Source organism: Miniopterus natalensis, chromosome X, assembly GCF_054644295.1.
Source record: "Miniopterus natalensis isolate mMinNat1 chromosome X, mMinNat1.hap1, whole genome shotgun sequence".
Taxonomy (NCBI): Eukaryota; Metazoa; Chordata; class Mammalia; order Chiroptera; family Miniopteridae; genus Miniopterus; species Miniopterus natalensis.
In genome coordinates, this window is record NC_142103.1 from 9,362,922 (window position 1) to 9,507,100 (window position 144,179).

The 144,179-nt window shown below is 37.0% G+C and overlaps 2 protein-coding genes and 1 pseudogene across 2 annotated transcripts; 1 reads left to right on the forward strand and 2 right to left on the reverse strand.

Annotated features, from left to right (window-relative positions):
• Positions 1–4,616: 4,616 nt before the first annotated feature.
• LOC107525777 (oxaloacetate tautomerase FAHD1, mitochondrial-like) lies at positions 4,617–30,999 on the reverse strand (annotated as a pseudogene).
• A 5,066-nt stretch (positions 31,000–36,065) lies between these two features.
• On the forward strand, positions 36,066–57,644 carry FRMD7 (FERM domain containing 7). Its single transcript, XM_087829446.1, has 12 exons — positions 36,066–36,176; positions 38,096–38,200; positions 38,917–38,959; positions 40,894–40,972; positions 43,887–43,984; positions 50,181–50,295; positions 50,482–50,629; positions 52,260–52,355; positions 53,749–53,912; positions 55,225–55,293; positions 55,413–55,488; positions 56,577–57,644. The coding sequence occupies exons 1-12, from the start codon at positions 36,066–36,068 to the stop codon at positions 57,642–57,644; spliced, it is 2,172 nt and encodes a 723-aa protein (XP_087685572.1).
• A 5,290-nt stretch (positions 57,645–62,934) lies between these two features.
• On the reverse strand, positions 62,935–119,630 carry STK26 (serine/threonine kinase 26). Its single transcript, XM_087813542.1, has 11 exons — positions 119,529–119,630; positions 83,557–83,787; positions 75,728–75,784; positions 71,497–71,605; positions 71,243–71,400; positions 70,233–70,418; positions 68,920–69,068; positions 67,023–67,116; positions 66,508–66,570; positions 66,289–66,425; positions 62,935–64,708 (listed from the first exon to the last, which is right to left on the reverse strand). The coding sequence occupies exons 1-11, from the start codon at positions 119,568–119,570 to the stop codon at positions 64,684–64,686; spliced, it is 1,251 nt and encodes a 416-aa protein (XP_087669668.1). The 5' UTR covers positions 119,571–119,630; the 3' UTR covers positions 62,935–64,683.
• Between the last annotated feature and the right edge of the window lie 24,549 nt (positions 119,631–144,179).

A 144,179-nucleotide genomic window follows, 5' to 3' on the forward strand; every position in this document is an offset into this window, starting at 1 on the left:
CTCAGAACAGATTCATATTTAGAATGATGTTCTCTGAATAAAGCGTTTATTTAGCTTCCAACAAAAAGATATTTTAAGATTCAAAGAATCATGTTTAAATTAGGAATTACTTTAGATCTAATTATCTGATTTGTTTAGAATAGTCCTTCTCAAACTTCAATTTTTCCTAGGCAGCAGGGTCCATTTTTCAAATGAATTCTCACTTGGAATCCCTATATGGTAAATAAAAGCAAAGGTGCAGGGGTTGGAGCTAAAGCTGGAGCTGAAGGGAAAATAGTAGGATTCTATTTGATTTGCACTATAGTGTAAGCTCTAGAACATCAGGTATTTTTCCTGTTTTTTTCCCTGCTATATAGCCAATGTCTATAACAATGTCTTATGTTAACAAGGCTCAACAGATATTTTTGAATGTATAATGGATGAATAGCATATGAAGAAGGCTGGCATATAATAGGCACTCCAGAATATCTTAGTACCTCTTACCTAACTAAAATCCTGCCATAAATTGAGTGATATGTTGTTGGTGTGAGAATAAGAACTTCCACCTGGGAGAAGATTCATGCCATACCTTGTCACGCACCTACCTTGTCATTTCTCTTTCTGTTTTTCTCCTAGATCAGTTAGGTGTGAAATGGGATATTGGCTGTGTAGAGGGCATAAAGATACCAGACAGTGACTCTGGCATCATCACTACTTTCCCACCTTCTCAATAACCTCTAGACAAATAAATGACACAGCTTGCAAAAATCATACTCAGCACCTGGTGAAACACAAATATATGCCACAATTAAGCAATTATCCTCCTCAATAATAGTGACTCAGTAAGAACAGAAACAACACATTTAGCTCTGTAGCCAACAAGTCAGATTTGAGATGTGGACAAATACAGGTTAACAGGCAGCCTGATGGAAAAAGAACAAATTCAAACTTTGGAGTTAACAGGCCCCAATTTCCAGTTATTGCTTGGATGATCTTTTGTTAAGACTTCCCCGATCCTCGATTTTTCCATCTGTAAAACGATCTTTATTCCTTATCCGATAAAAAAAAAAATAGTACCCACATCATGGGTTTGTGAGGAAATTAAATGAGCTGATTAGCTAATTGATTAGCAAGTACCTAACCCATAATGAACATTCAACAAAAGTTCACTTTCCCAGAAGTCTTAGAATAATTATCTAAAGATAAACTGTTTTATACAGAAGTCCCAAGGCAAAGATCAAGAATGAATACTATAGAAATTAAGAGACTTGATCAGGGGCACATGTTAGAATCTAACATGTTTTAAGTGATGAGATGCTGATGTACAAATGGAGAAAGACCAGAATTTCTAAGTTCCCTGAGAGGTAGGTAAAAAGTGGGAGTCAGTATGTGTAGTGGTCAAGAGTTGGACAAGACGTAATGAATGTTTGACCTGATTTAAAATCCCAGCACTGGCATTTGTTGATACTTATTTTTTTCTGGACCTCCGTTTCCTCATCTGTAAAATGGGAGTGATATTAAGAATTTCTGCTCAGCCAGGTGTGGCTCAGTGGTTGAGCGCTGACCTAGGATTCAGGAGATAGGGGTTTGATTCCTGGTCAGGGCACATGCCCGGGTTAAGGGCTGCAGCCAATCAATGACTCTCTCATCATTGATGTTTCTATCTCTCTCTCTCTCCCTCTCCCTTCCTTTCTCTGAAATCAATAAAGATATATTTTTTTTTAAAAAAGAATTTCTACTTTATTCACAATATCCAAGATATGGAAAAGGAGGCTGTTGTTAGGATAAAATGTGATAACATATTCAAACCCTGAATGTGGTAAAAGCTCAATATATAGTAGACATTATTAGTATTTGGGGGATTAACATACTTGGAAAGAAAGAGTAAGCTAGAAAGAGTGGCAGTTTCTTCAACCCTAAGCAGGAGCAGAGACTCTCTTCTACAGAGTTGATTCTGCATGAATCAGAGGAAGCAGTCCTATGTAGAAGTCATCTTTGAAGAGGAAAGCAGAAAGGATGGTCATGGGAAGGCCTTTGACCTAACAAGGGTAGTCACATTTACTTTTTTGAATTACCTTTTTTGTTTGTTTTTATTGATTTTTAGAAAAGGAGTAAGGGAGAAGGATAGAGAGATAGAAATGTTGATGAGAAACATCATCAATTGGCTGCCTCCTGCACGCCCCCTACTGGGGATCAGAAACCCAAGCATGTGCCCTGACAGGGAATCAAACCAGTGACCTCTTGGTTCATGGGTCGATGTTCAACCACCGAGCAACACTGGCTGAGCTTCTTGAATTATTTTGACAACAATCTATGAGGAAAAATATATCAGTTGAACAGAACTAATCAATAAATTCAGTAAAGTTAAAAAATAAAAAGTCAACACACAGAAAGCAGTCGCATTTCTATGCACTAACAATGAAATACCTGAAAAAAGAAATAAAGAAAACAATCATGTTCACAGCAGCATCAAAAATAAAATCCTTAAATTTAAGGAAGTGAATGATCTGTATACTGAAAACTTTAAGATATTGAATAAAGAAATTGAAGAGTACACAAATAAATGGAAATATATCCCATGTTCATGGATTAGGAGGATTAATATTGTTAAAATGTCCATACTACTCAAAGCCATCTATAGATTAAATGTAATCCATATTAAAAACCCAATGGCATTTTTCTCAGATATAGAAAAAAAATCCTAAAGTTTGTATGAAACTACAAAAGACACTAAATAACCATAGTAATGCTGAGAAGGAGTACCAAGCAGGAGACATTGCACTTCTTGATTTCAAACTATACTATAAAGCTATAGTAATAAAAACAGTGTGGCATCAAAATGGACAAATATACCAATTGAACAGAATCAAGAGCCCAGAAATAACCCATTGCTTATGTGATCAACTAGTGTTGGACAAGAGAGCCAAGAATACTCAATGGAAAAAGGTTAGTCTCTTCAATAAATAGTGTTAGGAAAATGGGATAATTGAAAGCAGAAGAAAGAAATTAACTCCTATCTTACACCACTCACAAAATTAACTCAAAATGGATTAAATATTTAAACATAAGACCTGAAACAATAAGACTCCTAGAAGGAAACATAGGAAAAATATCCTTGACATTGGTTTTTACAGTGATTTTTTTTAAACATGACACCAAAAGCACAAACAGCAAAAGCAAAAGTAAATAAGGGGGACTGTAACAAACTAAAAAGCATCTGCACAGCAATATATACAATGAACAAAATGAAAAGGCAACTTAAGAAATGGAAGAAAATATTTACAAATCATATATCTAAAATATATAAGGAACTCATATAACTCAATAGCAAACACACACACACACAATCTGATTTAAAAATGTACAGAGGAACTGAGAAGACATATTTCCAAAGAAGATATACAGAAGACCAACAAGTATATGAAAAGATGCTCAGTATTACTAAGCATCAGGGAAATGCAAATCAAAACCAAGATGAGATATTACCTCACACACGCTAGAATGCGTATTATTAAAAAGACAAGAGATAACAAGTGTTGGGGAGGATGTGGAGAAAACGGTACCCTAGTGCATTATTGGTGAAAATGTAAATTGGTACAGCACTATGGAAAACAGTATGGACACAAACAACAATGTGGTTAGGGCCAGAGGGAGGGGAAGGTGGAGTCTGTGTGGACAGAGGCAAAGGGGATGCAAAATTGGGGGCATCTGTAATAATGTCCACAATAAAAAATAAAAATAATAATTAAATTCACAGAAAACAAAAAGAAAAAGAAGAGGTTAAGAGAGACACACACAGAGGAAAGACCATGAGAGGACAGACAGGTGAAATAGTCATCTACAAGCCAAGAAAAAAGGCTTCAGTAGAAATCAACCCTGTTAACACCTTGATCTTAGACTTCTCCCGAACTTGTAAGAAAATAAATTTATGTTGTGTAAGTCAAAGGGAAAAAAAGGAAGGAGAAAAAAATAGAACTAACATATGATTCAGCTATTTTACTTTGGGGTATATATCCAAAGGAAATGAAAGTAAGACCTCAAAGAGATACTGTACTCACATGTTCATTGCAGCATTATTCACAATATCCAAGATATGGAAAAAACCCAAGTATCAGTTTACAAATGAATGGATAAAAATGTGACGTATACACAAGGGGATATTATTATGCGATGAGAAAAAGGAATTATTTCCATTTGTGACAACATGGATGGACCTTGAAGGCATTATGCTAAGTGAAATAAGTCAGACAGAGAAAGATAAATATTGTATTATATCACTTATATGTAGAATATTAAAAAAGCCAAACTCACAGAAACAGTAGAATGGTGGTAGCAAGAGTTTGCGGGGTGGAGGGCAAATGACGAAATGTTGATCAAATTGGGCAAACTTCCAGTTACAGATTAATAAATTCTGGGGAGCTAGTGTACAGCATGGTGTTTATAGTTAAAAACACTGTATTATGTACTTGAAAATTGCTAAGAGTATATTTTAATGTTCTCATCACAAAAAAGGTAACTATGTGAGGTAATGGGTTGTTAACTAACTCTACTGAGGTAAGCATTTAACAATATATAAATGTATCAAATTATCATGTTGTATACCTTAAACTTAATAAAGTTATATGTTAAGTATATCTCTATAAAGCTGGGTTAAAAAAAAGAGACCCCGGAAAAAGAGCAGTCTTTAACCTAAGGAAATAAGGCACTAATGATGAAATTCCAGGAATTGGGGCCATAATTTTAATCAGAATTCTTAAATTCTATCCTTCAAGTCATGCCATAGATAGATGCTTTTTTGATCTTAGGAAAAAAAGTTGCATGGTGCTTTTTATTTTTGGTTTAGGTTTATTCTATTTATTTTTAAATGATAACAGTAAAAACTATGTTGTATATACTCTTGTATTTCTTTCTTAGTTCATAAATCCTGGAATCAATTCCCCAATCTCTTTTTGCTTCTATTCTGGCCTGCTGCTAAGCTCTCCCTCTCTTCCTCCCAAAGTGTGGAGGGACTAAGTGAAGACATACTGGCCACACTAATTTTTCCAAGGGTGACCTCAAATTTGGATTTTTACTTTAAAGTAGAACATGAAAATTTCCTTTAGGACAGTTTCCTGTTTTGGATCAGTCTATTAGTAACATTTTGCCAGTAATAGCTGAAGGAAAAAAGTCTAGGTGGAAAAGGAGAGAGGAAAAGAGAGAATTCATTCTTCACTTACCATTTTAAACTTCAGCAAAAAATGATTTATTGATATTTCTTTCCTTAATATTCATCTATTGAATAAACATTTATTGAGTGCCTACTGTGTGCCAGGCAATGTAATATATGATTTCACATGTCCAAATTATTTTTAAAAACATTTATTGATTGATTTGAGACAGAGGAAGGGAGGGAAAGAGAGAAACATTGACTTGTTGCTCCACTATGTATGCATGCATTGGTTGCTTCTTGTATGTGTCCTGACTGGAGATTGAACCCACAACTTTGGTTTATCAGGATGATGCTCTAACCAACTGAGCTACCTGGCCAAGGCCACATGTCCAAATTTTTAATTTCTCACACAACTCTATGAATTAGAATTGTCACTTTACTTTATAGGTTAGAAAACTGAGGCACAGGGAGCTGAAATGACCCTCCTCAGAACACATTGATGGTAAGTTTTAAAATAGATTTTTTTGGTTTTCAGAGCTACTGTTTTTTCCACCATCCTCACAGCTGCCTCTCCACTTGGAGTTGTTGTAGAGACTGTACTGTGAGCTATCAAAATATTAGCAAAGGTATGCACTGTTGTCCATCAGATGACAGCATTTCATTGGCCTAATTTTGCCAGTCTATTTATTTAGTGTCATAGAGTAAATTGGTTCAATATAGACAAAGGATAGTGTTTTTGGCTTCTTGCCCAATCAAGTTTAAATGTACTTTTAAAAATGTCTCCTTCAAAAACCAGTCTTGTTCTTAATGGGGAAACACTGGAAGCATTCCTGCTAAAGTCAAGAGAAAGAAAAGGATGCCCACTATTGCCACTATTATTTAACATATTTTATGGGACAATGATTTGAAAATTTTATTCTACAAGTATCTTTAGATGAGTATCATGATTAAGAAAATGTGAGAAACACTGATTTGAAACATGCTTTTCAAATCTACTTGCATATTTTAAGTCTTGAACTATTGATCCCAGAATAACCCACTGAAAAGTCTTTACCAGTCCAGTTTTTAGGAAAGTAAAGTAAGTTTTCTGAACATTTGGTTTGATACATTCTCCTCTTTGGTAGCATCACAAATACTTTATTCTGATTGTTTCCTAGAAGAAACTGTTTCTTGTTTCCATTTCTGGCCCAGCATTTCTAGATTATGTTTTCCTAGGAGAGTCCATCTTCCTTGAGTTGAGGCATAACAAACCAAATAAATCATTAAAAAAAAATTGTTTCCTTATTAAAAGATGGTCACATTAAAATACATTTGTTGCTCTGTCTTGTTCCCTTTCTTCTTGAAACTCTTTAGATGTCCGGGTGCTTTTCACCATAAATCTCATATTGATGACTCTGAATATCATTTTCTTTAATGGGTCCAACTCCTTTTGATGTTCTGAAGATATCTCATTCTCCAAGGTCATTATCTTAGAAATGTAGCTAATGATATAGGATATGAAAAAAATCATGGAGGATGTCTCACCCTCCTGTCTGAGTTCTTCATTGACCTTGAACCAGAGCTTCATGTTGTGAGGGTCAGAGACCTTCTCTTTGGCTTAAAGTGCTTAGCCAGTGTCCAGGGCAGCCCTTTCTTCTTGTATTCATCCTGCACATCTCTGGCCACTATGTCCAGGCACAGATCATAGCTGGCTATGTAGTTCATGGACAGAATCTCTGGAACAGTGCAGCAGTTCTTGCCCATCACTGTGCTGTTTGAGCTCCTGGTGTAAGTTGTGATTTCAGGCAAGCATGAGGATGGCCAACCTTTGGGGTGTAGGTGGTGGATAGTTTCAGGAAGAGGACAGGCTCACTTGGCACTGTGCTGTCCACCTCTTTGGGGTGGTCTGTGTAGTTCCTGCCCATGTGCATGATATTTTTCCCCACTTTCAGAATTTGACAGCCCTTTGGAGGTTGCCATGGCTCTTACTCTATTTAACATTCCATTGAAGGTATTAGCTAACCCAATTAGGCAAAAGAAAGAAGTTAACATTATAAAAATTGGAAAGAAAGAGATAAAACTATTTCTATTCATAAATAATATAATTGTTTTATACCAGAAAACTAAGAATCAAATGAAGAAATATGACAAACATTTAAGAAAGTTCAGTATGTTATCAAGATAAATAAATTCAGTAAAGTAGCATGATACAAAGTAAATATCCAGAAATCAGTTGTATTTTTACATACCAATAATGAACTATCAGAAAGGGAAACTAAGAAAACAATCCCATTTATATTTGCATTAAAAACTAAAATATCTATGAATACATTGAACAAAGAGGTAAAAGACCTATATTAGAAAATTTTAAGACACCGAAGAAAGAAATTAAAGAAGATACAAATAAATGGAAGTATATGCTGTGCTCATGGATAGGAATAATTAACATTGTTTAAAGCCCATACTATCCAAAAGAATCTATAGATTAAATGCTATCCTTATGAAAATACCAATGGTGTATTTCACAGAACTAGAAAAAATAATCCAAAAATTTATATGGAACCACAAAAGACCCCTAATAGCCACAGCAATCTTGAGAAAGAAGAACAAAGTTGGAGGTATCATGCTACCTGATATCAAATTATACTATTAGACCATAATAATCAAAACACCATGGTACTGGCATAAAAACAGATATATAGATCAATGGAACAGATTAAAAAGCCCAGAAATAAACCCATGTCTATATAGTCAGTTAATTTTGACAAAGGAGGCAAGAATATACAATGGAGTAAAGACAGTCTATTCAATAAACGGTGTTGGTAAAATTGGACAGATACTTGCAAAAAAAAAAAAAAAAAGCCAAACTAGGCCAAATTCTTACACCAGATACAAGAATAAACTTGAATCTTTAAATCTTTAAGTCTTTAACTTAAATGTAAGATTTGATACTATAAAAATCCTAGAAGAAAACATAGGCAAGAAAATCTTCAACATTTGTCTTAGTAATATTTTTTCTAATATATCTTCTCAGGCAAGGGAAACAAAGTAAAAAATAAGCAAACTGGGGGAAGATGGCACCACTCTGACAAAAAGCAGAGCGCCCTTGCTCCCAGCCACGGATTTGATTTACTGCTAAAACACTGCATAACCAACTTGGAAATACAAGAGAAATATACATGAGTGGACATATTTTGAGTAAAGAGCACTGAAGAAACATTACAGAGTCTGCACCTATACAACAGCTCACAAGACTTGATTGGAACTAAGCCACATAGTTAGGCAGCCTGAGAGGAAAGTCCTTCCAAGAATGGGTCAACAACAATCTAGATCCAATCACAGCAGGAGAGGCCAAAGAACCCACAAAACGGACACCCACAAAAGGGACATGCCTAGAGCAAATAGCTAAGAAGTATAAGGAAAACACACCTCTGGGCTCCATTGGACATACACTACAGTATACCACCCCACAAGACTGGGAGACAGCAAATATATCTAATATACAGATACAAACACTAAGAACCACTAAAATGGGGCGACAAAGAAACAACCCCCAAAATAAAGAAAAGGAAAAATCACCAGAAAAAGACCTTGATGAGATAGAGTTAAACAAGTTATCAGAAATAGAGTTCAAAGTAATGGTTATAAAGATGCTCAAGGAAATTAATGAGAACAACAAGACACTTAATGGAAAGGTCCAGGAACTTAGTGAAAATATGAAAAATGAGCTAGATATCATAAATAAGAAACAAGCAGAAATGAAGAATACTATATCTGATATCAAGAATATGCTGGAAGAATTAAAAGCAGGCTCAATGAAGCAGATGATAGAATAAGTGAATTAGAAGATAAGGTTTGAAAAAAACACTCAGAGCAGCAAAAGAAAAAAACAATAAAAAGCATGAGGACAGTCTAAGAGAGCTTTGGGACAACATGAGCAAAAGAACATTCACATCATAGAGGTATCAAAGGGGGAGGAAAGTGAGCAAGGGACAGAGAACTTGGTGGAGGAAATAATGGCAGAGAACTTCCCTAAGCTGATGAGGGAGAAAGCCACACAAGTTCAGGAAGCACAGAGGGTTCCAAACAAGAGGAACCCAAAGAAATCCACTCCAAACACATCATAATTAAAATGGAAAATGTTAAGGACAAAGAAAGAATATTAAGGGCTGCAAGAGAGAGACAATCAGTGACCTACAAGGAAACCCCCATAAGTCTGACAGCAGATTTCTCAACAGAAACACTTCAGGCTGGAAGGGATTGGCATGAAGTTCTCAAAGTAATGAAAAGCAAGAACCTGTAACCAAGACTACTTTATCCAGCAAGGCTATCATTTAAAATCGAAGGTGAAATACAGAGCTTCCCAGACAAAAAAAGGCTAAAGGAGTTCAGTACCATGAAACTAGCATTGCAAGAAATGCTAAAAGGACTGTTTTAAGAAGAAGAAATGTTGAGAGAAAGCTACATTGGCATAAAGGGGAAAAGTGGCATTAAATAAGTATATATCAATAGTAACCTTAAATGTAAATAGAATAAATGCTCCAATCAAAAGACATAGGGTAGCTGAATGGATAAGAAAACAGGACTCAAATATATTCTGTCTACAAGAGGCCCACCTGAGAGCAAAAGATTCACACAAGCTGAAAGTTAAGAGATGGAAAAAACTATTCCATGCAAATGGAAATGAAAAAAAAAAAAAAAAAGCTGGAGTAGCAATACTTATTTCTGACAAAATAGACTTCAAAATTAAGACAATAACAAGGGACAAAAAGGTCACTACATAATACTAAAGTGATCAATCCAACAGGAAGAAATAACCCTTATAAATATATATGCAACCAATATAAGAGCACCTAAATATATAAAAAATTTCACCCGGAGGGGCATGGCTCAGCGGTTGGGTGTCGACCTAGGATACAGGCAATTGGGGTTCGATTCCCAGTCAGGGCACATGCCCAGTTGCAGGCTTGATCAATGACCCTCTCATCATTGATGTTTCTATCACTCTCTCTCCCTCTCCTTTCCTCTCTGAAATCAATAAAGATATTTAAAAAATAAAAAAATAAAAAAATAAAAATAAAAAATTTCTTGGTGGATTTTAAGGGAGCGATCAACAGCAACACAATCATAGTGGGGGACTTTAACATCCCACTGTCATCATTGGACAGATCATTAAGGCAAAAAATCAACAGGGAAACAGAGACCTTAAATGACATTTACACCATGGAGTACTATGCAGCTGTAAAGAAGAAAGGATCTCATACCCTTTGGGACACTATGGATGGACCTGGAGAATATTATGATAAGTGAAATAAGCCAGGCAGAGAAAGACAATCATCACATGATCTCATTTATATGTGGAATCTAAAGAACTTAATAAACCGATGAACAAAATGGACTCAGTGACATGGAAGCATGGATCAGACTGACGAATCTCAGGGGGAAGGTAGTGAGGGGTGGGTGCAGAGTGATTAACCAAAGAATTTATATGCATATATGCATAACCCAAGGACACAGACAATAGTGTGGTGAGGGACTGGGGAGTGGTGTGGGTGTGGGTTGAAAGGGGTCAATGGGGAGAAATGGGGGAATCTGTAATATTTTGAACAATGAAAAAAATAAACAAATGAGACTTCTTAAAACTAAAATGTTTTTGCACAGCAAAGGAAATCAACAAAATGAAAAGACAGCTCACTGAGTGGAAGAACATATTCATCAATGATACATCTGATAAGAGGAAACACCCAAAATTTATTAAAAACTTATACAACTCAACACTAAAAAACAACAACAATATACTTTAAAATTGGGAAAGGACCTAATAAGATACTTCTCCAAAGAGGACATACAGATGGCCTATAGACATATGAGAAGATGCTCAAACTCACTAATCATCAGAGAGATGCAAATTAAAACTACAATGACATATCGCCTCACACCTGTCAGGAATGGCTACCATCAATAATTCAATAAATAGCAAGTGTCAGAGCAGCAGCTCAGGAGGTGCCAGGAACATAATGGGAGGAATTGAATTGTCTGGTTTCAGGACCCACCCCAACAGAACCAGGTGGGTGCCACATCTAAGTCTCCATCAAACTAGCTAACACTGTTTCCCTTGCCCTGGATTCCCTGAGACCCCACCCCACCCAACTGGCAGGCCCATCCAAGCTTTTTCCAGTGGCTTTCCCATATAAAAGGCCTCTTGGCTCATGCTTTGTACTTTGCTAAAATCTCTCAAGCAAACAGCACTTAGCCACTGTATACCCCATACCTCTTGCTAAGTGGCCCCAGGCAGGAAACTAACTGCAGTCAGCCCCAGTTCACAGCTTGGCCTCTGCCAGGCATGTCCAAGCCCAGTGCAAGTAGCAGCCATCTGCAGATCACTTTGTATGGCTCTTGCAGGTTGGCCCCAGGCAGGGCATAGGTGGTGGCTGAACTTGCACCTCCTTGGAGGCCATGAGCCAGTGCACCCAGTGGTCAGCCTCAGAGCATGCTGGGTTAAAACCCAATCACCCCCAAGAACAACACAATCAAGGAACGGACTCGGTGGGCGCCAAAGCCCCACTGAAGGGAGTCTTGCTCCATGGAGTCATCCCCTGCACAGCAGGTCCTTCCCTGTAGTCTGGGTGTCAAACTCTCCCAGTGATGTGCCAACAGCAATCAGGCGTCAACTACAATAGGGCAGTGCCACAGCCTACACAGGGGGCACACCTGAGGCGCTCAGCTTGGGTGACAGGGAGGATGCTCCTTGAGCCTTACAAGACACCCACTACATAAGGCCACTCTACCAAGTCCAGGAGACATAGCAGCTCTACTTAATACATAGAAACAAATACAGGGAAGCAGCCAAAATGAGGAGACCAAGAAACAGGTCCCAAATGAAAGAACAGGAGAAATCTTCAGAAAAAGAACCAAATGAAATGGAGGCAAGCAAACTACCAGATACAGAGTTCAAAACAATCATTATATGGATGCTCAAGAAACTCTGTGAGAACTTCAACAGAATAAAAAAGGATATGTAAACCATAACAAAGAGCCAGTCAGAAATAAAGTATACACTAATGGAAATGAAAAATAATTTATAGGGAGTCAACAGTAGTGTAGATGAAACAATCAGCAATTTGGGATATAAGGAATCAGAAAACACCCAATCAAATAGCAAAAAGAAAAAAAAAAAATTTTAAATGAGGATACTCTAAGGATCCTTTGGGACAATTTCAAGTGTACCAACATTTGCATCATGGAGGTGCCAGAAAGAGAAGAGAGAGAATAAGAAATTGAAAACTTATTTTAAAAAATGACAAAAAACTTCCCTAACCTGGTACACTAAATAGACATATAAGTCCAGGAAGCATAGAGAGTCCCAAACAAGATGAACCCAAAGAGGCCCACAACAAAAGGTTAAAGATAAAGAGAATTTTTAAAGCAGTATGAGAAAAGCAGTTAGTTACCTACAAGGGAGCTCCTATAAGAGTGTCAGCTGATTTCTCAACAGACACTTTGCCTGCCAGAGTTAATTGGCACCAAATATTCAAAGTACTGAAAAGCAAGGACCTAAAACCAAGGTTATTCTACGGCAGGAAAGCTATCATTTAGAATCAAAGGATAGATAAAGAACTTCCCAGAAAAGAGAAAGCTAAAGGAGTTCATCACCACCAAACCAGTATTACAAGAAATGTTGAAGGGTCTTCTTTAAGAAGAAGAGAAAAAGGTAAAAAAAATATGAATAATAAAATGACAATCAACACATATCTATCAACAATTTTTTAAATACAAATAGATTAAATGCTTCAATCAAAAGAAATACAATGACTAAGTGAGTAACAAAACAAGACCCTTACATATGCTGTCTCCATGACACTCAGTTCAGAAGTAAAGACACACACAGACTGAAAGTAAATGGATGCAAAAGATATTTCATGAAAATGGAAACAAAGCAAAACAATAAAAGCTGGGGTAGCAATACTTATACCAGACAAAATAGAACTTAAAACAAAAACTATAACAAGAGACAAAGAAAAACCCAACAACCAGTCTGAGTATTCATCCAAAGAAACCCAAAACACTAAATTGAAAAGACATATACATCCATGTGTTTATTGCAGCATTATTTACAATAGCCAAGATATGGAAGTAACTTAAGTGTCAATCAATAGATGAATGAATAAGGAAGAAGTGGTGCATATATACAATGGAATGATTTGGCCATAAAAAAATGAAATCTTGCCATCTGCAACAACATGGATGGATCTAGAGAGCATTATGTTTAGTGAAATAAATCAGACAGGAAAGGCAAGTGCCAAATGATTTCATTTATATGTAGAATCTAAAAAACAAAATAAATGAACAAGTAAAACAGAAACAGACTTATAAATACAGAGAACATTTTGAAGGTTACCAGATGGGAGAGGTGTTGGGTGGATGGGTGAAAAAAGTGAAGGGATTTAGAAGTACAAATTGTTACATAATAGTCATGTGGATGTAGAGTACAGCATAGGGAATATAGTCAATAATATTGTAATAACTCTATGTGGTGTCAGGTGGGTAATAGATTTATTGAGGTGTTCACTTCATAAAGTACGTAAATGTTTAATCATGGGCTTGTACACTTGAAACTAATATAATACTGAACATCAACTGTAATTTTAAAATAAGATAAAAATAATTTTAAAAATTATATACCCTTCACATATGCAAACAGTTTCCAGTTAGAAGATATAATGTTAGAGAAGATCTCCATTTTAAAGAGCAACAAAATGTTTAAATACCTAAGAGTAAATGTATAAGAAATGCACAAAGCCTAGATGACGAATACTTTCAAACAGTTTGATGTTTAGTACCTAAACCCATTAATCAATCCTAGTATCACTAGAAACAACCAGGGATATATATGCCTTCTGATGTGATGATGTACTATGAAGTACACAGCATCAACTAAGAAGTACCCTTACTAAAAATTTTGAATGTGAATTTTATTAAGCCTTTATAGCTATTTTCTATTTATAAGAAATATGAGGGGTAGAATAACAAATTAAATAAAAACACAATGAAGCAATCAGACAAGTCCAAAACATGAAAAATTCCATAGGACAATTGACCACATTTCTTTAACAAATGAAAGGCATAAAAAGGGAGGAAGGGTACCACTACAGATTAAAAGAGAATTAATAGATGTAACAACCAAATACAATGTGTGGAACTTGTTTTGATCCTGATTCAAACTAACTGTAAAAAAAAAAAATTAGAAATCATTGGGGAAATTTGAATAAGAACTGGGTATTATATGATAAGCACAAGGTATTTGATAATTTTGTTAGATGTGACAATGGTCTTGGGGTTATACAAGAAAATGTCCATATTTTTAAGAGATGAATACTAAAAATATTAAAGGAGTGAAATGCCATGATATTTGAGATTTGTTTTAAAATAATACTACTTGGCTGTAAAAAAGAAGGCAAGCTTACCCTTTGCGACAGCATGGATGGACCTGGAAAGTATTATGCTAAGTGAAATATGGCAGTCAGAGAAAGACAAGTACCATATGATTTCACTCATGTGGAATCTAATACAGTCCCATTCTGAGGTACTGGGGGTTAGGACTTCAACACATTAACTTTCAGAGAACACAATTCACCTCATAATACATTTTAATCTGGATAATTTTATGGAGATTATTGTACTAAACCCTTTGGTTTTGTGTATGTTTAAAAATATATATTAAAGAACATTTAGAAAAGGACATAAGAGTAGATCTGAACTTATTGACATACATGCTCCATGAATAAGAAAACTCACCATTAGAAAGATAGCAATTTTCCATAAGTAAATTTATAATTTTTTAACACATCCCAATAAATATATCTACATTTCTTTCCTGGAACTGAACAAGCTTATGTAGAAAAATAAGTAAACAAGAATAGCCAGGAAAACTCTGTAAATGAAGAGCAATGTGGTGTGAAACAGCCTTACTAGATATTAAAACATACTTTGGAGCCTCAAAAATGAACACTGTGGAATTGGTGCATGAATGGAAGAGGATAATAATCCAAAAACAGGCTCAAATGTATATAGCAATTTAATATATGATAAAGGAAGCTTTTCACATCAATGGGGGTAGAAATGAACTTTCAATCAATGATGGACAACTGAATATTCATACTTCACATCATATATCGAAATAAAATTGAAATAGATCAAAGATTTAATTTTTAAAAATGAAACCATACAAGTACTAAAAGAAAACTCTGAAGTGAAGAAGGCCTTTCTAACTATGATTCAAAATCCATAATTAAAAAATTATGAACAAATTTTACTTCATGAGAATCGAAAACTTTTTGTGGCATACGACAAGAGACACATACCATAAGCAAAGTCAAAAGACAAATGACAAAAGGGCAAAAATATTTGTAACTCATATCACAAAGGGCTAATTTCCCTAATGTTTAAAGAATTCCTAGATTGAGGAGAAAAGTCAATAGCCAATATTATATTTTGTTTATTTTTTTATTATGTGTTTCAAGTGAACAACATTATAATTAGACATTTATATATACTACAAAGTGATCACCCTGAAAAGTCTAGTCACTATCCATCATCATGCAATTTACCTCTTTTACCCCTTTCACCTAACCCTAACCCCCTTCCCCTCTGGTAACCACTAATCTGATCTCTGTATCTATGAGTTGATTTTTTTTGCTATGTTTGTTCATTTTTTTGTTTTGTTTTTTTGTTTTTAGATTACACATATAAGTGAAATCATATGATTTCCTGGTGTTACTTATTTCACTTACCAAAATACCCTCAAGGTCCATCCATGTTGTCGCAAATGGCAAGATTTCATTATTTTTTATGGCTGAGTAGTATTCCATTGTGTGTGTGTGTGTGTGTGTTCCATAGCTGCACCAATTTACATTCCCACCAAGAGTATATGTGGGTTTCCTTTTCTCAACATCCTCTCCAACACTTCTTATTTCTTGTCTTGTTGTTAATAGTCATTCTAACAGGTGTGAGGTGATATCTCATTGTGGTTTTGATTTGTATTACCATACACAAAAATTAATCCAATATGGATTAAAGAATTGAATGTAGGACCTAAAACCTTAAAATTCCTAGAATAAAACATAGGCAGTAAGCTCCTTGACATTTGTTTTAGTGATAATTTTATAAATATGACTCCAAAGGCAAGGGAAACAAAAGCAAAAATAAACAAATGGGACTACATCAAACCAAAAAGCTTCTGCACAGTGGAAGAATTTATCATCAAAACAAAAAGGAGGAGGGACCTGGAGAGTATTATACTAAGCAAAATAAGCCAGTCAGAGAAAGACAAGTATCACAAGATCTCACTTATATGTGGAATCTAATGAACAAAATAAACTGAGTAACAATATAGATCCAGAGACATGGAAGGATGGAATAGACTGATGAATCTCAGAGGGAAAGGAGGAGGGGAGTGGCGGGAAGAGATTAACCAAAGAACTTACATGCATAACCCATGGACACAGACAATAGTACAGTGAATGCCTTGGGGGTGGGTATAGGGTAGAGGGGGTCAATGGGGGAAAAAGGGGACATCTGTAATACTTCAACAATAAAGATAAATTTAAAAAAGAACAGCAACAAAAACAAACAGGAAACATACTGAATGGGAGAAGATATTTGTAAATCACATGCAATGAGGCATTACATCCAAAATATATTAAGAACTCAGACAACTCAACAAGAAAACAGACAACCTGATTAAAAAATGGCAGAAGATCTGAGTAGACATTTTCCCAAATGAGATAAATAGATGGCCAACAGGCATATGAAATGATGTTTAATAACCAATATTTTTAAAAAGGGGTATGGAACTACATAAACAGATAGTTCAGAAAAAAAAAAAGAAATCCAAATGGCCTTTAAACATCTGAAAGGATTCCACTTCTTTAATAAAAAATAAAAAAATTGATAATCTGCCTCCCACATGCTCCCCAACTGGGAATCAAACTGGCAACCTGGGTAAGTGCCCTAACCAGAAATCAAACCTGCCACCTTTTGGTGTAAGGGACAACACTCCAACCAACTGAGCCACAATGGCTAGAGCTACCCTGAGATTCTTTTCCTCACTTATCAATTGGCAAAAATTCAAAAATTTGACATCACACTCTGTTGATGAGCCTAGAGAAAATAAGGACTCTCAAACACTGTTGGTGAAACTGTGTATTGGTACAACACTTGTGCTAGTTTGGTAGGTTAGCCATAACGAAGTACCACAGACTGGGTGGCTTAAACAACAGAAATTTATTTTCTCAAAATTATGGAGGCTAGATCAAAATGCCAGCAGGATTGCTTTCTGTGAGGCCTCTCTCGGTGGCCATCTTCTCTCCTCTGTGTCTTCAAGTGGTCTTCCCTCTCTGCATGTCTGTGTTCTCATATCCTCTACGAATAAGGAAACCAGTTAAATTGGATTAGAGCCTACCCTAATGACTTACTTTCAACTTAACTACCTCTTTAAAGACCATATTTCCAAATACAGTCACATTCCGAGTATCTGGGGGTTTGCACTTTAACGCGTGAGTTTTGAGGGACACAATTCAACCCATAACAACCATTATGGAAGGAAATTTAGAAATAGCTATCAAAATTACCAATATAGTACCCTTAACCAGATTTTGCTTCTGGAAATCTATCCTGCAGCTATACTTGTACACATATAAAATGACATACATCCAAGGATATTCATTTCAACCTTGTTTATACTAGCAAAAGTTTGGAAACAACCCATGTCCACCAATAGGAGACTATTTGAGTAAACTATGCATCACTGACACAGCGTAAAATTATGCAGCTGTAAAAAGAAATGAGTAAGCTCTTTGTGCACAGCTAAAGAGAGATCACAACGACATCTGAAGTAAGAAAAGAAAGGCACAAAATAGTGTAATAGCATGCTACCTACATCTGAGAAATACATTCATATTTACTTGTAAAGTACTTGCATAAAGAAACACTGAAGGCTAAATAACAATGACAAAAAAGTAACAAAATTGATTACTAATGGGGTACAATGGGGGCACAGAATAGAGGGGGCAGAAGTGCAAGTGAGACTTTTCTATATATTTCTTTTTATAAAGTTTTCATTCTTAAATTATGTAAATTCAAAAATAATTAAGATTGTTATACATAAAGCTTGACAGTTCAGCCATGAAATTTCTAGTACAATGTGTGACTTACTCTAGTCCTTTTACTTTTGAGAATGACTATTCTATATTTATTGAAGCTTCATCTCTGGTTTTCAAATTGTGCTCTTGTGAGATAAAGAAAATCCCCAGGGGTTGCAAATGTTTCTTTATTTTTATTTTTCTTTGAAGAAAGGAACTGAGTTTAAGAGGACTAGAAAGAGTCCAGCTGGATTTGATGTTGACCAAATAGGAGATTGCCCAGGTGCTATTGATCACCAGCACTCGGCAGCACAAACGCCCTTGGGTGTGCATCACTTCAAGCAAACAGAAATGTGCCCTGCTGACAGTAGGGTGCCTGGGTAAGGGTGTGGGTGGAGTGGGGAGGCCCAAGTGCACTGCATCCAGCTGAGAGCGAGATTCCTTGAGAGAAAGCCCCCTTCCTGTCACAGCACCCACAGCACTCTGAGCCTGCTTGCAGCCCAACAGCCTCTCTGAGAATGCTACATTTAAAAGTGCAGTTTTTGGATGATTCCCAGAAGATTTTTGTGGTTGATGTAAGTGGAAATTACATTGCTATTATTCCTTTATTATTCATTCAATAATGGTCATTTGTGGACAGCCCATTAGCCAGCAATGTTATGTCTTCGTTAGGACTGAATGACGGAGGACTGTGGTTTTTAGCTTTGGAAAAAGAGATCTGTATTTAATATCACAATGTAGCTCATGTTTTCCCATTAACCTTTCTTCTAGAACAGGTTCTCTTTTCTCAAGGGACAACAAAAGCAATTTTTAAAGATATGCTAAATATTCGTAAAAAGACAAAGCAGCAATAACTTTGTTGTCCTACCCAAAAAGGTATTATTGCTCATTGAAATAATTTGCCCATTAGTCTCAACCTATGAACAATTATGGGGAGAAAACTGTGGTTCTGAGGGAAAGGAGAAGGGGAAAGCTATCCTCCGTTTCTGAAGAAAATCTATGGGCTCTTGGGTGAGGGTAGAATTATGCAATTGTAATGAGAACTTCAGGAAGTAATGACAAGTATGAAACAGAAAAATAAGATAAGAGACTACTTAGTTTGATTTAGTACTTGTAGTTCAGGGTTCTTAATATCATTCCTAGCTGTAAGATGATTGCGTAAAATTATACCTCATTTATTCAAGAAAGAACAAATGTATTAAACGCATCATTTGGGGCTCATCTTCCAGTATAGTAAGATATGTACATTTTGATGTCAGGTTTTATGTATGAGCATTTTGAAATCTTCTATGATTTTATTGGAACAAAAATGCAATTTTCTCTGATTTACATTAGCTACTAACAAAGAGCAAATAGTTTATTTTCTTTTAAATTCATACAAAATGCTGGTTGTTTTCTTTTATACATAAACTAACAACTGCTGTTGGTTGTGTGGGTAACCCATTTTTCAAATGAGTGTTTCATTTTTATTTGAATAATGTGCTTTGTGGGTGATGACTTCATGGCTTCAGATGCTGTTCTGTTCTCTTCCTTTCATTTTTATTTGCAAAAGGCATTTTAGGTCCACGGACCTGAATGGTTTGTTTTTGTAGCAAATAGCTTCCATTAGAGGTACAAGGCATTTCGTATTGTTTCTTGGAACTATATTTAAGGAGTAGAAAATGTCTTTTGAGTAGTTTATCCATTTGCAGGCTGGTGGTGTACACTCACAGCGCTCCAGTACCTGAGTTAGTGTGCTGGGTATTCAAAAGACACTGCTTTAGGCTAAGTTTTTAATAGATATTTCAAGCAACTCAAAGAGAAATCTTTGACAAAAAGTGACAGAAGAACTTTCTGAATGTTGAGTTCAAATTCAGATCCAATTAAATGGGGGAGGGGGGAGGTAAAGTACCATAGCTTCACAAAATTTTCCTTCTGAGGAGCTGATTCCAGCAACTTGAATCCAGCATGATTTGTCTTCAATTCAGACTGTTTCTTTCCAGCTGCAACACATTGTGTTCCTTGGGAAGATAATGGGAGAGATTTGATACCCAACAATTCGGGTGTCACAGCATCTGATTCTTTTTGCTCTGTGGAAGGCTGTTCTGTAAGTAGCAATCATGGTGTCACTGAGAGTGGCAATAGCACTAACTGTAGTCCCATGAGCAGCTTTCTCCTGAGGGGAATGGAACCTTAAGTTAGCAGCCAGTTATACAACAGTGTCTTCTCTCCTTAACAAGAGTAGACTGATGATGATGATGATAGCAGTAATAGTGAGTTACAAATGAATAACACTTTGACATTTACAAAGTCATTTCACATCCATTAGTTCATTTGACCTTTCATTCCACCCTGTGAGTGAAGGTAGGAAAAAAATTAATCTTTTCCCATTTTGCAAATAAAGAGATAGGTGCTCAGAGAGCTTAAGTGACTTGTGCAGAATTACACAGCATATAAATGCAGAGCTGTGGCTTCCAATCCAGAACTCTCCCCACTATTCAATGTACAGTTGCATCCATAAGACTCATCTGCTAATAGCCTTCTAGTCCTGTAATATTGCTCATGCACATTATTTATTTTCTGTTGCTCTCAAAGGGCAAAGAATTTGGCATACAGTGAGCCTTTGATAACTGGTGTCCTGAGGAGCTATGTGAGAAACTGGTTCTTAGCAGTCAGGGAGAGCATGGCATGAATCTTTTCACTGATTCAAAAGCTTAAAAAGCAACCTAAACATTTCCTCTTTTATTAGTTCTAATATCTTAAACAGGATGAAGAAGTGCTTGGAGCCATAATGGAGAGAACCATTAGCAGCTAAGGAAAGCCACATGGAAGGGCTTTTGCTACCAAAATTGACTGAAATCTCAAGAGGCATGGATCAGTCTCAGGGGGAATTGTTCTTCAAGAAAAGATTTAGAAAACATAATTGGCTGCATGGGGAGAAATAATGGAATCTTGGGCATCTGTGTTGATTTTACAGAAAGTATGGTAGTAGAAATATGAAAAGGACATATGATCAGATAGAATAATGTCTCTTGGGTAAGGCTAATTGGCATCTAGAATCCTTTACCTCCAGTAGCAATATCTTGGTGAATTTGTTGGTGTACAAGATCTGGCTCAGGCCTACATACTCAGGAGCCTGATGTGTCAGCACTTCACAAGAACTGAAGTCAAAAACTGTTATTTAAAATCAGGATGTCAGTGTCACTATTTACAGTGGGATTGGGGACACTAAGTCTTCTCATCAGTTACATCAAATACCAAATGTCAGAAAAGTCAGATTTAAAGGAATTAGACATATGATTCTAATATTTGATGGCCTGATAATACATCCAACTCCACGAAGGCCCTGTCATTCAGACCATTTAGTCACTCATTCATTCATTTAGTTATTTTGTTAACAAATTATTATTGAGATCATAATATGTTCCAAGCCCTGTTCTGGGCACATTAGACTCTACCATATGGGTAGGTAAAGTACTTGAGCAAGGGAATGCTCTCGCCTGGGCAGTGCTGGCTTTTTTTTTCTCTCATTGCATGGTTGAAAATCTCCCTTTGTGATTGACCAATCTGTCTTTAACTTGTTAATGCCTTTAATTAGCTTACAGAGAAGAGTGGCTGGCCCGAAACATCTTGGTTTTTTGAAGTTTCTTTGAGTGTCTGTACTCAGAGGCACCCTGTGTTAATTTTACAGATCAACTCTGAGAATGTTTGTCAACCTTTTTTGAATTTCCAAAAATATTTGGGGAATGGAGGATAGATATGAGACTTTAGAATTGCTGGAATGTGCCTACAGAAGTGTAATCCAATGAAGAAAATGTATTTAGTGAAAACCTTATCTTACTTTTCAAGCTTTCATATTTATTTAAGGAAATTGATTATTGTTAAATATCAACATCATCCTTGGTGTGGTACTTATCATGGACTTCATATCTTTAGATAATCAAGGAGGGCTCTCTAGTATGATGATGGGAGTGGGTAAACAAGAGGAGAAATGTGATGTTTCTCTCTCTCTCCCCCTCTCCCGTCCTCTCCCTAAAAAAAAAAAAAAAATCAATAAAAACATATTTAAAAAGATAATTGCAGATTTTAGTGTGAATTCAGTTTAGTCTCTTCATTATGGGGACTGGAACTTTTCTTGACAGAAAAAGGGAGGACAAGACCAAATCTAAGGCTTTCTCAGCTCTTAGAAATAGTAAAGAAGGTCAGGTTTCTAGCTTGACTATGAATCCTCCCAATACCTGCGCATACCAGTAGCAGTAATGAATGTTCTTGAAGGAAGACCTTTTTTTTTTTTTTTATCCTCACCAGAGGATATTTTTTTCCATTGCTTTTCAGAGAGACTGGAAAGGGGAGGGGGGAGAGAGAGAGAGAGAGAGAGAGAGAGAAACATTGATGTGAAAGAGACACATTGATTAGGTTGCCTCCTGCACGCTCCCAGACCAGGGCTGGGGATCGAGTCTGCAAACCAGGTACATGCCCTTAGCTGGAATCAACCTATGACCCTTCAGTCTGCAAACCAATGTTCTAACCACTGAGCCAAACCTGCTAGGTCAGGACGACCTTTTTTAAAAAGCCTGGACTGTTTGCCTATCTTGGGTTTAGATGGAAAGTTTTCAAAAACAATAATCCCATCATTATATTTGACACAGTTCTGTCTGCTATTCCCCTGTGTGCAGCAGTGCTGTTTTTGTAGAAGCACAGTGGAGGGGGAAGAACAGCTATTGTTTGTGAATTTTCCTAACACATAATTCATTTTGATAGTTTCTGGAACCTAAAGTCAAAATAAGAGGTTTGAAACATCTCAAATCTTAACATTTACCTGATTGCTAAGTGACTGTATCGTCAAGCACAGCTGGTACCTAGTGGCTTACACAGCAAGAGAATATGGTGAGTTGGTTTACCTCATTCCTTTGAGAGCCCGTCATAAAGGCCACCAGACCACATTTTCTGAAGGAGGCAGAGGGCAGGCAGTGCCAGACTGAGCACTATTCAAGATAAAGAACACCTAGTGATTTTTTTATTGATAGTGATATTTATCCTTGGATGATTGTCCAGGAGCTGGCTTTTCAATTTTTAAAGATGAGAGATCTTTTATAGTTTTGTCAGTGATGAAATACATTACTCTCTTATTCATAAGGAAAAGCTGTTCCAGCTCCAATGAGATGGAATTTCTCTGGTGTAGTAAAATATACCTGGATTTGGGGCTACAAATACTGTGCCATTTTAGTGGTGTAACCTCTTATCTCCCTGAGTTGTTGTGAGGGGTAATATAAATGATATAATGTATATTTAGAGTCTGATAATGTAGGATAAATTTGTGCCACTTACAAGGTGTGTGGCCTTGGGCAAGCCACTTAGCCTATTTGAGACTTAGTTATGTCAACTCTAAAAATTTGGACTTGAGGTGTCAGGGAAAATTTTCCAAAGAATAAACAATTTAAGTTCCTGAGTAGGAGCTAAGGAGGTAAAGAATAAGAACTAGGGTATAGGGAGGTTTATGGTGGTCTACACAAAGGAAAAATTGAAAGCCAATATGCAAAAGAGAACATGTCCTTTCAAGGAAAAAGGTCAATCTGAGTAAATAGTGGAGTGTTGAAAGGAAGATGGAGAGTATTCTTTGGAAATCAAGATGAAGCACAGGTAGTCAGAAGCTAGATCATTCAGCCCATGTGGTCTATATATAAAGTTTAGACTTTATTCTGAAAGTGATAATCACTAAAGAATTTAAGAAGCTTAAAATGTAGATATTAGCATGTGCTTACTAATTAATTTATCCATTCATTTGCTCAGCCAATATTTAATAAGATGTATTCTAAGTGTTGGAGATGCCAGGTAGAATCTGAATAATAGCTTCAAGTTCATAGGCTCCAATATAGTCAACCTATCTCCTAACACATGCTCAAACATCAATATTCTAGCCTGCAAGTGAATGGGGGAGACAGACAGGAAGGATTTATACAGCAGATGGTAATGAGGTAGAATTTCTAGATGCATTTGATGCTGGTCTACATATGGGAGATGAGTGAGGAGGAGTCTAGGTGACCTTCAGATTTCTGGCCCAGGTGACTGTTTGGATGGTGGCCCCCATTCACCAAGACAGAGAAGAGAGTAGAAGTAGCAAGTTTAAGATGGGCAATAATAAGTTTTGTATTGAATTTATAGATTATAGAAAAAGAAACACATTTGGAGTTGGGGAGACCAGAGTTCTAGTACCAGCTCTAACAATTTTAAGGTGTGGAACTTCACATGGGTCACTTCACCTCTCTGAGCCAGTGCCCTTATCACTAAAATAGGGATAATCATAGCACCTACCTCACAAAGTCATTGTGAATATAAACAAAATTCCAGAGGTAAAGTTTCTGACACAAAGTAGGTGCTCAAAGCATGTAAATTTCTCCCTCCCTGGTTTACAGACCTCTTTATTTCTCTAGTTTGCAAATCAACATAGAATGGATGTTCACCCTCAATCTGGAGTTTCTTTTGATAAGCTTGATTTTGCCAGCACACCTCCAGGCAATAGAACTTTGTTTCCCCAGGTCTTCACTTCCTTTTGGGATTCCCAAGGTTAATTTATCCTGCCTTTCTGAGTGGTTTGCTTTTGCTTAGTCAGCAGTCCCAGGGGATTTGCTCTTCCCCATGGGTCATTAATCCTGGGAGGGTCCATAATAACTGTCTAGAGTTACCTAAAATAATGTTGGGCTTCCTTTAAGGAAACTGATGGAAATAGCCAAACCCTTTGTGATTAACTATATTTTAAATTACTCTGTGGTTAACTTCTTAATCCTTTTCACCTTTTCATCCATTGCCCTATCTGAGATGTAAAGTACAGCATAGGGAATATAATTAATAATATTGTAATAACTATGTATGGTGTCAGATAGGTACTAGTTTTATTGGAATGATTACTTCATAAGGTATATAAATATCTAGTCATTATGTTGTACACCTGAAACTAACATAATATTGTATGTCAACTGTAATTGGAAAATTAATTTCAAAAAATTAAAAATAAAAAGCTTAAAAAATTGCTCTGTGGTAACTACTCATAGTAATGCTAACACAGTTCATAATAATGGTAACAACAATACTACTGACTAATAACATCGATAGCCTCTGTTCTAGGTGTATTTTACATATACTATCTCATGTAATGTTCACGAAAATCAAATGAGTATCACTATCTAGGGGAGTTATATAACCTCTATGTGCCTTGGGTTTTGTCATCTGTAAAATGAGGATACTATTAATACCCACTCCATAGAACTGTTACAAAAGTTAAGTGAATTAATATATCTAAAACACTTAGAACAGTGGCATAAAAGGTTTTGCTGCACTGATGCCCCATGAAATTTGGCTCCAAACTTAGATGGTAAATATGTCTTAATAGTCTTGTCCAAACAGCAATATCCAAGTGGATAAGGCCAGGAATATTATTGTTATCTTTATTTTACAGGCATGTAAACTGAGGTACAGAAAGTTTGACTTATCCAAGGTAACATTGCTACTTAAGTTAATGAGTGAGCTGGGGTTCAAGCCCCAGTTGAGCTTCAAAACTCTGGCTGGTTATTGGTTAGGTGGTAGACTTATGACTCAGGTGAGATTGCTGTATATGTTGTAAAGCTTCCTAGTTTTCCAGGACTTCCTGATGTATCTTCTAGTTTCAGGCAGCCAGTCCTACACTAGATACTCACTCAGTGTTTGATGATGGGCTAACCAACAGACTGACCATAACAACTCATCACCACCCACTTGCCTGTACAAAGAAATTCAACTGATGGAGCTTCTAAACCATGTTAGGAAAATCATCCTGGAATCTAATGTCCCACCCTAATCAATGTAGGCCATTTCTCTGCCAAGGGTTTATTTTTCATTGCAGGGGGCCCCAGCTGCATGATGAATGCCTTTGTTTAAAGTACTGAGTTTGCTTTGCCCCTCATAGCCTAAGGTTTGTTGACTCAGAGAATAAATTGAACTGAAAAAGAAAGAAAGTGCTTGTGCTTTGTCTGGCCCAAGGCCAGGCTGAGCAGTGGCCAAGGGTGGTTTAGGTGCTCCGTCTCCCACCTCTCTAGGGGCCCCATATCTTCTGCTGTCACCTGGCTGCCAAGCTGCCCTTCTGATGTTAGAGCTCAAAGAAAAGGCCTGGACTCAAGCCTTCCCATCCACAGCTGAGTGAATGGTGGTTGGGTGTTTGTTCAAGTATGCACTCTTGGGAATCTCTATGGAGAGTTTCAGTTAGTTGGGGCCTTGACACTCCTTTGTTCATCCCAATGCAGAGCTCCATCTGCTGCCTGGGTGCTAAGAAGCACTAGCTGAGGCTAGAGCTCTCAGCAGAACTTCTGAGTGAAACTGGCAACATTCTTCTGAATTCTATAGGAGTTTCTCTCTTTCTTTAAGTGCCATTTACTCTGTATTAGTATCATTGTTTGATCTGCCACAAATACAGTCATATTACACTAATAAGAGCTTAGCTTTAAATGGTGCTTTAAGAGAATGAAGTTGTCAGTTGCAACCAAGAGAGACTGAGAAATTTTTCAAACTGACTGAACTGACTCCAATCTCTTGAGGTCAGAAGGCTATGGCTTGAGGGGCAGAACCACCTGGGAGGTGGCCAGACTGCCTAGCAATTTCCTAAAAGAACCAGGAGCCTACCATCCCAGAAGCAGAGATCAGTGCTGGCTTTTGTGATACTAGTTGCCACTAAGCAGTTTTGTGCCAGACTGTCAGAACTGAAAAAACATTTGGTTGGACCAGTTCCTACACTGAGAGATCCATCCATAATAGACTATTTGAACCACAGGATGTAGTGGGGAATTGGCCAGTGAGGTGCCAGAGCAAGGCACCATAGGGAAGGTCTACTGAAGGCTGAAAAGCTTAGGAAAAATGGAAGGTGACTGGGGGGCACTTCTTTAGGGGCTGTGGAACTCTCTAATGTATAGCTGGTATGTTTTAAACACAGCTGCTGTGCAAAAACTACAATTATTACTCCCACAGAATCTTATTCCAGTCCTATTTCCTCTATTCTCTCTCTCTTTACCCACTTCCTCATTCTCTTCTGGGTCCAAGGTGTGAGGCCAGAGAAGGGTGGTTTGTCTGGGTGAGTTGACCCCAGGCCCTGGAAGCACTTAGGCATGGTGCCTCACCACTAATCGCTGGTCTCAGCTGTCTTAAACAAAAGGTATTTTGTCCTCTGAGATTCCATCTATGGTGATGGAATTCACCTTTCAAAAAACTTAAACAAAGACAAAGGTTTTCCATAATTTTATATTCAGAACATTTTAAGTGATCGCAAGAGATCTGTCACAAATTTACTGTCATTTGCCTTTTACCCTATAAGATATTTTCTGACCTAACTTTGTTCTAGGGATTTCCACTTGCATTATTTCATATAATAATTAGTTAATAAGTTTGTTAGATAGGTCTGATTACACTACTTCATTCATTCATCACTCATTTAACAAATTCTTATGAGCCCTCACTGCTTCCATGCACAGTGGTAGCTACTGAGGATGCAGAGAAAAATAAGAAATAGTATCTGATCTCAAAGACCTCATAGTCTAGTAGAACAATTAGAAACTAAAACAGGTATGTACACTACAGTGTAATGTATACAAATGACAGTGGCAAGGACAGTTTTTTAATAGCACATGAGAGGAGGGGCACTTAACCTAGATTACAGTGTGTGTGTTGAGGGGATGATCAGACAGGTTTTCTTGAGGGGAATAATGTCTAACATAAGTCTTAATGACCAGCACTAATTATTTTTTAAAGATTTTTTTCTTGATTTTTAAAGAGAGAGGAAGAGAGAGGGAGAGAGAGAGAGAGAAACAGCAATGATAAGAGAGAAATAGATCGGCTGCGTCCTGCACACCCTGTACCAGGGATCTAGCCTGAAACCCGAGCATGTGCCCTGTCCGGGAATTGAACCAGCAACCTTTTGGTGCATAGGAGGATGCTCAACCAACTGAGAGACATGGGCCAGGGCCAGTACTAATAATTTATATATGTGTTAGATAGTTAGGAGAATAAGGAGCAGAGTTGAAAGTTTGTCCAGACGAAAGTAGAAACATAGGAAAAGGCTTGTGGAATAGCTCAATCTGATTGGATCTTAAAACTGAGGGGAGATAATGCTATGAGAGTGGTGAGAGAATGAGAGATGAGTTAGAAGAGACAAGCATGGGCCAAGTCATAAAAGGAATTTTTCATATGAAGAAATCAAGGTTCAGCAAGGTTAAATATGAACCCAAGGTCATAAAACTGCAAGTAGGTCCTTGAGCCAAGAATTAAAAGTACATGTGTTGACTTCAGAGCCCAAACTATTTCCCCGATAGCTTGCTGCCTCCAAACTTCTAAATATGTTGGGTTTCATGGCCTCTTATTAAGTAGATGTTTTAAAAGGCATTATTCTTTAAAGGCTTCTTTATAGAGTTTCTGTGAAATTCACCTGTCAGAATAGAGTGGCTTCCAACCTGCTCACATTCCTGCTGGGGGGCATCATAGTGAGCACTTTTTAGAAATGGAGTAAAACTCATTCTAGGAAAGAAGAGACAGGAATGGAGCGCAATGAGGAAAGGGAGGCTAAGAAGAAGGGACACTGAAATAATAAGCAGAAGGAGGGAAAAGTGAGTCAATAGTACATTCAAAAGTGAGAAAAGATGACAAAGAAAAATAGTAACTATGAATGGAAAGAGTGAATCACAGGAACAAGTTTTAGGTGTTTCGGTGATCTCTTTCTTGTCCCTCATACACTTAGCTTACACTTAGCTATTAGTTTTCCCTTTATACTTAGGCACAACCTCGTGTAATAAAACGAGTTCATTACTGGAGACCAAAAGATCTGTGTTCCAGTCCCAGTTCTGCTTTTAACCTGCAGTAGAACCTTGGGCAAGTCTCTTCCTTGCTCTGAATGTAAATCTCTCACTCATAAAATGAAGGGCTTGGACTATGTTACATCTAATGGTTTCTGTTGTGTCCCAAAGTCTCGTATTGCTAAATAAACACATTATGTTTTATCAACCTGAAGTTAAAAAAAATTCCAACTATCATTTGGAATCTGGTTGCACATCATGTGCACCACATGGATTTAATGCTAAAGCATTACATGGAAACAAACAATTATAATTGTTTTAATTACCCAGAAAAGCTAGTAATTTCGACAAGACATAGGAGCACTGTCTTGACAATGCTATTATTACACTGTCACTTTTCAACAGCCTTTCCAATATAGGCATGGTAATTTCAATGTTCCAGGAGCAAGGGCAAGATTAAGGTGGTAATCTTGTCTTTTTTTTTTCTACCCCCCCCCCCCTTAGTATGAAGGGTAACTGAGCAATGAGAGTCTCTTAGACAACATCCAACAAAGAGTATGAATCAGATGCAACCTGTCTAGGAAATTGCCAGGCCTACACAAGGCCTCAGGCAATGACAGATCATTCCCTTGTAGACTTAAAAAGGTATCTGCCAGAAAGAATCATTTATCAGGAACTAGACTAGCTCTCGGATTCCAGAGTTCTCTTCTGAATTTAGTTTACTCACTATCAATGTGACTGTGGATAAAGAGGGTGGGGGTCAGGCAGTTGCTCAGTTTGATTCTCTAGGACCCCCTAAGGACACCCACATGGGATGGAAAGCTTTCTGAGCAGTTAATTCTGAGCAAATTTAAGCCTTCCATCTGTCACACATGCAGTATCTTGAACTGCTTTGTGTTTTCAGAAATAAAATAAAAACCAGTTGTAATTTGGTGTGAATTTCACACATGCACAAGCAACTACAAGGGTTGTGTCTCTGCTTACTGCCACCATGAAATCTTAAGTACCCAGTTAAATTGTGCCTCCCTCCAGGGTTTATTGCTTAGTCCCATGTGCTCTGGGGAAAGTGCCTCAGTTGACTTCCTACTTATCCTTTGTTCTTTTATGTCTTTAACCGCATCTTTGCTCTCCACCAGATGCTGAAAAGCTAGACTGCCTGCAGAGAAGGCTCCATTTTAGAATGAACTGCTGCTACCTGGTAATTAGCCTCTCACCACTCTCAGCAGTTCTCTTTTTAACAGAAGTTCAAACCCACTCCCCACCCCCTCACCCCTGCCCCAGAAGGGTTACAGCCTGGACAACAATTTCTCCTGCCCTGCCGCAAAGGAGCTCCATTTCCTAGTTCTCTGGGTGATTTATGAAGCTCAAACTTTGAAATTATGTTCAACTTCTTTCTCAGAAAACTGGTTGCATATGACTATATCGGTAAATGTGTAAGATATGTGCCTTATTTTTTTTGCAATTTGAGGATATTTACATTTTTAATAAAAGGTAAAACAGTCCTTTAAGAGGAGCAGTTCCAGGGCTTAATCCCTAAGGGATTCTGAGATTTCTGGAAGTAGCTTGTAGATGATAGAAAAGGAAAAAGGCTTACCTTTGGAAGGTTCCAAACTCTCTGTAAATGAGGCGCATACCTATTGCTGTTATAAACAGAGAAATGGATTGAAGTGAAGGAGTATATACTAAGCTGCAGAACAAACAATGCGTAAAGGTGAATAAAAGGCAGCCAAATGTAGCCTAACTTCAGCCATAGTGTGTACAAGTCCTGCCCCAGTGAAAGGCAAAAAGGGAAGCAAGCAAAGAGAATTCCAGGATCTCTAGGCTTCTTCCTCTCTCTGATCTCCTCAACGCCAGTGGGACTTACCATGGAGAAGGGTCTCACATCTTATATCTCACTACCACTGCCAAAGTCCACAATACTGTCTTCAATCACCGGAACTACTACAGCAGCCCCACTTGGTCCACCCATCACCTGTTTTGCCCCAACACTCATCCACTCCTTACAGACTTGTTCCTCAGCGTGGCCCACAAAGTAGCATCATCAGTCTTACCTGAGAGTTTGAGAACTGCAGATTCCCAAGCCCAACCCCCACCTATTGAATCTGAATTTGGGTGCCATTTTAACAAGATGCCCAAGTGATTCATATGCACTTTACACTTTGGGAGGCTCTGCCCTAACTACTGTCAGGATGGGGTTTCTAAAAGACAACTCTGATCATGTCAATTCCCTGCTTTAAATCATTCAGCTACCCCCACCCAAACTCTGCCTTCAAGTATATGGCTTCTTCTGCCACAAAAAGCCTGTTTTGGTAAGGCTCTTGCCCACTTTTCCAGTCACTGTATCTCACTTGCTCCTTTAGGAATGCCACACTGCTTGAAGTTTCATTGTTCACACCAGGTTTTCTAATCTCCTCTGCCTCTCACACTCTTCTATCCTCCTCTTAACCTGGCCAGCATCAACTTTTGCTTCCTGTCTTGGATTAGGTGATGCCTCTGCTAGGATTCCATTGTGCTACACCCTTTCCCATATTTCTGGGTTAAGTGCTCTTTGGATGTTATCTCATATTACCTCCTATATGTATGCTTCCACAAGGGCAATTAACCCCGACTACTGCAATTACCTATTGATGTGCTTACCTTGCCTGCCAGCCTACATATTCTTTGGTGGTAATGCCTCTGTCTTGTTCTCCTAGGTATGCCTGAAGCCCAAGAAAGTTCCTGGCATAAAACAGGTGCCCAATAATATGTGTTGAATTGCAGGGACAGTGGAAAGGGTCACAAAGAAGTAAAGACAAAGGCAAGTGTGTGAAAAGTAAACCTGGAGTTTGGGCAGGGAAAATTACAACAGGAAAACAAAATGAACTAGAAAAAGAGAATAAAGAATGGAGAAAGAACATGCTAAAGGAGAGGTGAAGTTTTTGCTCTTTAAGTGTTTAAGGAGAACGTTAAGACAGATGAAGCAGTTTTTTGTCCCTGTGTTTTTGTGTGACTGTTATGGTTGAGCCTTATCTACGAAAATGTGAAATCAAGGTTGTTAACATGACTGAAGAACAACTCATTTACTTGCCACTGGAGGAATGGTCAACAAGCATTGGTTTCTATAAGGGCAAACTAATTTCTATGTGTGTAATCCCTAATATTCCTGATCTTGAATAGTCCAATAAATTCTGCCCTTATCAAAACAGACCCCTCGAGTGGTCCAAATGCTAATAGTTAGTGCCCAGCCGGGCGTGGCTCAGCGGTTGAGCGATCGGGGTTCGATTCCCGGTCAGGGCACATGCCCGGGTTGCGGGCTCGATCAATGACTCTCTCATCATTGATGTTTCTATCTCTCTCTCTCCCTCTCCTTTCCTCTCTCTGAAATCAATAAAGATATATTAAAAAATAAATAAACAAATGCTAATAGTTAGGTAACCAGACATCAGAGATGTCCAGGAAAATCCTGGTTTATAACTGTCATGACAATGTAATAATTACTAATGCATTTATCAACCCTCAAAAGTGTCCCAATTTGGATGGTAAAATATGGTCACCCTATAAACAGCCAACACTTCTTGAGCTCTCCCTATGGACCAGACACTGTGTAAAGTACTTGACATAAATATTCTTGTTAGATGTTCACTACGATTATTTTCTTAAATTGAGATGCAATCCACATACCATAAGATTCGCCTTTTTAAAGTGTGGAGTTCACTGGTTTTTAATATATTCATTGTGTTGTGCAACCATAACAACTATCTAATTCCAGAATATTTTCATCCTCCGAAAAAGAAATCGTATGCTTAACAGTCACTCCCCATTCCCCCCTCCCCTACATCCCTGGAAACCATCAATCTGCTTTCTGTTTCAGTGGACTTGCCAGTTCTCGACATCTCATATAAATGGAATCACATAATATGTAACCTTTTGTGTTCGACTTCTGACAATCCTATTTTACAACTGAGGAAACTGAGGCTTAGAGAGATTAAAAAGATTGCTCAAAATCACCTCTCTAGTAGGTAGAGGTGTCAGAAGTAGACCTAGGTGTGTCTGGCTTTAGAGCCACATTCTTAGCCCCCATGATGTGCTGCCTCCTCATATTTATTGCAGGTACTCAACACATTCTTGGAACTCTTTTTTGGCCTTCTGTAACTGGACACATTCTTTCCAAAATACCTCACAATTTTTCATTATTTGAGAGTGAATTTAATGTTTAGAAAGAGCCAAAAATTATTAAGAGCAAGTATGGTCACTAAAGTGAGCTATCAAGCTGGGTCATTGCTATGGACTGAATTGTCTCCCATCTAACCTTCAAATATGACTAAGGTATCTGTACTTAGAGACAGGGCTTTCAGGAAATAATTAAGGATAAATTAGGTCATAAGATTGGAACCCTAATTCCATAGGCTTGGTGGCCTTATAAGAAGAGGGAGAGAGAAGAAGAAACAGTTATCTCCCTCTTTGCTTTGTGAAGACACAGCAAGATGGCGGCCATCTGCAAGACAGGATGAGAAGTTTCACCAGAACCCAGCCAGTCTGGCTCTCTGATCTCAAACTTCCACACTCCAGAAGTAGCAGAAATAAATTCCTGTTGTTTAAGTGACCCAGTCTATTGTATTTTGTTATGCCAAGCAGAGCTAATACAGTCATATTTTGGGATAAAAAATGAGACATACCCATAAAGTCAGAAGAATGAGTAGTTATCATCTGTAACTTCAAGAACAATTTTCTGAGGGAAACATGAGGAATATTTTGAATGTTGGAGTTAGCATTAGAAACAGGAGAAGCATCTATAAGGCTCGTTGTTTGGCACTATGCATTTCAATTTTATAATGTCTATTGCATTTATCTGGAAAATATAACAACTACAAGAAAAAAGTAAGAATAACCGATCATGCTACAGTTAATAATATGCTATATTTTGTCTCAGTTTGTCATTTTCTGAAATCTGAATTGTATAGCTTATATTTTTTTAAGTATACAACAAACACATGGATACATTAAACTCCCCTTTGCCTAATGTGGTCAAACATGATTGTAGGTCAGTTGATTGATAATATTTGCTAAAGCAAAATAAATATATTCATGCATACAAACACCTTAAACTTTTTATTTTGACCCAGAACATATACTTTTATATCCATATGCTAATCTTTCGATGTAGGATCAAGGCTTTTTTGAGTAAGGGCTTCTGATTGGTTTTCTCTTTGTCTTTCTTCCATAAACCATACCCATAATGCATCATCTATGATTTCCAGTATTTGCTTATTTAACTTACAGCAAGAATGTAGATGGTTGCAAAGCAATTTGAGTACAGAATCCTTCCAGAGTTTCCTCTCCCAATATTTTATTGCTATGATATCCAAAACTAATTTGACAGCACATTTTGGAAGATTCTCCCCCTCTTACTGAGTTTTTGCAAAGTGATTAGCTTAGTTTTAATAGAAACAACTCTTGCTTTTACTGCTCATAAATCTTTGGCATACATAATTTAATTGTTATGCAATTACAATAACAAGTAGCATTATCAAAAATTGTTCAAAAAAATAATTATTATTAAGTATGGGGCTCCATTGATAGGTAAAAAGTGCATGATCATATTAGAGTAGCTTACTAACCTTGAGCTTTCATCATGACATAAGCATCAGCTAATGTTTTAAAAAGGGAATGGAATGCGCTCTCTGTGCCTTGTTGAGTAGAAGTTGGTTAAGAGAGTTTTTATAGTCCTTGCTCATTTAAAAGATAAATCCAGATATGTACAGAGTAAAAAGTGCAAGCTCTCCTTAATCTATCCCCTCTGCAGGGAAAATGCTGTTAACATTTGGAATGTATCAGTCTATGCATTTATCTTTACATGCATTCCTTAAGTTTTATGATTTGCCAAGCATTGTACTATGATATTGATGTGAATTATCTTGTTTTGTTTAACCTTCACAATGACTCTATGGGATAATACTACTGTAACCTTCATTTTACAGATTCATAAACTGAGGCTCAGGAAATTTCAGTAATTTGCCCTAGGCCACATAGTGGCTAATTTGTTCTTTCTCCTGAGAGGACTGTCTTAACTAATGTATATGAATCAAGTTAAATGTTTGGATCCATTCATTTCTTTTTAAAAAATATGTTTTTATTGATTTTTAGAAAGAGAGGAAGGGAGAGAGAGAGAAAAACATTGATGAGAGAGAAACATTAAGCAGCTACCTCTTGCATACCCCTCTTGCACCCAAGATAGAGCCAGCAACCCGGGCATGTGCCCTGACCAGGAATTAAACTGGCAACCTCTTAGTGCATGGGACTATGCTCAACTAACAGAGCTAGAATGGCCAGGGCCCATTCACTTCTTCCGTAAACATTTATATATATACACAAACACTGCACTCCTGTAATCCAAGGGTGATGAGGATAAGATGGGATGCAAGCTTGGAGTTCTAATTACCTAAGTGGGAGGACTGGTGGTATGGAGTTTAGATCCACTAAGGAGCTTGGTTAAAATATTAAAAAGTGGCAGCTTAAACAAGAACAAGCAATTGAAAAGAAAATCAGAAGTCCAGAAAAAATAGGAAAGTTGTATATATAGAGATATTATGAGGAAAAGAATCATAACATAAAAATTGAGGAATTGGATCATAATGGTTGAAAAAATTTTAAGGCTGCATGTTGAGACAGAGCTAAGACCTTACCTATTATGCAACACATTCCACAATGCTGGCCAATTTTAACATACACTGTGAAGGACTGAAGGGAAATGCCTCTCCCTGAGATGGAGGTGGAGAAATTGAGCCACATGAGAGTCTGACCTTCAAATGCATAAATGCCAAAGGGTTTTAGAGCCAGTTGGCAACATGTACAGGGATGGAGGAATCATGGGATTATTCTTATAAATATATTATGGGATCTTACATAAGGGAGTAAAAAGGAAGCCTTGATTGAAAACCTTACAAGAATGGCTATATATTTTTTGAGACTGCAGAGACATTTACACATACAAACACATGGAATGTAGTGGCTTTGATGGAGAGAATTAAGCACCAAGATGGAAAAAAAGAATAACAAATGAAGAAGAAAAAGGAAAATATTGAGTTTCTTAAAGTGTTTGCAAAGAAACTGGAGTCTATGACAGAATTTGGTTCTCATGACTGCAATGTTTCTTTGGTGTTGGAAAAAGTATTGCTGTCATATCTGTCTTTAGAATTTCTTTTTTTTTTTTTTTTTTTTTTAATAAGGAAAATCTCGTGGCAGCTCCTTGCCTGGAGGACTTTAAAAATAGGAGCGTTTTCATCTGTCTGGAATGGTCTGTGTCAGCACTTGCCCTAGGCAAGGTTGCCACATAGGCAAAAGCTTCCTTTTCCTCCTTCCTACCAGATGACCCCTCTCCCACTGCCCCCTTTCATGCCCTGCAACCCCCGCTGTGGGTTGACACCCTTTTCCTGGACCATAGTTCCAATGTGACTTTCCACATAAAATCAAACTCCTTTCTCTCAGCTCACTCCAGGCGCCAGAGATGCCATAGGTTTCACCCTTTGCTGCCTGTTTGCATTTAAAAATAGGACCCTGGTTAACCTACATGAATACCGACTTGGTGGAGCTTGGGACGGTGTAACCAAGTGGAGAGAAGTCCAGGGGAGAGGGGAGTATTTGGGGCTGCTGGGGGAAGAGGGCGGGGTACTCCGCCTTCCTGGAAACTATTAAATCCCAGATGTGGGCTTGGTTCAGTGTGGTACTGCCTTGAGGGAGCAGGCAGGGGGAGGAGAGGAGGGTGACTGGACTTTGTGACCTCTCAAGGTTGCCATTAATTCTATGGGTCGGTGATTTCCAGCTACATTTCCCTGCACCTGGCTTCCTTTGCAGCACTCTAGCACTGTGTGACTTGTCTTTAACTAGGGGTTTTCAGCATTGTGTCTTTGTGCCTAACAGTCTGTGCCCAATTTTCCCATCACGGTCCTCCCTGCAAACATCAACCCTGGGATTCAGCAGTGGTGGCTGCTGAAGATCAGGCACACTCAACTCAAAGAGATTTTCACAGAGTTCTTCAAAGCTCCAGTTCTCAGAGAAGCATAAGAAAGGGGCTGTTTTGTGTTCACAGTGCGTGTGGGTTTTATGAAGAAAAAAAAAAAGTGCAGCTTTATGTGAACGAAGGGGAAAGCTGAAAAAGGAAATCTACTCAAGGAGCTCATATGAGTAATTTGGTAAATTTCGTGTTGGATCAACAAACATTGAAGAGCCCCTACTATGTGCCAGGCTCTGTTAGACCTGGTGAGTAATGAGAAAGATAAAGCAAGGTCCTTTTATGAAGGAATTCAGTCTAATAGACATCTCATGTAAGAAATGGCATGTTTGAGGTAAGCGAGGGTGTTTGGGAGCAAGGAGGTTGCCCTTGGCTTAACCTGTTGGTGATAGGGACCAGAGAAGGCTGTCTGTCCCAGGGAGATGACATCTGAGCTGAGTAGGGGTAAACCAAACCAAAGAAAGGTGGGAAGAGCAGTCAGTGTAGAAGTAATGACATGAGTAGAGGCATGGAGGCATGAAACTACTTGACATGTGTAGGGAAATAGGAGTAGGCTGCAATTATTAGAGGAAGGTGTTGGGAAGGGGGCAAGAGATGAGGCTAGAGGTGCAGGTGGGGCTGCCTTAGGGAAAAAGGGTCCAGCTTCTGATGTTAGAGTATAGACTTTATCCTGAGGAGAGCCACAGAAGGATTTTAAGCAGGTCAGATCTGCATCTTGATTAAACTGTCAATTTGGTGAAAATAATTCAAATTGCCTCTGTGATGAATTGATTAAAGAATTCTATTGAAAAGGTAGATTTGTAGGTCTAGTCACAGTTAAGTTCAAGGCTCTGTTTCTCCAAGAGTGTTTGTCGTTAGTCTAAGGCTTTTTAAGGTATACCCCTAAAACAATTTATGGATAGATGCATGGATCTACCTATAAAACTCAACATCATTTGGGGGGATGCAGCACTTCTAAACACTGCTTAAAGGAACAGTGTTTGAAAAGAGTCTTGTCACTTCTACCATTTATTCACAGTTCAGTTACAATATCAGGTTAGGAATGCAAATTGTGCTATGATCTCTTTGTTTTGTTCAGCAAAAGTCATCCGGGAAGGCACTGTTTAACCTGAGTTGCAGCCATCTAAATCTTGCTGAAAAGGAATATTTTGGATTAGAATTCTGTAGCCATTCTGGAAATAATGTAAGTTGGTTTCATTATAGGGTGCTTTGTGTCTGTAATTGCTTCTAAATGCAGTTTGCAGCTAGGTATGTAGGGCTCAAACCCCTGATTGAAAAATAGAAAAACAAAAACAAAACATGTAAACCCTTGCAAAATCACTGGATTTAATAACTATTTTTCCTCCCCCCTGCTTTTCTATTAAGTCACCTCAGTTTGCCAAACACAAACTCTTCCACCTCAGCCTCCAGAATTGACTCCTAACCTCTCTAATGAGTCTTCAGGGGACTTTACTTTCCCCTCTGGAGTCCTAATATTCCCTATGTTCTTCCTGCTGTGTCCTGCCTGGCACCTGGCACCTTCCCAGAAAGGCTCATTATATCTATTAAGCTGACATTTGGGGGCTGTAGGATTCAAAAGTTAAGCCAAATGCCTTCATTAGTTTTCATAGCAGCTAATGAGCCTTGTATATGACACCTCTCATCCTACAGACAGGGGAGCCATGATCCAAATGTCACAACAAAGTGGTTATAGATCAACAACGTTCATTGTCATTGAGAAAATACAGGGGGGCAGATAGAGTGTGGTGGAGGCATGTCAGTTCTTAGACATTGTTTCTATCTTTAAAAGTCTAAATAGTCTTGCTATTTGTTTATTTCATGTTTACTTTTATCTGGTACCCAAAAAAGCTGCATTCAATGCCATGTTCTACCAATTTTTTTTCATTAATATTGTTGCAGGTCTGGTTGGAACTTCTGAAACCTATTACAAAACAAGTAAAAAGTAAGTATGGAAAATCATTCAAGGAATATAAATTCCAGTTAAAACTGAAAAATATTTCAATATTTCAGTAATGCTACACTATTCCTCACATTAATATAAGGGGAGAAAAGGGCTTTGATGTATTATTTTAATCCTTCATATGTCTAGTTAATTCAGCAATTAAAAAAATAATTTTAACTTTCCCTGAGATAAAGAAACTCGTGCTTCATGATCTTTGAGTGAATTTGAAGAACCCGGTAATTGCAGCACTCTGTAGATTGGCTCTGGGAATATATTTCAGGTTCTAGTACTGCAAATCTTCGAGCATCCTTGATGTCAATCTGCAATTCCATTCACCTCTGCCTGAAGGTGTTTTAGCTTTATCCTGTCACAGACATTGTTCATTCATTTCAGTTAATATCTGAGTGCTTACTAAGTATGAAATATCCCCCCTCCTGTATTTCACAATCTAGTGTGGTGGGTCTCAAATTTTAGTGTGTATTAGGATCATTTGGAGTTCTTGTTAAAATGCAGATTACTGGGCCTCATTCCTGGGTTGGGGGCCAGCAACCTGCATTTTCAACAAATTCCACTGGTGTTTTTGATGCTGGTGGGTTTTAGTCAACACTTTGGGAAACATTCTCTTACAGTGTCTCTTCCTCTGCCTGCTCTTTATGTGTTGGTGCTTCCCATAGTTATGTTTCTTTCCCACCAAAAAATGATAATGTCACATTATTGCAACAGCATCTGAACTGATTCCCCCTAACCCATCATGTATAACACTCCCAAAGGGAACTATTGAAAATACAAGCCTGACCATATCACTATTCTGCTTAAAATGCTTCCATGGCTCCATATTGCCCTTAGAATAAAGTACAAACTCATTAGCATGATCCACAAATCACTGGACTCTGCTTGCATTTCTAGCTTTACCTCTGCCACTGATCACTTCATATTCCTACCTCTCCTGACTTTGACTAAACTAACCTCAGCCATAGTCTTCTCAGATAAAATAAATGATGCCAAATTAAAGTGGAATTTCCAATAAACAAAGAATAATTTCCTTGTATGTGTATGTCCCATGCAATCATTTCTCTGAAATTCAAATTTAACTGGGAGTCCTGTATTTTATTTGCTAAATCTGGCATCCTTACTCAGACTTCAACTCCTTGACCTTCTTTCTTTGACATTCTCCAAACTCTTTTCCCCCTATTGTGCTTCACAGGTACTCAGTGCTTATAACACTTTGTGGCGCTGTAGTTGTCTGTCCAGGTGCCTATCTCTTATACCAGAATATGAGTGCTTTATTATCATTTTATTCCCAATACTTGCCTAGTAAAATGCTTGGCATACAATAAGCACTCACAGATATTTGCTTAATGATGCTAAATTCTGCATGTATGTGTTTGCTTTAAATGCAAAGAGTTTCTGATTTTCAAATGCAAGTAGGAATGAAGGCAAGTAGACATGTTTTAATGTAGTTTTTGAGATACATAAAGGCATCAGGCCATATTTCTTCTGGTTCCTTTTATGAGATCCTTCAGCCAGGTTATACTCACCTGCCTCTAAAGCAGGGCCCTTTTCTCAACCAGGAATACAGAATCCCAAGTAGCAAGTGGGATATTTTTCAAAATGGGACACTTCTTAAGAGAGGACACAGCAGGCCTCAAGGAGGAACATCTTTATGAAAAGAAACTCAAAAAGAGAGAGGGTAGGAAGAGGGTCAGGAGAACTTTCCTAACTGCTATCCACATAGAGACACAATCCAGAAATAGAAGCATCTTACAAATGTGAAAAATTAAAATTTAAAAGTGTGGGAGGGAGTGGTGGGGAGAGGAGGGAAGAGGAGAGGAGAGAGAGAGTGTGTGTGTGTGTGTGTGTGTGTGTGTGTGTGTGTGCCTATAACTGTTGTGATGGACCTGTAAATAAAACTTATGGAGATATTGTGTTTTAAGATCCTAAGGAGGTTGTTTTCAAATTTATGGTGAAATTTTTCCCAGTGGACCCTGGACATCTTCGAGAAGAGCTTACAAGGTATAGTACTTACCTGTGTGTCTGCTGCATGATGTTACTTAAGAATCATTATTCTCCATTTACTAAGGAATGGGCTTCTAGTCTGGAAGGCTTGGCTCTCAGTCACCCTCTGAGAGATAGTTTGGAGCTGGAGAGAAGAAGGGCCTGACTGGTACCCAAAGTGTTATTCTTCCAAGGAGTGGGGACAGAAGTGGTAGCCAACATGGGTGCCTACTTGGGGGTTATGCCATTAACTGCTGCAATAGAGTGCTTGTCTTCATTGCATCTGTGTTCAAATCAGAGGGCAGCTTGACAGCACAAGTGTAATGCCAGCTAATTTCCATGATACTGAAAATTGTGTGTGTGTGTATGTGTATCCCATAGGTAGAAAGTAACGATGACATATACTTATAAAAAATTTAAAAAGTAAAAAGTATAAATTTTTATTAATTATTTATAATGTATAATATAAATTATCGACACTTTTATTATAATTATTAAAGAATTATATTATTAATAATTTAATATAATTCAGTAATAATTTATGATAAGTTATTAAACTTCATAAAAGTAAAATAATTTTATACTTATAAAAATTAAGTTAAAAAGTAAAACATATAAAACATTTTACTTTATGTATTTATTTATTTTTATCCTCACCCAAGGGCATTTTCATTGATTTTTAGAGAGAGGGGAAGGGAGAGAGAGAGATGGAGAGTTGCCTCCTACATGTGCCCCAACTGGGGCCAGGGATCAAATTCACAACCTAGGCATATGCTCTGACTGCGAAATGAACCCTTGACCCTTGGGTGTACGGGCCAGTGCTCCTACTGACTGAGCCACCCTGGCTAGGGCTAAAACATTTAAAAAAGTGTTTTCATACTTATTAAAAATGCCCTTTAAAATTATAATGTAAACCTACTGCTTCAAAAATACATTTTCAACATAACACTCCCCAAAACTTTACTCTGCTTTCCAGACTCTTACATGTAGAAGTGACATAAGAGATATATAAGAGATAATCTAGTCCAGCCCTCTTGGTTAACAGATGAGCAAACAGGTCCTGAGAGCTAGAGTGATGTAACCAAAATCACAGGATGTTGGCAGTTATTCTCTGTGAAGTCTTTCACCAACATAGCTCATGGCCAGCTCTTTTTCACTCCTTTTCTACAGGGGTGTTTCTTTTCTGAAGGGTCTTTGCAGAGGTAACTTTTCACAAATCAACCTCTCTTTCTCTCTCTCAATTCTCTCCACGTTTTTGAGTTGTAAGCTACTTTCCTGGATAACATGATATCTTGGTATCTATATCAATTTGCATCTGCCAACCCATAACCCATTTCAGTTGAGTCTCAAATTGTCACGAGTTTTGATGAAGATAAACTTTCTCTCCTCCCCCCACCAAAAAAGAATGAGAAAATCAATGTGATTATAAATGATTCATCAGCTGTTCAGAGCAAGGATTTGATATTTGTAGCATACAGCTGCCCTCTTAACAGCAATGAGCATGTCAAATGACGAGAAGTTTCATTTTTTTCTTGCTAGGAGCAAAATTAAATTCACTTTCCCTTTAGCAATTAAGGCTGATGAATGTATTTACATATGTATTTGAAAGCAGGCAATGGCAAAGGTTAGAATTCTTTTATTTTTTTCCTCATTGGTCCATCTAAGAATACTTAACTATAATTGACTTGATAGGGATGCCCCTTGTTTAGGTCCAATACACGAGTTTCTGAGACTTGTGTGCAAATACTAATTTTCCAATTGAATCATCTCTAACTCATTAGGGGAGTTCACAGTAGGAAAGATTATAATGGCAAATGCTTTTGTAAATTGAGTAATTAGCTGTTAATTTACCTGTTTCTGTTTTTGTTTTTCTAATCTAGGCTTTCATCTATCACCTGAAATTAATTTTGATTCTCCACATTGCCTTCAAGGCCTAATTGGTTTTAAGTAGAAGTCCAGATAGAGGTTTATATAAATAAAGGGAAATGCCCACAGCAGATACAATAAATGCTTTAATATATGAAATAAAATATTGGACCAATTTTCGACCATGGGATAAAGCAATCAGTGGTAGAATCTTAATTATACACATCTTTTTAAAAGTTGATTCTCCTTTGATAATAACTTAACAGTGTGAGACAAATGCTATCTGTTTGACAAAGCTCTGGATACCAACTGCCACTTTATGGGTCCCCGATGAGCTGTTGGTGGGAAAAGTACAGTTTGGCTTCCTTCCACTCAATTGTTAGTAATTCTGTACCTGCTCTATGCAGAGTGCTAGGCTGGGCTATGGTGACACAGAGAAGGTGGTCCAGGTGAAGGGGCAGAAGCATGGTCTCAAGTCCTTGATTTCTGAAACACAATCTTTTGGATAGGAGGAGGCCTAAATTCAGCGGCACACCTGAGTTCTGTCCGCAGTTTCACTATCTTTGGGTGATATAACCTTGCCCAAATCACCTAACCTTTATCTTCCTCTAATTGTGAAATGAGGTGATCATTTGGCTCTGCCAACCTCTTAAATAGTTTTGATAGTGAGTACTTGATTGTATTTTGTACACAGAGCGGTACTGGCCTACTGAGCAGGCTGATTCTTGCTGAATTTCCCTTTCTTGCTGGCTGGGTATATGGCTTTGCTACGTGGCAGAAACCACCAGAGGATGATTGGCCAACCCCTTCATGTTGGCAAGAGGATTTGGCCGGGGTGATTCCTAATGGCTGTGAATCCTGCCAAAGTGCTGGATCAACTAAGTTGTGGTCTAGTGCTGGTTTGAGGCTGAAGCTAAGCCTATGCATTACTCACTATCCCAAAAAAGCATCTCACTGACTGTGGATGCCGTTTCTTCCTTGAAACATTTTGGATCTGGGAGAAGGGAAATACTTCTTTTTTGTTCCTGTTTCTTTCTCAAGAGATTTTTTCCCAACGTCCTTGCAGGTATCTTTTTACTCTTCAAATAAAGAAGGATTTGGCTCTAGGAAGGCTTCCATGCAGTGACAACTGTACAGCGTTGATGGTATCTCACATCTTACAATGTAAGTAGCAAATGTTGGCTTTGGGGCCTATCAACTAGGCAGAGAACCAAGCAAAGGAGATGAGCACCCTCCGCATGCCCATCATTATGTTAGGAGAGAAAGCCTAGATAAGATATATAGAAACAGCATGGTCCAGTAGAAAGAGGCTGTCATTGTAGTCATGGAAATATGTATTCAAATCCTGTTTCTGCTACATTCTAATTATTGTAGCCTTGGGTAAAGTGCCCTCACCTGTCTGTGCCGGAGATTCCTGGTCTTTAAAATAGTGACAAGGCTATTTTGTCACAGAGTGGTTGTGTTTATGTAGATTAAAGTAAATGTTGACTTTCTTGTGTCTGGCTCTAACCTTCCCCTCCCCACTGCCTGGGGCTTGCTGTCCAGGAACTGGTTTGGACTAATCCAGGCATGGACTTTGCCAGGCAGGCCCCACTCTCTCTGCTTGCCCCAGGATACATTTCTGGTATGTGCTTTCTGTGGCACATTGTCACGTTTGATGTGATTTCTGTGTTGCTCTGTATCATGATCCCAGAGAACAAAGCACAGAGTATACCAGGTAGAGAGAGGCTAAAAGGGAAAAAGGCCCCAGGCATCTTTTAGAGTTCCCCATAGTTGGACAAGGCTGAATAATAAAGGCAGGGAGAAGGAGCCTGGGAAACAGTGGGGGCCTGCGTGGGAGTGGGTGAAACTGGGCAGACCAGGCTGCTTCTGTACCTTTAAGGACAAGGTTGAGAGGCAGCTAGAGATAGCATTTCTTCTAGGGCTGGCTGTGCTTTCTCTTCTAGAGAGGCCTTCCAAGGATAGGCTGTTCCTTACCATTCTTGCAGGATCATAAATTCATTTTTTGTTTGTCTCACAAGTTCATTTGTGTACCTCTTACATTCCTGACAGTCCAGAATGGGTAGATGTCTGTTTTCACTTGGAACACCAGAATGAAATGCTTGGAGAAGGACAGTTTCTGAATCAGTGTTTATCAGTCAATGACCCCTGACTGGAACAGGTGATGACCGCCCCAGGATCTCAGGAAGGCAGTGAGCAGTGAGAGCAATAGTAATCAGGGAAGGCTTATGGAGGATGTGGCTTTTGAACCGGGCCTTAAAGGGACACATAGGTATTGGATAGCTAGTAATAGGCAGAGAAAACAGCATGAAAAAAATGGTAGTGGGACAAGAATTCATATATACAGAAGATGCAGCTCAACTAAGGCTCAATCATAGGGTCTGTTTAAGAAAGGTGGCAGAAAATCATTTTGAAGGGCCTCGAATGTCAAGGACACCAACTATATGTCCAGTATTGTGCTTGGCTTGGCCGGGGTCACAGAGTAAGGCAAATAGAGAAAACAATGTTGGAAGAGTTATCCTTCACCATTAGCTGTCTATTAAGGCAGCAGTCAGGGGACTGAGGATCTGTGACAGCCTCTGATGGGGGAGCCTAATTTCATTCTTAATGGTACAGCATACAGATTTGAATGTTCCCTAGTGGCCATTTCAGGCATAGCATGGAACGCTTCAGCTTTTCTAGAGGGTATTTTGTCAATAGATGCTCTTTCCATAGAAAAACGCTAAAGTTTCAAGGAGTCAGCTCTTTACAATCCATCCATGTCAGACTGTTTCACTGGTTGCTAAGGCAATGTGCAGAACACAACCAGGTTGCTCATTCATTTGCTAATTTATTAATTCACCCAATATTTATGTTCTACTCATTCAAGAACCTCCACATACTGACCTCATCACTTAAGCCTCTCTTACACACCCTCTGGCTCTAGCCAGACAGCCCTTCCCAAACACAATCTGTACATTTCAAATGAAGTCTCATTTTTATGAGTGCCTTTAGTAACACTTGTCATTCATTCAACAAAAATTTATTGAAAGTACCTACTACATGCCAGGTACTATAAGAGGTACTGGGAACATAACAGTGAACTAAGCAGACAAAAATTCTTGCCTTCATGGACTTCACATTTTGGCAGTGGAAGAGAATCAGACAATAACTGAAAGAAGGAAATATATTATGTATGTTAGAAGGTGATAAATGTGTTGGAGAAAATAAAGTATGAAAAGGTGATGGGGAATTCTCAGGGTGGGTACTGACTTTTTTGATAAAGTCATCAGGATAGGATTCACTGTGAAGGTGACAGCTGCACAAAGACTTGAAAGAGGTGACAGAGCAAGCCATGTAGAAACCTGGTGGAAGGAAGTTCCAGGCAGAGAAAACATCTAGCACAATAGGCCTGAGGTGGGAGCATGCTAGAATGTTCAAGAAATATTAAGCAGGCTTTGTGGCTGCATGGAACTGAGGGAAAGAGGTAGAGAGTAATCGTAGAAGGCTTTAAAAGAATATTAAAGATCTAGAACATTACTCTCAGATGGGAATCCATTGAAGTGTTTAAAGCAGAAGAGTGAAATGATCTGAACTAGGTTTTAACAAGATCATGGCTGCTATGGTGAAAATAGAAACTTGTAATGAGTAGTAAATAAGCCATAGAGTTCTAACATGTAGTATAATGAATAGAGACCATAAAGTGCACTATAATTATGTAATGTGATAATACTGCTACAATGTCAATCATATTATGATATATAAAAATATCAAAGTAACATCCTGTACATCTTAAATTTATGCGATGTTACATGTCAAATTTATTCAATAAAAAGGGAAAGAAAATAGACCTTATGAGGGGATGGTGGAAGTGGGAAGACCATTTAAGAGGCTATTGCAGAAGAGAGAGGGATAATGGTAGTTTGGACCAGCATTGTATCAGTGAAGGTGCTTATAACATTTGCTACTTTTGTTACTGATAATATTTACTCATTTTATGTCATGGGTCTCTCCTAGATTGTTATGACAATCTCTTACATGGAGAGAAAAACAAGCAGTTTCTTGTGTTCCTATGTTTTCCATAGGGCCAACATAGGGTCTACAATTCAACAATTTTTGTAAATTTACAGAGTTGTGCAACCGTCAGCATAATCCAGTTTTAGAACATCTCCATGATGCCAAAAGAGATCTCTCATGCTCATTTTCAGTCACTCGTTGTTCTCATGCTCAACCTCTGCAACCACTAACTTACTTTCTGTTTCTACAGATTTGCCTTTTCTGTACATTTTGTGTAATCGGAATGATAAAATATGCAGTCTTTTCCATCTGCCTTTTTTCACTCAGCATAATGTTCTTGAAATTCATGAATGAATGCATTTGAGCATGAATCACAGCAGTTTGTTTCTTTCTATTGCTGAGTAGTATTTCATTTTATGGATATATCACATTTTGTTTATTTACCTGGTCATAGATATTTGGATTGTTTCCAGTTTGACTAATATGAATAATGTTTTGGACATTCATGTGGACACATGTTTTTATTTCTTTGGGTAGATTCCTGGAAGTGCAACTGATTGTTTCATCTTACAGTAATTAATGCTTAATATTTTAAGAAACTGCCAAACTGTTCTTCAAATTATGACAATAGAATCAGAAATGTATGTGGTTTCCAATTTCTCCACGTCTTTGTCAACACTTGGTGTTGTCTATCTTTTTTATTATGGCCATTCTAGTGGATATGATGAGGTATCTCATTGCAATTATAATTAGTATTTCTATTGGTTAATGCTGTTGAGCACCTTTTCATCTGCTTATTAACATTTTCTATGCTTTCTTTGTTAAAATGCCTATTCAAATATTTTGCCCATTTTAAAATGGGTTGTCTTGTTGAAGTTTAAAATATTTTTATATATTCTGATTAAAATCTTTTATGAGATATGTAATTTGCTACTTTCCCCCAATAGTGCCTTGACTTTTCATTTTCTTAATGCTTTCTTTTTGAGTGCAACAGTTTTTAATTTTAATGGAATTCTACTTTCTTAATATGTTTTAATGGATCATGCTTTTGGTGTAATATTTAAGAACTATTTGCCTAACCTAAGGTCACAAAGATTTTCTCCTAAGTTTTCTTTTAGAACTTTTATAAGTTTACCTCTTAGATTTAGGTCTATGATCCATTTTGAATTATTTTTGTATGCTTACATGGTATACATTGGGAGATAGGAATCCAACTTCATTTTTAAATTTTTAAATTTTTGCATGTGACTATCCATTTGTCCCATTTGTTGAAAAGACAATTATTATTTCTCCATTGAATTGTCTTGGAAACTTTGTCAAAAACCAATTTACCATAAATGTAACGGCTTATTTCTGGATTTTCAACTATGTTCCATTAATATATATGTCCTATACTGTATTATTTATTGTAGCTTTGAAGCTTTATATTAAGTGGGGATGTGTACATCTCCCAGCTTTGTTCTTCTCTTTCAAAATTGTTTTGTTATTTTGCATCTGGGGCATTTCCATGTAAATTTTAAGATCATTTGCCAATTTCTACAAAATCCTGGTGGAGATTTCATTGAATTCTTACAACAATTTTGGCATAATTACAAATTTTATAATGATGAGTCTTCTAATCCATGAACCAGAAATGTCTCTCAATTTATATAGATCTTTTAGAAATTTCTCTTGGCAATGTTTTGCACTTTTTAGTATATAAGTCTCATACACATTTTGTTTAATTTATTCCCAAGTATTTTATTCTTTGTATATGCTGTTGTAAATAACATTGTTTTCCTAGTTTCATTTTTTTGGATTGTTTGGTTGCTAGTATGTGCAAATACAATGACTTTTTGTATATTGATAATTCTATCATGCTACCTTGGTGAACTCATACATTAGTTCTAATACATTTGTGTGTGTGTGTGTATTCCTTAGGGTTTTCTACACGCAGGACCATGTTGACTACAAATAGAGTTTTATCTCTTTCTTTTCAGTACAAATATTTTATATTTCTTCTTGCACCCGATATGGGCGCCCCCATGTCCATGTATTTTACCCAATAGGAGAGCACCACAGAATTACATGTAAAGTCTATATACTTTTACAATTCATAAACTACTAACAGGTTTGGATATCTGCATTTCTATATTTTAATGTTACAATGTGAATTTTAATTGGGAGAATAGTTTGGGGTTTCCACTTTATGGTAGATTAGAAGTCACAATTTAGAACCAAGTGGAGACCTACCTCTTCAGGGGAAGTCAATAACTATGAAGTGATTCATATCAATCTTACAGAGGGAGAAGGCATAAAAATTGTAAAGAAGACAAGAATTCAAAAGCAAAACAGTTTGAAGCCATTTACTATGGGGGCAGATAGTCCTATATACCTCAATTGCCTTTGTAGTCAGTACTATAATAGAAGTTTCTAACAATAAACTGGAGACATCTAGATTTTTAAAAAGAAGAGTAGATTATGATCAGAGATAAACTGCAAGTGATTTGAAAAAGCTTGAATGGTTTCCAGAAGGATTTATCTACTGTGGATTACAGATAGCTGGGGTTTTACTAGATTCCCAATGTATAGAGTGATGAATAGCTGTGACTGGCTTGCATCATAGTTAGGAGGCTGAATTAGTTTGCTGGGACAGCCATAACAAAATACCACAGACTAGGTTGCTTAAATGACATAAATTTTGTTTCTCACAGTCTGGAGCCTAGAATTCCAAAACTGAAGTTTTGGTTTCTTCTGAAGCTCTCTCCTTGGCTTGCAGATTATTACCCTCATGATGCATTCTTACCTGGTTTTCCCTCTGTGTACCTGCATTCCTGTTGTCTCTCTGTGTGTCTAAATTTCCTCTTTTATAAGGACTCAAGTCAGATTGGATTAGCAGACACACTTATGACTCATTTAATTTAATCACTCATTTATAGAGCCTATCTCCAAATACAGTTGCATTCTGAGGTGCTGGGAGTTGGTACATCAACATATGAGTTTGAGAAGGGGGTGGGACACAATACAACTCATAACAGGGACTGGTCAGATGTAGAAGAGACCATAAACAGAATGCAGGAGAAGAAAATAACAAAATATTCATCTCTGATCCTGTGGCCTTTAAGAACTATGTTGTATTTGTGAATTATTATACAGGGACTTGCTGTACAGGGACTTCATAGCAACCCACTGCTTCTGATTTGAAAAAGAACCAGTTAGACATCCCCCGTCCCCCAGAAATAGACATAAAGCATGGGATGGGAGGCCTCGGCCTGCATTGGCTGCAAAGAAAGGGCTGTTTGGGGGAGATCAGAGGGTCTACTGGGTACCCCATTGCTTAACTCCTCAATGGTAATGTGAAAAATGTCACTTTTCTGTTATGCAGCAGAACTGGGAGACTTTCATGAAGAAACAGATAGGAAACATCTGGCACAAACCCGGTACTTACCGAACCAAGACTGTTTAGAGAGCAAAATCATGCACTTTCATCAGAAGCACATGTAAGTACTTTAACTGGCACCTGCTTTCACCAGCAGGGACCACCGCAGCTGAGGACAGAATCTTAAAACAAACCCTTCAGTCAGAGAAGCTTCAGACCCAAGAAAACACTGAACTCTTGGAGCTCTCAGGGTGAAGCCGTCATTCTTGCTGCATTTATTAGGCTCATAAATTCTTTCCCCTTGCAGTGGCAGAAGCCCAGCTGAATCTGACATTCTACTACTGGACATAGCGAGGAAGTTGGATATGTATGGCATCAGGCCTCACCCCGCCAGTGATGGTGAAGGGATGCAAATCCACCTGGCTGTTGCTCACATGGGAGTACTGGTGTTACGGGTAACAACTCTTTCTTTTGAAGCCCTTCAGAGCTTTGGGAGTTATCTTGGTTCAAACTTTAGTGTTTGTTCCCAAGGTGACCCAGCCCCTCAGTCTTACCACCAGCCAGAAATGGAGGTGATGCTTTGAAATGTTTTGGGTCAGTCTTCTCTCCTCAGTATGATTTGCTTCCATTTGCTGTCTATAGCTGATTGTTTTGACTCTGAGGAGCTCACACATTAGATCAGGTCAGTATGGTTGAGGGAGGATGTCAGGAGGAACTTTTAGACTCTAAATAAAAATATGGATTTTGGCATCCTAAAACCTTAGGCTGTAACAAATTCACCAGAAGCAAAGGTTCCAAAATGTGGTGTTCTCATTTAGTTACTGGTTTTATTGGAGGCACCTAGTGTCAGCCAATAGGGAATTGGTGCCCACTCCTGCCAGCAATTGTTGCTGATTACTGGCTCATCTTTACCCAGGACTTTGTTTTTCAGGTTAGAAACCAACTCAGGGCTCTCTTTCTCATTAATCCTTACTCCACAGAACTTGGACAGAGGCTATTATTTCAGCATTTTTTTTAGTCTGTTAGGTCTACTCATATCTGTGAACATTCAGTGAATTTATAGCCAAGTTAAGATTCAAGAACACTTGCCTAAACTTCAAAATGAAAAGCAGATACCTAGGCAGGTTTGGGAATGAATTACATGTGAAAGAAGAAGGGGTGACCTCAGACCCGCTGACCCAAAGGAGCAAATTAGAGCACTGAATTAAGTCACAAAGCTGGTCAGGTACAGACTTAGCTAAAATAATCTTTGCCTTTTCATTTATTTGATTGTAAACTTTAGAGCATGAGAGTCACATTGATGGGCAAAAGACCAATGGATCACAGGCATACCTGTTCACTCAGGAGGGAATTTTTACCTATTCCATTCTACCCCCTGATCTTTGATATTTCCTACTGTATAGGAGCAGGTGGGGAGGGTAGGTGAGCAAGGTCATCATGTTAGTTGTGATCTCTCTCAGTGTGAATACTTCTGTGGGTACTTGGGAACAATATAACTGGTCTATTTTGTCTTACTCAAATCCAGTCAAACAATACTTAGTATTGAGCACCTTCCATGTGTTCTTCACTGCATTATTCTTTCTTTAACCCGCCCACCATTATTGATATATAATTTTCATCCCACAAAAATTCATGTTTTGACTGTATAATTCAATGGATTTGAGTGTATTTACAGAGTTGTACAGCAATCTATTTATTCATCCTTCTATCAATATGTTTATTGAGCATTCAATCTGTGCTGGGAACTAGAGCTACAGAGGTAAATAGGAATGATGCTGACCTTGTGGGACTTGCTTTCTAATAGGGGAAAGGGAGACAATGAAACAATAATTATAAGCAAACATGATGTGCTTTGTGCTAGAAGAAGCATGGGGTGCTAAGTAACACATGTAAAAGGGGCTTGTGTCCCACCTGGAATGCCTTCATTGGCCATAGCTTCTATCAACTGAGACAGGATCAGTCTGTGCAAGAGATAGATCAAGGGTAGTGTTGTTCATGAAATGCATTTTCTAACAGGTTTGCATTGTCTTAAAAACCAGCGTGTGCTGACATTCATCCTGAAATCTGCCATGTGTTTCATTATAGGGAAATACAAAGATTAATACTTTCAATTGGGCTAAAATCCGCAAGCTAAGTTTTAAGAGAAAGCATTTTCTCATCAAACTTCATGCCAACATCTTGGTAAGTAGCTTTCTAATAAATTCTGTTACCTTCTGTACACTTGGGATTTCTTTCTTGTTTCTGCAAATTGTTTGAATGTGAGAGGTGAAAGCTAGCTGGCCCTGAGGAGTGATATGCTCCCTCTTTTGACTCCACATAAGTAAACCAGAGCTTTACTTAGTCACATTTTTACTAAATGCAAAACACAAAGAAATCCTATTGGCCTTTCAGAATGAATAAAGTAACGGGAAAATGGGGTGGCTTGGATGAAATTCAACTTTCCTTAGGAACCATTTTTCAGGGATCTAATCATTCAAATAGAAGTGACTAGATCTAGGACTGTCGACATACTCATTCTCTGTTTTCTGCTCCATTTTATAAAGTATTTTCATCTTCTTTCCTTAAACAAAAATAATTGATCACCTACTACATGCCAAATAATTGAACACTTACAGTTTACAAAAGCAGGATGTGGGAGTTAGGTGTATATTAAACAAAAGAAGCAACTGTTGGTCAAGGCTTCATTGTACAGGGTAAGACAAAGGTGCTAGAAAGGATGTTCTTTTATGACTATAAAGTAAGTGAAAAATACATATCAACAATTTTTTTGACCTACAGAAGATCCAGTAGTTTGGGCTTCATTCTCTGGATCTTAGCCTTATATAGTATCACCAGGAGACTGTATCCGGTATGAAGCTCATGGAAAGTCCTAGGGCTGTATGTAGGAACATGAAAAAGAATAAGAGATGGGAGGCACCATCAAAGTGGGTTGGTGAGGCTTCTGAAAATATGGTTACACGCATGCATGAGAAAAATAGGGGTATATAGTGAGTCAAGGGAATGGAAAACAACTTGACTTTTACATCTGTAAGACTAAGCTCCCCCAGAGCAAATTAGAACAAGCTAAGTGAACAATACAAAGCATCATAGAACAAGACAGCATAGAGGGGAAGTGCTTCTAGCTGGTATATTAAAAAGCCTCATGTACATGTAATCGTCCTATAAAGCCTGCCATCTGTAAGGAAACCTCCTCCCCTCTTCCCTTTCCTGTTGGTCTTTTATAACTTCTTGTTACCTTGAAAGCTTGTGCTTTGATGTTTATTTTAACCTAATTTACAACTTCATAAAAATTTTCCTGGCAGAAAAGAGGGGGGTAAAAAAAGTGTTTGAGGTGAGGGAGGTGTGCAAGGTAAGATTTGCTTTTTAGAGAAGGCTCTGTTTTTGAGCAGTGGCCCTGGCTGTTCCTCCAAAGGTTGCCAATAATTTGGTTTCAGTAGGTGTGAAGCCTATAGGGAGCCAAGTGAAAAACCAGAAGCTGCATGAGCACCTGGACCAATAGTTTGGGAGGCTTTGGGATTTGAAGGACTTTATATTCTTGAAGGCTATTTTGCTTGATGGAACTTGGTTTATACAGGTGTTGTGCAAGGACACCTTGGAGTTCACCATGGCCAGCCGAGATGCCTGCAAGGCTTTCTGGAAGACTTGTGTGGAATACCATGCTTTCTTCAGACTCTCTGAAGAGCCCAAATCAAAGCCCAAAACCCTACTCTGCAGCAAGGGTTCCAGTTTTCGCTATAGGTAATTTAATATTGCACAATAGGCAAACTACACACACAACTTTTCAATAACATGGAAGGCAGTAGGAGGAGCTTGAATTCTAGAAGCAATAAAGAATTCATTTCAATCAAAGAATTATACTCTTTACTGCTTATTCTCTGTGTGACATATTAAGTCAATATTTTCTAAATGGGAGGCAGGGGGAAGCGAACACCCCACTTAAGGGGTTAGATCAGAATTCTGCAAGGATGCGGGGCATATGCAGTTTGAGAAAACATATTCAATGAACCTATTGTTTTGCTTATATGAAAATTACATGCAAGCCATGGAAAAGAAAGTTCAACAACGTCCTTTTGGTGGTGGTTAGGAAAAGCTAGTGTGTGAGTAAGCACAAGAAGGGCCAAGAGATTAAAAAGTTTGAGCAATAATGCAATAGAAGCTCCTTACTACAGGTAACATGTTGGAGGAATAGAAGTGAGGTCTAAATAAGATCTTTTTACTTGAAGACACCAACCTAGGAATTCTTTGGAAAAAACTTTCAAAATTTCTTGCTAAGATAAAAATATTCTAAGTGAATGCTTCCCATAAGGGATTTTTCAAATAGTGGAGGCCTGCTCCAGTAAAAACTGAGATTTTTTAAAACATACATATTTTTGATGGAATCTTTCCAAAATGTATTCTTTCATTCCCCAACTTGTTAAACAGATGATACTGATCATATCTTGACCTTTTAAAATGGCCTAAGTAATGATAAATATTACTTATTATCATCTGTGGACAGCTGTAGTACAATGATGGCTTCAGGGTGGGAGAAGCATGTAAGACCCTGTATCTCAGTGATAAATGGCCCAGAATTTTGGGGTTTTATTATTCCTGTGATTTCTTTTTTGGCTCCTGTGTTTTTCCCAGCAGTCAGCTGGCTTTTTTGCTAGTGTATGTCTGACTGGAGCAACCCACTTCTACTGTTTAGTTAGCTGTTTTTCTTCTGTAGTGGATTAGGAAACCAGTTAAATAGCCTCATTAGAAATCATGTGTAAATTTGGAAGTAGAGAAAATGCCTATAAAAAAGTATATTATTTGCCAAGGCCAGAATTTTCAACTGTTATATAGCCCTGTTCAGAGGCTTTTTAAAATTTCTGGATTCTGAGTAGTTGAGGTTGTTCTATGATTGCTGGTTAGGTAAGTGGGTATTATCATTAATGTGATGGTCAAAGATTCATGACATGTCATTCATCTAGACTCTTAATTTCAACAATTAATGAGGTTTTTGAGTTTTGTAGTCTACTTTCTTACAACTAGTATTAATAAAATGTTTGTCTTGTTCTTTTAATAGTGGAAGAACTCAAAGGCAACTTTTGGAATATGGGAAAAAAGGGAGGTTGAAGAGCTTACCATTTGAAAGGTACATGGTTGTGTTTCTCTCTCTCTCTCAAGTTGAATTTAAGTTGAATATAGAGCTTTATATGTATCCTGTGTTCACATAGAGAACATTTCAATTCATTCTTTGTTCGGTAATTTCAGGAAACATTACCCATCCCAGTACCATGAACGACAGTGCAGGTCCTCACCAGACCTCCTCTCTGATGTGTCAAAACAAGTAAGGTTTCTGAAAATGCCTTTTTCTTTAGATAAGTGTAATGCGTCATTTCAACAGCTTCCAAGAATTGATTCTGCCAGAATCTCCCAGTGTGTAAAAAGGTTACTGTGTTTGAGTAGGTTTGCCTCCTGTGGAGGTCATTTGCCTCCTGTGGAGGTCTGTCAGCTCAATCTTTCCAGCCAATAGGAGACCATTTAGTAGACTACTACTAGGGTGTACCTCCTGGTGGAAGGATCTGGTACATCTTTAAAATGCAATCTGTAATGCTAACATATTGAAATATGTAGAGCCAAATGAATTTTTATGGCTTTGTATTTTTAAAAGTAAAAGCTCTGCTTGTTTACCTATAAAAATCTCAAGGCATAGAGGAAGATATAAAGTGTTGGATTAAGGTTTTAAAGTACTTTCACTGTATAATTTTGTAACTTAATTAAGATCAAAGTGCTATTATCCTGGAACTGTGAGATGATGGCTTCATTTGAGTGTTATAGTATTAACTGTGGTAATTTTTCTTTTGCTCTCACTAAAAATATTAATTATAGGTCTCATAACCTCTCATGTCTTCATTCAAGTCACAGGCAATTTTTATCTGAAAGGCATCACAAAGGTATAATGTTGAAAGGAACCATCAAATATATGACTCTCTCATGCCATTCATGGGCCTCCTTATCACCATTTTCCAGAAAATAGGCAGGAGTCTGGAGCAGTGACGTTAGAATACTTGCCTGAGGTCACACAGCAAGTCACAAACAGAGCCAGGACAGAAGTTAGAACTCCTGGCTCATTGATATAGGTACTAAACCACACTGCTTGAAGTACAATGCCAGCTGAAATACATAGAGAGCTTGGAGCCTGGGAGTGGGATGGCACTGAGAAAGGATAGTGGCATGTGTAGTTTTTGCACATGAATTGGGATATGGTACAAGTTATTACTCTTTCTGAATATATTTATCAACCCTGGAATAGAACGATTTGAAATAACTTTGTGAAAAGCCACCTTTTCAAAACTTAAGACTAATTTAGATCCCTGATCCCACCCCAACTAAATGATTTTTTCTTTCTTTTACCAACATGTCCTTTCTTTCAAGGTGGAAGATTTGAGACTAGCATATGGCAGTGGGTACTACCGAAATGTGAATGGAGTGCATGCATCTGAGCCTGTGCTAGACAGTAGGAGGAGAAATTCTGCAGTGGAGGTGACATTTGCAGCAGAACTGGAGCGTTCCAAACCAGAGGCAGATCCCACATTGTTACATCAGTCACAAAGCAGTTCCTCTTTCTCTTTTATTTATGCCCATCCTGACACCAATCCCAGAGACTACTTTGAGGAAAGAAGTCCTCTAAGCTCCTTCCAAACAAGCTTTAAGTTTGCTGACAATCACATTAGCACGTCTTCTGGCCTTACAAGCAAAGTGAGTCCAGCAAGGAGGCTAACATACACAGATGTGCCCTATATTCCATGTACTGGTCAGCAGGTTGATATTATGCCTCCCCAAGTCTTTTTTTATGTGAACAAACCACCCCAGGTGCCCAGATGGTCTCCAATTATGGTAGAGGAAGGAAAAAGGCCAGAAAGCTGTCTAGAGCTGACTGGAATAAAGCCAGCCAAAAGAAGCCCAAGGAATATTAGAATGAAGAGCTTTCAGCAAGACTTTCAAGAACTCCAAGAAACTATGGCTAGGACTAGTGGTAGGAGCAACATCAATGTAGATCTAGAAGAAGATCCAAATTTAGAAGATGCATTTGCATATAATATTCAAGAGCAACCCCCTAAAAGGTCCCAGAGCCAATCAGACATGAAAACTATCCGTTTTCCTTTTGGGTCAGAATTTAGACCTTTAGGGCCTTGTCCTGCTCTGAGTCGTAAAGCTGACCTGTTTACTTATGTGTTTGAAGAGCAGGAGTCTCCAAAAGTTCTAATGGATCAGGGAGCAGCAGAAAGGTATGTAGCTAGTGAATCCAGTGATTCTGAACCAGAGATTATTAAATCAGACTATTACTCTTTGTATGGTAAAGGAATGAGGTCCCCCATGGCCAGAATCCGCTTGTCTTCTGGTAGTCTACAGCTAGATGAAGAAGATGAAAATGTTTTTTCCAATACACCAACTGCTGAAGACAGGACTTTGTTAAAACCACATAATTACTTTTTAGCTTAAAAGTGTAAACTGACCATTTCTGGGCCAGTTCTGTTACCAACTTAGGTAAAAAGAAGGAACCTTCTGCATAAACCATTTTCTTAGTTCCTATTCATTGGTATTTAGGGAGTCTTTAAAGTTTAGGCATTTGGCATATGAGACTCAACTGCTGCCTTGTTCGTCAACCTCTACTCTTCTATTCCCTCTGAAGGGACTGTGGAATATGCCCTCTCAGCACTGTGGCAAGATGAGGTGGGTATTTGTCATCTCCAAGATACATTTCCCCATAGAGACATTATAAATGAGGGGCAGGCTCCTTAATACTGAAGAATGATGACAGGATGGGTTGGCATATAGAATTGGCTTCTGATGTCATTTAGTCATTTAGTAGATCGTGACTGTGTTAGTCATTTTGTTCTTAAATAGTGCTATGACTAAAGGTTTCAGTCCTCATTATCTGTGTGGGGCCCAGTAAAAATGGTCCTGTAATATGTTAAGAATTTCAATTTTTATAACATCTGTTAGGGGGAGCATGGCCTTCCTAAAGCTCAGGAACAAGATGGTGTCATAGATTCTCTCAACACCCACAAGTTTATAATTTATCTTGGACTTGGCCAAATTTTAAGTCTCAGAAATGAATGAATTAATCAATTTCTAAAGCCAGATATATGCCTGCTGAGGATATAATAATGTTTGACTTATTACTTCTCTATTCTTAACTCTCTATTATATGTAGTGAAAGATAAAAATGAACTGTTGGTTTGTTTATCTAATCTTCTGCAAGGATTTATTTTTTGCTATATCTTATTGCATGTATGTAGCAAGGAAATGAGATGAATAGTATTTTAACAAATAGTGATGGAAATCCATGTATTAAAAATAAATTGTAAGTATTATTTTCCTTTTTAAAAATAATTTATCTTTATTGTTGAAAGTATTACAGATGTCCCCCCTTTTTCCCCTTGATCCCCATCACCCTGCATCTACCCCCTCCCCCAGCCTTCACCACACTATTGTCTGTGTCTATGGGTTATGCACATATGCATATAAGTTCTTTGGTTAATCTCTCCACACCCACTCTCCCACCCATGCCTTCCCACTGAGATTCATCAGTTTGTTCCATGCTTCTATGTCTCTGGATCTATTTTGCTCCTCAGTCTATTTTGTTCATTAGATTCCACATATGAGTGAGATCATGTAAAAGTGAATCAGGAACAATCAGAAAACCTAAATAGGCTAATAACAACTGGTGAAATAGAGACAGTGATTAAAAAAAACAAAAAACTCCCAGCAAACAAAGGCTCTAGTTTAGATGACTTCACAAGGGAGCTTTCTAATTCTTTAAGTTGTAGGGTGAGATAGTTTACTAAAATTTTTTCTTGCTTGTTGAGGTAGGCCTGTAGTGCTATGAACTTCTCTCTTAGGACTGCTTTTGCTGTGTCCCATAGATTTTGGTGTGTTGTGTGTTCATTTTCATTTGTTTCCAGGAAGTTTTTGATTTCTTTCTTGATCTTATTGGTAACTCATTCATTGTTTAATAACATGCTATTTAGCCTCCATGTGTTTGAATGTTTTTGAGTGTTTTTACTGTAGTTGATTTCTAATTTCATGCCACTGTAATTTGAGATGTTGATGTGATTTCAATCTTCTTGAACTTGTAGAGACTGATTTTGAGTCCTAACATGTGGTCTATCTTTGAGAATGACCCATGTGCACTTGAGAGGAATGTATATTCTGCAGCTTTGGGGTGAAATGTTCTGTAAATATGAATTAAATCCATCTGATCTAGTGTGCCATTTAGTCATTGTTTCGATACTGACTTTTTGTCTGAAAGATCTATCCAGTGAAGTCAGTGGGGTGTTAAAGTCCACAACTATGACAGTATTCCTGTTGATCTCTCCCTTAAAGTCCTTAAAGTGATTATTAATAGGTCCTTATTTATTGACATTTTAATTCTTTATGCCTATGTTTCTCTCTCTATTTCTTCTTATTATTACAGCAGTCCCTTTAACATTTCTTGCAATGCTTCCATTTCTACTTCTAATTACAGCAGTCCCTCTAACATTTCCTGCAATGCTGCTTTGGTGGTAATAAACTCCTTTAGCCTTTTTTTTTGGTCTGGGGAGCTCTTTATTTCATCATCTATTTTGAATGATGACTTGCTGGATAGAGTAATCTTGGTTTCAGATCCGTGTTTTGCATTACCTTGAATACTTCATGCCATTCCCTTCTGGCCTGTAGAGTTTCTGATGAGAAGTGTGATGACAGCCTTATGGGAGTTCCTTTGTAGGTAACAAATTGCTTCTCTCTTGATGCCTTTAATATTCTTTGTCTTGAATTTTTGTCATTTTAATTATGATGTGACTGGGCATGGGCCTCTTTGGATTCTTCTTGCTTGGGACTGACTCTCTGTGCCTCCTGAACTTGTGTGACTTTTTCCTTGAACAGGTTAGCGAAGTTTTCTGCCATTATTTCTTCAAACAGGTTCTCTAACCCTTGCTTACTTTTGACCTCCTCTGGCACTCCTATCATGCAAATATTGTTACTTTTCATGTCCCACAGCTCCCTTAAACTGTCCTCCTGTTTTTTAATTGTTTTTTCTATTTGGATCTCTGATTGAGTGATTTTTTCTACCCTGTCTTCTAATTCACTGATCCAATCCTCAGCTTCCTCCAATCTGCTGTTCATTCCTTCCAATGTATTCTTTATTTCTGCTATGTCATTCTTAACTTCCATCATTGTTTCCATATCATTTTCATGCTGTTGAGCATCCTTACAATCAGTATTCTGAACTCTGTATTGGAGAGATTGCTTATCTCCATTTCATTTAGCTCTTTTTCTGGAGACTTGTCTTGTTCTTTCATTTGGGGCTTGTTTTTTGTCTCCCTATTTTGGCTGCCTACTTGGGTTTGTTTTTATATATTAGGTAGGCCTGTTAGGACTCTGGGTCTTTTTTGGAAGGTCTCAGGTGCAGGCCAATGTCAAACGCTGTTTGTGACTGGCCTTGAGTGCTCTGTTTAGAGCTATCAACAACGCATCACTTGAAGTCCCCTCTGTTGGGGCTGGGTGGGTTTGGACAGGACCAAAATGCCCATCAAAGTCTCCTTTTTCAAGGCCCGGGTCCAGAAGCAGATCAGTCAAAGACTGAAAGCACTCTGAAGTCTGCCTCTGCCTGCAGGCTGATTAATATGATTCTCTTAATGACCCTCAGACTGTAGAAACTCCTCTAGGTAGGGCAAGAGGTTTTTAAGCAGGGTGGGGCAATTGTTCCCCCCTCAGGCAAAAGTTGCTTGGAAGGTAAATGTCTGCCTCTGCAGTATTGGGGAATGACTTGGCACAGGAATTCAGATGGGTGCCCTCTGAGTTCTATCTCCAGAGCCCACAACCCTAGATTCTCCTCACACAGCTCCAGTTCACTCTGCCCTCCCTCTGCTGGAACCCAAGGTAACTGTGTGCACAGGAAACTTTGTGCATTGGCTCTTTAAGAGAGTGCCTGCAGTTCCAGCCATCTTTCCTGATAGACAATAACCTGGCTGCTTTTCACAGCGAGATGTTATGTGGGCACCTGTCTCAGATCTGGTGCTCTTGGCTGGGAAGCCCAGCCTGGGGTTTAGGCCCCAGAGTCCTCAGTGGGACCTCCTTTCCCCCTGGATGAGATATCCCTCTGGACTTTCAGCTGCTGCCTATGGGAGCCCAGCCAGCCCTCTCATGCTTCTGCACTTCCTACCAATCTCTATGCAGTCTCCACTTTTCCTCCTTGGTTATGAGGGTGCTCTCCAGCTCATCTTCAGTTGCAGTTGATTATTCAGGATGGTTTTTCTCTATTTTAGTTGTAATTCTAGTTTTGTACTGGGAGAGTGTCAGTGTAGCTTCCACTCAGTTTGCCCCCATCTTTAATCTCTGTCCTTCCTTTTGTTTTAATAAATTTCAGGAGTGATTGATTCTAGCCTATTACTAAGGGACAGTTAGAGAAGAAGTAAAAGGAGGGAGGCAGGTTAAAATGTATAGTCAAGGATAAAGAAGTGGTAGAGCCTGGCCAGGCATGGCTCAGCGGTTCAGCGTAAACCTAGGATCCAGGCGATCGGGGTTTGATTCCCAGTCAGGGCACATGCCCAGGTTGCGGGCTCTATCAATGACTCTCTCATCATTGATGTTTCTATCTCTCTCCCTCTCCTTTCCTCTCTCTGAAATCAATAAAGATATATATATATATATATATATATATATATATATATATATATATATATATTTTTTTTTTTTTAAAAAAAAAGAAGTGGTAGAATTGGGGTAGCTGAAAAAAATGATAGTACTAAAACCAGACTGAGTTAATAAGCCAAAAGTCTATTCTTTACCCATTCATAATTTTTCTATTCCCCCTGGAAGACTTAGCATTCTATATAAGAATATAATTTTGTTTATAGATTTTAATGTTAAGTAAAATATATTTATAAGATTTTGTTAAGTACTAACTTCAAAAAATGTTGCAATTATATAAGCAAGCTATTTTTATATATGACTTAATGGAGAAAAGATGGATGGAATCATTTCCTTACTCTCCTAGTCTTTATATCAGAAAAATCCCTTTTACTATACCTCCCTTTACCTCTTTCCTATATTCTAGCACTTTTGTTCCTGCTCCTGAAATCATATCGAGCAACTCACAAGTCTAGAATAGCTAGTTTATAATAAGAATATACAAGGGTGGGAAAAAGTAGGTTTCTAGTTATTTGAATGGGAAAAGACATACAGGTATTGATTGTTACAAGTGCTTTATTAACTCTGTGTTTCCCATACTCACAACTGTAAACCTACTTTCGCTGGCTCCACTATTAAAGTCCAATTACCTATACATTAATACTATACATCCTCGAACCTATATTAAGTTCACATTTGACCTTTCCTCTAAGAAAAACTCAAATTCTTTTAGGCTTCTGTGCTGTATCTTGTTTCAATTCTGCAGGTCTTTGTAAAATTTGTTTTCCCCTGAGAACTATAGGATTCATATCTTTATAAGATTCCCTAATAAAAACTATAATCAGAGGGACCATATAATTTACTGCCTGACCTAGGACATTTTTGAGTGAAAGAGGACTCTACTAATAATTTTTTCAGGACAGGAGGCAGAAATGAGGACATATATTCACTGTAGCTATAATCAATGCTTGATAAAATATGAAGACTATCTTTTAGTTCCCGATGGAAATATTGGTATTAAAATTCCAACAATAAATTGAAGGGCAAAGGAAAATCAATTTGAAACAATTAAAATACCACACCATACATTCCTCAAGAAAACAAACATTGACGGCCATGACGTTTAAATATTTATTTTAACCCTGCCCCACCGAAACACTGGCGTATGCATATGCTTCACCTAGAAACAGTTTACAGGATTAATAACTACAATGAATAAGCAATACAACTTCTATTCATGATGTGGTTGTGTTGTAAAGTTTTGAATAATCAATTTGTAAATTGGTTGCTTTTACTTTTACAAAAACATTCTTTTAATTCACGAGTGGCAAATTTATTTCCTGACATCTACAGATCATAAACTGTAATTGAGTTTCAGTTACATAGAAGGTGAAAATTTTAACTGAACCATTACTTAAAAATACAATGTGTTAAAAGTAATTGTTAAAGTATAGGCACCAATGAAAAGAATTTTCTTGGCATATGACATGACAATAACTTATTCAATTGTCTTTACTATTACAAAAAAAGGAGGTAATGGCCACTTTTACTAAAAACTGTATTCTTCACTTGAAAAATATCTTTCTTCTAATATTTGGCAATTACTCTGATTTTTAAAAATAACTTTTGTGCAAAAACCAAATTGTGCAGTTCCAAACAATAAAACATTAACTATCAAAATTAACTAATATCAATAATTCTACAACTACAGTTCAGAACTTAGGCAGGCATAATATATATACTGGGCTTAAAAAAGGTATTACCCACATAACAGTACCATAAATATAACTAAAAATTAACTGTACAGTCTAACTTACCTTTGTACAGACACAAATCATCCTGTACTATGGTTACTTTCATATGAACTAGAAAATGCCTATTTAAATACCCTTTCAAAAATGAACAAATGATGCTTATGTACTGGATAATTATGAAGAACAAAAATGTATAAATAGTTTATAACATATTTTACTACCATGACAAAAATATGATGGTGTAAATTATATTCCTACCTGTTGATCAGGTATTCAAACACATGAAGATCATCTTTTTAAGCTCCCCAAATCCAAGCATATAATATGCTATTTGAATTGAAGATTTTAAAAATGAAGCCTAATTCCAACAATATTTTCAAAAACCAATCATTGGCTAATTGCTATTGCATTAAATCCCTAACCACACTAAATAAAGGCTAATTTCCTCTTCTAAAAGAGAAGGGAAATACTGTACACCAAGAAGTACCTCTGTTGCTACAAGTTGCCTATAAATGCTTTAAACACAGGGCTCTTCAATGTGATTGTCATCAAGCTACCTGGAATATCATACCAAATTTGTAGAAGAGTCAATACTTTTCCAGGTACCATTTCCAAGAGTTTACTAAAAACTACCCTTTAAAGAAGGTATGACTTGTTTGCACCTCCCCACCAACAGTCATTTTTAGAACATGGTTGTGTTAACAAAAACACACCTTTCTGAGGCTTGATGATTTACAAAAGTTGAATATTTAGAATGACTTTGAAAGACTTGTATGTTTCATCAGTGTACAGTTAACTAAAAATCAAAACATGAAAGGTATTCATCCTAGCAACTTAAGTAATAGTGATATCTAAAAGCAAAATTGTATCACAACATTTACTAGAAAACAGATGAAACTATAATATTGCAAGTTACTCCTTACAAAATAATCTCTTTAAAATATAAAACGATAAACACCATCACAAAATAGTTGAATAGCTTTTCACATCTTCAATGTTGCAAATATCCAAAAGGCACATGGAGCTCACGAGTTAAGCATTATTAAGCTTGAAGTAACTTTGGTGGGTTTCTCTGTATCCATATGAAATGAAAGCCAATAACAAGAAGTTTCTTAGGGGGAATCATCTGCTGAACACCTATAAAATTGAGAAAAACTTAAATTAGTGTGCAACTATGCATGCTTATATTTCTCATCTATCTGAAATCTACAATAAATAAACTGATTCAGCAAACTAAATACTTTCTATTGAATCCTAACATATAGACATTAAAAATATTAAAAAGTTCAAAAATCCCTTCTGCATTTGATTTTGCAACTGCCAATTGATTTTTTTACAAATTGGAAAATAGAGGGGAGTTTTCCATTAAAATCTAATGGATTTTAAGAGGGGCTTTAATTTATAAGTACAAGTTAGCTTTATCAAATATAAAGATATATGAGAGTGTGTGCTTTTACAGGCTATATAGTTTGTTCCTATTTGATGCCAGTGACATCAGAAATACAAAGAAATATAAAGATGCACTGAAAATCAATATAATGGGATTAAGGCTAAAATTTGTATTGCTTTATAACTTGCTTGAGCTAAGGAGTTGCGTATGCATACAAAAGCCTTGTTAAAACAAGAATTTTAAAATTAAATGTAAGGACTTTGTTGACTGTGAACAAAAATTAAACCAACAGTTTAAGACACAGTATAGAAACTAAAGTTAATTATAAGTAACATTTAAAGTTTTCATTGAGTTCCTCTACCTAAAATCCTTTCCTTAACTTTTTTTATGGGGATTAAATTTATGAACTTTAGTACTGGAAACTATGTAAATAGTGGTGTGATGAGAGTAGCAGCAAAAATGAAAGCATTCCTAAATTGTGTTTACAAGGGCCTGAATAAAAATATGCTCCATACATAACCTTTGGTCTGTACTACTACCAGCAGGGAAAGGGAAAAAAAAACAAGCCATTTCATTCAGTAGAAAATTACTTTGTAATGCCTGAAGATAATAATTCCAAAAGCTAATGTTTAAAATGGGTGACAAAACATTTGAAATTTTTTTCTTCTTTTAAATTTGATTTATTAGGGTGACATTGGTTAATAAAATGATATAGGTTTAAGCAAAAAGAAAAACATGTCATAGACACAGACAACAGTATGGTGATTATGAGAAGGGAAGGGGGTGGGGGAAGGTGGAAGAGGTAAAAGGAGGATAAATGGTGATGGAAGGAGACTTGACATGGGGTGAACACACAATACAGTGTACAGTCGATGTATTATAGAATAAAACAGTTTTTACGCATACAACTATTAAAAAGTGATTTTGTAAGGAATAATTGAAATGATTGTATCAAGGTAATTAGATTGCATCATAAATTAACATCCAACAGAAAATGTCAAAATAATTTTTTTTTTGGTTAATCCTCACCTGAGGATATTTTTTCCATTCTTTTCAGAGAGAGTGGAAGGGAGGGAGGAAGGGAGGGAGGGAGAGAGAGAGAGAGAGAGAGAGAGAGGAACATTAATACCAGAGAGACACATCGACTGGTTGCTACTGGCTGCCTCCTGCACAGTGCCCTGACCAGGGGTGGGAAGCGAACCTGCAACCCAGGTGCATGCCCTTGACTCGAACCCAAGACACTTCAGTGGGCAGGCCGATGCTCTAACCACTGAGCAACACTGGCTAGGGCTAAAACAATTTAAAAAAAATGACATTTCAAACTTACTTTTGAAATTTTTCAATTAATTTCTTCACCATTTTATCTGTGATGCCAGGACAGGCAGCTTCAGCCACAGCAATACTTTTCTCGAGCTCTTCAATTGCCTGATTCCTGCTAGCATTATTCTCATCCTGCTGTTTAAGCTGAGAAAGATGAATAGCTATAACATTTAAAGTTACTATACTTCTTAAGACACATAGTCAACGATGATGAATCTGTACTTACTTCAGCAAATGCAGGTGTGATTATCATAGACAAACAGCTCAGGGTTTGCACAACATCTTTCTCCTTTGAACAAAGAATACAGATTATACACATGAAATTAAAATATTCATTCGTGTTTTTCTTTGTTCTTCTATAGTAAATATGCATTAATTTGAATCCTCCTCTCAAAAGATCCAATATAAGGCAAATCTATATACTTTCTTCCTATCACTAATTCCCATCCATCATCCAGAAGGTTTCTAACTTCTAGGATTACAATAGATATCCATGATTCTACTGGATATGTATATATCTCTAGGTTAAATGCATTTAAAATTATACTAGTGGCCACATAAATTACTTCTATGACTTTTTCTTAATTAGCTCATAACTAATGGCAAATGAAGTATACTAGGGACACAGTGTGGTGGACAGGCATTTAGGGGTATTGAATTCCAACAACTTTGACCATTGAAATCTCACTACATAGTTTGAAGAAATCTATCAAGAGGAAGTGATCCTCTCCATGTACATACAGCCCCATTCTGCAGTTTCTTCGGATCAGGCTTCTTTCGCACGGTAGTAAAGCTCCATTCAGGATGAGCATTATTTTCTCCACTGGTGGATTCCCTAAAATGATTCCCAAAGATATTTCAATAAGTTTAAAAATAATTCAGCTTGGTAAAAATGCCAAATCAATGCAGTCAAACTCTGAAGAGAGACTGTCCCAATGTATAAAATAACAGTATAAGAAAGCATTTGATCTCAGTTTCGGGTAGATACTACATTTTTCTGAAGACTAGCAATGGTTCTCAACTCTAAGTGTGCATCACAATCACATATGGAGATCTCTTACCATATATAAAGTCCTACACTTACCCCTCCTCACTGGCTGGATCAAGATCTCCTGTAGTGTAGCTTATTTTTTTTAAATTTTTTACTTATTTTTTAAAAAATATATCTTTATTGATTTCAGAGAGAGGAAGGAGAGGGAGAGAGAGAGAGATAGAAACATCAATGATGAGGGAGTCATTGATCAAACCCACAACCAGGGCATGTGCCCTGGCCGGGAATCGAATCCCGGTCTCCTAGATCCCAGGTCGATGCTCAACCGCTGAGCCATGCCTGGCCAGGCTAGCTTATTTTTTTTAAGGCTTCATGGGAAAATCTCATGGCAGCTAAGGCCAACCACCATTAGGACAGGGTACAAAAGCTATCCTGGTATTTTTTCCCCCCTCTCAAAAGTTATACAATTTCTCATCAATGCAGGACTCTGAGAGTATTTCAGTCTGCAGAGGACTAAATTCTGGTGTAGTCTATGGACTTTTCTAGTCTAAATTAAGTTATGGACTTAGAGACTAAAATGTTAATGTAAATGCTGCAGTTAAAAAGCAGTACAACTTTTTAAAGGGTACAAATCTATATAAATAAATTTAGCAGGTCCTCAAATAACATCGTTTCATTGTAACGATGAGGGTAAAAAAAAAATATTTTACCCACCAGGGCTACTATCTCTGTGGAGTTCAACAATCTCCCCATGTCTTCATGGGCTTTTTCCAGATACTCCAGTTTCCTCCCATATCCCAAAGATGTGCATGTGAGGTGAATTGGTGTGTCTAAGAGGTCTGACTCTGCATGAGTGTGGGTGTGTGTGAGGGGCCCTGTAATGGAAAGGCATCTTGTTCATGGTGGGTCCCGCCTTGTGCCCCGAGCTACCAGGAAAGGCTCCATTCACCCATGACCCTGAGTTGGAATAAGTGGGCTGGAAAATCATTATCTGACTTGTTTTTATTCATCTGTCTTATATGTGTGTATAGCTTACGTTTATTTCAATGCTTTATTTAGATGTCCGGTGATGTTTTTGTGACCAGACATATATCATAGGAACTTAATGCTTGTTTATATTGATTATTCTATGGTAAAGTTGGTTTCATTATAAGACATTTTGTATCACTTTGCAGTTCCCAAGAACCTATCAAAGACGTTAAGTGAGGATTTACTGTATTTAAGTGTACCAGTCAGATTACGGTTTGGTCCATGGCCAAGAGGTGGGGAAGGCCTGCAGGTCAGTTCTCCAGAGGGATTTTGCAGATTGACAACAAAGTATGAGAAGACATAGCCCCTTATCATTTTGGGCAAACTAATATAGCACCTTTCATCAAATCTTATTCCAAAATTTTGTAATATACTCAAGTATCCACTAGGGGTTAGACTGAGACCATTTAAAACTAGAGCAATTCACTTCTAAGAAAAACATGTTTCCAAATTCATTGTACTCCACAGGCTGATTTTAAAAGACTTTCACAGTTTCCAAAGTGAAACTTTAAAATATGGTTTATATTTTATGCTAGAGAAAGCATACTGGGTCATAGTTAAAAGATATACAATATTAAAATGGACTATGCAAATAAAAATGAAATAATTTGTACATACGAATCAGAGCCATCAGAATCAGATTCATCATCACTGTGTCCTTCTGCCTTCCATCTCTTAAATCGATCAATCAGCTCAGTGAGATAAGAAGTCTTCTTTGAATTTTTTACAATGAATTTGTGTTTCAGAAGTTCTTTAGCTGTAGGACGCTAAGGAAAAAATGAAGCATGCATAAATATTTCTAGGCTCTTTATGAGTGAAGAGGGTGAGAAATCATTTCAATTATTAAGTTAAAAGGTGTGAAAGTATATCTGTATACACGAGGACAACTCAAATGCTGTAGGACTATAGCTAATTCTATTTTTGAAGTGGCTCAAGACAACCAAATTAAACTCATTGCCTTGGTACCAATTTGTTAAAGCTCAGTGAGCAATGGATGGCCTACCTACCAGTAAACTGGCAGTCAGGGCCTTCTCAAAAGTAAAGAAACACATGCAGGATTTTGAAAATAAAGTAAAAATTTTAAAACATTTCAAAATAGTGCTTTAAAATACTTTTATTGTATTTACTGTAAATTGAAAAAAAAATGGATGAAAACTAGTAAGGCTGTAACTTTGTTATTAGCTGCACACATTTTATGACTCCCAGATTAATTAATTTATATTGCATCTAAATACAAATACCAGGTGTTATAGGGGATATTTCTCCCTTAGTATTTTACTAATATCAGAATATGAATTATCCACTTAAAAATAGTTGTATCAAACTTAGTGGGGTTTTTTTATTCTTCAAAATATTACAGATGACCATTTTTCTCCCCATTGACAGTTCTTATATATTTCTAGTTTCTAGAAGTTAACAGGCAGCTTTATTTTAAAAACAGTAAAACAACTGTAGTCAAATTTTCTAGGTAAATGAGTGGAGCTCACTAAACTTCAAGAAAAGTATATAACTTGATTTTGGAATTTCTAAAATTAATTTTAAAATAATTAAATGAAAGTATAAATTTTCATGGAAAGTAAAAACACAGTTGAATAAAAATCACTGTGAATAGTTACACATATACTTTAATAATGGCATCTTATTAAATAAATTTTTATTTCTCAAATTTCTTTCCCCCTGAAATAGGAAATGATCACTAGCATAAGGAAGGAGCCACAGACCATGAAAAAAAGAAAAAGAATGAGGGGAAAGAAAAGAGGAACTAAGGATCTTGTTAAGAACTGAATAGAATTAGAAATATAGAGGGAAGGACCAGTTTCCCGGATAGATCTTTGACAATTTTCACATGCACTGTATTCCTCACTGTAGGGAAAAAACACATTTGTTCTGTGTAGATGTAATAATAGGCAACAGTGGCCTCATATACTCACAAATGATGGATCTTTGTTCAGGCAAGCATCAATAAACTCCTTAAAGGACTTGGTAAACTCTCCAATAAGAGTTGGAGGATTGTTTTTTGGAATAAGAAACAGGACTCTCATTGGATGCATATCGGAGTTAGGTGGCTCTCCCTTGGCTAGTTCAATAGCAGTAATTCCCAATGACCAAATGTCAGCCTAAGTTTAAGAGAAAGAAAAAAAAATCTTGAAATTCCATTTCAAAATACTGCCACAAAATAACCTATGGAATTTTAATAGTCACAACAATATTAATCTCAAAAATGTGATGTTAATAAATTTTTCTTAACAAAATTCATTTATTTTAAAAAAGTATCAAATTCCCTACTTTATGCCAAGTACCACAGCCTAGGCACTGAGGATTCAGGTAGTGAATAAATCAGACAAAATTCCCTGCTCTCAGGGGGATTATGTTCTAGTAGAAGAGATAGATAAATAAATAATATGATGTCAGATAGTGCTAAGTTCTGTGAAGAAAATAATTCAGGATAAGGAAATAATGAATGACAGAGTCCTGCAAATTTACACAGGATGGCTAGGGAAGACTATTCTGTGTAGATAATGCTTAAAGCAGAGAACTGACTGGGATAAAGGTTATTTCAGATAGTCCTGAGGCCAGAGTGTACTTGCTATGTTTGTGAAACAGCGATGAGGCCACTGTGGCTGAAGCAGATAAAGAATATAGAGAGTGATATGAGATGAAGCTGAAGAGGTGGACAAGGGCAAGATCCTAGTGAGCCATGTATGTGATACTACATATTTTGGATTTTATTCTAAGTGTGATGGAAAAAAATTTGAGGGGAATAGAGTCCGAATATTATTAGCATCAAGGAAATTTATAATTTAGCAGCAACATTTGACATAATTCTAACTTTAGAAATGCTTTAAAATGAAGGACAATTAAGGCAGTTTATTAAATAGGATAGTATGTTAAATAAAGCTTATTATCAAAAACAAAACAGTTTGTACAGATAACACTTTACTTTTGAGTCATAAGCTGACTGTTGAATAACTTCTGGAGCCATCCAAAATGGTGTTCCCACAAAGGTATTTCTTTTAATTTGTGTATCTGTCAGCTGGCCAGCAACTCCAAAGTCAGCAAGTTTAACTTCTCCTTGCTCTGAGAGCAAGACATTAGCAGCTAGGAGGGGGGGGGGGGGGGAAAGACAGTGAAAAAAATCTCAGCCTCCTCAGAATGCACTTATTTTTCTTAGGTTCATATTAAATTTTTGTATACCTTTTATGTCTCGGTGGATTTTCTTTTCTGAATGCAGATAGTCCAGACCTTTCAAAATTTCCTTTAGCATGGTAGCAATCTGGAACTCATCAAATGGACCAGCTCGCAGCTTATGGGAAAACACATACACACACACACACACACACACACACACACACATATGAAAGTTTAAAACAATAAAGTTCAAACTTGATATTATCTTTGAAATAAAGGAACCACTTAGATGTATGAAGCAGTTCTGTTTATTAAACTAATATTTAAATAAATTAGAAAAAATTTAAAAGGCAAGGGAAGAGAGTAAGAAAGCTAAGTCAAAGTGCTAGAAGGGTTTTAAAATGATTGGATTTAATCTTGAAAGATAATAATAATACAAGCAGTGTTACCTATATACTAGCTCCAAATCCTGAGGTTCTTAAATGTAAAGCAAAAATTTAAGATGCACTTAATGACAAAACTAGCTTTCTTTTTTCATGTAGGTAAAAATAAATCAGCTATTTAAATTTTGACATTTGTTGTTTAAAAGTTATTAAATATTTACACTGAACTAATTTTTAGCATCAACACAATTTGATCAAATAGGTCACCTGTAGCACAGTTCTTAACATCTATGCATTTTAATAACATTGTAAAAGCATAGAGACTTTTCGGGACTCAAAATTTACCAAGGAAAATAATAATTAAACTATTCAGACTTTCACTATAAAAATTATCAAATCATGGAAGAATACGGTTTTTTAAATAAATGTAACACATTTTCCTTTCTTTCCCTATCCTTGTACCAAAGCCAATGGTTTCAACTGGAATATAAAGGAAGCAATGATTAGGTTTCAGGAGAACTTGTAATGGAATATCTGAAAATCTCTCTTTAAAATAAATGGTTAGTTTAAAACTCTGCTACCTCATAAAGCACAAACAGTAGACTGTGCAACATTTACAGGAAAGGGTGGGAAACTAAAGTCAGAACTGAGGTAAAGTTCTGTTTGCTGGAAGGAGGGAAGAGGTGGTGAAAATCAAACATTGCCCACTCTGCCTCACATTGGGAGGGATTCACAGCACTTTGGCACCTTGTGTATTTCATCTTTCATGAATGCCATATTTATTCTGAATAAAGGGTACTTTCATGTTGAAATTTAACAGCTTAAAATAGAACCCATACTTCGGTCTCACCATTTAATATTAACTGTGGTCTGGATATAGAGTATACTCCAGGCATATCCATAGTTCCATAGAAGCCTTTCCTAGGTAACATTATCTATTTACTTTCAAATCTATCAACTTCTACCCCAGAAATTTCTATTTAAACAGTAGTGATTAAAGTCATTGTAAGTGGTGAAAATGGAATATTATTTTATTGATTACTGGCAATGAAATTCTGAGGGTCTACCAAATAATTGAAAGACAAATGTCATGCTACTCAAGATTAGTACATAGTATCACTGATCATAAAATGTTGACAAGGCCAGAGGAGGTATATTCTCAGTTACTTAAGAAATTGGGCCAGGTCCATATAATGGGTACTAGCTATCATTCTGAAGGACTTCTAAAAGTGGCCTGGATAAGCTAGTGTATTACCTAAAACAGGATTTAAAAAGTATATTTAAGTAAAAACAAACAAAAAATGAGCCCTAAAGATCCATTAGCTTATTTGGTATATTTAGGTCCAGTTTAAAATTCAGTAAAAGTAAAATTTCAATTAACTGGGCACTGGAGGGAGATGGGAGGGGAGACTCCGTGACAGGGAAATAAGAATAGGGTAGTAGTACAGTTGAGTTTTTATGGCTCGTTACCAGTCAGAAAACTATCCCAAACCTTGTGGTTAAAATGTTTCCTTAGTCATCTTAATAATGATTAGAAAAGGGGGAAAAAAGGGTGGGGGTTGGAAAGAAAAGGAAAGTAAAGTAGATGGAATAGAGAATTTTTCCCCCAATGCAGCCTTGGGAGAGAAAATGCCAAGATCTTGGTCCACTGTACTTGTAGTGCATAACTGAACTTTTCTCCAATGACTGAAGATTGTGCCATGTCTCTAATAGCTAATACCTATCCCTCCAGGACAGTGTACTGACCTTGGATAATACGCCTCTGTAGTCAACTGAGGATATGCAAGAGAGGGACATTCGTTCTTTCAAAGAATGTATGCTTGTGCATTTAGGGATTTTCCCTGCAATCCTTTGACTTCCAGCCTGTCGCTGATGCAACGTTATGTTATGTTTTCTCTTACAGTTAGCATATTGCCTCTATTTTTTTTTTTTTTGGTGCTCCTGTTTTATTCTATTATCCTTATTATATGTGCTTTTATTGTAAGCCACTGCAATTCATGCTGAAGAGAAATGAGGTGTAATAAATGTAATAAAATATCATACACTATACTCAAAGTCTATTGACATACAACAAATTTTTCAGTATAGGAGAGAATCTTGAGGTATATACTATAAAATGTTCACATAAATTAAAAGTTGCAGTCATAATCCATTAGTCAGGTACCAGTTTAAAATGATAAACTCTCTCTGCTCACATCCCTCTTGTTTTCTCTTGTTCCTGGTAGCCTAAGCCTCTAAGGCTAATCTTTTATTAGATTCCCCCAAATGATAGCATCCATTTGTACAGGACTATACATGAAGAAGAAATAGCACATTTTCTCATTATTTGCTTGCCCTTCAAAGTCCAGTTAAATGATATTTATAACTAAATCACAATATTATTAAATTTTAGAGCTAGAAAAATAAAACAAGCAACTACTAACTTAATTTCTTCATTTAACATTTGAGGAAATTAAGAAAAAGAGGTTAAATGGCTTGCCCAACATTAGGCAGCTAGTCAATGGAAGAACCAGGACTGGAACCTAGGTCTCTGGAACCTTAGCCAGTACAAGGCTAAGAAAAATTTAAGTTTATTGAATTTGTGCTAATTCACATTTGATTAGGCAGAGATCAGAATGTCAGGATGAGATTAAGATCTCAAATCATTTCATTCAGAGATTTCATAAAACTGACCAAACTACCACAGGAGGATACAGACTGTGTTAGTTAGGGTTGGGCCAGTGTCTAATGTCTAACATCCCTGTCAGTGTTCCTGATGAAATCAGTGGACTAGCTTTGTCAATGCTTACAAAACAGGGAAAAGACATTGTGAGCACTGTGGGAGACCAGATAAGTTAACTGTGATAAATTTGGAAAGAAATCTTAATGTTTAAAAAGTGGAAGGAGGATCATGGAAAAATTGTAAGACTTCTTATGGGGCTAATGGAAAAAGCAAACTATTGTATAACAAAATTATGTGACAGGGCAAATGAGATCATTTAACTTCAACACAAGAATGAGATCTGACTCCAATGCATGAAGGATTATAATACAAAGAAACACCACTTGTGTTCTATCACTAGAGAGGAAACTGAAAAAAATGAACTCAAACTTAAGGATATGAGAATTAGATTAAACACAAGGTAGGATCACTTAACTTAGCTGATTAAATTGAGATTAATTCCTAGAAGGAGATAAGACTCTCCGTTAAGTTTAATTACCATTACTTTAGAATGGTTTAAGTATGGTTCTGTTTAAAGGACAGAAAAAAATCTCTTATGGCTATTTCTGTTCATAGGGTTATTGGAAACTTTGACTTTCTGGCAGTCAGGACTAAACCCTATTTAAAATATTTAATCACTTTCAGTTAGTACAACTCATTTCCACTTATAGAGGAAGGGAGAGGGATAGAGAGATAGAAACATCCATAAGGGAGGAACATGGATTGGCTGCCTCCTGCACACTCCCTACTGGGGATGAAGCCTGCAACCAGGGCATGTGCCCTGACCAGGAATCAAACCATGACCTCTTGGTTCATGGGTCGATGCTCAACCACTGAGCCTCACTGGCAGGGCTCAGGAACCACTTTTAGTGACAGTTACCTGAATGACATATTTTTAAAAATCTAAGAACACTTAGTCTTTTCGGGGATAAGCTTACAAAGTAAAACTCTAAACTGACAGCAGCTGTCACACACTCATTTGGGGGGCTTCATTTTATTAAGCTATTTGCATTTCTTACATACTCTAAGAATGTCAGCAAAATGCTCAATCCTGCAATAAAACTAAATATACCTAAGGGTAGTAGTCCTAAAAAAAGACTTTAATGTGAACATATTAACTAAAGCAACCACTTAGCTTGCCCAAAAGCCATTGTTTACCCCAATTAAAAAAGTTGTAGTATGGATGTGTGTGTGTTTATTTAAAAATACTTACAAGATCCAGTGCTGAACCACCACCCAGGTATTCCATTATTATCCACAACTTTGAACCCTGAAAAAGCCATGAAACAATTTATAATTACAAACCTGAGCCAAATAACATAACTAACATAAATGTTAAAACTGATATACTAATGTACTGGTTTTAAAATACAGGTTTAAAATTAGGTGTTTAGAAGCCTGAATATTATTTTTCCATAAAACAATACAAATGAAAGTAAAGTTCTGAGACTTGACCCTCCTTGAAATTTAGTTAGCTTATGATATAGCTAAATAAGTAGCTAATTATTATTTCTTATTATGGAGCTATTAGCAATTTTATAAAACCCAGAAAATATAAACCATAACTTTAAATTATTATTTTGAATGATAATATTAAAGGGAAAAGAAAGATGCATTTAAGAATGAGGAAGTAAATGGAAACTTGCAGGAATTTTGAATAGGGCTTCTCGGTGTTTTCATGCAATTTTAGAGTTTGAGGACACTGGGTATTTTGCCTTCTTTTAGTTTTTGTTTTTATGTACTTTACAACTTTATTCAACCATGATTAATGAACATTTTTGGTACACGTGTGGAACCTAAAAAGAATACTGTCCCCCTAACCAGGTAAATAGATAAGAAAAAGGGATTATATAGCTTAACAAGAATATGATTACTCCAGGTGGAGTTAACTTTACTGTAAGTTGTACAAGAGCAAATGGGGCGCATAGGGAGAATATATATATGTGAATTCCAAAACAGTTGTACACACACACACACACACACACACATACACACCCACACATCATTTGGCTCTATCAGATAAAAATTGGAATAACCCATTATGTCTTTTTTCTTCCTTCTTTCAACTATAGCTTGAAATACTAGGGACACCTCTCTCTCCATACCATTTCATGAGTGGTATTCTCTGAATTTTTGTGGGATCACAGAATTGACTGGAAGAGAAATGGTTGGTTTTACTATACTGGCAAGTAGCTAAGTTGAGAATGGATTGTGCTCCAAAAGTACATTTTTAAGTAAGATGTTTGGAATTTGGAAAGCAAGCATTTTCCCATAAAAATAATGCCTAGTTTCCTGGGGTAGTCCCCTAAAGACAATGTAATGCAAAGGTATCCATAGCATAGCAGCAAGAGTAGCAGAGAAACTACCATTTATACCATAACAATGTTCTAGAGGAAAACTATATTCAGTGTTGTGCTTCAACTTGGGATGCCAGGAACACCTTTCTTACCTTTACAGCCCCAGCTGTGCGATGAAGATTCTTAAGCTATTGTCAGTAGCCCTGAAATTCTAAAATCCCTGGGAAGTACTCAGGAGTTTCATTCAAAATGTCCAAGCATCTTCATGAGGCTGAAGCTTTATCATGGCAGAGAATGGATTCCAGTAATGTTATATGAGTGTTTAGGTGACATTGTAGTGTGGGGAGTGGGATGTGGCCTAGGGTTAGGGACCAGCGAGGGGGGGCTTGGTTAACTTAAGATAAAAATATTCCTCCTTTCTTTCTTGATGCTGGCACTCTGTAGGATGTGTGAGAGAAAGAGAGGAACAATGTGCCCTCCTCTTAATCTTGACATCCATTCTCTCCTGTCAGAACAGGCCAGCTTGACCTGAGGAAAGAAAGAGCTGAGAGTCTTTGCTAGCCACAGTGTTTATAGAAGGAAAGAGAGGAAATAATTGTCCACTATGCTGGGAAGAGAAGAGGAGTTCCAGGCTTGGGTTATGTAGCACATTTTCATGTATAGAAATTAGGCACTCTGAACCTCAGAATTATGAACCTGATGTGTATTTATATTTTTTTCAAGAGAAAAAAGTGACTCTCACAATGTTGTATAGCCTGAGAATTTTTCTTTTGCACAAGTGTGTTTCTAATAACTATTATATTCTACCTTATGAATTCAGGATGCTTCTCATTCACCTGAAATTTAAAATAAAAGGATCTTATAAAGCATGTTTATCTGTTTGTGCAGTCCTGCATGAATGAAAGCACCCGTTTTCCAAGTTAAAAACAATGTGTGTTTGATACCAATTCAAAAAAGAACCGTACCAACTTCTGTTCTTCATTAAAAGTATTCATGGAAAGTTCAAAATGTGGTTAGTTATGACTAATTAACTTCTAGATCTGAAAAGAAGGCTTCCTCATAGAAAGCAAGTTTTTTTTCCCCCCCAGTGGAACTAGAACTCTTTTGAGATAGACAGAGAACCTGAACTGCCCAACAGCTTTTCTGTTTGCTTCCTTCTGATCACCACTTCCAGATACAAGCCTCAATGAGGGATGGCCATAGGTCTGAACATTCAGAAGATTGTTAGGCAGGCATGAGTGTTGAAGCAAGGCCTTAGTGGGCATAGACATAAATGGTGAGCTGGTGGGATTCCTCCCTGCTCAAGGAAGCTTAACCCACAGAGGCTCTTCTTATCAGTTCCTTGGCCACAGCAGGTCTCAATAAAAACACCAATCACAAGCAAAACAAAACCAAAAAAATCTAGATCCTGTTTTTATTCTTTTGGAGGAACTAAAATTTCTACCTTTGATTTCTGGTAAAAGATGTTTGTGTTGGAGAAAGCCAATAAGTATGTTTGGTTTGCTTTTAAATAATTTAAAAAGCCATGATGATATCTATGTACTGGTTTACAATTCTAAAGGAGCCAAGTGACTGGAAACCATAACCATACATCCGGTACATTTAAGCATTGGAAGCTTCTGAAGGAAAAACTCTACTTCTCCACTTATAAAATGATCCACACATTTTAATAATGGGTCAGAGGAATAAGTTTAAAGTCCTGCATCAACACAGTTGGTCAGCTAAGGGTTAGGAAGTGGCTCTCTGTTCCAAAATTCAAATTGCCTAAAGTGTAAGTGCTCTAGAATTGTACTATTTACTGAGGAGAGGGTGGAGTCTAGTGCTAACAAATTACTGGTGTTGAGTGTATCAACTCTTTCACCTCATGAGGCCTTTGAACCTCACTGTTTGTTGCTAATGCAGACACTTGGCCAAAGGGGAGAGAAATGCTGCTGTGGAACTTGGGATTCATTCCTTCATAGAAAATAGATTCAAAATACTCATATGCATTTGAGAGATCATTATTATATATCAAGGACATGTTGAATGAAGTGGGCTGGTCTATAAATCCAATAGCCAATCATGACATTGACTAGTAAGCCAGCATGTATAAGTAAAACAAGCCAGTCACCAAAGAACAAATGTTGTATGATTTCACTTATATAAGGAAACTAAGGTAGTGAAATTCAGAGACACAGAAATTAGAATGGTGGTTACCAAGGAGTGTGGTGAGGAAAGAATGAACACTTATTGTTTAATGTGTACAATTTCAGTTGAGGAAGATTAAAAAGTTCTGGAGATGGATGATGGTGATAGTTGTAGAACAAACTAAATGTACTTAATGCCTCAGAATTGTACACTTAAAATGGTTAAAATGGTAAATTTTATGATGTATATTTTACCACAGTAAAAAAAAAAAAAAATGTAGCATAGTTCTGGCCAGTGTGGCTCAGTTGGTTGGAGCATCATCCCATACACCGAAGAGTTGTGAGTTCAATTACCAGTCGGGGCACATACCTAGGTTTTGGGTTCGTTCCCCAGTTGGGGCATCTCTGAGGCAACCATTAGATGTTTCTCTCTAACATTAGTGTTTCTCTCCCTCCCTCCCTTTAATTTCTCTCTCTCTAAAAATTGATGAATGTGTCCTTGGGTGAGAATTAAAAAAAAGAATGTAAAATTTTATAGAACAGCAAGTGACAGTAATGATCATCTTGCCAGGTACTTTACCACCCCTGAATCATTTTCTTTCAGTCTAGAATGCCTTGTCTATACCCAACCTTCACATCTCAACCTACATCAAAATTATACTCAGCACTTAGTTCAAATGATACACCACAGTTTTAGATTATTGCACCTTAATGTGCCCACAGATAAGTAGATAATATGAGGCAAGTTAGATATACCTATCTGGGGCTAAGGAGAGAGGCTAGAACCACAGACACAAATTTAGAATAAAGTGGATCAGACTGACCAGGGAAAATATGCAGAATGAAAGCAATACATATAAACAAATGTCTGTTGAATTGAACCTAGTATGGGGCTTCTTAGAGGTGTTTTATATGAAGTTTAAAGCTATTCTTATTTTGAGGGAAAACAACAACAAACAACAAAAAAAACGTTGTAAGGAGAAATTTTTTACCCTTGAATTTCCTTCATGCTTTATAAGGGAAAACTCATGGACATGGACAACAGTATGGTGATTGCCAGGGTAAGGGGGGTGGGGGTGGGGGAGGTAGAGGAGGATATATGGGAGATAAATGGTGATGGAAGGAAACTTGACTTGGGGTGGTGAACACACAATACAGTGTACAGATGGTGTATTGTGGAACTGTACACCTGAAACCAGCATAATTTTGTTAACCAGTGACACCCCAATAAATTCAATAAAAAGGAAATGAATATAAAAAAAAGAAAACTCATATTATTTTTAAATTAAAGAATATTCCAGAAACATTCACCAAACGCTGGCAATACACATAGTATGCACACACAAAAGTAACAGGGAGAATGAGAATGCCACAAAATTGTACAGGCTCTATTCTGGAATATTTTACTTATATCATTCAATTGCTTTTTTGTTTTTTTGATAAGTATCAGTGGTTGTAGTATGTGGAGGGGGGCATATTTTCTTAACATAAATAGAAATCTAAAGGCATTTTTCAATAGTAAATAAAGGCATGATTCAAATTCTATTCAATGCCTGAGTGAGCTTCATTTTAATATTTACATTGAACTAGAAAAATATTTAAAGATTATAAAAGATTCTTCCAATATTATGAGATCAGAAAGGAAGGGTTTGCTTATTTTAGTACACTTTATAAGACTAACTTTGTCTCTCAAGAAAATCTGCAGTGAACTAAAATTAAAGGAAAATACTGTGGTCATACTGAAGTGTTTGTCTGGTTTTTACTCTTGTTTATAAAAATGAAGTTATACAGTGAACTCAGTCAAAATGAATACCTAGTACATTTTTTTCATGTCTCAAAAAAATCATTACAACTGCATACAGTTCCAAAGAGCATATAATTTTCTCTCGAATGCAATAACTTTTCCTCCAGCACACAGTGAGGTCTTGGTTATGTATGATATCCTGTGCAAGGACAACCTAAGAAAACCACATGTCCTACTTTACTCAATTGACATGACTCACAAAATTCCCCATGCCATCTAAAATGGAAGGATGGGTCACAATAAGAACATAAGTTGACTGATAGTGCAGTTCCCTGATGGTACTTAAAGGATGTAGCCTTGAATTACATTGACTTCATTAAACAGAGCCCTGTTATTTTTGATATGATTTTACTTAAAAAATGCAAGCCCACATAGCCATACTATGTTTTAATACAAGTGGAAAATAAACAGGTTGGTCAATTTAAGAAAATAGTTTAAATAAAAGATATTAAAAGGTTATAAAATCATAAGATATTTCTTTTTGTGTATATGTGTATGTCTATATAGAGTTAACACACATTTATTTACTTTAAGATAAATATATTCAGGATACAAATAATATCAGCCAGCTGTGAATTTCTACAATTTTATCATGAAATGCCATGTTCCTTAAAGTAGTCTTTCATACCATGGACTTTAATTAATGATGGGTAAAAGAAATAAAAATAATTCTGTTTAATCCTTTAAGAAGGCATCTTAGGTAATGGTTTTGTATCACTAACTGGTGTGAGAACATTCTACAGTCAAAATTTGGACAAAACTATCAGTTTTATTTACTTAAAAATTAAGCATTTATTGGGTGACTGGTACATGTATACTATGAGGGGAATTTTTTTAAAGGTGAAATCTTAATAATATATAATACAAACTGAGCTACAATTCATTTTCCATGAGAGTACTGAATATGAACTAAGGCTATATATAAGCAACCAATAAAACAGTCAATACCATTTTACTACCCATTTTCATTAAAATATAGATAGCCAATTTTAAATAGGGTTTATTTAATATTTTAAGTTAGTTACAAAAAATGGCTTATCTGTTACAGATGCTTAAAAATAGGAAGGGTCTGAAATTACCAGGATTCAATCCAGAAAGAGTAAACCAGGATAAAAAAAAAATCACACACACATACACACACACAACAACAACAAGAACGACAGTTCTTGGGGCTGCCTACAACCAAGCCTGCTTTGGGAATTAGGAGGGGGATCTAAAACTACTGAGACTGAGTGAACATAGGATTACTAAAATAAAATAGAATCTGATCACTAAATAAGCTTTCTAGGAAGGAATATGAATGCAAATATGTTACAAACAATCAAATAATTATATATACATATATATATATATATATATATATATATACACATTCACACATATACATACATGCGTACACACACACACACACACACACACATTAAAATGGAATAATGGCTCACACTAAGAAGTAAATTGAACAGGAATTGCCAGCAGAAGCACCTTTTCTTGAAAGCCTTTCTTGAAGCCTTCACACCAACTCCCTCAAAAGGATAGAACTGACTACTTGCTTATTTATATTTCACTTGTACTTTGTATATACTTAATCACAAAATCTGCACCTTTTTAGTACAATGTGGGACAGTGAGCTCCTTAATGGCAGTAGCAAGTTGCTCATTTTTGTATCTATCACCTAAGTAAAGTGTAAGACACATAGTGACTATTTGGCTGTTTAATGATTCAGTCTACTATGCATTATTTGTACATTCATCTAATTTATGTAATATTAGAATAAATCAAACTGTGTAAAAAGGCAGGAAAATTATTGATGAATTTCTATATCTATAGATAGACTATTCCTAGGGCTTATTTGGTCAGCAGAACATAAAAAGATAGCATTAATTTTTATGCGGGCCAACAGCTTGAGAAGTTATAAACATACCCCTTTTGGCCGAGAGATAGATAAAGAAAAAAATTGAACAAAATAAACCTTCCCTCACCCTTGTAAACCCTGAAAAGCAAAGATCTAACTAATAGTTAAGAAAACAATTTTAATTTTAACATAATTTAAACTATCTTAGCCTAGATTTTTCTATTTATGCTTCACATAAATAGGACTTCTAACTCTGGAACCCAAGAAATCTCGGATTTACTAACCAAAGAGTTTTCTGTTATGCAGTAACATCTCCATCTGCTGGAACATTAGATGTCTGCTAATTTCATGATCCTAGAAACTGAAAATCCAACTTTTTTTGGAGGGGGCAGAGGGAACAGATATTATTCAATTAAATTCCATTTAAACAAATATTTATCACTTGCTGATATGTGCCATGCTCTGTGCTAAGTGATGTAAAAACCAAGACTGGTTGAGCTAAACTCCCTGCCATCACGGAGCTCACAACCTAGAGGGAGACAGACGTGTAAATAACTACCAAACCTCAATGGAATAAGTTACAGACTTACATATTCTATCAATTCTGAGGTTGGGACAGACAGGACCATTGAAAATAATGTGTGAAAACACAGGGGGAAAGTTCTTGCCTAACAAAGGATATGTCTCAAGGACCAGCTGCATTTCTGCTCCTCCATCAATCCAAAAGTTCAGGTGTGGAAAAAAATGGTGCAGCCGAGTACTGGGATGCATTGAGGATACAGCTGCTAGATCTATACACAGTCTACTTGGCACTCTAAATGGAGCTGGATTCTGCCTGGAGGCTAAAGACTGCCAAATATTTATTTAAGACATTGCCTTTCAAAAAAAAAAAAAAAGAATTTAAAAAAGAAAGAAAAACTTATAATGAAAATACATTATGACTTAATACAGCACACACATTACCTTTAAATATGATCCATAGTATTTTGTTACATATGGGCTGTCACACTGACTCAAAACAGTTATTTCTTGCTGAATGTCTTCAATTTCATCTTCAGCTTCCTCGAGGTCTATGATTTTAATAGCAACCACTTGCTGGGTACGGTTATCAATTCCTTTGAAAACTTCTCCAAAGGAGCCTTTCCCAATGCGTTCTAATTTTGTGAACAGTTCTTCTGGATCAACTACATTATTCTAAGAGGAGGGAGAGAAAGAAAGGAAAGAACACAAATGTCTTCCATCAATTCTTTTAAATGAAGGAAAATAAATCATATAGGACATTAACAATTTTTTTAAAGCATATAAATTCCCTTAACATGTGCTTTGTTAGAACCACAGGAAATCCAAATGATCAGCTAGTCCATATTCTACTGGATCATGCACCCTCACTGTGCTTAGCTGATCCTGCTGCCACAAACAATCCTATACAGCATATGGTGTGTCTCTGATTCCTGCCAAAGGGCCAGGCACAGTTTAGAATAAAGCAGCTGTTATAGATAGTTTGCACATTAATGCTATGATAGCAATAATGAGAGAACTCCTAACCTAAGCTATAGGTAGGTGAATCATTAAAAATTCTGACATTCCACCAGCAATATGTTGCCTTTTAATTCTCCTTTCATTTCTCCAACTTGGACATCTCAATCACCCCCACCTACACTTTTAAACCACCATGTAAGCAACGTAGAACACAAAAGACTCAAGAATCTACAAGGCTTATTTTTTTGTTTACTTGAGATGTTATCCACATGTAATGTCCTCAATGGTGGCTGAAATAAGATTCTATGCCTTTACCATAATTGCTAGTACTCATGAGGAAATGGTAATATGCTGAACTTTCACAACTTATCTCACAGTGGGAATCCAGAGTAACTCGACATAAAATTTTAGTCAAGGGCACGTTTTTAGGTTGATGAATGTACAGGCATGACTTGGATTTATAAATTCACTGCTCTTTCCTGGGTCAAAATTTTCCTTTATCTTATCATATACAACTTTTAACTAAAATTGTATGACTACAAGACAACCTTATTTTTTTTATTTTTTTTAATCCTCACCCAAGGATATTTTTTCCATTGCTTTTCAGAGAGAATGGAAGGGGAGGGGGGAGAGAGAGAGAGGGAAGAACATTGATGTGGGGGCGAGACGTCCATTGGTTGCCTCTTGCACTCTCCCTGACCAGGGCTGGGATCGAGCCTGCAAAAGAGGTACATGCCCTTGACTAGAATCGAACTAGAGACCCTTCAGTTCACGGGCTGACACTAACCACTGAGCCAAACCAGCCAGCACAAGACAACCTTTATATGCCTACTTAAGCTCATATTGCTGAATGTTGTACATACTTCTAATCACGTAGAAACACAAGATCTCCAAACCTCCCCCAAAGGAATGTTATTAATTTATATTTAAGTGCTTTATTACTCTGCACCTAAAACTTTGAGTTTCTTCAAAATATAGGAGAATGCTATCTACTTCTGGTGAGCTGTCTATATTTAATTTGTCAATCGGACCTAGATCATCTGTTCAATTACAATTTTACTGAGTCATCAATTTCAGGAGATAATTATAGAGTTAGCATGTTCCCTTATGTCTTCTTTTATTAGACAAAGTTCATTAAAGTTCATTTTTTTCTCTCATCAAGTTCTCTGCACCATCTTTACCAAATAGATCCACTAGTTCTCCAGTAAACTGCCTAATTTTGAGCAACTTGAAAACATAATTACCTTACTTTTTTTTTCACCAACTTTTCTTTTTTCAACCTGCTTAAATACAGTTTGCACATGACCTGCTTAATTTATAAACTTCCCTATTGTCCTGGGTTGGATTTTTCCTGTTTCTAAAAGCTGCACTTTCATTGTAGTAGTCTCTTTGATGTTGCAAGCTACTTGTTATCCCCACCCACCTACAGTACCCACATGAAAGAAATACATCTTGAGCTTCCCATATAGGCTTTTAAAAATAGTTTAGACTTTCAGTAGGTTAGAAATGCCTTTTTTAATGTTCACACTTTGTTATAATACATTCTCCAAAACTTCAGTATCCTCATTACTGATGCTCTTGGTGTTCTCTTTCTTACCAAGACATTGTATTTCATTGTGATTACTAGTACATAGTAGGTAAACCAAAGATACCTCTTTTTCTACTTTTGGTGATGGTTCTTGTATTTCCAGTACCTTGTGGCAAACCTATCCTTCAAAACAACAACAAATAAACAACAACAACAAAACACCTTGTCGAACAGCTTGGTGACAAGTTCACCTCCTTATAACTTTCTAAATTCAGTGGATTTGGAAAAATATAAAGAACAAATCTTTCAGTTTTTCTGATGTAACTATAAAACAAATCTAAAAGTTACAAATATGCTATGATTAAAAAATTAAAAAATACAGTATGTATTTTCTGATACACTGTCAACCAGGAAGTATATTAATTAACTTTATAACAAAAAATTTTGTTGTAAGAAACCAAGATTAAATCCTAATCTTTCTAATTCACATTTTTGAGTGAAACAATCAGCCCCAGGGAGAACACAGCTATTCTTGCTTTCTAGAATAAATGGGCTCTTGAAAGTATGTAAAACAAAGATTTAAAAGTCAAGTCACACTTTGCATTTCAAAGATGCTCTGAAGTGAACCCTAACTCATCAATATAGTTTTAGATTTTAAATCAAAGAATACCAACTTGAAGAAAGAAAAAAAGAAAGATCCATCATTTACACAATATTTGTACTTCCAACTCTTTTATTTGGGGACTAAAACTTCTCATGCAAAACCCCAACTTCCAGAGTGGAGGGAATCATATCACTAGTAGTATAACCTCACCTACTTGACTGTATAAGGATAGAGATTTCTGCCCTATTTGCCAATTCCTGAATTTGGAGTAGATAATACTTAAGTTCTAATCCCCCTTTACCATCTCACCAGCTTCTTACACCAGAGTATCCTAAGTAACAATATTAAGACAGATTCTATTTTTGATGCAAGGGCGAAAGTCAAGTAAATAAATGATAAACATCCCAAGTAATGCAATTTAAAAACCACCTATATAAAGAAGCTGATTTATCCAATCTTATTCACATCATTCTTATTCAGAGCCTCTAAGAAAGTCAAGTTGGCTTTGTCTCCACTCAAATCAAATATTCTTTTAAGAATATTAAAATTTCAAAGTCTTTCTAACTCTATGGCAAAATTGCAGTTTACTACTATATCTGTATTTGTATTACCTTCTCAAAGCCATAGCCCAGGAAGGAGCTCTAAGTTCTGCAGCAACAAATAGGAACAGCTAATTAACTTCATATTGATTTATGATGAATAGTAGATGATTTATCCACGCCCCCAAAAAACTGGTCTGCAAAAATAAAAACCTCACAGGTCCACCTCAGAATATTCACATTATTCGTTGACTGTCTTTACCTTTCCTTTGCTTGAAATTGATCTCTTCACTATAAGTATATTGTTACAAATTTAAGTCTTAAGCAGAGGTAGCATTATTATTAAAGCAATTATAACAATTACCTTTTAGTATGGAAATACTCTTAAGGAAGTCCAAAAGGGAAAAACATAAGATGATCATTTTGTTTGTCTCCTATGTAAAGTCAAGGGCAGATGAAAGAAGACTTCTTGTATACTTAAATCACAGAATCAGAGGGCTGGAAGAAGTCTTGAAGGTTCTCTAAGTGCCCTCCAGCCCTGGCTGCACTTGAGAATTACCAGTACAACTTTAAAAATGCAGATACCTAGGCCTCATTCCAAAACTACTGATTCAGAATCTTTGAGATTGGGCCTAGTAATCAGTATTTTTTTAAAAAGTACCCCAAACTATTTTCCATGTAGGCATTTTGGCACCAGTTTTAAGATCAGCATTTGGGAACCACTGAGCAGACAGATCTTGAATTTGTATCCTTGATTATATGGAACTCATTATCACCATTTTCCCCAAGCAAGCCTGTGGCTCTCTTCTAACTCTGCATGCTAAGAGGAAAAATTGGAAGTTAAAATAAAACCAAGAACACCTTATTATTTATATATACATACCTATATTTTAAAACTTAAGTCTCCAATGCTTCTTCTATGGACACACCTCTAAAATTAGTACCTACCCTCAAATAAGACTAGAAACATTTACAGAAACATATACAATGTATCCCATACATTTTGTATATGTACTCTTGAACATTTTTTACTCAATATAGTCTATATAATAATAGGGTACAAAATAGGTTAAGATTTAACTGATGACAACTTTGAGGTAATAGTAAACATTAACAAAAAGTAAAAGTTTACTTCTAGTTAGCTAGTAGAAAATGGGTACAAATTGTGGAGGGAGATGTAGGGGAGTAAAAAGGTTTCCTAGACCCTCTTAGGGTCCCTGTTTGGGTCTGAAAATTAAACTGACAAAGATAGATGAACAGAAAAAAGTATATAAATTTATTTAATATAAGCTTTACATAACATTGGAGCCTCCATAAGGAAACAAAGGCTCAAATAAATGGTTAAAACTGTGTGTTTTATGTTTGCTTTGGTGAAGACTGCAAAGTTGTGGAAAGATGTGAGCTAAGTGTCCTAAACTGGAGGAAACTTAGCAAGGCCTGTTTGTTCAGATTCTTCCTTGTGTCCCCCTGTCTTTGGAGATATGGATGATTCTTTCCTCCTGTATAGGAAGAGTACCTCTCACATGAGGGTCTTAAGACCAGTTTCAAGGAAGAAGAGCAGGGGTGTTTCAGTGGGGAGGGTGGTGTGGGAGAATAAGTCAAAGTAACCTTTCTGCTTCTGCCATTTTCTCAAACTCCTTCAGTTTAAAATATCCAATATGCCAAGGTAGCCTGTCCTGACACCCATTGAGGGGCATTAAAATAGGTGATCAGGGGAAATAAAAAAACTATAGATAGAATTAGAATTCACCCTGGGGTTCTAAGCAGAATGAAGACCCAGAGAGCCAAAGGATGGAAAGAACTAAATGTAACAAATTTAGTTTCTTTGAATCTGAGGTAGCTAAACCAGACTTCTAGTCTGGAGCTGAGAGTGAAAACATAATAGATTTAGGGAAGAGGGTAGATTTCTCAGGGGGTTTGACCAGAAAGAGTTGAGCTCATATGTTCTGAAAGAATCTTGAAGAACTATGAACCAAGCTGAGCAAGGCTGACCTCAAATTGCATTTTCCACTTGCCTTCCTACCTTAATAAAACCCATTCTATGAATGCTCTCAGCTATAAGACGCTGTTTACACTTTGTACAAAGACTGATTATCTGTATAGGTCTCTCAGTGACTCACTGATGAGGAAGGGTATACAGCAAATAATGAGTAAAAAAAATGTGCTAATTATATCAAAGCTTAGAAAGGAAGACTGCTTACTCCATTCTAATTCTCAAGAGGTAATACCAGGAGTGACCTGCAATGAACTCAAGATGCCCTGACAATCACAGAGATTAATTAAAAACTTTATCCTAGTAATGTGCTAAAAAACTAGAGATACACCCAGTTAGCTACCTAGTATTTAAATTACTCAGATTAGTTCTCCCAAGCTAGAGGGAAAATGCTTTTCTGGATTACTTCCATGTCTATACTATTACCTGTCATGTAACAGGCAGAATGCATGTGAATAAAAGTCATTCTGTAGTGATTCCATGCATCTCAAATTCAATTAGTTCTATTATGATTGCCTATGTTGAGATTTTTCAAATGTCCTATGAACATTGCCTTATAAATCTATTGAGTGCTTCCTAATCAAGATACTGCCAGAAGAAAAATAAAGATTAAAATCAACAGACATATACCTCTTAGCATTGCTTACATTCAAGATTGCAGGATACTAACTTTTTAAAGTGTTATATATGATCCAAGCACAACTGAGTTCTCCCTGGATAGAACTATAACAGTCACAGGCTTTTAGAGTTGGAAGGAAATGTATAGGTCATTTGATCCAACTCATCACCACCATCAACAAAAAGCATTTATTGTGTGCCTGCTGTGTCCTAGGCTAATACCACCAAATGGAAGCTATGAAAGGCTATTTAAGGCTGTTTATGTCAAAATAATGGTAGAAGTAGGGAAAGGTAATGAAGGGAAAAATAAATCCTGGAATTAAAAGAATTATAGACTTTGAGATAAATAGGTACTTAGCAAACATCTGATCCAAAATTTATTTTTATAGGGAAAAAATTGTAGTCCAGAGAGGCTGTAAATTGCTCAAGGTTTTAAAGTAGTTCATTAGTGGAAAAGCTCAAACTTGAACCCAGGATTCCTGACTTTTAAGCCTAAGGTTCTTTCACTACAGCTTAGATTAATCTGTAACAAACTACATTCTTTTTATAGAAAACCAAAATTATTTTCTATCATAAACAAGTCACACAGCTGTCCAATGTCTACTTAGAAATAGCCCTACATCTCAAGAGTTAAAAAAAAAAAAAATTGAAACTTAAAAAATCTTGAAAAACTTAAAATAGGACTTTCTTATTCTTCAAATGATATGATTACTTACAATTATTGAACTACTCTGCAATTGGCTGATCCTTGTTTATATGCACAATTACCAAACAGTTCATATTACAATCTTACAGAGAAGTGAGCTATATGTTATCTTGACTTTTTAGCAAGGTTACTGTACTTGGTGCATTTTTTCCCGTGTCAATAAATAGACTGGAATAGGCTAACCTTTAGAGTGTGGGAGGCAAGGTAGTGATGGTATTCCACACCATGATTCTCATAGGATCCAATGTCCAAAAGCCAACAGCTCCAATTCCAGCTTTATCAGTGATTTACTGTAGACTTCAGTAACCCTTAACACTAAGATTTTCAGTTCTGTTCATAAAAAAGACTCTCAAATTGATGAAATTTTCCAGAATAAAAAATATTTACGTGGCAGCTTTTATATAACCATAGAATTGTTCAAACAGCCATGTGAATACTCAAATTACTTTAATAACGAGAAAGATTTTAAAAAAACAACTCCTCATAAGTTTTTCTAAACTTCTGAAAATGTGATGTTAGAAGGATATTTCTCTACTTTGTACAACCTCATGTTCATATTACAAGTGTGTGACAAAATTTTATGAAATTCTTAAGAGACGTTTGTGATTCATATTTTTGAAATAAAACATGTAGCTTCATTATATTTTGCATATAACAGAATAAGACAAGATAAAAATTAAGTATGTCTGTATATGTTCCAAAATTAAACATGAAGAATTAATTGGACTTGTGGTCATATTTCTTTAAGTTGTCAGGTTTTTCTTATATTTTCATGTTCATGAGAGCTCAAAATATCTATCTAAACACAATGAAGAAAATGTTCTTACTTTACCTATTTTTATGGCATACTCACATGTTTACATCTCTCTCAAAGGCTATTATAACTTGCTTTTGCAACATAAAGTAGAAGTCAAATTGTCTGATTTTATGTATATGCAATGAAATAAAGGAGATGTAGTTACAACAGCCATGTGTTTCCTTCTGGTCTTCAGACAGTGTTTTATCAACTCAGAGTACCTGTCTTTATCCACTCACTTAAAAGACAGTTTTGAGATAGGTGAGGCAGCAGCAAGGTAGCCCTGGTCTTATGGCAAAGCATAAAGTCAAAGGTCTCACACAGTATTATTTTCTACTCATAAGGCAACAATGTAAACTTTCAGCAGTATTGTGCATAGCAACAAGAAAAGTGTGTTTGTAAGGCAGAAATAAAATTAAATTTATAAGTACCTTTTCATCTTCTCTTTATTTTATTATTCCTACTTTTAAATGTACATTAGCAAAAATACTTAGAATGCAAATATTTTAGTAAAGGATAACATTGTTAAATTTATTACAAAAGATTTTGACATAGTTGCATGAATAATAGTTTGAGGAGTTTCTCCTGATTCATAATTTTAAGTCTACTTCATCTTTAAGAACAAAAGAATAATTGGTAATATTCTTTCATCTTAAATCCTTCTACTCAGGATAAGAGAAAAGCTTCCTCTGTCTCATAACTTGTATTCTCCTCTTTACCCAAGCTCAGATCAGAGGAACAAAACAATGAAGTAAGTGGGACACATTCTGGGATGTAAAGAATGCATTTCTTTACATATTTTTGTAAAACAGTTTAATTTACAACCCGGTAAAGAAGAATGAAACATTTATTTGATTCTATTATCACTTTACCACATACCACATTTTTCTAAAAAAAAAAAAAAAAAAATACAGACAGGATAATAAGGAATTTAACCATAACATCCTCCACCTTACAAATCCTCAAGCAAGAAACCAAGTCATAATAGGCAGCAGTTTTATTAGCTCCATTTTCCAGACAGGCCTTTAAATTCATGTTATTTTAATTGAAAGTAGAAATGTCAGATTAGTTTGTTCAGCCAGGTAAATTATCTTTGGATCTAAGACCTTTTAAATTAAAGGGAATAACTAATTTTGTCTTTTTGACTAAACCTTTAATTATTTCCATGGGTAAGGGGAAGGAAACATTCTGTAAACAATCACATTCTTCTCTCAACAAACCAAAAGTCAAGGCTATCATCACAATGCTGAATGCAAATTCCACTGCATCATTTAACTCATTTCTCTCTGACCATATAACCAATCTGAAGGAAAAAGGAGGTCTGGTTTCTTATATGTATTACAGGGGTAAAGAAAGAGAAGAGAGAGGTCAGGCAAAATTGGCTTAATTTTGCTTATCCCGGAAATTACAAGAAATGAGTGATTAAATGTTGGCTTCACCATCTGTATAATGAGGGAGAGACGTGGGCTCAATGAGCTCTAAATGATCTATTATTCTCACACTGTGAATTTGTGAAGTATTAGAAGCCAAGTTCCTTTGTTCCACTGCTTGTATCATTAGCAGTTGCCAATTCTATTTCTGAAGCAATCATTAAGGTAAGGGATGAACTGGCATAGACCACATGGCCAGTTCCATAGTGGAATAAAATGGCTCAAATGAAACTATATACTACTCGATTGTTCAAGTAAGAAATTCAGAATCACTAGTTCACTGCATTCAAGTCCCAACTCTCTAATATTATAGTAAAGCAGGCTCAGAAGCCAAGGATGGAAAAAGCAACCAAATGAGTACTGTAAAATCTGACCTCTCACCCCCACACTAGCCATGTCACATTATACAAATGGCTGCTCCAAGGAAGTTAAGGGGGGCCAGAGTTCAGCTCATACAGGGCCTAAGATTTTATTAGACGTCCTATCCTTCGATTGTAAAGTAAATTCATTCAGAATGTAAAGTAGCATTCAGAAAGTAATCTAGTTTACACCTGACCACATACAGAAGTAGAACATCCAACAAAACAAAGTGCCCAAAGGAAAAATTTCAGGGATGTCTTGCCATATCTCCAACCCAAGGCTTCAGTGAGTAGTAGCTTAGACATTCAAATTTAAATGTAATATTCCACTGAAGAACAATTCTACTTTCTTATTTTTGAGCCTTTGGGTCATGCCATTTTCTCCATCAACATTAATTCTATATCTCCTCCATCTCTGAAAATTCCTCATCTGAAATAAAAAAATAAAAAAAAATACCTCTCCAACTTCCAAGGGGAAGTTGATCACCAAAACAGAACCAATTGCTTCCTCTTCTGCCCTCCCACAGCGCTTTGCTTGAACTTCCATTACAGCACATATTTTATTATCCTTGCATTGTCTTTCATTGACATGACCTTTCTATTTTTTCTCTATTTTCTAATGAGTAAGTTCATTAAGAATAGGGCTCTATCTCACTAAGCACCACCTACCCTCACAGGACCCAGTATAGTGCTTTGTATACTGTGGGTCTTGGATGTTTGCAGGGTGTTTACCTGGAGGCCTTCCTAAGATGAAATCATTGACATGAGGTTGTCCTCTCATTTACTATTTGATTTCTGACTGTTGGTGCACCGAGATTACATTCAATAAACTGAAGGATATTAAAATAGGTATGAAATTGTAAGTCAATCCCTTTTCTCACATGTGATTGACATAATAAAAATTTTCCAAAGCTCTTTTTATTAAAAAAAATAATTTTATTGGGATGACATTAGTTAATAAAATTATATAGGTTTCCGGTGTATAATTCTATAATACTTCATCTGTATATTGTATTGTGTGTTCACCACCCCAAGCCAAGTCTCCTCCATCATGATTTATCCCTCCTTTACCCTCTTCCACATCCCTCCACTCCCCTTTTCCTCTGGGAATCACCACACTGTTGTCTGTGTCTATGAGTTTTGTTTTGTTTTATTTTTCTTAATCCCTTCACCTTTTTCACCCAGCCCCCTCCACCACTGCCCCCTTCTGACAGCTGTCCATCTGTTCTCTGTATCAATGAATCTGTTTCTATTTTTGTTTATTTTTGTTACTCTATGTTTATTAATTTATTTTGTTCATTATATTCCACGTATAAGTGAAATCATACGGTTACTTGTCTTTCTCTAACTGGCTTATTTCACCAAGCATAATAGTCTCCAGCTTTTTAGTGTGCAGAACAGCAGGTCTTAAAATAATATGGAGCTATATCCAAAGGAGAGTTCGTAGTAGCATATCACTGCTATATGCAAATCTGATTTTGAAAGCACAACTGCAATCACTATTAACCAGAGCCACATGACTACTCTATGTCCAGTAGAGCCCAGGATGATTTTGTACTCCAATGCAAAAATAGAGACCTTGAAGAGCCACAGTCTGTATCACTCTGCTTTACATTTCACTTTAGTTGGACTAAACACATATAGAAATCCACAATTCAATCAGGGATCAAGTTTAACCATAAAGCATTAATGTTAAAATTAAAGAGAATATTTCTGATTAGACAGGAAGTTACATAAATATGACCTGGACTGATAACAAGCCTTAATTATAAAATATGCATTTGGAAAGGGGGACAAGGTCATATAATAAAAGGAAGACAAAGATTCTACTAATATATAAATTATAAAACAGGTATCCTAATTTATTCAGGCCATTGTTTAATCAAACCCACACAGGCACTTTAACATGATGGACACTGAGAGCCTGATTTTATGCTATTCATATTGGAGAATGTCATTAAAGGATGTCATTTCAGTACTTTCAGAAATAAATACGTTTGTATAGAATCTAAAGCAGAGGCCCCTAATAGCAAATATCGAACTATCAGAGATAATGTTATGGTGAATCTTTAGCACTCTTATTAAAATGCACTGGATTAAAACAAAATGGATTTTTTCACTGTCTATCTTCCTTCTAGATGCAGAACTCCAATTAAAATCAATATGTTTGAAGCTTGTAAGCACAGCACTAAATTATTACCACCATGAATTCTTTTAGAAAATTAACACTGATTGAAAAAGTGGAATTTTACATAGACTTACCTTTTCATTCTTAATGAGAAAGTGGCTGCAGTATAATTTCCCTCTTTAATCAAATCTATATTTTGAACGAATTTAATCAAACAGTATTTGCAAAGAGTTACTGAGTGGAATTTTAGGACTTAGGAAAAATATCTCTTGGGTTCTGCTGGCTTTAACATTCTGTGATCCCAAGAAAATGATACTGATGGCATGATGTGGTCAATAGCAAACAATTTTAATCTTGGCAAACACTAAGAATGGAGCTGAGAGAAGATTATAGATTGTTCTAAAAGAATGGTCTCTAATATTTTCAACAATGTACTTTTCATTTTCCAAAAGTGAAAAATATTATCAGAGTGTCTGCTTATGTGTTTGTATGGGTGCAGGGCTAAAATATAATGCTTATTGTTATTTTTATGTCCTATCTACTTCTTTAAAAGATTTGAAGCAGTACATTAATAAATAAGAACTAACTCAGAAACCAAGAAGGGATATGTGTGTGTGTGTGTGTGTGTGTGTGTGTGTGTGTGTGTACACGTGCAATAGTTGTACCTGAAAACCTAAGCTAAGCTAAGAAGAACTACAAATGGGCATAAAAATTAGCTCTGCGCTCAGCACCATGATGCACCCAACATATATGAGAAATAAGCTTACATTAAAAACATTGATATATTAACAAAACAGGGGCTAGATTTAACATTCTCACTGATGATGATTTTATTTTTATTCCCTTTCCCTTGCACAGGGAGTATCAGTTGATTTGGGGGGAAAATCCTAAATATTGTCATATTTCCATTTTCCCAAAGAAGTCCAGCTTAGAGACCTCTTCTTTTTGTTGTAAATTAATCTCCCCTCAAAGTTCACCAATTTTTCCTGAACTGAAATTTCTCAAATTGATCTCCATCCTACCCTACACCCCACTGTCGATAGCACTTGTGAATATCTTAATCCTTATCCCTAAAGGTACAAATTCACTGTTTTTCCCCCGTATTGATCTGTGCTGATATTGCTGAAATGTATTCATGTTGCCAGAGCACATTTGACAACTTAAGTGTTCAAATAAAGGGAGAAATGCTATTAAAATTATGAGATATCTACTACAATGAGTTGAATCTTTTAATTTTTAACAAATACCATTATAAACATAAGGCTGTTTATGTGTTTTCCACAAAACTATGGCTAAGATAACATATTTTATTCATTGAAATTTATAGTCATTGTTCATTTAGCAGTCACCTTAACAAAACTGTAATTCTCCTTTAAGGATAATCAACATTCAGTGCCAAATGCGAAGACAGGTACACAATCTGCTTTTTTTCCTAAAAAAAAAATCTATATAATCTGTTTAAGAATTTTAAAAGACCATAGGATTTTAGAACTGGAAATGACCCTTATAAAATACTTGGATTTCTTTGATTTTATAATGAGTGATTTCTAGCAAGGGGTGGGGTGGGCAACGACAAACTATCAGGATGGAGACAAATGACAAAGTTCCTTAATTAGTTCTTGAATTGCCATAGCCAAAATAAGTGTGATGAGCAATTCAAAGTAATTAAAATTCTGCCCGGCCGGGCGTGGCTCAGCAGTTGAGAGTCGACCTAGGATCCAGGCGATCAGGGTTCAATTCCCAGTCAGGGCACATGCCCGGGTTGTGCGCTCCATCCCAAGTGAGGGGCGTGCAGGAGGCACCCGATCAATGACTCTCTCATCATTGATGTTTCTATCTCTCTCTCCCTCTCCTTTCCTCTCTCTGAAATCAATAAAGATATATTTTAAAAAACACACAAAACAAAGTAATTAAAATTCTTTGAACAGTGTGCTACCCTAAAAGATCTGTGATCTACAACTTGAAATGGCTTGTACCCTATCGTTCACAGCCCTAACCAGAGAGAAAGTACCAGTCACCAAACAAATCTTCAATGCCCACCCCAAAAGGACCCACAACCATTTTGAGAAACACAACCTTAGAACTCCCTCTGTCCTTTCTTGCCTTGGCTAATATAATTTCCTTCCTTTTTTCCCCCCTCTTCTTTTCACCTAGTCTCAAAGCAAGCTCAAGTAGCCAGTGATGCCTTTCCTGACAATCTCAATAGCCTGGCTTAATTCAACTTTCCTAGGAATTTCTGGTCAGGCTAGTAGGGACCCACTGAAAGCTTTCATTTGATGATTCTGAAAAAATAAAGTCTGTATTTCAGGCAGCTGTATCATGTCTGCACATTGCCTCGACTCTATTTAGTGACAAAGGACAGAAGAGTATGATTTAAAAAAAAAAGGTCTGATGTCTGACATTTTCCAGAGAAAAACACTGATAGAAATTCATGATTAACTGAATATGGAGATAAAGGAAATCAGTAGTAGCTAATTACAAATAATGTCTGCTGTTCTTTTTCTCCCTTCATAATTTTCTGATTTACCAATACATATTTTACGGCTGATGGCACCTTCCCCACTAAATCAAGTAGTTAAGTAGCATTTGGTAGAGCCTGATTATTTCACATGCTATGATCTCATAATTTTAATGAAATTTTGATTAAGTACTATTCTCCTTACTGCTGACAAGGTACCTGAGATGTTAATTGTAGGGTGAAGACATTTATTCAGCACAGGAGGAAACAAATGTGATTATATATGACACTTAGTGCTCCCTAGTCACTTTCCTTCTTTAATAGATTTGGCCTTTTAATTTAAAATAATGATCAAAGCATTCAATGACCTCCTTTATATTCCTACATAAAATCTGTCCAGTTTTATTTTCTTGCTTTAGAAACTACAAAAAATGTTTAAATGTATTTGTATAAACACACAAAATTTATCAGTCATTAAAGTTACCAATACAACTTTCCATATACTTCAACCATTAAAATTTATGCCTAGAAAAGAAACAAAAACATGTCTACCTCTTTACTATAATCTGGAGTCACTTCTTGAATTAAGCATAACAATAATGGGACCAATGTATAAGTTACTTAATACAATAAAAATAAACTTTCCTACTATTTTACTGCATCGCCAACCTTAGAGAAAATACTATAATCTGCCTTTAATTAGATCAGCAATTCTCAATGGGTTCCATGCCTTAAAACAGGGATCGGCAAACATTTTATCTAAAGGTCCATGTAGTAAATGTCTTGCGCTTTGTGGGCCAGTTACAGTCTGTGGTCTCTGTCACTTATTCTTCTTTTTAAACAGCTATTTAAAAATGTAAAAGCTATTTTTAGCTTGCAGGCTACACACAAACAGGCTGTAGGCAGGATTTGGCCCTTGTCTATGGTTTGCTGACTGCTGCTGTAAGGAACCCATTGTATATAATAAATAAACTTCTCTCTGGTGAATCTAGAATGGTCTTAGTTGTGCCCTTCACGGGAAAATTGAGAAAACATTAGCTCAAATCACTCAAATCATTTTCTATATTTTGTGGCTCAGATGAAAACTCTGCCTGATAAAAGGTTGCATTACATTAACAAAGCTCCAAAAATACTACTGGAGGAAGGTAATCATTATCATTTTTTAAAAAAACACAGGCATTTAAAAATATTTACTAGGGAGAAGTTAAAATCCAAAATTTCAAGGGACTTTCATTTTTGTCCAAATCATAAGCCAAGTGTTACAGCCTCACTACCTCTTAGTAGAAAATTAATTATACACAGTAGAAAAGTAATTACACATTCATTGCCTCGGTATAAAATTAATTACATCTAATTCAAAATTTGCTTAGAATGGATACCTGATCATTTTTATATATAAATAGTCACATGTGCCTTATCTTTTATAAATACTAACTTAATCTAGACTCCTGAGCAGAATCTCCAAGGCTTAGTTTTAGAGCTTAAGGGTTACCTATACACTCTCCACACTTTATATTTGAGGAGATTTGTGCAGGCATTATTTCATATTACCAAGGAACAGAACACACTACATTCAGCATTCAAATAGGAGAAAACAATTTAGTGGCTTACCAGGAAAAATAATTAAATTCTTAAGCTCTGGAACCACTTGGCCATATTAAATAAAATTATTCTTTCATAAGATACAGATCATCTTTTCAGTTAAAGGATTTTCAAAAAATCGTCCAAAACTGTGCTTCACCTTTCATTTAGGATCACACTTACATTATAACTGCATGGCATGTGGGGAGGGGGCTGTAATCCCTGGGCAAAAAACAATGTTTGTTTTTTAAGTGTGAAGGCATTTATATCTTTTAAATTATTGGAAAGTTAAAAGCCAACAATAGAATTAATACAGTATTTAGTATCCACAAGTGTTCTTAGAAAAAAGTAACTGGACTACATTCTACTTAGAACTCTTCTCTCAGCCAAGACATAAATCAAGTAGTGCTAAAAAGTCATTAAGCAAACTTATTTTAAAATAAATCTGAGATATTACTCAGCCTTGAAGGCTCCAAAGAACTGTTTCAATCATTTCCTGAGAGAGAATTTTAAGGCCAGAACCTACTGGAAAAGAAACAATAATAATAAGTCCAGTCATTTGGAAGAACAATTCCTTCTCTTCACCACCCCCCCCCCCCCCGCCACCCGTAACAGTCTAAATTAGCCAAATATAATCCAGTGATAATCTGGCACTTTTCCTTGTTAATGGAAAGTGTTCATTTTGCCTACAGAGAAAAAAAAAGGCCACCCCAAATGGCTCCAAGTGTCTAGAAACAATTTTTTGGCCGAGTACACATGCCACAAAAACTGCACATCTTAAACAGAAAAGCAACTGAAATCACCATTCCTATGATGGCAGCTCTTTCCCCTGGTCTTTCACAAGCTTTCTCCCAACCAAATATACTCTTTACAGACATTTTCTTGCCATAACAAATCAATTATGCAAACATAACTCTTATCACAGAAGTCACAAGCAAGAAGAAAGAAATGAATTACTATTACCTCCCCATTTTCTTCTTCTGTTGGCTTTTTCTCCTCTCTGCAGAAAGTAGAGAAATTTCCCATTCTCAAAAATATAGAGAATTCTCAAATCTTTAAAGCAAAAGATTACTTTTCTCCTTCCTTGGAAATACTGTCTTTCTCTCCTTCCAGAGTCCAACACCTTTCCCCCCACCTATATTTGCTGTTTGCTCATGAGGCAACAGTAATCCTCTGCTATCATGAAATTCTACCTTCACTAAGCAGGGTTTACACTGCAGCCTCCATCCAAAATGATGCCTGAACCTCAGCAGATAGAAGATCCATAGCAACAGCAGTAATAGTTTTTTTTTCACTTGCTATTACCAGAAATCACAGTCCAAAAGGATGACCATGGAGGTGTCACTTATGCTAAAACCTCGAAATTGATTCATTATTTAACTAGTCAAATCCCACGCTTTCATTTTATGTGTCATTTGGGAAGCCTGTGACACAGTAAAAAAGATCTTTCAGTGACAGTCACCATTTTTTTCACAAAGAAATAAATAGTTCTTTTTTTTTTTTTTAAAGCAGCTCTCTGGATACAAGATTTTGTCACTGAAAGAGAATCTAATTCCCTATCCCTTCCATTCCCTATCACCTTAAAATACACAATATAAAATACACAGTATAACACACCTATAACAATATTAGCTTCAAAATAAGAGCTTAGACAATGATAACAAGTTTCCATTAACAAAAAGTTATTTGTATAATATCCACATACCTCTGATTATACTAACAGGTAAACTGATTTACATTTATCAAAAGCAGTTCCTTTGATGTGGTGATTTTCTATAAGGTTATTCTATGGGAGAAATTAAGCAGAAAATTGAGAATCTTGATAAATGTAATTCTATATAATGTTCAATTCCATTCTAATTCACTAAAATAGTTCAACACTGTTATTGAATTTCATTAAAGGTCATTTCCCATGATCTGTATCCTTATAGAATAAGACTGATGCAAGTCTAATTTCTCCAAGAATTAAAAGACTTTAAATATTAAAGGCAGAAGGAAGAACTAGCCATGATAAAAATGCAACACGTATAAAACCCTCATAACCTTATTATGTATTTAGACCGAGGTATACATACACATATGTATTCATATTAGAGTAAATCTTTTTAAAGGGGGTAAAGAATTCTATATATTTTCTATCTAATAATAAATATTTAGCAAATCTATGGATATCATAATTTTTACTGAGTATATAAAAATTACTGAATTCTTGTTATATAAAAACCTTCTTAAATGACATTGCCAAATTGTAATTTTCTGCTTCTTGAACTTAGTGATAATCTTATCTTTTACCCATTAGAGGGGTACAATTCCTATTTCTACTTTTTAAAAAGTTATGTCTAAAATTGGTAGCACTGACTGAAAACTCCATAGGCAAATTTTGAGCTTTATTTTCTTGAATAGATTAAAAGTGTTTTCAAACACAAAATATACTTCATGCACAATATACAGTTGACCCTTGATCAACAACTAGTTTGAACTGTGCTGGTCAATTTATATGCAGATTTTTAAAATAAATATACACTCTGCCCTCTGTATCCCTGGAATCAACAAAAGGCTGATGTAAAACAGTATTTTCCATCCACAGCTGGGAATCTTCAGATTCGTAGGACTGACTGTATGCATTCTATATGCATTGTTCTACACCATTTTAGATAAGAGACCTGAGCATCTGAGGATTTGAGTATCTGCAGGGGAGGCTCTGGAACTAATCCCCCATGAATATCAAGGGATGATTAAGTTTTAGGAGAGTCAACAGCTATACTCAGATTTTTAACTGCCCAGGATTCAGCTTCCCTAACTCCTGTGTTGTTCAAGGGTCAACTGTACATTTTATGTGCATATATACATGCTCTCATCAATTTTCTCCATCAAAACCTTAATCTACCACCCAGAATAATGAAAAATAGGTCACAAGAGTAATTAAGTACCATGGAAAACAGACAGCTACCACATAACAGGTGTGCGGTATAAGGTGATCATATCGGAATTTTTACACCCAAACAAATTGTATTCCCTAAACGGGGAGCAAGTCTCCTAGGAACTCAAGGAATTTATTCTAATGATAATTAAACACCCTTTAACATTTAGAGGTACATTTCTGCACATGCTTCTGAACATCCTCACTGGTGGAAAATCTTTCATTCTGAGGGATAATTTTGTTTTTATTGGTTGTGCATTCATTTTATAAACTGAAAAGTGATTTAGGCTCAAGGCTGATGAATAAGGTGGGTAATCACGTTTGTTCACATTGTTTGGTGTTGGCACACTCATTAAGTAGACTCTATTGGTTTCTCTTATTTTCAGTCCCAATCCTTTGTTTTGGTTAAACTCTGAGTTCTCTGACATGGTAACTGTTGGCAAATGGTAATACATTAATCTGACAGGTATAGAGGATATTTTAGAAAGCAGAAGCTGGAGATAGAAAGGCCATTTGGGAAGTGGCTTGATATTTCCTTAATGATTCAAAAGTAACTTCCTCTCCTCTCCAGGAATTTACATATGTAAACACAAATTGGCTTCCAAAGTCTTGACTGTGAACGGGTATTTTTGACATAATAACAGTCCAGGGTTAAGTCCAGGCTTTGGGGGGGGGGGGGGGGATAACAGCATGAGGGAAAGGGATTCTAAACAATAAAAATTGGTGAGAGATATCAAAATTAGAAAAAAAAAAGTCTTAAAAATGTCTATCTTTGGGGGGGAATATTGCCATTTTCTGGCATTTTCTTTTACTTTAGCCAAATTGCATTTTCACAACTATAAGCACAAATAGATTTCATATTCTTAATCAAATTGTTTGCATCTGAAGATATGAACATATACCGAGCTTTCAACCTACCTGGATCAAAGAAAACAGAAGTGATGGGTGACAGATTTTGGAAGCTGTAGAATTTAACACAGAGTTAAGTTCAGCTTCTTGGAATGATAATTGGAAATAATGTTATTTTAATTTCTCACAATTCCATCTATCAATTTCCATGCAGGACCTCTAATCTTGATCTTTACTCTTGAACAAACCTGTAACTAATTACTTCTGCTTGGATGTGTGGTCAGCACTTAAAATTCAACATTTCTAAAAATGAACCTATTTTCTTTCAAACTTAGCCATATCTTTGAGTCTTTATACTCTCCCATATTTCTCACCTTTCCTTATCCAATTAGTCACCAAGGTATGCTAGTCTTCCTTGAGTGGTGCTAAGAGTGGTTCTCAGATCAGCAGAGCAGCTGGGAAGTCATTAGATATTAAATTCACAGACCCCACTGCAGACCTAGTGAATCAGAAATTCTGGAGGTGGGGCCTGGCAGTCTTTGTTTTATCAAACCCTCCAGGTAGTTCTTCTGTATGCTCAAGTTTGACCATCACTGCCCTAGATCAAATCCTTATTATCTCAATCCTGGGCTATTACAATATTTGCATGTTATATCTAGCCTTCTACTTCTCCAACCCAGCCTGTTGGGTTGGAAGCCTAAGGCACTCTTCTCCAAATAAACAAAAAAACATTGCTCTCATCAGTTTACTTTCTTGCTGAAAAACTCCTTGTTGTAAACAGGGTTAAAAAGAACGGTTTCAGTCTGCCATTCAAGGCCTTTTATAATTTGGTCCTAACAGTTCATGGCAATAAGCACCTACCTCAAACCTCTGTTATAGAAAGAACCTTGTGAGTACCCCTTTGTCCTTTACTCTTGCCTGTCCCTCACTCTCCTTTAAGGGTGTGTTGAAGGCCGCCCTGCCCAGAAGCAATGTAGTGCAGTGGCAAAAGCATGAGTGCTAGCAGAAAAGTACTCTGTAAATGAGAGTTCCCTTCCTTAGCCTGGTCTTCCTTGGAATGCTTCTATGGCAGTATCTATCCTATTTGGAATTCATCTCTATTGTTCTGCGTTTTCAGATTTCTATATGTACTTGTGTCTGGTTTCTCCAATTATAGTATAAACTCCTTAAGGTCAGGGACTTTTATACCTTGTATATCAGAGATAGGCATCAAGCACCTCGTTATATACAAAGTAGGCCTTCCAAACTTTGCTGCAAACTTTTCTAGCTTAAAGTTGTTTCATGCAGACTAAGGGTGCAAAGCATTAAACCTGGATCACCAGTGTCCAGCCTGGGAAAGTCAATATATTGCCACTTACTGACAGGCATGCAGGAAGGCTCAGAGTTAAATTCAAACAAAGGAATTGCACAAAAACTAGAGAAGCAAACAGAGCGCTAATTAATGAGCTTGCTAACTGTCCTTCCCATGGGGTCAGTATCAATTAAAGCATACATTTGAAATATGCTTCTTTCCCTGAGGCTGCCAGACACACTGACTATAGCCTCCTTAACCACAAGAGGTCAAAGTTCTATTTTCTATCACCATACTTAGTAGCATGTGTGCATAGTTTTCGGATTGGTTTCTTTTTTGCTTCTGCTTAAAGTTAAGGCAGGCAGCAGGAAATTGAGACCAGGGAATCGAGAAACTTGCCTAGCTTTAGTGGACAGTCGTAATGATGAGGCAGAGGCTTTGGGAAGAAATTATGACTATGGTTTCTACTGGCTCAGCTCCTTCAAAATTTCTTGCATTAATAACAACTTATGTCCCACCTAATTATCTATTTTGCCCATCCCTTCCACATCACTGTCTGCTGTGTTACTTATGCTACTTTGCACCAACAAATTAAATCCCAATTTAATATAATATACTGTAAAATGATATGTCCAAAGCCAGTGGTTTAATGGAAAGATGGGGGAGGGGAATAAAAAGGCACTAACTGAGCGATTCAAAAATGCATTTTCAAAGAAAAATCTGGATGTGTCTAGATGTTCTTGAAGTATTTCTTCCACCTGCCAAAATTTCACTCCTAGGATTGTGTTACTATTGAAACCTGGTAGAGTAATTCACTAGTGTGCTTAGAAATTCCCTAACTCATCTAGTGTGGTATGGATTTCAAATCCAGGAAAACTTCATTAAGTTGATACTAGTAAGCTGTTTCTATAATTCAAAGCAACTGTTATTCTTCAGTAAGACACTCTATTGTTCTGTAATAAACAAATTGAAAAATCCAATGATGGTGGATTTGAATCCTACCTTTTTCAGTGCTTTGCATTTTAAACTAATAGGGTTTTACATATTCCTTTTCCCCACTTTTTTTTTTTTTTTTAAACAGGTGAAAGGGGCTTGGGGAAAAAATCACTAAGAACACATAATCTCTCTACAAGTATCACAAAGAAAGATTGAAGAGTTTTCCTGTAAACATTTTTTCATGAGAAAAAGACAAAAGCTTAATGCCTTGGATTTCCTCAACGGCACATTTTTGAAGTTACTTAACCAGAAAGGAGGACCGTGCACACTTAAAATACAGAATTAGGTCTAGCGCTTGTGGTCTTTGGCATCTAAGAGGCCACTGCCGTGGCACAGCTGGAGCAAGCTGTCACCTTTGCCGATGGGCTCTGTGCTGTGGACACCGACAGGGTGGAGCCCATGGAGTCAGTACTGGAGGACAGATGTCTATACTTGAGATCCAACAATGTGGTAGAAGGCAACTGTGCTGAAGAACTACTACAGAGCTCCCATCGAGTTGTGGAGGAGTATCTCCCCCCCCCCCCCCCCGGTAATATCTTTTTGCCAAAGCTGGATGAACAAAAGTCCTTCTCATACAGAGCTGAGTAGCTGTTCTGTGAACACACGGAAGCATGATAGTATTTGTTATTATGAACACTAAAGGTCCCACTTCCCTCAGTAACCTGAAAAATATCAGTGGTTAAGTATTTTTTTTAGTAACAAACTCGTCTGAAGACAGAATTGGGAAAGATCTAGCCCAAACAAGGCAATAGTTTCCTGATGCTAATGGAAATAAAAGGTATTGTCAACTCCAAATATATATATATAATATTTTCAACTCTTTCACCTGAGCTGTCTACAATTTTGCTTACTCTAGTTCAAAGGAAGTATGAACCACAATTTTGTTCTAATTTTGCTAGAATATCCAGAGCTATGCCATACCAATTAGCTAATTTGGCATTTTAGGGTATGGATCATTTTAATCCATGATCATATGATAAATGAAGAAAATGAAAGGCAAGTGGGATGTTGTCAGGAAAATGCTGGAACAAGTCCAGAAAAGGCTGAGGGGGAGGGTAGCTCTATCTTCAGTGAAGTGAATGCTGGTGAGAAGTGGTGGGGAGAGACAGGCAAGAATAGAGGAGAATTACAGGATCTGCTTTGCACTAAGTTTTCTGGTTTCTTTGAATGTGCAAGTCAGGTGATCCACCTCAATTACATGAGCTTTTGGGGAGGAGCAAAAAGGGGATGATGGATAGAATTGACCAGCAATTTGCTATTTTGTTTTTAAATCCATATTTGAAGGCATTTTCCTATTGGGTAACTCTTCCTATTTCATAGAAATGTTGAGAGGAATTAGTCAACATCTTTTAAAAATGTTTGATTTTTATAAGCATTAATTCAAAGATGTTGTCCCTAGCAGATAGCACCTTAGCCTAAAATGTCAAGTGACCAAATGAGAGATGTACTTAAGAAGGAGTGAAAATGTTAATTGTGTATATTTTATTAATTTTTTTCTTTTAAAAATGAGTTACCTTATGGCATTCCTCCAGAAACATTTTATATGTTCCTATAGTGGAAATTCTTTGGGACTTAGTGATGAAAAATGAAAAGAAGCTTGTTAGATCACACCTAATACTGGTGTTAATATTTGTTCTCCTAACTCCATTTTCTAGCAACAAATAAAACAAGTAAAACCACCACTCTTTCAAAAGACATGACTAAGTCAAAAACCATCAGCAAGCTGCCCCAAATTTTACTATTAGATTTCCTTTTTTAAGGCACTATTTCTTGTAAAATATGAACATCCATGGGAGAAGTCATACACTAAGCCATTAATCCAACACCTTATTGTAAATCAAATTCATCAGATTCTTATAATGTGACAGCTGGGACAGAAAACTTTCTGTTTTTATTTCTTTGTTTGTTTTTTAGAGGCAGAAACAGAGGGAAGGGACAAGACATTCTTTTTCTCCCAAAGCCACAGATGTGTTTGAAATCAGCCCTAGTTACTAGGAAAGCAATGAGGCTCCTATTCTCTCAAAGGCTTTGGAAGGTATGGGAATGAGAGCTTCAGTGTATTAAAAGCTGATTAGTTATCAGTATATTTTCTTAGACATAACAGATTAAAATCATTTTAGTAAGTACAAAAAAAACTACATTGTGTACATATAAACTAGCCTTTATGAGCTATAAGAATTTAAGCATCACACAACATGTACACTTAAAGAAACAGATTGGAAAAAAGTTAGAAAAGTCTAATCTCTATTGCACTCAGCCAACACTTTTACATATAATTCATACCTAACGGTATAAAGAAAGAAAACATGTGGTCCTTGCCTTCAAGAAACTTACAACCTAGTTTGGGAGGTAAGTATAACATACATAATTATAGAAGACCTAGGGCAACATATAAATCAAGGACTGGGTTATAGGCTACTGTCAATAGATACAATAGGTGCTTGGAAATGGGAGAGATTTCTGTAACCTGGAACATTCAGAGAAAGTTCACGAAGAAAGTAAGACAGAGACCTTGAAAATCAGGTAGGATTTGGTCAGTCAGTGATTACTGAACTGTAACTGGCATGATAGAACAAAAAGGGATTTCTTGTTGAACAGTAGTGACAACTAAGTTTAGATCTGCAGAGAGGAGCTGGATAACAGAAAGTATAGAAAGCTGGGCAGAGGATTTTGGGTCTGGTGGTGGTAGTGGTATGGGGGGGAAAGGGACTGGATTTAGAAAAATGTGGGCTATCACACAGAAGAGAGGTAAGATAATGACAGTGTTCTCATGTGATTAGCCTAGCATTGTTATGTAGGATAAACTGCCCATATACAGCATAACAACTTTTATAAAGGAGCTCAAAATATATTCGACAGATTTAGTTAATTCATCTTAATAACATTTCATTGAGGCAAAAAAATGAGCTTTTATTATTCCTCACTTTGTAGATGATTTGCTCAAGGTCGCTAAATAAAGGTCACTAAATAAATGAAAGGCAGAATAAAAAACATAGTATCACAATGTTCAAGGTTTCTTAAGTACCTTCTAAATTACATTCTCTCATTTTCTGACTCAAGCAAGGGAGGTACATGATGGACCTTTATTGTCAAATGTCATTTCTAGACTCTCATTACTGTTCAAGGTACATGTTCTACCAGACTCAATTACTGTTTACTCTTCCTATAGCCTCTAGCCCCATAATACCATACCTTCTAACTACCTCCAACTTTCCCAGTTAACAGTTGTCTTGGGTTATTCTGTTGCAGCTGGTTTTCTGCCATTATCATTAGCATATTCAACATCTCTGTATCAACCACTCACCAACAAGGACAATGGTTTGTGTTTATCAATGCAATGCAATGCTTTCCACTTTCACCTCAAATTGCAAAGTCGATTATTCCTTCAGAAGGTACAAGGGAGATAAGAACCTCACATACTAGATTCTGGCACCAAACTGAATTCCTTTTCTCCAATTTAGGTTTCATGATGAAAGTTAAAATGTTAAAGAATTCCCCTCAGTTAACTCCCTCTGGATCCTGACACATTTTCTCTTCCTCCCATGCACCTTAAAGTTACTGGTCCTTTCCTTACAAGCTCATCCTTTACCTATGTTTCCTGTCTCATGAGGGCCCTCAGTTACACATATTCTCTCTGGCATTATGGCCCTCTCCCTCCTTGGGGGCTCATATCGTTCAGTTTTAAGTAAAGAGACTAGCATATAGTAAATGCTTAGTAAATATGTGATAAATGACTAATGCATCAAATCTACATTTTCAAGTATTTGCTGAGTATTTTTTAAAAACAGTTTAATTGAGGCATATTGATATACAAAAAATGTACAAATTTAATGTATACCATTTGATAAGTTTGGACATATGCACACAACTGTGAAACCATCACCACAATCAAGATAATAGACATAGTGCTCTATATTCTTACTTTGTCATCCTATTGTTGCTTCAAACCTAACAGAAACTGAAAAAAAAAAATACCAATAAAACTGTTTCTTTCAACTCAAATATTTACTCTTTCATGGTGTAAGACATGTTTTTTCTTTGAAGTTTTTGGTTATAAACCATACTTAAATTTAAGATATTTCCCCTTAAATGGAAATCATTAACTTCCTACTAGATCTGATTTTTCTCCCTGACTTTCCAATTATTTAAGATGTATCATAATTCTCCAAGTTCACCATATTAAACATCACAAAAGCTTAGATTCTTCCTTCTTTAACTGGTAATTATTCAATCTGGTAATTATATATTTTTTCTTCACTGTATTAGGCATATGGAAGGCAGTTAATGCAAGGTCCACTGCATCTGGACAGATATGATTGTCCAACTGAAAAACCTTCAGTAGATCAAACTGCCTCAACCTCTCAATTGTCCAGATCATCCATTCATCCAATCTTAAGATTTCCCTTCCTATATATAACTTTGTTCATTGAGTCTCCCTTATTCAGAAATGTATAATCACTAGTCCAAAGACCAAAATCCTTCCTTATTATTCAAGAACCCTTATAATCTGGACCTAAAAAAGTTTTCCAATCTTACTTTTTATTATTTCTCTAGAGGAATTCTTTATCATAGTACAAGTGATTTTATCCCACTGTCATAGATTGTGTGCACACACACACTTGGCAGGTTTTCCTTTCCCTGTCTACATGCCTTTGCTCAGTTTTTCCCTGGTTGGAAATGCTTTTCCCCGATATAGATCTTAACAATCCTTTGGGGTCAGTTTACCTTCTGTAAACCTTTAACTCTTTCACTCAGAGACTTCTATTATAGACTAAGTACCATAGAATTTGCATTAGTTGATATTTCATGTGTTAGATTTAACTCCCTGACAACATGTTAAGATTTTTAAAGGAGGAGATCCATTAGTATACTTCTGTATCCTTCCCAGAACCCTAAGTTCACCAATGCAGGCCAATGTTTTCTACCTCTTAAACAGAAGTCTTCAATAAAGTGTTCATTAATCCCTAAACCTCATTTCCATCTCAAACCTTAAACAATTTAAAAAATAGTACCAATTTGATCATATTTAAAGATACATGAAAAGTAACTTCTAAATTCCTTACCAAGAACTTAAAAAATTATTTCATAAGATGCATAACAAGAAGCACAACGTAATAACACTTACTACTCCAATTCAACATTTAACTTTATTCTCCTACCTACATTTTATGAAAGATTTAACAACCAGTTTAGAATACTTGTCTTCAGAAATACTAATGCAGAAAACTGCAATTAGGTTAGTTTATTAAGTTTTGGTTTGATGACATAGCTTAGCAAAAGTCACTCCATTCTGGCCTGTTGTTTCTTTTTTTTTATAACAGTTTATATACCCGTTTCCTTCTACCAAACTTTAAGCTCTTGAAGACAGAAAGTGCTTTATTTGTCCATATAAACCCAGTGCTTAGAACCATTTTTCAATTTTTGTGTCTGAAATAATATATATTTTAAAAATTAAGACAGGAGATAGTATTTTCAATGGCTTACTGAGAAGCAAAGCTTTTGGAGGATCAAGATGGCGTCAGAGTGAGGGGAAGTTACACTGCCACTCTCCCAGGACCAAACTGGAATTACAACTAAAATATAGGAAATCCATCCTGAATAATCAACTGCAACTAAAGATGAGCTGGAGAGCACCCTCATAACCAAGCAGGGAAAGTAGACACTGCACAGAGACGGGTGGGAAGTGTGGAGGCACGAGAGGGCTGGCTGGGCTCCCACAGGCAGCAGCTGAAGGTCTGAAGGGAGATCTCAGCTGTGGGGGGTTCCCACTGAGGACTCTGGGATCTAAAACTCAGGGTGGGCTTCCCAGCCAAGAGCACCAGAACTGAGAAAGGTGCCTACATAACATATGCCTGTGAAAAGCAGCAGGGTTTCTGTCAGCCAGGGAGAGACAGCTGGAACTGCAGGCGCCCTCTTAAAGAGCCAATGCACAAAGTTTCCTGTGCAGCCACTCACCTTGGGCTCCAGCAGAGGAAGGGCAGAGTGGACTGAAGCTGTGTGGGGAGAAGCTGGGATTATGGGCTCTGGAGAGAGAGCTCAGAGGACACCCATCTGGATTCCTGTGCCTAGTTATTCCCCCATACAGCAGAGGACATCTTTCTCAGGCAGATATTTACCTTCCAAGCAGCTTTTGCCTGGGGGAGAAGCAATTGCCCCACCCTGCTGGAAAACCTCTTGCCCTACCCAGAGAAGCTTCTATAGCCTGAAGCTCATTAAGAGACTGATAACAATCAGCTTCCCCACACTGTGGAGTTCTACAACCTGAGGCTCATTAAGAGAATCAGATTAATCTGCCTGCAAGCAGAGGCAGACCTCAGGGTGCTTTGAATCTCTGCCTGATCTGCTTCTGGATATAAGCCTTGGAAAAGCAGACTTTTGTGTGTATCTTGGTCCTGTCCAAATCCACCCAGAGCAGCAAAGGGGACCTCAAGCCATGAGGTGTTGATAGCTCCAAAAGGGGTAGTCAAGGCCAGTCACAACCTGCATCTGACATTGGCCCACACCACAGACCCTCCAAAAACACTGAGAGTCCTAGCAGATCTACCTAATACATAGAAACAAACCCCCAAACAGACAGTAAAAATGGGGAGACCAAAACTCAGCCCCAAATGAAAGAACAAGAAAAGTCTTTAAGAAAAGAGCTAAATGAAAGAGAGATAAGCAATCTATCAGATATAGAGTTCAGAATACTGATTGTAAGGATGCTCAATGGCATGAAAAAAGATTTGAAAAATATGAAGGATGACATGGCAGAAATTAAGAATGACATAGTAGAAATAAAGAATACATTGGAAGGAATAAACAGCAAACCAGAGGAAGCTGAGGATTGGATCAGTGAATTAGAAGACAGAGTAGAAAAAAATCACTCAATCAGAGACCCAACAAGAAAAAACAATTAAAAAACAGGAGGACAGTCTAAGGGAGCTGTGCGACAAAATGAATATAACAATATTCGCATCATAGGAGTTCCAGAAGAGGTCAAAAGTAAGCAAGGGTTAGAGAGCTTGTTCAAAGAAATGATAGCAGAAAACTTCCCTAACCTAGTGAAGGAAAAAGTCATACAAGTTCAGGAGGCACAGAGAGTCAGTCCCAAGCAAGAAGAACCCAAAGAGGCTCACACTCAGACACATCATAATTAAAATGTGAAAAATTCAGGACAAAGAAAGAATTTTAAAGGCAGCAAGAGAAAAGCAATCTGTTACCTACAAAGGAGCCCCCATAAGGTTGTCAGTTGATTTCTCATCAGAAACTTTACAGGCCAGAAAAGAATGGCATGAAGTATTCAAGATAATGCAAAACAAAGATCTGAAACCAAGACTACTCTATCAAGCAAGGCCATCATTCAAAATAGATGGTGAAATAAAGAGCTTTCCAGACCAAAAAAAAAAAAAAAGGCTAAAAGAGTTTATCACCACCAAACCAGCAATGCAGGAAATGTGAAAGAGACTGCTGTAATTAGAAGTAGAAAGAGAGAGAGAGAAACATAGGCATAAAGAATGAAAACGACAGTAGATAAGTATAAATAATAGCCTTAAATGTAAATGGATTAAATGCTCCAATAAAAAGACATAGGGTGGCTGAGTGGATAAGAAAACATGAACCGAATATATGATGTCTACCAGAGACCCACTTCAGAACAAAAGATTCACACAGGATAAAAGTGAAGGGATTGAAAATTTTTTCATGAAACTGGAAATGAAAAATAATGCTGGGGTAGCAAGACTCATATCAGAACAAATAGACATCAAAATGAAGGCCATAATGAGAGACAAGTAAGTTCACAACATAATTCTAAGGGGATGGATCCAACAAGAGGATATAATTCTGATAAACATATATGTACCCAATATAGGAGCCCCTAAATTTATAAAAATCTTCTGGAGGACTTTGAGGGAGAGATCGACAGCAATACAGTCATACTAGGGGACTTTAACACCTCACTGACTTCACTGGTTAGGTCTTCCAGACAAAAAATCAGCAAGGAAACAGTGACCCTAAATGACAGACAAGATCAGATGGATTTAATTGACATTTACAGAACATTCCACCCCAAAGCTGCAAAATATACATTCTTCTCAAGTGCGCATGGGACATTCTCAAAGATAGACAACATGTTAGGACACAAAACAAGTTTCTACAAGTTCAAGAAAATTGAAATCATATCAAGCATCTTCTCCAACTGCAATGGCATGAAATTAGAAATCAACTACAATAAAAACTCTAAAAAACATTCAAACACATGGAGACTAAATAGCATGTTTTTAAACAATGAATGGGTTACCAAAGAGACCAAGGAAGAAATCAATAACTTCCTGGAAGCAAATGAAAATGAACATGAACACACAACTCCAAATCTATGGGACACAATGAAAGCAGTCCTGAGAGGGAAGTTCATAACACTACAAGCATACCTCAAAAAACAGGAAAAACTTCTAATAAACTCTCTAATCCTACAACTTAAAGACTTAGAAAGAGAACAACAAGAAAAGTCCAAAGTAAGTAGAAGGAAGGAAATAATAAAGATCAGAGCAGAAATAAATGACACAGAGACTAAAAAAACAATACAAAAGATCAATGAAACCAAGAGCTGGTTCTTTGAAAAGATAAACAAGATTGATGCACCTTTAGCCAGACTCATCAAGAAACAGAGAGGACCCAAACAAACAAAATCAGAAATGAAAGAGGTGAAGTAACATCTAACACAACAGAAATACAAAAAATTGTAAGAAAATACTATGAACAAATATACGCCACAAAGCTGGACAACCTGGATGAAATGGATAAATTCCTAGAAAAATACAACCTTCCAAAACTCAATCAGGAAGAGTCAGAAAGCCTAAATAGGCCGATAACTGCTGATGAAGTTGAAGCAGTAATCAAAGGGCTTCCAGCACACAAAAGCCTTGGCCCGGATGGCCTCACAGGGGAGTTTTAACAAACATTCAAAGAAGAATTAACATCTATCATCCTCAAACCATTCCAAATAATCCAAGAGGAAGGAACACTTCCAAGCTCTTTTTATGAGGCCAGCATTAGCCTAATTCCAAAACCAGATAAAGACACTACAAAGAAAGAATTATAGGCTAATATCCCTGATGAATATACATGACAAAATCCTCAACAAAATATTAGCAAATTGGATCCAGCAATATATTAAAAAGATCATACACCATGACCAAGTGGGATTTATTCCAGGGAGGCAAGACTGGTACAATATTGGCAAATCATTAAATGTGATACATCACATAAACAAATTGAAAGACAAAAATCACATGATCATATCAATACATGCAGAAAAAGAATTCAATAAAATCCAACACAAATTTTTGATAAAAACTCTCAGCAAAGTGGGAATAGAGGGATCATACCTCAACATAATAAATGCCATATATGACAAACCTACAGCCAACATCATACTCAATGGGCAAAAACCAAAATCATTTCCCCTAAGAACAGGAACAAGACAGGAGTATCTACTTTTACCACTCTTATTCAATATAGTACTCAAAGTCCTAGCCACAGAGATCAGATGAGAGAAAAACATAAAAGGCATCCAAATTGGAAAGGAGGAAGTAAAACTGTCATTATTTGCAGATAACATGATATTGTACATAGAAAATCCTAAATACTCCACCAAAAAACTACTAGATTTAATAAATGAATTTGGCAAGGTAGCAGGATACAAAATTAACACCCAGAAATTGATGGAATTTTTAACACCAATAATGAACTCTCAGAAACAGAAACTAAAAAAAACAATTCCATTTAACACTGCAACAAAAAAATTAAGATACTTAGGAATAAAATTAACCAAGGAGATAAAAGACCTACACTTGGAAAACTACAGTATGTTGCAAAAAGAAATAGAGGAAGATATAAACAAGTGGAAAAATATACTGTGTTCATGAATTGGGCGAATTAACATCATTAAAATGTCTGTACTACCCAAAGCAATCTATAAATTCAATGCAACCCCTATTAAAATACCAACAGCATATCTCACAGATCTAGTACAAACACTTCAAAAATTGATATGGAACCCAAAAGACACTGAATAGCCACAGCAATGTTGAAAAAGAAGAACAAAGTTGAAGGGATCACAATGCCAAATATCAAGTTATACTACAAAGCCACTGTAATCAAAACAGCCTGGTACTGGCCCAAGAACAGACATATAGATCAGTGGAACAGAACAGAGAATCCAGAACTCAACCCAAGCCATTATGCTCAGTTAATATTTGAAGAAGGAGGTAAGAACATACAATGCAGCAAAGACAGTCTCTTCAACAAATGGTGTTGGGAAAATTGGTCAGGTACATGCGAAAAATGCAACTAGACCACCAACTTACACCATACACAAAAATAAACTCAAAATGGATAAAAAACTTAAATGTAAGATTTGAAAACATAAAAATCCTAGAAGAAAATGTAGGCACAAAATCTCAGACATCTCTGGTAGCAATATGTTTGCCAATACATCTCCTAGGGCAAGAGAAACGAAGGAGAAAATAAACAAATGGGACTACAAAAAAGTAAAAAGCTTCTGCACAGCAAAAGAAACCATCAACAAAATGAAAAGGGAGCCCACTGTATGGGAGAACATGATTACCAATGACACATCTGATAAAGGGTTAATATCTAAAATATATAAGAAATTCATACAACTCAGCAGGAGAAAGTTAGACAATCCAATTAAAAAATGGGCAAAGGACCTAAATAGACACCTCTCTAAAGAAGACATACAGATGGACACGAGACATATGAGAAAATGCTCAAAGTCACTGTTCATCAACAAGATGCAAATTAAGCCCACAAGGAGGTATCACTTTATACCTGTCAGAATGGCTCCATCAACAAATCAATGAACAACAAGTGCTGGCAAGGATGTGGAGAAAAGGGCACCCTAGTACGCTGCTGGTAGGGATGCAGACTGGTGCAGACACTATGGAAAACAGTATGGAGTTTCCTCAAAAAATTAAAAATGGACCTGCCATTTGACCCAGTGATCCCACTTCTAGGAATATATCCTAAGAAACCCTAAACATCAATCAGAAAGAACCTATTCACCCCTATGTTCATAGCAGCACAATTTACAATAGCTAAGATCTGGAAACAGCCCTAGTGCCCATCAGTAGATGAGTGGATAAAATAGCTGTGGCACATTTACACCATGGAATACTATGCAGCTGTAAATAAGAAGGATCTCTTACTCTTTGGGACAACATGGATGGAACTGGAGAGTATTACGCTAAGCAAAATAAGCCAGACAGAAAAAGACAAGTACCACATGATCTCACTCATATGTGGAATATAATGATCAAAATAAACTGATGAACAAAACAGATCCAGAGACATAGAAGCATGGAACAGACTGAGGGATCTCAGAGGGAACGTGGGAGTGGGGGAGTGGGTGGGGAGAGATTAATCAAAGGATTTATATGCTTATATGCATATCCTATGGACACAGGTATTGATATGGGGCCTGGGCGTGGGGTAGATGCAGGGTGGAGAGGATCAATGGGAGAGGAAAGGGGACATCTGTAATTCTTTCAACAATAAAGATAAATTTTAAAAAGGAAAGAAAGAAATACTAATGCAGGCCCTAAGGGGAAATATTTTAAACTTAAGTATGACTTTATAACTGAAAACTTCAAAGAAAAAACATGTTTTAAATCATTAAAGAGCAAATATTTCGGTGAAAAGAAACAGGTTTATTGGTTCATTTTTTTAAAGTTGTGCTATAAAGAAGTTGTGCTTTAAATATTTTTCAAGAGTTTAGCTCCTGGTATGGAAAATTCCTTCAGTTATATACTAAAGAAGTAAGCACAAATTAAGCACAAAAAAATTCATAGCCTCAACATTTGGTGTAATATGGCAAAAATTGTTCATTGCCACAATATTAAGAAATATCAACAATAAGTTTGAATAACTAATTCATAAGGAAGAGTTTAAACTGGACCAAATCCTGGGTTTTCTTTCATCACTCCAAGTTTCTTTTCTATTTTAAACTAGTGGCAACAGAAATTTCTTTGTTTGCAAGTCAGGAATGCTGGAAGTCTTAAGTGATAGAACAGGTAGCTCAGCTTCTACTTCACGTCTCTCCTGGGGTGAGGGGAAGAAAAACACTGTGGATAATGTAATTTTGTTTTTATTTCTGGAAAAATCATTTTTCCATCAATCTTCATAATTCTCTAAAATAAACTGTTAAAAAATTATAGGCCAGGCGACCACTTCTGCCTGATTTGTGGATACTTACTATACATTCATTTCAAGAACACATGGCTAATTCAAGTTTTCTTACTAGTCTAAAGGTCTAAAAGGTACTGCTAACACTTTAACAAAACTTGAGGGGAATTTCACAAGCTTATGATATATTTCTGCATCTCATCTGCAATATTTTTGAACAAAAGAATAGTAAAAGAAACCTAGGCTCAAGAGTCACACTGCAAGCCGTCAAATTTATTTTTAGGGTACTGTATAATTTTAACTGTGGAAAACATTTCTTTTGCAACAAATGCTTAAATTAAGAACCACATCTACAGAGAAAATGGAAATAAGAAGTTAAGAATTTACCATTTTCATTAAGAGGGAGAAAGTGACAAAAAATATTCGTCTGTTCTTTGTTAATATTGAGATGATTGCCCTCTCCAAATTAGGTTGAACAAAGTAATCACAACTTTGGGAAGGCATAAAGTGAAATGTAGAATTTGTCATTTAAAATACATGATTCACATTTTAAACCACCTTAATTAACATTTAGAAATTCCAGAAATAGGGAACTCTGATAATTCAACAAAGCTGGAAGCAGTAAGAAATACGGAACAGCAAGCAGTTCCTAAACCATATAAATCAAATAAAGGCAAATCAAATAAGGCCCAGAAACCATATAAATCAAATAAAGTCAAAACAAATGAAATAAACCCCAGAAACTATTTTCTCCTTAGTACACAGAGTCTTCCAGCACACGGAGTTTTCCACAATCAAAACTTGATGAAGGGGAGGCACTCATTCTGCTGACAAATACAAGCAGGCTCTCATGCACACAATGCACAGAAAAGCTTGGAACCCCCGCAAACTTTAGTTCTGTAAAGATCTTCTCTCCACATAATTGAAAGAAGGGTATGGTGAGAAAATTTTCACACTTTCTTCCACATCAGATAGAGCAAAACTTAGTGTTGCAAACTACTAATTCCCTTAATACAATCAAAGGCAGAACTGAATGAATGGGGTGTGGGGCAGGGTACATGGGGGAAAGAGGGAGGGAAGAGGGGGTGGCCTGAAAAGAAAAAACTGGGGGGCCTTTTGTAAAGCTTGAACGGATTAACCTATTTAGAAGCCCTAATATTTCTCATTTCCCCCTTTCTTCCTCTGTTTTTTATTAAATACACACCAACTTCCTGGGACTCAACTCAGACTTGCCCTATATTCAGCTAAAAGGCCTGGTGCTTAGGACACACTGGAGCCCTTAGATTAGATATATGTCTAACACAAATGGTCCTTTTGGGGGGAAGTATCTTAAAAATCACTTTTTTGGGGGCCATGTATAAAATGTGGTCGATTGCTTAAAAAAAGGTGAATTCCACGCATCAGTTAAAAGTAAATTGAGGCCCCAATCCACAGCTCTTTGATTGTTATTAGAAATATAAGCTATTTACTAATCTAAATATTTTTTTCTGAACTTAAAAAAAGTTTTCTTTCACATTTTTAGAAGATAATGAGAGACTGAAGCTTTTAGTGTTTCTAGTCTCTATTCATAAGTAGGTTGTTTGGGCTATGGAACAAAGGAAAAAATGTGAATGCTTGAAAGTTAGTAGACTTGGATAAAATTTAGTAGATAGCTTGAAATGCACCGATTTAAAACCATAACAGCATAAAAAGTATGGACATAGCTATTTCTTCTTTAATAAAATGAAAATATAATGGGGGGGGGGCGTCGGGTAGATCTCCAGTAAGAAGTTGGGACCCATGCAATAGTCCCCTGTCCAGTACAAAAAGCTTCCTTTAAGCACATGGAACAGTCATCTTCTGGGAAAGGCAGGGGAGGGGGCTAGAGAGTCATCTCCTAGGTGATTGTGATATGGGATCCTGCATTTCTCCCACGGAACTATGGGCTGGGGCAGGTGGGGGAGTGAGTTACAACTTCACCCTTAAGCTGCACCAAAATGGGAAACGAAGTCACCTCGCTCTTCACTGTACGCGCACACAGGAAGAGCCCAAATCAATGTCGCTGCCAACGACACCCCCTTGTTTTGCTCCGCCCAACTTGTGTGTGTGTGTGGGGGGAAGCACAACTTGAGTTTTACTTCACAAATTCGGAGACACCTCCATCTCTCCCAAGTTAAGCCCTATCGCCTTCAGTGCCCAAGGGTACCACGCTCAGCAGGCACAGGTGTCTCACTCTGGCCTATTTTTACAACCGCCCCCCCATCTCGACTTTGATGCGCGCCCCAGTCCTTCCCCGCCTTCCCAGCGCAGTGCACGACTGAGCCTCAACACCAGGAAACACTTAGAACCCAATTCCCAGGTCACCTGGCCAGAGCGCCCGGCCCTGCCTTTGGGGGAGCCCTGGGGCCGCCTCTTGACGCCGGTGCCCAAAGCGGAGCACGCTCTGGACTCCGGGACAGTCACGTGGGCGGCGGGGGCGGCCTGGGCTTCCTCACCTGCATCCCCGGCACTTGGACAGCCACCGGTGAGTGGGCCATGAAGGCGACTGCTGCTCCGCTCTGCTTCTGTGGTGGTGGCGCCTTGGGCTGGGACAGGCTCCTCCTCCGAGGGTAGCTCGGCGGCCCTCCCAGGCTTTTCGACCCGGGCCTGGAAGGACACACAGAAGTGAGGTTACTGGGCTAGTGGCGCTTAGCCAAGGGCTGGGAGGTGGACATTCCGCGTCTGGTCTCCCTGGGACTCAGTCTACCTTTATGGCGCCCCCCGGCCGCTGTTGCCGCCGCCTCTGCTGCTGCTCCTACTCCTTAATGCGGGGCGCTGTGTGTGGCGGGGGCTGGGACCTGGGCTAGAGTGATGCCGCTCTTCTGCGCCTCGCCGCTTTAGGAAGAGGAGGTGGAGGCGCCCCAGCTACCCGCCCGCTCGGCGGGCCCGGGAGGCGGTTGGGGGAGGTTCCGCCGTTAGCCCTGCCCCCGTCCCGCAGCCGGGCGGTGTCGGGAGAGCTAAGGCTCCAAGTGAAGGGGTTTGCCTGGGGTTGCTGGAGAACAAGAAAGTGGAGACTCTACAGGCACGCGGAAAAAACCCAGGAACTGGAGCACCTTGAACACAGCTCGGCCTGGACAGAGTTTTGGGTGACTCTGGGAGTTTGAGGGCGTCCCAGACTCGGCCACGTTGCAGGCAGGCGTGCAAGACTGGGACACATGTAGCCTCGGAGACCTCTTGAGTTGAAACTTGGGGAGTGTTAGAAATCTTTCCTCGGACCCTGAGCTGGTGAACGGTGGGGGTACAGAGAGCCACCCAGTTGGTGGACTTCTGCCTAGTCCCTCAGTCGGGTATCCCCAGCTTGCGGACCCCCTCTCTTTGGGGTAGATCCATAGCCACTCTCCTGCTTTTTGGATTCTCCGTCCCCAGACATGCTTTGGGTGATTTAAATCTGAGGCTACCCCTACCTCTTATGCTATCATTTGCGGGGGGGGGGGGGGGGGGGGCACACTGGGGCTTCTTTTCATTACAAATTCGGCATGTGTACAGAGAGGTAAGGTGGAAAACATGATTCATCCGCAGAAATTTTAATGAGAATAATAGAGGCATGGGAAATGAGATTCGATCAGTAGCAGTACATATTGTTGAACTTAGCATACACAGCAGTGGTTTCAGCAACGCCCTGCCTCCACCCCATGTTAAGTTCCACTCCAGGAGGGAGTAAAGCTCTTTTGAGAGTACCCTAATAATAACAGTAACATTGATAATAGCAATTACAGGAATCTCATTATGAAGGGACCTCTGGGAACCCACAAGGGGTTATCTACATTTTAAAAAGGTAATATCCAAGTGCTGCTTTAAAATGAAGTTCCCTACCTTGCAGGTCGTTATAGGTCTGTACACAACATAACAATGTTGGGGCTCTAGTAGACACTCAATTAATATTTCTTTTCTTCCTTTTGAATCTTTCTCAAAACACAGCCTATTATTGTCAAAATCGTTACTATTAATGGATGCCATTGCCTTTGTACCAGAGAATGCTAAATACTATATACATGTTATCTTACTGAATCTTTAAAAGGCACTCTAAGGTCATATTGCTTCCCTTCACCCCATTTTACAGATAAAAAAGGCTCAGTGAGGTTAAATAATTTGATGCAATATTTCACACAATTAAGAAGTGGTAAAGCTGGGAATTAAAAGTCAGGTACCTCTAACTTTTAAGATCTATTCTGTTAGCAACTTTCTAGTATAGAAAACAGTATTCTTAACTATAGTTACCATGCTGTACATTAGATCCCCAGAGCTTATTCATCTTGTAACTGCAAGTTTGTACCCTTTGACTGCCTTCACCAACTTCCCTCATCTGCCCCTGGCAATGACCAGTCTAGTCTCTGTTTCTATAACTTTGGCATTTTTTAGATTCCACATATAAGTGAGATGATACAGTATTTGTATTTCTCAGTCTGACTTGTTTCACTTAGCATAATGCCTTCAAGATCCATCCATATTGTTGCAAATGGCAGGATTTCTATCCTTTTTTAGGGTAATGTGTATATACTACATTTTCTTATCCATTCAGATGATAAAGGCTATAATTGCATTTTCCTTACTCCTAGTTCCCCAAGTCCAGGCCCTCACTACTTCTAACATGATGATAGGCCCCAATCCAGTCTTTATTTCCCACTAGCCGAGCTCACACTTAATAATGCCAACCTGGCAAGAAACCTGAAGTGCCACCTAAACTTAAATGTCCATAAAAATTTCCTGGGTTGCAGATTTTGATTTAGCAACTATGGAGTGGGCCCAAGATTCTACATTGCTAATAATTTTGCAGGTTGTGCCTATACTGCTGATCCTTAGACCACACTTTGAGTAGCAAGGGTTTGAGTCAAGATCCATCATGTAAAGCTCATCTCAAATCCAACCCCATTGAGCCTTCCTTGTTGCTCCAAGCCCTCCTTCAAATTTCTCTTGTTACATATCAACAGAAGCAGTACTTACATTGTAGTTTTGTTCTTATTTTATGAATTTCATTTATTTAGTCTGCCCAACAAGATTATTAGGTCCCTGAGGCCAGAGATCCAACTCTTATGTAAAAATTATTCAAGTAGGATTCCGACTCTTAATGGGCAACATTATTGTCAGTTTTGGTCATCCCTGAATCTTCAGAGCCTAGAATAGGGTGCTGCTGGTAGTGGGTTGTGGCCAGGGATGCTGCAAACTGTCCTCCAATGCACATGACAGCCCTCACAACAAAAGATTACCCAGCCCAAAATGCCAGTGGTACCAAGGTTTGAAAATCCATGCTCCATGTTCTTTGCATTAGGGGTTACTAACCAAGAAATAGACTTAGGGTTCACTCTTCGCTGAGGATTTCAGTTCAATGTAGTGGCTGTCCCTCTTTCAAAAAAAAAAAAAAAAAAAGGAAAGGAAAGAAAAGAAAAGAAAGCCACAAGTTATTGGGCCACATCAAAGGGGTACTGGAAACAAATCAGTATTTTTATATTACTTTTGTACTAAATCATAGACCACCTGCCCCAAAGAGTGAATACTACTTAATGAAAAATAATACTGAACAGAAAATAACTTTAAGAAAATGTAATGGTTTGTTTAAAAAATGTTTAATCATGGAGTATGTTCTAATGTACCAGGCATTAGCTAGGAATGTTCAAATGTGATACGTCATTGAGATAAATTTGACTTCTTATTCCACTTCAAAAAATTTAAAGGCCGGTTTTCACATTTTTGACTTTCATATTTTAAGCTTAATAACTACATTAAATGTATAAATTATATAAATGTATGAAGTTTAAGGGCAAACCGATACAATTATTTGAATTCCTTTCAATTATCTATTTAAAATTGAAGGAACTTATCTGGATAATTCCAGAAGCTCATCATCCAGTGATAAGAATATTTTGATTAAAGTTACTGGACTCTGTACTAACATTTGGAAGCACAACATTCAAGAGTCCCTTTTATCTTTTGTTTTATATAAAGGCATATGTGATATCTAAAGTCTCCTTTTTACTCTCTGTGGGTATCAAATTGGAAACCATGATATAATAGTTCTTGCAGATGTTGTATCCTTGCTATCGTTCCAGCAAAACATCCCCAAGGAAAACCTATCGAATTGATTCTTGGTGAAGGAGCATTAAACCTATGAAATTGCTTCTCCTGAGTAACCTTGCACCTTTTTTGGGCTTGCACAATACTCTATTATAGTATCACTTACAACAAAAAAATTTATAACATAAATTTTCTTGCTAGCTTTACTTCCTGATGCTAATGAGGGGAATAGAGCAACAGAGGAGGTGGGGAGAAGCAGATGCTGCTTAGGTGGTTTCCTGCTTATAACATTTTTTTACATATATACTTATTCACTTTGAAATATTTGCATTTAGTAACCAAAAAAATGGAGCTTGTAATTTCTTGCTTTTACCAATTGGTTACAAAACTGAGAGAGGAAAGCATGGTCCAGACAATTTCATTGAGATGTAGAGTAAGGAGTCAAAAGGTGGAGTGTTAAGCGAATCTTCCTGGTTTCAGTTTTTCTGCCTGTTTAAACTCTCACAGAATTGCACTGTTGATCTTTAAATGCCTTGGGCCGAAGGTGAAAGCTCTCAGAAGCCTGCATGTACTCACAGTTGCTTCAGTGGTGACAAAACCACTGTTTGCTACACCAGTCATCCTATAATGATAGTTTTGTGTTGCCAAAGAAGGATATGAAGAGACTGGGGAGTTTCTTTGGACACATTCTTTGGGTGACTGGGCTCTTTGTAATGAAGTCAGGTAACTCCTTTGTGCTCTTCAGTGTGCAGTTTTTAGTCACAGGAGAACCTTTCATGTGTTTCCATGAAATGATGCTAAACAAACAATTTGGGTGACATTTTCCCCTCTGAATTAACTTCTTAAAATGTCTTGAATTGACCACTTGTTCTTTAATTTGTAGGCTTCGCAAGAAAACAGTTCTAGTCAAAGGTGGCAGTTAAAAACAGGAAAAAAAAACTGGCAGTTGAGACCAAATCGGAAGTGACTATGCCATCAGCTCACACTGAGGAAAAGGAAGTTGTTGCCAGGACCTCTAAGAAAGGCAGTTGTGTAAAATTACCACCCTTGCTTGCTGAGGTTCTGTCACTCTGTGGTAAAAGCTCTCATAGTTCTATCACTGCTGTACTCAGAAGAACATGAACAAAGCAGGAGAATAACAGGCACCTCTTGCAGGACTGTTATCAGGAACTACCAGAAGTTTCTGGGGCAGAAACTCAACATTGTAGACAAGCAAAGCCCCCACCCTACTAATTTGTTTCCTTGTGTCAAATAGATATTTTAAGATTAGTTAAAATGTTATATATTATACCATGAGGCCCACCACAGGATCCCAACGATAGACAGGGGATTTTTGCTGAGAAATAGAAGACAGAATGCCTTTTCATATTCTCACTTGGACCCCAGAGCCAGCTTGGGCCACACCACATTTCCCTTTCTTTTTTCCTCCCTCCTTTTCTTTCTCACATATTTCTTGAGCACAGTGCCAGACCTGTGCTGAGAGGTCGGAATACAAAAAACCACAGCAGTTTGCTTTCTCACAGAAGAGCACAAAAAATAGGGAGCACTCAAAATGATACATGATTATAGTAGCAGTATAGGAAAAACTGCTACAGCAACAGGCACAAGAGAGAAAGTCATTTTACCTGTGCAGATTCTGGAAGGCTTCATAAAGGAGGTGAAGTTTGAGCTAAGTAGAGAATTGGGGAGAGGGAGTAGAGAAAAGAGGACATTCCAGGTAGAAGGAACATCATGTCAAATGCCCAAACCAGGCATGTGTCACCTGACGACCTGATTAAAATACAGGTACTGTGCTCCATTTGTACAGATTCTGATTTTGTAGGTTTGAGATTGAGAAAGGGCATTAGTATTCTATTAAAAAAAACAAACAAAAACCTCCCAGGTGATTATAATGTGTCCTCTTAGCTATGAACCACTAGCTTAGAGAAATGACAAGCTTTCTTTGAGGGCTAGCTGGTAGTTTGGTTTAACAGGCAGAAACAGTGTATATGATTCATCCCAGCAATGAGTTTGGAAGGAGAAGAGTTTGAAAGGAGACTGTGAGCCTTGTATGCCATGCTAAAGACCTTGGGCTTAATGCCGCAGGCTCCTAGGAGTACTGAATGGTTTTAAGGAAGTGAGGAATTTGCTCCAGATTTGTATTTAAAAAAAAAAAAAATCAACCAATTAACCAAACAAAAAACTCTGGTTTGTACATAAAAGATAAATTAGATGTGGAAGAGACTAGAAGCAGAAAGACCTACTAAGAGGCCAGTAGTAGGTCATTGTAAAAATTCAGGAGAATGACTGAACTAAATGAATGGCTGTGAGAATAAAGAGGGGATAGATTAATAATTTGGAGGTGGAATCAACGACACTCAACTGATTGGATGTGGACAAGATCATAGGAGAGTTTTTAAATGCCAGAGACATCTAGTTTTGGGAAATGAGTAAATGCTGATGCCTGGAACTAAACCAAGGAATAGAGGAGCACCAAATTTGGGGGAAAGATAAGGAGTTCAATTTGAGTACACTGAGTTTGAAGTGCCTGTATGATATCTAAGTGATGATCTCCAGAAGGAAATTGAAAATAACAAGAAGTCAGATTGCAAACATAGATTTGAGAATTATGGAGAGAAATCCTGTGTAACCTCATAGCAAGGTGTCAATAAAAAACATAAAACATGGAAACCAAGTAGAAACATTCACTTCCTATTTAGAAAATCACTTCTTGAATAATTGTCCTATGTTTTGGTCTAGTCAAATGCTACTTGTGCCCACTGACAGTATATCTATCTGCAGAGAGCATACTATTTTTTCAAAGTAGTGATTGTTGATCTCATGTGTATAAGATTGTGTTACTAAATATTTCTACTGTACTCCTGTATACATAGAATGCCCTTTGCATGCATGATAATGACAGTAAAGGAAGGAATTGAGTAAAGGATAGAAATGATGTGAAAAGATCTGAATGCTATCTTGCCTGGTTTTCTGGGATGCTTTCCTTGCATGCAACTGTAAAATAGATTATTGTGCAACAAAACAGTTTGTATTATATTTCCCCTCCTACACTCAAAAGAAAATGAGGTGGGAGATGACATGCGTGCCTGGGTTTATGAAGCCAAGTTAGTGTCTTCCATGATGGAAAAAAAATAGGAACAATTTATTGCAATCTAAAGCACAGATTACTGGCAAAACCATGATATTTGCCTGCTGTGAAAATGCCCAGCAACTTTAGTTAATATTTCTCCAATTTTTCAGAATCATTCATACTGTTCTGGTTCTTCCATTCTTTCTGTGGTATTGACTTTTTATGAAACTTCACACATCCTTACAGTTTACCATATGTGAAGGTAAGCATTCAAATGGCTAAGCGCCAACTTGAAATTAACATAGATAAATCATGCTTTTCATATAAATTGTGAAAATAGTAGTAGACATTTACAATCTGGGATCATGAAAGCAGATACAAATAGATTGTATTTTAAATGTTTGTACAATGCACTTTATTATGTGTTTGGTTTTTTCTAAGGTGTTGCAAGGAACTGAAATATACTGGCTCTTAAATTTTAATGTTACTTTTGCATGTGTCAATATAAAGATTCCTGCTAAGCAAATATAGAGAAATGAGTACTTACTATGTTGTAAAGGATAGTTTTAGTTCATAAAATAAATACTAAAAAAATATATTTTCTTATTTTTTTCAGACTCTCAAAGCATAAAACAGTTATTGCTGTATGGAAAGGTCCTTTCTATGAACAATAACAGAAGAAACTGTTTCTAGGTTGAAAAGTGCTGGTTATTGAACATGTTTCCTAATAAAAAAGTAAGGTATTCAATGTGAGTATATATAACAATACACTTCAGTTTTATTCTTTGTCTCTGCACGTAGTAAATGAGATATAAAGTAATTCTTTAATTGTCCTTTTTAAAGCAGAAGCCCAAACCAAACTCATATTAATGTAAATAGAGGAATTAGCTAATTATAAGAGCTATCATTTATATAATGCTTACTCTGTGTTCAGGCATGGTTGCAATTTATATATATTCCCGTGTAACCACCAGATTTCCATGAGCTTGGTACTGCTATTATATCATTCCCATTTTAGAGTTGACCAAACTGAGGCACAGAGAAATTAAATAACCCATCCAAGGTAGGGTTGTCAGATAAAATACACGACACCCAGTTAAATTTGAATTTTAGATGTGATGAAAAATTCTATATGAGAAATACTTACAGTGAAAAATACTTTTTACCTGAAATTTAAATTTAACTGGCTCACCTGTATTTTTATTTGCTAAATATGATGACCCTACAAGCCAAAGTCATATGGTTATTAAGGGGTGGAGCCAGAATTTGAACCCAGGAAGTGTGACATCAGAATTTGTGCTTTTCACCACTATACTGCTACCAACTATAAGAAATGGAGCATAGAGTGCTTCATTATCCATATGTGGAATATTGAAAAAAATCAAGACTAATGGATACCTCCTGAGCAGGATCATAAGTCTATAAGTTTTAATTTATTGTAATTTATTCTAGTTGTTCATTATTATTTGGTTACAGTATTTTTAGTGAGAACTTTTGTTCTAAAAGTGAAAAGATCTAAAACATTCTAAAACTTTCTTCAGTGATTTCTAAGTTGGGAAATTAAAGGAAAGGTATGATTTACCGTAATAAGTATAATTAACTGGTCAGTACCATTGTTGAAATACTTTTTTCTTCACAAAACAGACTTGTGTTATTGATAAAGAGTAATAATTTGCTTTTAGTAAGAGGTTTTTAAAATACAAATATATGATATATTTACTTACACCATTATCTTCTCTCTTCCTTTGATATTTTTTACTCTAAAACAAGCAAAAGGGCATCTACCTTTTGAAAGGCACTGTGATTTAATGGGAAAAAGAAAACACAAAAAACTTGGGCTTTGGAGCCAGACAGACCTTATGAACTGTGTGAACTTGATGTCTGAGCCTCATATTCCTCAGCTGAAAAATGGGGATTATCAATGCCTCCTTCAAATGGTGATGGTGAAGATTAAATGAGATAATGAACATAAACTGCTCTAATGCAATATCTGGCACAGAACTGACACCTCAAATATAGTGGTAGGTCCTTTCCCTTGTCCATTTGCCTCTTCCCCTGAGCCACCACTCTCAGCGATCCTCATGAATCTTTGAAAATCTAACCCTTATTTACAAAAGCATTTTGACTTGCCCAGAAGTTACATAGCAATCCAGGGTAGAGTCAATTGGAATCCAGTGTGCCTAAAATATTTCCCTTCTGTGATTTTTTGAATCCATAAAATGTTTAGGTTAGAATGAAAGACTATACAGTGTGAATTCTGCTCTTACAGAATAGTTGCAAGGATTTTTAGAGAGGTTGGTTTTTTTGTGTTGTTTTTTTTTTTTTCATTGAGAATGTTCATCTCTGAGGGACACAGAGAGGCATGAAAAGAGATGGCAATGGCAGGGAAGTTACATCATTAAATCATTTTCCTGTGTGTACGTTTGTGCATGTGCATTGAAGCAAGAGGTTGTGATATATAATGAGGAGAAATACAAAAGTAAATGCAGTTAGGGTCAAAGGCAAAGTCATCATAAGGTTAGAAAGCAAACAATCTTGTTACTGGGAAAAATCAATTCTGAGAGTTAGTATATAGTGTGGTAATTAAGAACATGGATGTGGAGCCAGACTACGTAAGTTCAAGTCTCAGTCTTGTTTACATATTAGCTTTGTGACCTTCAGCAAGGTATTTAGTTTCTCTGTACCTCAGTTTCCTCATTTGTAAAATGTGGATAATAAAAATACCTACCTAGTTAAGTTGATTGTTATTTTTTCTTTAAACTTTTATCGAAGTATGACATACAGAAAACTGCACAAATCACAGGTGTCAAACCACTCAATGTATTTTCACAAAGCTAACATACTCATGTGTCTGTCACCCAGATCAAGAAATAGAACACTACCTGCACCCCAGAAGTCATCTTGACGCCCTTATCCAGTCACTACCTCCTCCAACCCAGATGTATACTCTTCCTTGTTTCCAAACATTGTGAATTCACATTGCTACCTTTGAAGTTTAAATGAGGAGCTATGTCATGTGCTCAGAACAGTGCCTGGCACATAGTAAATACAATATAAGCTTAACAGTGTGATTTTAACAATAACAAGAAAGCATGTTATATTTTGGGGGTAGAACTCTTATTGGGAATAGCAAAATAAAAAGCAAACTCGGGAACTAAAGCATGACAAGTTAAGTGTAACAAGCTTCCTTAAAAAAAATGATTGAGTTCTTGAAAACATTTTGCCTCAATAAATTATATCTATTGTATATTCTATGCTAAGAAAAATACATTCAATTTGAAACATCAGAAAAAAATCTGCACAAAGTTTTTTGCACAACCTAGAATAAGAATTAAAATCATTAAAAGACTAATAAAAATTGAAAAAATGAGTTTGACAGAAGCCTTTTTAGGCCTCAGTTTCTTCATTATAAAGTGAAGAGAATTAGGATATCTCTAAGGTTCTTTCCAGCAATGACAATTAATGATTATGTGAAAATTTTCTTAAAAAACAAAATGTGGAAATCTCTGAACCATTGTTTCATAGTCAAATAATCTATCTAGGGTCACAGTCAAATATGACCTTTCAGAAGGAAGGCAGCAGGGTTTCTGTGAGGGAAAATCATGTCTGACTAATCTGTTAGTGCTCCTCAAGAGAGTAAATAACATATGGACAAGGAGGAACCAGGGGATAGAATTTGCATATACTTTTTAAAAAGCCTTTGACAATCTTCTATACTGTTGACATTTTTTGTTGTAAAATGAGTTCCTTTGGGATTTGGGGAAACATTTTATCATGGAAGGTGAGTTAATTTACAGAATGAAATGGAGGATAGGAAAAAGCGGGTGCTTCTCTGAATGCAGAAGTGTTGGCATTAAGATTCCCATGGTCCTAGGTTTATTTAAGTGTTGTAAGTGGTGTAAAATAAGGTATACAAAGTCATATTTCTGTGTTTGTAGCTGGCACTAAGCTCTTCTCAGTAGAGAAATGCCAAGTTGGCATAGGATAAATGGCAAGAAAATCTCTAAAAATTGACGGAATTGGAGAAAAATGAACAATAGATTGGCTCAGCAAAGCAAAGCATTTACAAAAAAAAATCCTAACTGGACAATATAAATAATAAGATCTGATGTTGCTTATGGCTCTAGAAAGAGATCTAGGAGTTGTAGATTATTCTGAAATAATTTCAGCTCCCTGTGCCATTTTGGCTGGAAAGGTCAACAAAATGCTGTGCATCAATAGAAAACAGACTAGAAAGAGAATAAAACATTATCTTATTTTTGAAAAAAATTAAAACCTGGAACAGCCATATCTGGAACATAACGTTTAATTCAAGGGGCCATAAATCAAGGAAGGCAAAATGGAGCTCAAGGTGGTATAGAGATAGGTAGCAAAAATGAAAGAATGAGAAGGCACCATACTGAGACAGATTCAAAGTATTAGGATCCTTTAACCCAAAATCATGAAGATAGAGGCAATGGTCAAAGTTCATAATAATACTAGTACTACTGATAATTACTGTTTATTTACTACTCACTCTGTGTCAGGCACAGGTCTAAGCACTTGGCATATGTTAAATTATTCCATTCTTATTAACCCTGTGAGGTAGGTATCACTATTATCCTCATTATAAAAGCATCATGAAGGGTATGTACAGAGTAAATAGTGGTCAAGCTATTTATTTACTAGCTAGAGTTTAGCACAGAAGTTGAAACTCAACTCAAAAGAGTAAAATCCAAGACAAACAAAAGGAAGTGAGACTTTACAAGTGGTCAGTAAAACCTAGGGAACTCACTGCCTCAAGCAACAGTACAAGTTGAGCTGAAAAGAGAATCAAGAATGATTTAGGACTATATTTGTAGGAGTTAAAACCAAGATAACTTACTAAGAAAGTCTTGTAAATTGTCTTTAAACTTTGAGGTTGTCGTTAAGGAAGATAGTCATACTCTCTCCACTCCTACTTGCCAACACATCCTTGAACCCTCTATAAAATTTCTGGTCTGAGTAGACCAGAAATTTACCCAAATGTGGCTTTAAGTAGTGGAATAGAATGTGAATTTCTTGTGGATATTTCAAAATGTAATTTATACTCTACTTGGATCCATTGTCATTGATAGCGAAATTACACAGAATCCTATTTAAAGCAAATTTTGCCCTCTATTAGAAATGGAAACTTTAAAAACAGTTACTTGCAGAAGAATGAATTTCCACAAAGAGAGCAGGGAGAGAATTTTCCATTTAAGATCCATCCTCTAGTCAGCATTTATTTTGGGTTATTTCATGCCCATATTTCTTTAAGAAATTATATTACAGAGAAAATACATTTCATACAAGGAAAAATGGGAAAGTAGCTTAAAACAGTGCCCCTGTGTAAAAAACCCTCCCATGAAAACTTACATAGTGTCTTCTCTGACACATCAGTCCTCACAAAATCCAAGGACAGACTCATCCAATGTTGCTCAGGGCTTCTTTTGTCTTGTTGGTATAACACTGTCCATTTCCACAAAAAATGTCCCACTGTCCTCCCTTGGCTTGGTGTCCTCTACCTTACTAGAATGCTGTAAGTGCTCTGGGCACACCATGAAAAGGAAACAGAGAAGAAAAGAAAGGCTAGGAGTGAACATCTAGTTGACAGAGAACTAACCTTATTTTTGGGAAAGAAGTTTGAAAAGAAAACAATTAAAAATTTGGGAACCTAAGAAACAGAAAGGAGAAAGGGACAAATGAAAGGATAGGGTTGTTTAAAAAGAAAGATAGGACTAAATGTGGATTTCAATGATAATATAGGTAATTGGGCCATAAGCAAAATGGTGAAGCTGCCCAATCCTTTGAGCTCTTCTATTTCTCACAGCACAAGGTCTCTGCTTTCTCCTCATTCCTCTCACCCTGATCTTGTAACCTCTGGCTGCCCAAAGTCTGCTTCAGTAGCTAGTGGCTAAGCCAGTACTCCCCCAGACAGACCTTGGTTCAAAGCCATTCTTTCCTCTTTTGTTTAAAATGTATCTGTATTCTGCCCATTTTAAACCCTTAATAGAGAATACTTATTAAATATGGTTTCTAATTGCAAGTACCATTATTTTGGGAGCAGAGGCCTCCATGTAGCCTCAAATAAGAGGTGGAAAGGCAACATTTTTTGTCTAAGTCAGGTAACCACACTGACCTTAAGTTTTCTCATCTTTAGAATGGAAAAACATTATACCTTTCATTTCTATTACAGTTGACACTGTCATATACATTTACCTACTTGATCCTCATAGCCACCCTCTGAAGTAAGAATTATCTCTCCATTTTACAGACCAAGGGAACTGAAGCTCAGTGAGGTTAAGTAACTTGTCTTGGGATACTATATGAAAGGGTGAGTGCATCAGAAGAGGACATGCAAAGACAGAAGCTGCCAGACAATGGGAGCTATGTGGCTGTGTAGAGATAGTATGAAAACAGTGTTGTAGGTATGGGCTTTGCAGTCACAGACACCTAGGTATAAATCCTGGCCCTACCCCTTATTACCTGGCATCTCTTGAGCAAGTGACCTTCTTGGAGTGACTTTCCTCATTTGGAAGATGCAGATAATAATGCCTACCTTGTAAAGCTGTTGTGAGGATTTAACAAAACACTGAGTGCTTGGTACAATGCAGAACATATGAGAAACAGGCAAAAAATGTGGAAGCTCCTGAAGTGATTATTAGTAGTAATACCTGGTGCACCTGTTAGTCCAAACCATGGAGTCCACTGGACCAGAGGTAGAGTTAGTCACTAGTGACTAGGCCATAGGAAAACAAAACCAAACACAGTAGACACCAGGAAAGAAAGAGGAGGCTGTGTGTTCTATAGGTGGGACTGGTAAACACTATCCAGGAGTAGGTTGTTGTTTCATTAAAACAGTGGTTCTCAAACTTGAGCCTGTATAAAAATCATCTGAAAGGGTTGTTTATTTTTGACATTTTAATTTTTTTTAGTTTTATCGATTACAGTTTTTATTAAATATTATTTTGTATTAGTTTCAGGTGTCCAGCATAGTGTTTAGACAATCATATACTTTACAAACTGTTCCTGCTGATATTTCTAGTACTCACCTGGCACTATACATCATTATTACCATATTATTGATTTTATTTCCTATGCTGTACTTTACATCCCCATGACTCTTTTGTAACTACCAATCTGTACTTCTGAATCTGAAAAGCTTGTTAAATGATAGATGCCTGGGCCTCACTTCCAAAGTATCTGATTCAGAAGGTCTTGGATAAGGACTGAGAAATTGCATTTCTAATGAGTTTCCTGATATTGCTGATACCACTGATCTTAGGAGCCCACTTTGAGAATCACTGTCTTAGAATAAAAAAATCCTGTCCCTTTTTAGGCAACAGTTTCCTTGTTTTTGTCTTCTCTTTCCTTCTTTATAAAAATCCTCATGAAAAACACCAACCCCATTCTAGTAGAACAACCCATAACTGGTCCAGGAGATCTAGGGCAATCAGAGGACTGCTGGAAACCAGGAATGGTTGTGACAATGACTGCCCCAGCTAACAGGCTGAGAGAAGCCTTAGAGCAGAACAAAGGTCAAAACTCAGCTAGGAAAGGATAAGAAATAACTGTGATTACTGAACATTTTTCAGCTTGAATTTTTCCTCATAAACTTTACTTAATTAAGTTTTTATCCCTTTTATAACTACTACTATAGTTTGGAGGTGGGGAAAGAGTCACTGTATTTTCTTTTTGTATTTTTTCTACTCCTTTGTATTACAATTTGTCAATGACAAGGTCAGTATGAACTTCTTGGAGAACCTAGTACAGCATGCACAGATTATGGCAGCCTGAGCAAAAAGTTTAACGAAATCGGACATCTCTCTTGAAGTAAAATATGTGCTCTGTGCTCTGTATCATGTTACAGCAAAATTGAAAGACAAGGGCTGTGTTCCAAGTCAGAGCCTGGCAGTTGTCAGTAACTAAACCTTCACTACCTGTTAAATACAGTTAATGAAGCAGTCTGTGTTTATAAATTAGAGGGTTTGTCTTTGAAAATAGTAACCTAATAGAATGAGAAAGATAGATAGCCTTGGATTTAGACCTCTGGATTAGAAATCATGTGTCTCATGAATTTGGAAGGGGTGAAAAAATTTGTGGTCTTATTTGTTGAGAACATATATTTTTACTGCAAATCTTAGGAAACTGAAACACAAATAGGAAATTCTGCTATAATTATAAGAATGTAAGTTTCAGCCCTTGAGGCAGAGATGCTTAGGATTAGGAATTCCATATAGGTTGTCTGGGCCTGTTCAGTGCCTTTAAGCTATCAGGTATTTGCCTGTGTCAACCTGCCCACACTGCATGAAAACAGGCCTCCCACATTTTTTCATAATTCATGGCTTCTGCCCTGAACCATTCACCCCAGCTTATCTCATACGCATTTCTAACTCGTCCACAGTCTGTTCTAATTTCTGACCTTGTGACTCATTTTTCCTCTTATCGCCTTGCCTCACCCTAGGACCTGGCACTTGGTGTTACTTCTCAAACTTGAAACTTTGCAGTCCTATTTAGCCAATAATCTGATTCCCCACTTGGCTAGACAACTATTGGCATCCTTGGATGAGTGCCCACTGGGATCAACCCATTCCCTGGGACTTTCACACAGGCTCTCATGGAAGGTATCACTGCAAAATAAACCAAGTCCTTGGAGCAGAACTCAGACTTGATATTTGTGGCTCCTTGATACTGCTCTCAGAAGGAGCAGAAAGGAAAAAAAAATGATTGCCCAATCATTATATATAAAAGAACCAATTGAATTTTTATTTGTCTGAAGTACATGAAGAAGAAAAGGGATGGTTTGGTTTATAGTATATACTATTTGATAGTTCTAAGTTCTCAGATGTGAAGAATTACTATTTATTGTTTCCTCTCTTTTGTATCCACCTCCCCCCAACAACCTACCCATCTATTGATTTCAAAGACTTATTAATTCTACCCTCCATAATATCTCTTGAATTGATGATCTCTTTTCTGAGTTATTTGTAATAGTACCCTAATAATTAGTCTATCACAGCCAGTGTCTCTTTCTCCCCTGGACCCACTCTTGCATGCCCCTCATCCCCTGCCAATCTATTCTCCATACTTCTGCCAAAGTAATCTTTCTAAAACACAGATCTAATCATGTTACTCCTGTTTTTAATACATTTTATTCTCATGTATGTATCTGAATGCTATTATATGTATTCTGGTTTTCTAGAAGAGAGACCATTCTAATTGTGCCAATAATATCGATCTACTATGCTATGTCTGTATTGTGCTTTAGCGTGTTTTCACAGCTATTATACAATTTTAACAATAATCTTATGATGTAGTTTTCTCCATATTTGAGGAGAGAGAATAACTTTTATATATGGTGAATGGTACATAGCATGAGGTGGATATATTAAAAATTAAATATGTACTATATTTATTTGATTAAGTTAGTAGATTACTCTTAAAGAAAATTCAAACTTTTAGTTCCAAAGAATGAATTTGTTAAATCTGTTCAGATATTGGCAAATCTTAGTTGTTTAGAGCATGCAATTACTGAGGTCAAAGTTGTGGTTCAATTCCCATTTGTTTAAGTTAGTCTCATTCAGTTTCATGAACATAGTCTGTAACCCTAACCTCATCCAGGTATTTTACAATTGCAGGTCCCAATGGAAAATCAGTAACAAAATACAGATAAGTCTTCATCGTGACTCCATCCCTTTTTACTTGAAAAATGGAATATAATATAGTAACTCCTCAGTGTTATATAGATTTTTGTATATGCAGTTATACAAACAAATTTTAGTAATAATCATCCAGACAAAGAGACACTATGGTTCTCCAAAATGGTACTTTAAGGATCCTTAAGTATCCTCCACAAATATCTCATGGCAATAGTAATTTCCTAATCATACAATTCCTATATAACCATGCTAATGCCATCTCTACTGATGAGTTAGATAACAATTATTAATATAGATTCAAATAAATCCTGTAGTAATTCCACTTATTAACTTCTACATTCTTTATTGAATGATTAACAAAATGTTGTACAGATTATACTAGCTTTCTCATTCACAGAGATATGATGAGAGCATCAGTTTCAACTTTATGTACAGATGGCATTACAAATTGCCTCTATGACAGCACTGAGCAAACCGTGACTGGAAATTTTCAAATTCCATCTTATATATTCTGGGTTAAGGCAAGAATTCATTGTTAATATGCAAATATCTTTGAAAGGAGTAATAAATCATTAGAACTCGGGTATGAATTAATTTATCTTATACCTTCCACCTAACACTTAACTAAAAGAGATGACTTAAGGAAGACACTTAACTGGTACATTTTGATGGAAAACAATGGAGACAAAGGTTTACATTCCCTAAGAACAGACTTAGGTCAGATTCCGAGGGTACTCTAAAGGCACAGGATGGGACACATGTGGGTAAAATAGGAATATTCCTGGAAGAGAGAAGCAGAACAGTACCAGAAGATAAGCTTCTCTTGCGTCCCCATTTGCCTTTAAGCCAGCAGTAATTAAGAATATATGAAATGGTATTGTATTAACAGCATCCTATAATGGTTAAGAAACCAAGTTCTGGAATCAGACAGACTTGAGTTCAAATTCTAGTTTCGCAACTGTCTACCTGTGTAGCCTTAGACAAGTGTCCTAATCATTCTGAGCCTTGATTTGCTGATCTTTATTTTATTTTTTAAATATATCTTTATTGATTTCAGAGAGAGGAAGGGAGAGAGAGAGAGAAAGACAGAAACATCAATGATGAGAGAGTCATTGATCGGCTGCCTCCTGCACACCCCCGACTGGGGATTGAGCCTGCAACCCGGGCATGTGCCCTGACTGGGAATCGAACCCTGATCGCCTGGATCCTAGGTTGATGCTCAACCGCTGAGCCACACCCGGCCGGGCGATTTGCTGATCTTTAAAAGTAATGGTAGTACCTACCATACAGTTATCTTGAGAAATTAAATGGGATAGTTCATGTAAAGCACTTAGTAGAATATCTGAGACATTGTAAGTAATCAAGAAATGTTAGCTGTTACTATATAAATCAAAATTTAAGGTTGCTTATTCTTATGTATATATATTTTCAGTGAAAGACTACCTTAGTGGAGCCAGATTTATTGTACTTCAAAATAAAAACTGTAGCTACTTTCTTTGATATTGGAAAGAAATAAATATGATTAAAATAACATAAGAAATAAGCCCAAGAAATGCATGAGGATAGAAGGGTCCTTGTATTCCAACAGAGACCCAAAAGCCATACTTTGGAAATATGAGGTCTAATCAAATGTGCATAGTTGATAGCTGAATTAGTACCATGGGAACTCAGAGCAGTGTAGAAGGTAAGCAGATGAAATGAAGATGGAAACAAAAGCAAACATTACTTATTCACCTAGAAATGGGTATAGTCTCTGGTCAACTTATAAAAACTAGATATAATTTCCTTTACAAAAACAATTTAGAGGAAGAGAATGGAGGTACAACTCCTTATAAAGATAGGAGTGTGAGGGTAAGACATCACAATTCAAAGGTTATGTTTATTATTATTTATGTAGACTTTTGACAGTTTAGGGAAAATAACATTTGTGTTTGCATCCATTTGTGTTTGGGCCTGAGGACATTTTTCTTGTTCGGAGATAGCTGGTTAGTTGAGATAAACAAATCTCAAATCGCCAAGTTCTAACTGTTGCTTTTTTAGGATATAAACAATGATTCCTTACCTATGTGACTAAAAGCAAGACAAAACAGTAGGTCTGATGGAATGTTAAAAGTATGGCTGTTAACTGTCACCTGCACAATAACCCCTGACAACTATTTCCTGCTTGGAAGCATAGGGGAGAGGGCTGGGGAGTGTGGGTGATTGACTTGTCATGCTGATTCATCATTATGACTCGAATAATCTCTTCTGCCTACCTGTCCTGCACAAGCAACATTTTCCTTAATTATGAGAAACAGTGCCCATATCTGGCCCTAAGGAAAAAATGTCATGGTTTGGTTCTGTTAAATTCAAGAAATGTGAGTTTCCAAGTCAATGGAATAACAATTAACATTTGTATATAGCACTTTCAAACATATAAAACATATTTTTATACATGATTTCATTTAATTCCTACAACAGATCTATGAAGTAAGCCATAGCTATTTGTGCTTTTATTATTTGGAAACTGAGTTTTCAGAGATGAAAAGGCTTGCCCCAAACCTCAGCCCAGATTTGACTCCAAGTTCTAGGCTCTTGACCTCAGACCTAATCTTGATTAATGCTACCAGCATCTATCAAGGTTCCCATTGTGTCTGACTCTCCTTCAAACCCTTTCTTCTACTAGTCATATAATGCTTCTCAAATCTATCCACTATTGAAGTTCCCATTTCCACTCCCATGGCCCTAGCCCAGGCCACCATTGTTTCTCATCTGGATTATTGCAATAGTCTCCTAACTAACTCTGCTCACAATCTTCTAATCTGTTCTACATGTTGCTGCTAAAGTCAGTTATTTAAAAGTAAAAATCTGAACATGACACTTACTTTCTTAAAACCCACTAGTGTTTTCTCAACACCTTCAAATGAAATCCTAATTCATTAGCATGCCCTACCTCATCCCTTTCCTGGTCTACTTCTTATATTCCCTATGTTCTGGCTAGAACTAGCTCCCTTCTTTAACTTGAACCTCTATGACCTTTGTTGTTTTTGTGTTTTGTTTTTTTATATATATATATACAAGAATTTTCATTACTTTATTGGTGATAAAAGTGGAAAATTGAAGATTGTCTCCATGTCCAAAGATAGGAGACCAGTTAAATAAGTTGTCGTACATCCATCCACTGGTGTCCTGTACAGCCATTTGAAACCATGTGTGTGTTTTTTGTTTGTTTTTTTAAAATTTATCTTTATTGTTGAAAGTATTACAGATGCCCCCTTTTTTCCCCATTGAGCCCTTCTGCCCCACCCCTACCCCTGGCCTCCACCACACTATTGTCTGTATCCTTGGGCTATGCATTTATGCATATAAATTCTTTGGTTAATCTTCCCCCCTTCTCCTTCCCTCTGAGATTCGTCAGTCTGCTTCTGTCACTGGATCTATTTTATTGATCAGTTTATTTTGTTCTTTAGATTTCACGTTTAAGTGAGATCATATGATATTTGTGTTTTTCATTTAGTTAGAAGAATTTCTTCCTCCTGTTGTCTACCTTACTATGTAAGAACAGCCTAAAACAGATTTCTTCAATAAGATAGTCTAGCCCTGATAGAATGTTCCCATTAGTCTTCATATAAACTCCTGTATGGCAAATGTAGTTGTAATTATTGATTGGAATGTTCATCTGACCCACTGAACTCTGAGATAAGGGTCAAATATTTGTCTTATAAAATATATACCCATCCTTTTTGTCTAACACAGCATTTGGAACATAGTAGGGAGTAAAAAAATGTTTATTACATGAAACTCATAAGCAATGATTAATTATCTACCATATTCCCAGATCTATCACATGTAGGGAGGTACTAGTTCCAAGCCTTACTGAAAAACGGGGAATGATACAATTCATTTTGTTAAGGAGCAACACAAGACATTTTATAATTGAGATATTGTGTAGTACTGACTGACAGTCTATAGCAATTCAGAAGAAAATTTGAAACTAGGGAAGTACCTCTTTCCTTTAGAAATGATGATTATTTATGAAGGGCCAACAGTGATTGAATATTTCCCATCCAGCAGCTGTCACAGTACTCATTGTAAATCATACTTAATAAACCCAAGTCCTTTTTTAAAGTGAAGGTGTCTTGTATTACTTAGGAAGAAATACCATCCCCCAGGAGACTGACTCAAGGAAAGTACTTAGAAACTGAAACTAAATTCTTACAAATGTAAGAAGACAGAATTTACCTAGCTGGAATACGACATGGTTGGAATACCTTCTTTAAGGGAATGCATATCCATTATTTTCATTGAGAAGAAAACACGTGCTTTTTATTTAACCAGTCAAAATTTGGATAAATCATTGTGGATATTTGGTGTTACCCATTTGGTTGCCTTTCCAAAGTCACCCTCTGTAGTAATATAGCACAACCTACAGAAATGTTTCCCTCCACTCTCAGTAAGCTAATTGGGAAGCTGTCTTCCCTCAAAAATGATTCTGAACAGTCCCCCCAACCAACCTTACAGTGAATTAGAAGTAGTTGCATTAATTTTTTAAAGTATTTTTCCAGTAAACTTGAAGTAAATTAGAATTGTCCTTACACTGCCAATGTGCATTGTAGAACTCTAAATGGGGGATATTATTCAAGAAAATCAAATCAACAAATCTTTATTGAATACTGGCTGTGTGTAAAGTCCTGTTCTTATCGCTGTGTGGGGCTTGCAGAAGCATACACCATGGTCCTTGCTCTTAAATTGTTTAGTTAGGTCATAGAGAGATCCCTTAACTAGATCAGGGATGGGAGAAGGAGGTGAAGTTGACCCTCAGCTGGTAGTTATGAAGAATTAACTGAGGCATTTAAAGAAAAATAACAGCAGGCAAACTATGCTAGGAGAATATATAGGCTGGGGAAAGAGATTGGCTGAAGAGTTAAAAAGGGAAAAAAGGAAGATCCAAAGCAGAGGATCCTAGAGGCATGGTGCTGGGTAATGCCAGGCAGAACCTCCTAAGACAGAAAAGTACATAGAAAAGTTCATGGAGAGAGCAAGGCCTTTTCTGTGGGCTGGGACAGGGAGGTAAAAACAAAATAGCAAAATTCATTGAGCACAGTAGTCAGAATATACCAGTTGTGGTGGTGATGAAGGTGCAGACTGCATACACAGAAATGGGTTCTATTAGAAACAAATGGATTTTATCTAGGGTTCAAACAAAATACAACCTGACTCCTCTAGAAACCAGAATGAGAAACAAAGATAATAGCTCCACGTTGGACTGGGAGTGGAAGTAAAGTGAACCAACCAGAATCCTATAACTCTTGAGAAAAGCCCTTCGGATTAAAAAGGAATGCCAGCCTGATAAGGGGCTAATTTCCAAAGTGTACAAATAACTCATACTACTCAACAAGAGGACGACAAATAATCCAATTTAAAAATGAGCAAAAGACCTGAATAGACACTTCTCCAAAGAGGACATACAGATGGCCAAGAGACATATGAGAAAATGTTCAACATTGCTAATCATCAGAGAGATGCAAATTAAAACACAATGAGGTATCCCTTCACACCTGTCAGAATGTCTACCATCAACAAATGACACATCTGGCAAGGATGTGGAGAAAGGGGAACCCTAGTACACTGCTGGTGGGGATGCAGACTGGTGGAGCCACTGTGGAAAACAGTATGGAGTTTCCTCAAAAAATTAAAAATGAAGCTGCCTTTTGACTCAGTGATCCCACTTCTAGGAATATATCCTAAGAATCCTGAAACACTAATCAGAAAGAATATATGCACCCCTATGTTCATAGCAGTGCAATTTACAATAGCTAAGATCTGGAAACAGCCCTAGTGCCCATCAGTAGATGAGTGGACACAAAGCTGTGGTACATTTACCCCATGGAATACTATGAAGCTGTAAAGAGGAAGGATCTCATACCATTTGGGACAGTATGGGAGGACCTAGAGAATATTATGCTAAGTGAAATAAGCCAGGCAGAGAAAGACAAACATCACATGATCTCACTTATATGTGAAATCTAAAGAACTTAATAAACTGATGAACAGAATAGATTCAATGATATAGAAGCATGGATCAGACTGATGAATCTCAGAGGATGGAAGGGGGTTGGGTGGAGGGGGAGAGATTAACCAAAGAATTTATATGCACAACCCAGGGACACAAACAATGGTGTGAAGAGGGACTGGGGAGGAGAGTGGGGCAGGGAGAAAGGGGTCAATGGGGAGAAAAAGGGACATCTGTAATATTTTGAACAACAATAACAAAAAAAGGAATGCCTACAAAGAGATCCTAAATGGAATCCACCCGTGACTTACATCTGTGCAAAACTGAGTGATGTGGACTGTACCTGGGAAAAACTGAACTGGTATACAATTAGCTTGGAATTTTTTGTATTAGTGGAAGATTTTTTTATAAATCTAAATTACATGTTGTGCTGGTCCTCAGTGGAGAAGGTGGAAGGAGAGGAATGCTACTGGAAAATCAGGACAGTCTGGTGAAAATGGGGACTCTATACTGAATAAGGAAATCTTCAGCCCCATTACACATAGCATCTTAGGAATCTGAGATATGTCAAAGTGAGGGAAACCATGCCTCAGGGTCTGAAATTCCCAGCATTCATTATATCTTTTATGGCCTTGTAGAAACTGATATTTTATTTTTTGAGTTTATTGGAATGTACAATTCTATAATACATTATCTGTATATTATGTTGTGTGTTCACCACCCCAAGTCAACTCTCCTTACATCCCCATTTATCCCCCCTATACCCTCTTATACCTCCCCTGCTCCCTTACCTGGGAAGAATGACTTTATCTGATTCATTTGTTTTGTCACCATTTGTTCAACAAACATTGAGGGCCTGGCACAATGCTAGGGGATGCACATATGTATAAAACCTGATCCTTTCCTTCAAGAAGCTCGCAGGTCAGCTGAACCTATGGCATCATGTGAGGATAGTATGGGAAAATTTGTCTTTCAGGAGGTGTAGTTGGGAGGAGGCTACATGGGATAGAGAGAGGGTGGGGGAAGGAGGGAGAGAGAGAAAGAGAGATTTTGCAGGAGGCTAAGAAAATTTTAGAGCCTGGAGCTCTATGGGGGATGACAACCTTAGCACCTGGGGAAGTGGGAAGAGGATGATAGCAAGAGAAGGGATAGTTTGGCAAATTCTGTGGATTGGAAGAGAGATAACAAAGTGTACAACGAAGAGAGGAAGAAGCCCCAACTGGAAGAAACTAAGTTTTCCTGAGTCTAAGTTTCTGATGGAAAGAATGTCTATCATTTTAATATAATATCTGTGTGTGTGTGGGGGGGGGGACAGAATGAAAGAGAGAATGAAAAATTGAGAGAACTCCTGTTAACCCTTTTAACCATTGGTAACAGGGTGGAGACTGCAACCACTAAAACAAAAGCAACTAGATTGGCGAGCCTAAATTGAACTTTAAAAAAGAGGAAGTGAGGAAAGTTTGTTTGTGAGCTCTGGTGGCAGGAAATCCTGTGACTAACCTTATTTCACACATCTCAGATTATTCAAAGGGATCTGAACTTTCTTAAGAACAGTAACTTAAAATGGAAGGGTTTGTCTCAGAGGCACTGATGTCTGAGAAGAGCTGACACTCTTGCTAAATAAACTAATCCAATTTGCGTTGCCCTTTCGTATGTGAAGAGATGCTTTAGGAAACATGCTCCCCCCCCTCCCCCCCCGGTATTTTCAATCAATAGAGTAATGCAGCATTAACAAATGGGATTTGACTCTTGAAAAAAATGCCAACATGTTGGAAACAAAATCAACAGGCAATCCTCTCTTTACTTGTAGAAATGTTTTTATAGGGATGAAAACAATCGTTATATATTTGCTATTGTAATTTTAAATAGCATTGGTGGAAGTGTGGTCTATGATGAGAACCACAGAGGGGTGAAGAGTTGGTGAAGAGGGGAGATAATGATGGTCAGGGTTAGGCAATTACAAAACAACAAGCATCCAGGCAAGTAATGGCATGCTTCTGCAGGGGCATAATAGTGGGAAGGAGCCCCTATGCTGGGCTAGGCTAGCCCATTAGCTGGGTGAGTTAGGGTTCTAACCACCTGGAGCTTTCATTACCAGCTGCAGGTGCAAGTGTAGCAAGAAGGAGGTCTCAGACTTATCTTTCATTAACCATGAGTGAAAATGTACTTCAGGCAAACAGAGAAACACTTTGCTCTTTTATATTCCAGAAGTATATATAAACCACACAGTTTTCTGAAGATAATAAAAGAAGAAAGTGTGAAAATTGTTTATAATATATGCTAAGGGCTGGGATGGTTCAGCCCAACTGACTGCATTTTCTAAATAGCCAGTGGGACCCTCATTTCAACATATCACATCACTGTTCTCCTTGATGGA

What these genes read in the sequence shown, in the direction of transcription:
- STK26 (XM_087813542.1), bottom strand. Translation starts at nt 119,570, where the DNA reads ATGGCCCACTCACCGGTGGCTGTCCAAGTGCCGGGGATGCAG. An exon ending in TCCAAGTGCCGGGGATGCAG is followed by an intron (nt 83,788 to 119,528) that starts GTGAGGAAGCCC and finishes CCCTCCTCTTAG; the next exon opens with AATAATGTAGTTGATCCAGA. An exon ending in AATCCACCGAGACATAAAAG is followed by an intron (nt 71,401 to 71,496) that starts GTATACAAAAAT and finishes CCCCCCTCCTAG; the next exon opens with CTGCTAATGTCTTGCTCTCA.
- FRMD7 (XM_087829446.1), top strand. Translation starts at nt 36,066, where the DNA reads ATGAAGAAGAAAAAGGAAAATATTGAGTTTCTTAAAGTGTTTGCAAAG. An exon ending in TTTCTTTGGTGTTGGAAAAA is followed by an intron (nt 36,177 to 38,095) that starts GTATTGCTGTCA and finishes TGTTTTGTTCAG; the next exon opens with CAAAAGTCATCCGGGAAGGC. An exon ending in AAGAGCTTACCATTTGAAAG is followed by an intron (nt 55,294 to 55,412) that starts GTACATGGTTGT and finishes CGGTAATTTCAG; the next exon opens with GAAACATTACCCATCCCAGT.